This window comes from Nuphar pumila, chromosome 6 (assembly GCF_984573655.1).
Source record: "Nuphar pumila chromosome 6, dmNupPumi1.hap1.1, whole genome shotgun sequence".
Taxonomy (NCBI): domain Eukaryota; kingdom Viridiplantae; phylum Streptophyta; class Magnoliopsida; order Nymphaeales; family Nymphaeaceae; genus Nuphar; species Nuphar pumila.
In genome coordinates, this window is record NC_143254.1 from 23,738,349 (window position 1) to 23,862,340 (window position 123,992).

General features: G+C 37.3%; 4 protein-coding genes, 3 non-coding genes and 1 pseudogene across 10 annotated transcripts; 6 read left to right on the forward strand and 2 right to left on the reverse strand.

The window, feature by feature from the left end:
• The first annotated feature begins 7,731 nt into the window (after positions 1 to 7,731).
• Positions 7,732 to 9,394, forward strand: LOC149834353 (uncharacterized). Its single transcript, XM_090010078.1, has 2 exons — positions 7,732 to 8,106; positions 9,185 to 9,394. The coding sequence occupies exons 1-2, from the start codon at positions 7,771 to 7,773 to the stop codon at positions 9,269 to 9,271; spliced, it is 423 nt and encodes a 140-aa protein (XP_089866204.1). The 5' UTR covers positions 7,732 to 7,770; the 3' UTR covers positions 9,272 to 9,394.
• Positions 9,395 to 17,920: 8,526 nt separating this feature from the next.
• On the reverse strand, positions 17,921 to 23,120 carry LOC149834354 (uncharacterized). Of its 2 annotated transcripts, XM_090010079.1 has the most exons (7): positions 22,867 to 23,120; positions 21,790 to 21,857; positions 21,020 to 21,063; positions 19,584 to 20,608; positions 18,920 to 19,009; positions 18,777 to 18,838; positions 17,921 to 18,273 (listed from the first exon to the last, which is right to left on the reverse strand). In XM_090010079.1, exons 1-7 carry the CDS (start codon positions 23,098 to 23,100, stop codon positions 18,165 to 18,167), a joined length of 1,632 nt encoding a protein of 543 aa, XP_089866205.1. In that variant the 5' UTR covers positions 23,101 to 23,120; the 3' UTR covers positions 17,921 to 18,164. The 2 variants fall into 2 exon arrangements, 1 of the variants encoding a protein (XP_089866205.1); XR_016432527.1 differs by lacking the exons at positions 17,921 to 18,273; positions 18,777 to 18,838 and adding an exon at positions 19,292 to 19,435 and having other exon boundaries at positions 18,922 to 19,009.
• A 17,532-nt stretch (positions 23,121 to 40,652) lies between these two features.
• On the forward strand, positions 40,653 to 41,186 carry LOC149834355 (major pollen allergen Ole e 10 pseudogene; annotated as a pseudogene).
• Positions 41,187 to 51,146: 9,960 nt separating this feature from the next.
• Positions 51,147 to 51,227, forward strand: LOC149834356 (small nucleolar RNA U31b). The gene has a single exon (XR_016432916.1). It is a non-coding gene; the product is annotated as a small nucleolar RNA U31b (small nucleolar RNA).
• A 238-nt stretch (positions 51,228 to 51,465) lies between these two features.
• On the forward strand, positions 51,466 to 51,546 carry LOC149834357 (small nucleolar RNA Z195/SNORD33/SNORD32 family). The gene has a single exon (XR_016432910.1). It is a non-coding gene; the product is annotated as a small nucleolar RNA Z195/SNORD33/SNORD32 family (small nucleolar RNA).
• Positions 51,547 to 51,715: 169 nt separating this feature from the next.
• Positions 51,716 to 51,801, forward strand: LOC149834358 (small nucleolar RNA Z196/R39/R59 family). Its single transcript, XR_016432912.1, has one exon. It is a non-coding gene; the product is annotated as a small nucleolar RNA Z196/R39/R59 family (small nucleolar RNA).
• A 4,222-nt stretch (positions 51,802 to 56,023) lies between these two features.
• Positions 56,024 to 57,723, reverse strand: LOC149834359 (photosystem I reaction center subunit psaK, chloroplastic-like). The gene is made up of 3 exons (XM_090011354.1): positions 57,550 to 57,723; positions 56,658 to 56,741; positions 56,024 to 56,311 (listed from the first exon to the last, which is right to left on the reverse strand). The coding sequence occupies exons 1-3, from the start codon at positions 57,637 to 57,639 to the stop codon at positions 56,084 to 56,086; spliced, it is 402 nt and encodes a 133-aa protein (XP_089867480.1). The 5' UTR covers positions 57,640 to 57,723; the 3' UTR covers positions 56,024 to 56,083.
• Positions 57,724 to 80,817: 23,094 nt separating this feature from the next.
• Positions 80,818 to 96,082, forward strand: LOC149834360 (single myb histone 5-like). 3 transcript variants are annotated; one of them, XM_090011356.1, is made up of 7 exons: positions 80,818 to 80,976; positions 82,535 to 82,768; positions 84,400 to 84,617; positions 85,084 to 85,168; positions 93,359 to 93,442; positions 94,201 to 94,533; positions 95,665 to 96,082. In XM_090011356.1, exons 2-7 carry the CDS (start codon positions 82,619 to 82,621, stop codon positions 95,677 to 95,679), a joined length of 885 nt encoding a protein of 294 aa, XP_089867482.1. In that variant the 5' UTR covers positions 80,818 to 80,976; positions 82,535 to 82,618; the 3' UTR covers positions 95,680 to 96,082. The 3 variants fall into 3 exon arrangements, with proteins under 3 accessions (XP_089867482.1, XP_089867481.1, XP_089867483.1); XM_090011355.1 differs by lacking the exon at positions 80,818 to 80,976 and adding an exon at positions 81,074 to 82,357; XM_090011357.1 differs by lacking the exon at positions 80,818 to 80,976 and adding an exon at positions 81,086 to 82,039.
• The last annotated feature ends 27,910 nt before the right edge of the window (positions 96,083 to 123,992 follow it).

Sequence of the window (123,992 nt, forward strand, 5' to 3'; positions counted from 1 at the left end):
GAAAAGTAGGAGTAAGTTTATTGTGTTATTCCTCTATGTTGATGATATATTAATTACAGAAAATTATATAAACATGATAAATATAACTAAATCATGGTTAAGTTCTCGATTTGAAATGAAGGATATGGGTGAGACTTTATATATCCTTGGAATTAAAATCCATAGAGATAGAACATCAAGATTGCTATGTCTGAGTCAAGAAAAATATTTTGACCACATTCTAAAAAAATTTAGAATGGAAAGTACCAAGGCAAAAGGTACCCCTATCACTACAAGAAAATTGTTAATTAGCGACGGAAATTAGCGACGGATTTTTTCCGTCGCTAATTAGCGACAGATTAGCTAGAGATAGAATCTGTCGCTAATTCACGACGGATTAGCGACGAAACAAATTTTATCGCTAATCTGTCGCTACTTAGCGACAGATTAGCGACTAAATTTTTTGTCGCTACTTTTTATTACAAGAACACCATTTTAGCGATGGATTTAGAGAGGGAACTCTGTCGTCGCTAATTAGCGATGGAGTAGCGACAGAATATATTCCGTCGCGGTTTTTGTATTTTGATTTAGCGACGGCTTAGCGACGGAATGTTTCCGTCGCTAAGCCGTCGCTAAATATCGCGTAAATCCCTAATCCCATCCCTCTTTCTCTTTTTCCTGTTTCGCTGTATTGCTCCCGCCCGCCGCCCTCTCCCTCCCGCCGCCCGTCGGCTCTCGCCACCGTCCGGCCGCCGCCGCCTCGCCGACGATCCTCGCTGCCGACCTCCCTGCTTGGCTAGCGGCTGCGCCAGGGACCCCGAGCACCGGCGACCCGCCGCCGACCTCTTCCTCCTCCCTGTTGTTCCTCCCTGTGGCTGCTGCCGGGAGGTGTTGTCTCCCCTTCGCCGGCGACTCGCAACCGGCGTCCTCAGCCGCCGACGACTCGCAACTGGCGTCCTCAGCCGCCAACGACCGACGATCCTCCCTGCAGCCACCTCTTCGCCTCCGCTCTGAGTTCCGGCGACCCAGTGGCCCCCGAGCTTCGCTGCAGGTCTCCCCCTCTCTGCTGTCGACTGCGCCGGCCACCGGCGACCTCGCCAGCCGCCGCTCCCCGTGCTTTCCGGCAGGGGGGGTCGACCCCCTGCCGAAAACGCAGGGGGTCGACCCCCCTGCCGTAAAGGCACGGCAGGGGGTCAACCCCCCATGCCGGAACTGCCTTTCCGGCAGGGGGTTTAACCCCCTTCCCTGCCGGAAAGGCAGGTGGTTTAACTGGCTAGGTTGAGATTTAAAATTCAAAAAAAAATTTAATTATAAAAAAAAAATTCAAATCGAAATCAACTGGCTAGGTTGAGATTTAATCAACTGTGGTTAGTTAGAGTATTTCATAAATTTTTATCAATTTGTTAGTTTGTTCTAGTTAGAGTAGTTCATAAATTTTTATCAATTTGTTAGTTTGTTAATGTCTACTGGTAGTTAGTTTTACTTCAATTTGTTTTCTTGAAATCTGGTTAGTTAGAGTATTTCAATCTATTAGTCTTTTATAATTATATTTTTCTTAGATAGATTGGTATTTAATGTTCTCACAATCAGTTAGTTAGATTAGGGCTATTTGAAATCTTTATGATAGTGGTGGTTAAACGGAGTTCACATCTTTTCTAGTAAACTAATTGATTGATTTACTATTCCTTTGCTAAGTAGTTCATATTAGAAATTGTCTATGACTTTATGTTAGTCGACTGGTTCAACATGTTATAGCTGGTTTGTTAAATTAGCATCTTCTAGTTAGATTTGGCTTAACATATATACTATTTTTCTTTTCTCTTCTTTCAATTAGTTAGAGTTGTTTTAATTTGTTTTAATTTTTTTAGTTAGTGTTTCATCTTGTTTCATGATTAGTTAGTTTGTTACTTAATTTGTTTTGTTTTTGTGCAGATTTTTCAACGGAACCAACTCGTGCTCGACCACCTGTGGTAAGTAAATGACAAAAACAATGCAAATCGGGTAAATACCCGTGGTGAGTAAGTGATGCAAACGTATCACATGTTATTTAATTTATTGAATGCAACACTTTATTGCTCACACACTCACTTAGTTGTTGATATCTAGGACTGCTTTGTTGGAGTTCGGAGATCATGCTGAGCATGATTTTAATGTAGAAATATGGAAGTGTTCTTATTTTTGGAGTACGGAGTTCATGCTAAGCATGGTAGTAGTTAGTGAGATATTGAAGTGTGTTTGCTGCAGGTACATGTTTGTCATTTATTTGATATGAATGATTATGATGTATTGCAATGTTTGATGTAATTGTATCCATGCTTGCATGTAGTTACTTTCAATTTGATTTTGACTTCCATGTGAAATTTTATAATAAAAGCATGCTTCAAATGATTGTATCATGTCATTAATAGTTTGCACATGAAAATATTAAGTTATCAATGCATGCATCAAAATTCTTGTTATTGTTTGACATAGTATATTGCATGATAAATTTGATATTTTCTTCATCGTAGCATTCTGATTGTTTTTTTCTTAATTCGTTAGGATACTATTCGTAACATCATACGACAAAATGACTGCAAACCGTGAATGGATGTACCGTAGGATAGTGGACAATGAGTTATCGCATGAATATATGGATGGTGTCGATAGTTTTATTGAATTTGCAACGGCGAGTGTCAGTACGGTAGATCTCACAGGTCGGATTAGGTGTCCCTGCAAGATTTGTAAGAATAATCGATTTGTAGAACCTCATGGCGTTAGACATCACCTATACAGGAAGGGTTTTGTGAGTGATTATCAGAACTAGACGTTTCATGGAGAAGAATTTAGAAACGATTTTGATGCACGGGTGAATGTGGTGCACGATAATCCATATACGAATTTGATATTTGATGCTGCAGGAACAGAACTGGGTTCTGCTATGAGTTCTAGTGATGTAAGAACTGCCGTAGATGAAGAATCACCAAACGATGCAGCTAGTAGATTTTATGATTTACTTAAAGATGCTGATGAGCCACTTTGGAACGGTTGTGAGAGTCACACTATCTTGTCTGCAGTTCTTCAACTAATGAATTTGAAGTCCGAGTATAATTTGAGTCAATCATGTTTTGACCGTTTGTGCATGATTGTGAAGAGTATGTTGCCTAAAGATGAGAAATTGCCACAAAATTTCTATCGTGCGAAAGTTATGGTCAACGCTCTAGGTATGGGTTACAAAAAGATTGATGCTTGTCCAAATCACTGCATGTTGTATTTCAAGGAGCAGGAAAACGACATATCATGCCCGTCATGTGGGCATCCTCGGTTCAAGCCAAAGACAAGAGACAATGGTAGCACGAGATCAAAGGAAGTTTCATACAAGTCGCTCTGCTACTTTCCTATCACTCCTAGATTGCAGCGATTGTATATGTCTTCAAAGACAGCTAAACACATGAGATGGCATGCAAATAAAGTTCGACACGATGAAAACAAGATCACGCATCCTGTTGACGCTGAAGCTTGGAAGCACTTTGATCGTACTCATCAGAACTTCGCAATGGAAGTGCGAAATGTTAGACTCGGTCTATGTACAGATGGATTTAATCCATTTGGGGGTAGATCAACTCCATACTCATGCTGGCCAGTATTTGTAACTCCATACAACCTTCCACCAAGCTTGTGTATGAAACGTCCACATCTTTTCTTGTCTCTGTTGATCCCTGGTCCGACCTCACCTGGCCAAAATCTTGATGTATATCTAAGGCCATTGATTGATGAATTAAAAGTACTGTGGGATGACGGTGTTACCACGTATGATGCCCACAAAAAACAAAATTTCAACATGAAGGCCGATGTTCTATGGACAATCAGTGACTTCCCTGCATATGGTATGTTATCTGGTTGGAGCACACATGGGAGGTTGGCTTGTCCGTACTGCATGGAGGATTCCAAAGCTTTTAGATTGAGGCATGGAAGGAAGCCTTGCTGGTTTGATTGCCATCGTCGATTTCTACCCAGCGATCATCCGTTCCGACGTCAAAAGAATGCATTTACAGCAGGCACAACTGAAATGGAAGGTCCATCCTCAAGATTGTCTGGCATAGAGATTTTAAGAAGATTGCGATACTTTACAGATGTATTAACAGATGCCCGCAGTCCTACACCCTTCCGTGGATTTGGGAAGGAACACAATTGGACGAAAAAATCTATTTTTTGGGAACTACCATATTGGCCGACCCTATTGATACGACATAATTTGGATGTGATGCATGTAGAGAAAAATGTGTTTGATAATGTGTTCAATACAGTAATGAATATTAAAGGAAAAACGAAGGATAATTCGAAGGCCCGTATGGATTTAAAATTAATATGTAAAAGACCAGAATTGGAACTCAAAGAGTATAATGGCAAAGTACTGAAACCAAAGGCGAAGTACGTGCTCGGACCTGATCAAATAAAACATGTATGTCAATGGTTGAGACAACTGAGATTTCCAGATGGATATGTCTCTAACATTGCTCGGGCTGTGAAGATTGACGATGGACAGTTATATGGGTTGAAGAGCCATGATTGTCATATCTTTATGCAACGATTGATACCCCTAGCATTCCATGATATGTTAGACAAACCTATATGGGGGGTATTGTCTAAGTTGAGCGGATTTTTCAGAACATTGTGCGCATCGGAGGTCATTGTATCAGATGTAAAGAATCTCGAGGACTCTGTCATCGTCACTGTTTGTCTGTTAGAAAAGATATTTACGCCAGCATTTTTCGATGTTATGGAACATTTGATCATACATTTGCCATATGAACTAAGGGTTGGTGGCTCTGTGCAATATCGATGGATGTACCCATTTGAAAGGTATATGTTTTTTTATATTTGTCTCTTTAATGACAGATATTTAAAATTTGAAATGTATATTCTTGTCAGATGCATGTTCGACCTAAAAAAAAAGGTTCGTAATAAAGCAAGAGTAGAAGGCTCTATTTGTGAGGCGTACACTTTAGAAGAGATTTCAAATTTCTCATCTATGTACTTCGAACCTCATATTTCAACACGTTACACATGCCCGCCCCGTAACGATGATGGAGAACAAGTAACTGTAGCTGACAAGCTGTCGATATTTCAACGACTTGGGCATGCATTTGGTAGTTGTCGATTAAGGCTATTGACAGATCGAGAGCAAGATGCAGCACACATCTATATTCTTTTTAATTGTTCAGCGATCGACCCATACATCGAGTAAGTATATGTATATGCAACTCAATTATAAATCCTTTTATGTTCTATATGTGGATACATGGCTCGGTAATATAAGTATTTGTGGTTTGCAGACGATTTGATCTGGAGTTGCAAAGCAAAGTTTCACATCTCACTAATGCAGAAGTACAAAAAGAACGTGAAACTAAGTTTGTGGAGTGGTTGAAACAGTTGGTAAAGAAGCTAACATAAATTTTGTACTTATAAACAACACTAAGTTACTTAATTGATCGTGATCACAATAATTGTTTATGTCTGTGCGTAGGTTCGCCATGGTGATGTTAAAGATCAAGGAATATGTGATTTAGAAAATGGTCCGACCAAAGTTGTGCAATGCTACAACGGGTATATCGTAAATGGTTATCGATTCCATACAAAAGACTACGGTATAAACAAATCAACGATAAATAGTGGCGTGTGTGTCAAGGGTAGCAGCTACGGTGAAAATGAACATGATTACTACGGTGTTATAGAGGAAATAATGGAGTTGACTTACTTAGGCATGAATAACAGGGTTACGGTATTCAAGTGTCATTGGTTTGATCCAACTGCAACAAGACTCGACAAAGCTTCAGGCATTGTGGAGGTGAATCATAAATCCAGGTTTGGAACATATGAACCATTCATATTAGCCTCGCAAGCTCAACAAGTTTATTATACTTCATATCCGAGTATAAAAAAGTCAGATAGAAATGAATGGTGGGCAGTTTGCAAGGTGAAATCCAAACTATACCCCGAGTATGATCAGTTACAGGAAGATGAGTTAGCTGAAGACAGTGATTACTATCAATCAGATGATGTCTGTGACTTCGCTTATGGTCACGATGTTGCGCATGATATGCATGTCATATCTCCATTGGCTGATGAAACATTCATAGAGGAATGTGATCCAAATGATGTACCAAGTGGATGGGCAAACAATGAAGAAGAAGAAGAAGAAGAAGAAGAAGAAGAAGAAAGTCAAACTAGTGACGAGGAAGAATTCTCAAGCTAGTGAGCAAAATCTTATACTACAAACCTCTATTTAAATGCATTGTAATACTTGATGTGAGTTGTATTGCAATACTTGGTGTGAATGATTAAAAATTTTATTTCAATGTATTGTAATACTTGATACGAATGATTCGAATGCATTGTAATACTTGATGTGAATGATTTCAATTATCTGAATGTATTATAATTTATGCAATTAACGAATGATTTGAATTAATGCAATACTTGATGTCAATGATTTGAATTATTTGAATGCATTGCAATGCTTGATGTGAATGACTTGAATGCATTGTAATACTTGATGTGAATTATTTGAATGTATTGTATGACATATGTTATTTGTTAGAATATGGTTCGTGGAGGTTATAGTGGTCGCTCATTCAGTAGTAGCCAGGCTCAACCTTCATCTTCACGGGCTCCTGTGATAGGTATATCATATAACTAATTAGATGCTTGATTAGTTCAAATGCACATTCTGAGAATTTCTAATGTATTTTTTTACAGATGATGTTGCGCCTGTACACGACCCACCTACACCAGTTGATCGCACAAGTCAACAACCAACACAGGAAACAAGGTCTTCTCAGGCTGACACAAGAAGACTCATTCGAATAGTGTATATCGATAATCGACCGTAAGTATTTTGTTTTCAATTATTGCATATCTTTTAAATATTTTATATTGATATTTACTGTGTAACAATTCATGTGCAGCACGAGGTTTGAGCCACAAGAAGTAGTACGGGAGATTAGGAATTCACTTCTTCAACATCTACCAGGACCAGTTGCTCAATGGAAAGAGTACCCAAAGGAGGTGTTAGACAGATTGTGGTCCTCATTCATGGTATACAGTTGTTCCTCATAGTTAATGTGTTTCATATTTAATTTATTTAAGCAATGTCTACTAATTTTCTGAAAATATTTGTAGGCTTCGAATCGCTTTGCAACTACGGTGGAAGAAAATGATGCAAGGAAGGTGTGGCAGAAGGTGGCTGCCAATCGATTTGCAGACATGTTGCACACTATGAAGACTGCAGCAAAAAAAGCATCTGGCGTAGTAGATGATCCATTACTGTGGAAGGGCCATGGTCCTATTACTATCAGGAGAGATTACTGGGATGAAATGTGCGATATGTGGGCGGGAGATGCATTTAAAAATCGCTCTGCGAAGGCTTCACAAAATCGATCGAAGATGCCCAAAGCCCATCTACACACAGGTGGATCTAAGACATTTGGGAGCCACCTAAAGAAAATGGTAACTCATCAATATATAATATTAATTTTATAAGTATTGTTGCAAATTTGTGTACTAAATCTTTTGTCATTTAACTTCGCAGGAAGCAGAAAAAGGAGGCAGTGTACCATATAAGGATGTGTTTGTAGAAACACATAAACGGAAGACCACGGGAGTCTTCGTATCAGAGAAGGCGAGAACGACAACGGTATGTATTAATTCTATTAATAATCATTGCAATATATATGCAAGTCATCATAATGTTATCATTAATTATTAATGAATACTTTAAACATTATTTTGTAGGAGGCATATGAGCAACAGATGGTAGAGCGATATGGCGAAGACGCTACTCAGCATCCATCATTTGATCCTACAGCATGGGTGACTGCAGCAGGTGAACCCAAAAAAGGTCGCGTGTTCGGGTTTGGGAGTAATATGAACACTTCACCAGTTATTGGTTCTTCCAGTTACGGCTCACCGACTTCTTGCGCCGACATAAGCTCCAAGCAGCCGACTATTCTTTCCGGTGATGATGTACGCGAGATCATTAATGAATCACTGAATAACTACTTCCAATACACCGTCGCCCCCTTTCTCCGAAATGAGATCAAGGCCGCTGTTCAGGATAGGGGATCTTCGATTCCAGGTCCCTCTCAGGTATAATCACATATATAGTTTTTTTGACTGTCTTAAAGCACATCTGAGCATGGTAGAATCACATATAGAGTTTTCTAGATGCCTTAGAACACATATGAACATGCTATAATCACATATTCAATTTTTTTACTGCCTTAGCACACATATGAGCATGATAGAATCACATATAAAGTTGCTTTGCCTGCCTTAGAGCACATATGAGCATGCTATATTCACATATTCAATTTTTTTACTGCCTTAGCACACATACGAGCATGATCGAATCACATATATAGTTTTTTGCCTGCCTTAAAGCACATCTGAGCATGGTAGAATCACATATAGAGTTTTTTTATATGCCTTAGAACACATATGAACATGCTATAATCACATATTCAATTTTTTGACTGCCTTAGCACACATATGAGCATGATAGAATCACATATATATATATTTAACTTTTTGTTTGTCTTAGAGTACATATGAGCATGATAGAATCACATATAAAGTTTTTTTTATTGCATTAGAACACATAAGCATGCTATAATCACATATTCAGTTTTTTTACTGCCTAAGAACACATATGAGCATATTATAATCACATATTCTGTTTTTTGACTGCCTTAGCACACATATGAGCATGCTATAATAACATATAGAGTTTTTTAACTGCCTTAGAACACATATGAACATGTTATATATCATTTATGATAGAATCACATATAAAATTTTTGGCTTTGCCTGCCTTAGAGCACATATGAGCATGCTATATTCACATATTCAATTTTTTTACTGCCTTAGCACACATACGAGCATGATCGAATCACATATATAGTTTTTTGCCTGCCTTAAAGCACATCTGAGCATGGTAGAATCACATATAGAGTTTTTTTATATGCCTTAGAACACATATGAACATGCTATAATCACATATTCAATTTTTTGACTGCCTTAGCACACATATGAGCATGATAGAATCACATATAGAGTTTTTTTATTGCCTTAGATCACACATGAGCACATGATAGAATCACATATAGTGTGTAATTTATTTCATTATATTTTGTTTATCAATACTGATTGTTCTTTTCTTGTGTAGGCTGCTAGCGATAATCAGGGTAGTGGAGCTGAAGGGACAGATAAAGACAATGAACAAGAAAACGCACAAAATCTTGGCGATGATTAGAGGACTGTGTTGAAGAAGTTCTATTTTTTTATTTTTCCTAATTGTAATTGTTGAATTGTAAATAATTAAACTTCTTAGTTTTAAGGTGGAACGATTAATTATTATAGATACTTGTTATATGAATTTTTTTGTGTGGTTTGTTTTTTATTTACAAGAAATATAAATTGTACAGGAAATATAAATTGTACAGTTCTCGGTAATTAATTTTTAAATAAATTTTTTTTGATTTTTTTTCGTTTTTGCGACGGATTAGCGACGGATGATTTCGTCGCTATTCATATTAATCTAGCGACGGCTTAGCGACGGAATTAAATCCGTCGCCACGCCTGGTCGCCATTTAGTACCGGCGGATTGGCGACGGAATATAGCGCTCGTTATTCCGTCGCAATTAGCGACGGACTTGGCGACGGAATTATTCTGTCGCCAGTTAGCGTCGAAATATTCGCGACGTAAGCATACTGTCGCCGCGTTGTCGCTAATCCGTCGCTAACATGGTTAGCGACGGATTAGCGACGGATTAGCGACGGAATGTGGTCGTCGCTAATCTACTGCTTTGTTGTAGTGTATAGTAAAAAGCCAAAAGCTAAGTAAGAATGATTGTCCAAAAGATGGATAAGAAAGGTTGAATGTTTCCTATGCTTAGGCAATTAAAAATATGATGTATGCAATGCTTTGTACTAGACCTGATTTAAGCTTTGTTGTAAGTCTAGTAAGTAAATATCAAAGTAACCCTAGGCTCTCTCACTGGGAAGCAGTGAAGGGAATTTTTCGATATCTAAAAAGAACCAAGGAACTTAAGCTATACTACCAGTAAGATAAATTAAAGCTTGTAGGATACTCAAATGTTGACTTTGTTGGTGATAGGGATGAAGCAAAGTCCAGCTCTGATTATGTATTTATGTTAGGAGGTGGGGCAATTGCATGGTCTTGCAAAAAACAAGGGTGTGTGGCACAGCATACCCAGAAAGCTGAGTATATAGCATGTAACATGGTGGCCACATTTGGTGTGTGGATAAATTGTTTCTTAAATGAGTTAAAATTGGACATTCCAAAAGATCCAGTTCAACTATATTGTGACAATAGAGCTGCTATAAGACTAATACAAACAGAAGCAAATAGCTCTAAAAGTAAGCATATTGAAGTTGAGTATCAATATATTCGTGATATGCTTATGAAAAATGGAATAGCAGTAAACTATGTTCCTTCAAGTGACATGATAGCAGACCCGCTAACCAAGGCAGTAACTGAGAATGTTTTCACTAGACATGTAAGTCAGATGGGACTCAGATATGTCTAAGTAGTAAATGAGTAAATATTACTCAGAAAGTGTGTATGTAAGGTTTCGGTTGAGAACAAGCATATAAACACAGAGGTGAGTAAAAATTACTCAGAAAATGTGTATGCAAGGTTCTGGTTGAGAACAAGCATATAAACACAAGAAGTCTCTTATGGCCAAGTAGGAGATGTAAGATCATATGGCAAAAAGTGATTGTTGGAGTGGTTATTCCAACAGTCACATTCCAAGCGAAGTATTGTTTGAGGTTGAAAGTCATTTCAACAGACACATTTCAAGAGAAGAGTCTCTTGAGGGATGAAGGAATTTCTCTCAGAGGTTGTGTCTCAAAACTTGAACCCTCTTTGTAGTCTATAAAATGTGTGTATGGGATATACAATATCAGATACACAAGAATTTATAGCATTAAGAGTAGGGATGACAGTGGACCGGGGCGGGGGACAAGGTCTCCACCCCCGCCCTGTTTCAAAATCTGAACCTTCATCCCCGCCTCCATCCCCGCACTGGGATGGATTTCAACCTCCACCCCCGCCTCCATCCATGTTTCATGTCCTTCATCCCCGGTCCAAACGGGGGCGAGGCAGGGTAGGGCCCCATTTTCCCTTAGTCTATAGTCATCCCTTAAAGGATTGGGGACGAGGCAGGGCTAGGCGGGGATTGGGATGAGGATGGGGACGGGGCGGGGAAAAGCTTAAGTCCATCCCCGCCTTCATCCCCGCACGGGGATAGATTTTAACCTTCATCCCCGCCCCCATCCTCGTTTCATGGCCTTCATCCCCGGTCCAAATGGGGCGAGGCGGGGCGGAACCCCGTTGTCCCCCGGTCCACTGCCATCCCTAATTAAGAGAATAAGAGAGTTGAAAGTTCGGACTCCTTAGCGATTTCGAGCGAAACTGCGAGGCCTTTGTCTCACTACAAATTCGGATCCGTGCAAAGTCGTCGCTTCCCAACACCATATATATATATATATATATATATATATATATATATATATATATATATATATATATATATATATATATATATATATATATATATATATATATATATTCAGCTTGTCAAGTGAATACTTCATTGCACTGAAGGACTCATGAAATTTGACTAATAGCTTGAGCATCCTCTTGTTCCTTATGAACTTTTCAATGCTAACTGGGTGGGTTGTCCCATTACCCATCGCTCCAACTGCATTTAGTGGAGTGCTAAAAAGCAGCCCACTGTTGCTGGATCTATTTCAGAAGCACTGCCTCTAAAAAGCAGCCCACGGGATTAATGTAGATTTCTGTTATTCTCTGTGATATTGATATCTTTCAACCTCAACTACCTATCTATTTTTTTTTGTGACAAATCTCTCTTCCCTTCAAGCGATGATAACCTTATTTTTCATAATCGGTCTAGCACATTGAGCTTGGCTATCATTTTGTTTGGAAGTCAGCTTCTCATTACCTGGTTTATTCTCTCTGATCTTCAGGTCACTGGTGTCTTTTACAAAGCCACTAAGTCATTTAGCGTTCGATCATCTCAGGTGCAAACTTGGTCCTTTGCCCTAACACGGACCAGGACCAAGACCTAGATCCCAACTCACTAATTGTGAAAATAAGACAAAATGGTGACGAGGCAAATGAAGATACAAATGTGAAGCTGTGAACGATGAGGATGAGGATAATAGTCAATAGTTGAGTGGTTTTCCTTCCGAAAAGGTGGCAACTCTTTGGGCTCATGGGCCTAAAGTTGGGCTACGCAGGTTCGATCCCAATCCATCAACTTCGTTTTTGTCCTCAAAATCGCAATGAAATGTCATGTATTATAGCTCATATAGCTTCTGCTGATTCTGATAGTATCCGCTTGTCTGGTATGAGCAACTAGTCCACGTCACCTTGTGTTGTGACTTTGTAGGTTCAAAACCCAATGGAATAATTGTATAACTGTATGACTGGTAGGAGTCTGCCTAACACCAGACTGCCTTTAAAAAAATGAAAAAGTCCCCATCCAACCTTGATGAATTTTTATTATCGCACAAAAAAGAAAAAAAATTCAGGACGGACTATTTTTCTCACAGAAAATAAACCAAACATTCAGGGCACGTTTGGAAGCGAGGAAAAAAGGTAAGAAAAAAAGTACCAAACTTTTTATCGTTCCAAATGAGACAAAATTGTTATATGAGAGTTTTTCTAAAAAGTACAATTTTTAATAGAAAATACTCCTCCACTTGAAAAGGGTAAAGGAATGTTTTCTACCAATAGAAATTGTTGATTCAACACACATATACAAACTCTCCTCCGAGAGTCTCGTCGCCAGTGGGGCAGAAGAGCCACCAGCGATGAGGCTCTCGATGATCTAGCTACCCAATTTCAACCCACCAGCGATGAGTCTCTCTCTCTCTCTCTCTCTCTCTCTCTCTGCAAAGAAGACTTGTAGTCAAATCCCCAAAGGGCAACTAACGAAAAAAAAAAGAATAGAATGAAGAGAAGGAATTAAAAGATGGATAACACGGTTTCCGACCACTGACAAAAATAGAGAAAACTAGCTGGAAAACATGGCACGACCAAGGAGGAGATTTTGAGGAAATCTGAACAGGGAAGGGAGACTACGTCAGTAGAGAAGGATGGAAAGACGCCGGTCACCATGCTTCACAATGTCATCGACAACATATGACAGCCGAATAAAAGAATTAGAGATGCTGCAGATGCTAGTGCTCCCGGGGGATAGTCGGTGGGCAGCAGACATGGTGGAGAAACTGCTCCACCACCACCACCCATCTTCCTCCTCTCTTATTTTTCTAACATTTTTCATTTTATTTTTCTCATGTTACACAAACAAGTAAAAATTTATCATTAAAAAAACATATCATATCAAAACTTCTCGTAGGCAAAACTTTTTTTTCCTGTGAGAATTTTTCTTGCTTCCAAATGTGCATACAAGAGCTTGGCAGAAAAGAGAGAAAGTTAAGAATAGCTATCTAAAAGTCATGAATGACAACAAATTTAATGAGAATTGGAGTTGTATGGCCCCCCTTAATTTGGCTTTGACTGGGATCTCCTTTCCCCTTGGCTTGGAAAAGCAGTTTCCATGTTTGGAAGCAGATTCCATGTGAAGTGGGAAAGTAGACAATTTCATATGAAAGTGAATCACTTTCACACTTAAAAAACGTGCACTAATCAAAATATCCAGCATCCTAATGTCAAATAAAACATACAACTAAGTGGATGATTTTTGCAAAATATAATAAGAAAAGGAGAGTATCAGCTAAACTAAAACTACAAACGACCATAATGGCTTGACAACTCCCACGCTATCAACTACAAGAGATCCTCACCCAATCGAAACTAATGCATCAGTTAAGACTAGACCAAGATACACACACTAAAGAAAACTCGACCATGACCATATGTTGGATCTTGGTATGGATTCAGTGTGACCATTGGGTCTCACACATGAAACTCATAAGTCAAATATACATCTAGGTATTAGATCCAATTTAGTGGGTCACGAATCCTATGGCCCACTTACGTAGTGGGTCATTGTATTATAAACCACTAAGATAGTGGTAGGCCTTACATCACATTGAATTTTCAGCATGTTTGAAAATCCAATAAGATGATTATGTTTAAGTAACGACTACCCAATGAAGGATAAGTATCCCAACCCCTGCATGAATAGACAGAGAACTCAATAATTACATTGAAGAATCCCCCTTGAAACATACCATTAATCTTAACCTCATTCTCTTTTCTTCTATCACGTTGAGCTCATTTTCACTGTGCACACCATGATCCTAAATCCAACAGTGGTATCAAAACTCGGTTTACGGTGTAAACGGTGGTGTTCGACGTTTATAGGTTTCTCTAACCAAACAACTGTATCTAACGGATCATGTTGCCGGCATGAGAAGAAAGAAAAAAAGGGAAGCGAGAAGAGGACGAGGCTATCTTCTATGTCAAAAAATCACAGTTGTGATGGTCACCAGAAACCACCCATGATGGTTTCTCCCACCTCTTTCTTAGATATTGTACCCAGCAGACCGGCCTGCGCATCTCATCGGCGCCGACCACCCTGCCCCCCCTATGTTCTTTTGTTTCTCTCTGTCAAATGGCTATGATCCACCACGGTGGGCCTCCCTTCCAGTCGGTCGGCCGGACAGGGTTGCACCCTGCCACACGACCTGGTGCCTCCTGCACCCCCACGACCAGCAGCATCCCCCTCCCCGCCCTTAAACCAAATCACCATCAATGACCGAAGAACACGCTGCTCACTCGTGCATCCAAGTTACGGGTATGCGACACAAACTCGACACTTATTGCCACTCGAGGACGCCGATTGCACGGAGGAGGTTGCAGGAGAATCCCAGTATTGCCCCTGTTGTCGAAAAAAGCAACTATAAAAAAAAATGTTTGTGCAAGGAGTTGCGAGAGCACCGGCGAGCAACAGAAGAAACAGTGGTCGCAAGGAGCGAAGGAAAACTCCCACCGACGGTATCCTGAGGATGCCCTTCTGGTCATAGCCATACTCCTGGGTGGTTGAGGGACTCCATGCTCGCCACGAATCTCTTCATCTCCTCCCTTATGCACTTCAGCAAGTGGCCTTTCAGCACGCTTCTAGCAGCCATAAGGAGCCATGGCCGCTGAGGAGGAGTTGATTAGTAGCACTACTCATCAACGATCTGCAGTGACTCTTTTAGTCTTTTTTGTGACTTTAAATATGTGTGGGTAATATTTCTCTGGCAGAGAAATGACCGGAAAAAGGAAGACTCCGACGAACGTCTCATTGGCGATGGGGCGAAGAACCAAGCCGCCATGAACCCCACCAACTCAATCTTCGATGCCAAGCATCTAACTGGAAGGCACTTCAGCAATGACTCTGTGCAGAGCGACATTAAGCTCTGGCCGTTTAGGGTGATGGGCGACTCAGGTGACAGGCCTATGATCGTCGATAAGCAATTAGCCATTGAGGAGATCTCTGCGATGGTTCTCAGGAAGATGCACAAAATTGTTGAGGACTACTTGGGTTGCACCATCAAGAACACCGTAATGTCGTGCACTCAACCATCTTATTCATTATCGACAAGATCAAGGCATCGGTCCTGATCGAAAAGAGTTGGTGGTGTCGCTCAGGTGAAGGGATGCAGAGTTGCTGTCGTTTGAGAGAAACAAAAGCACCAAAAATGGAGGAGCAGCAGAGGGAATCCCCCTGCAGTAGAGTCAGATGGGTGTTGCCACCGTCGGATGGTGGTGGTGGTGCCCCGTGCCATGGGAGATGGTGGAGATTCTCCATCGATTGACTATTGTCGGAGGGCGGTAATGTTGTCGGAGGGTGGAGAAAATCCCCGGTGACAAAGTCAAAGATTTGACGAAGGTGAAGAGAGTTGAGGCTCATTTTTTAGAACAGCCACATATTTTTGTAAAAATACAAAAAACCACCTAGATTTTTTTGTTTAACTCAAACATTTATGAATATTATGTTCTGGATTGTTGATTTTGCCCAGAATTGTTTCTAACTTTTTTGATCTTGCAAAAAAGTGCTTCTAGTTAGCTGAATACCTCTTAGAGTTTTATCCAGACAGGTTTGGATCTAAAGTGGATCAACTTGATATAAGTAATTTCTTATAAACCTAGTTTGATTCGGTAATTTTTTTTTTAGATTCAGTCACAATCTGTTTTGAATCTCTACCCTGATATTTTTACATGCATCTCTCTACCCTGATATTTTTACATGCATCTGACTTGAATCTTAAAATATTGTGATTACATATTTTTTGATATGCTTTAATATTATGTTCATGTTTTGGATCATTTTATATTTTGATCCAGTGTGTCTTATTTTATTCAGTTTTACATGGATCAAGTGTAATTGAACTAGAATCCATTAGATCTAATGTATTATATCATATGTTTGGATCTAATAAGGTGACATAGACCTTGGTTTGATCCTGTAAAATATTTTGAATTCGATTGAACCTATATGGATTTTGATAGATTACATTGATTGAGTATAGATCCAGTTGAATTAATTTTTTATCCAAACAATGTTATTGGATCTTGTTAAACTTGAATGAATATAAATATATCCTGTAATAACTTTTGGATCTAGAAAATATAATTGAACATATGTGAACTAATATTATATTTGAATATGACATTTTATGAGTGTTTTGAGGTTATTTAAATGTTGAGCAAATAACTCAACTTGGATAAGTATTAAAATCCCGTCTGAAATTGTTTTGTGCTCAAAGCTAATAATATGATATCTACCCAATTATGGCTTGATGCATGGATAGTCTCTTATTGAACGGTTATTATGTTGGATCCAGATAGTATAATTCTCGAATATGGGATATCCAATTGTGATGAATTCAGATAATTATAATTATCGTATATGAGATATGAATCTATATTTAATCTAATTTTTTTATGTTAGATCTCGATAGTATCAGGTTGGATATTTAAACCTAATAATGATACGTATTTTGGTATCGGTCCTGGTTTGACACAATTAGATCCGAATAAGTATAATGTTAGATATATGGTCTGTATCAATTTGAATTTAAAACATAAATATATGGATTTGAATTCTGGTAAAAATTCTTTATGATCCATGGTTTTATTTTTGCATGAGATTCATTTGAATTCTAATATGGATCGTGTGTGGATTCGATAATGGATCACAAGTTTGTGATTTGATTAAAGCCTTTGAATTATCTCATCATTTTTAACATATCCAAATGATAATGGGATAACTCTCATTGGATATGAATCATAGGGATTTTTAACATATCCAATGTGTGGTTATGGCTAGGTAACGGCTACCTAAGAAAAGACAACAAAGAACTCGATAATTGCATCAAAGAATTCTCCCTGAAGCAGGCCCTTAATCTCGACCCCATTCCCTTCTCCTCTACCACTTTGAGCTCATTTTCACTGACCACACCATGGTCATAAATTTAAGACCAAAATCTAATTTATGGCTCTAGCAATTTTCACATGCCCATGGTCAGGTGTCCCAAGAAAAGATTAAAGAATCACAGGTCTTTTCAGTTAAGGCTCTGTTTGGGAGCCGTTGTTGAGAGCAGTGATGACAGCGGTTATGAAATAGGCACATTTGGCAACATGAAGTCCGTCACCCTTGTCAACACTGCCGCCGTCTCCGTCTCCCCACCCAATGCGGTGGCTCCAATTGACGGAGATGCTTGGGATAATACGGTGAATCCCCAAGCCACTACATCCAACTCCAGCGGCCAAACAAAGCCTAGAACAAAAAACACAGATACCTCCCTTCCCATGTCCCCATGGTGAAGGACCTGCATTTTGTTCTGAAATAACATGAACTGCGACATAAAAAATATATTGTGGGGGCAATATAGATGCTTCTTAAATGGAACTGAAACCATCTTTCATGTGCAACATTTTGTAGTCCTTTCAGCCAGACAAGTAATTAGTTTTTATAAGTCAATTTTGTAGAACCACAGTATCAAAATTATACAAAAAAATGACCAGAAAGCAGACAGCATGATCCACAAGCGGTGCTTCTGGTAAATAACAAGAAATCAGTGGTTCCGCGAAATAACAAGAAACCAGAAGACTCAAACAAGCTCACCATTCCAACAGTTCACGGGTCATCGTCCGAATAATTGAATTTTATGGAATGTGACTGAAGATCGATCAATCCTCCTCTGTAACTCCCACGCTTCTTCTTGGTCTTCTCATGCCGGAAGTCCCTAGAATTTCCAGAGTGAGAAGAAAATCAGCAAAAACAATAGTGTTCTGAATCAACTATGCTTTGCTGAATGATCGCAATTTTATTTCACCGATTTTACACAAAACACGCCCTACCATAGAACTTTGAGAAACTAAAACACTTGTAAGGATCAAAAAACCAACTTGCAGCAAAAGCATATTCCAATCTCAGTCAGATGAATAATAAAACATATTTCAATTTGCTGGCATGATGTTTTCAACTAAAAGCAGTGGAATTATATCATCTCGTGTCATTTACTGAAGTGCACAAGAGCACACAGACAATCGGTCAGGCAAATGGTAAAACAAATTTTGATTTGCTAACTTGATGTTTTCAAATAAAAGCAATGGAATTACATCACCTCGTGACATTTTACTTGAGTGCACAAGAACATACAATCACATGAAAAAGGGAGTTCAATTTGCCTATAAAAATTGGAAACGATACTAGATATAATAACAATAAGGCAAGAAAAGTACTTACTTTCCTCTAACTTGCCCAAGAACTTCTTGGGCCTTTGCCCCATAACCAGATTCTGCACCGCCCTGCAATTCAAAGAAACAAATCACCAATTAGTTAAGAATCAATAAGATCCCATGCTAAATCTAAGGGGCAAATGCAAATACCTTTGCCCAATAGGAGTTATCCTGGAGCCTTTCATCTACAAAGGTTACTTCATCAGGATTAACCCTCCGAAATGCATTAACAGTCTTAGGCTGCGACAGGAACAATGGTAGGATCAGAAACACATAACTGGATTTCAAGGTATCTAAGTCCAAGCTAACTGGAGAAGTTCCTTAACCATGTTGAAAGCTGATTCACTGATTTATGTGAGACAGTATAAAGAGGCAAAAAGGAAGAGAGAACAAATGTGAAGGTGTGATTCCATGACAAAAAGGAACGCATGAAGACAAAGTAGATGAATTTTCGGATGCGATTTTCAAAAACTAAATAAATAAAAAAACATAACAGAAAATTGTGGGTCTGACAACTCTTACCATCTTAAAGAATTCAGTGTTTTTTTCTTTTGAGGGAACACAATTTTCTCAAAAGGCTTATATATCTAATTAGGTACGTTACAGCCTGCAAAGCGCTTTCTCTTTCACTTGAACAATCCCATTAAGCATGCCAGAGGATCCCATCTATTATAGGCAACAAGCTTTGACATTTTAGAAAATTCCATGGAGAAGCAATGATGAGAGAGAGGAGAGTAACAATTCATTACAGGTTCACCCACATCATCCACTGACATCAGTTTCCAGATGTTAGGAATATATAAAACATACGTACCACTGCTGAACCTTTAGAATCTTCCTTCTGTGTTTTAGTTGTGGAGCTCCCAAGTTGTTCTTTATCCTCAAGGTTGCCATTAGCATGACCTTTATCCTCAAGGTTGCCTTTAGCATGACCGTTGATGATTTTTGGGCTATCAGCTGCTTTATTTCTGCCTTCCATGTTGTCTGATCCTACAGTCTGTTTCACCATGGGCATTTTAGTAGACTCATCTAACTGTCCATTACTCTGTGAAGCCTCAACAGATGACTGTATAGGTTCATTCACTGATTTTTTGATCTTTTCTTTCTTTTTCTTTGTTTTCTTAAGTTCTGCATCTTCACTTTTGAATGAGTTATGCTTTTCCTGCTTCACCATGTCTCCACTACCATCCTCTCCAATTGTTTTACCTGAAACAGCCTCATGAGAAGTCAAGCAACATTGATCTTCTGATTCAACACCCTGCAATTCTTCAGGAGATGATTTCTTCTTCTTCTTCTTCTTCTTCTTCTTCTTCTTATCTTTGGAATTTACAAGTGAACCATTGGGCAACATCTCACTGCCACCAGTTGCAGCTTCATCGCATACCATCTCAGTTTCACCCATATTAGCGCCCAGTGTACTCTCCAAGTGCACAAGAACTTCTTCAGAAGACACTTTGTTTTTCTTCTTCTTCTTAAGTTTAGGTTCTTCAAGGGATTCCTCCAATGGAGTCATGTCAACATATTTTCCACCCAAACCAGTACTGATAGACTCAACTTTGTTCACAACTTCTGAATTATCCAACTCTCCAGTCTTCACATTTTCCCCCTTCTGTTTGGTGTCCTCAGCCTTAGAACCATCAGAGGTCGATTTGTTTTTCTTTTTCTTCTTCTCTTTAGGTTCTGGATGCATCTCATTTGAATCAGCAATTGGTAGAGCCTTACCACTATCAGTTTCAGGGTTGTAAGTATCCAAGAACATGTTTCTCTCACTTTCATTGCCTCTCTTCCTTTTTTTATTATGCATTTCTTCAGATGTAACAACTTGACCACCCTGCGTATCTGCATGTTTGTTTTGCCTCAAGTAAGATATCTTCTTAAAAACTTAATAAAGCATAGAGAGCATGTATATCTACCCTAAAATTGGGCAACTAGGTGTGTCGTGTGGCTGCATTTGTGCACATGTGCATGTGTAATACCATCCTTCTCACAATATAAAATAAGGCACAGAGATGGTCAAGTCCATGTTCCTCAAGTTCAGTTTGTTTGTGAAACAAAGCTCGTAATTTAAGCTCAAGTTCACATGCTATTTCCTAAGCTCAAGGGATCCTATAAACAAACAGAAAAGAAGCTTCTCACAAGCCCCATTGCACCTATAGGATGAAATCACTACCCGCGAAACATACATTTAAGTAACAAGTTCACTTTCTAGATTTATAATATGAAAACTACAAGAAGTGGTGAGAAAATAACCTTTCTCTTTTAAGCCATTGGGTCTTCCATCATAAGAATTATCACTGCAAAATGATTCAGAAAGTATTAGAATATTCACAAAAAAGGATCTTAACTGAACAATATGAAAATAAAATGTGTCTAAAGCCATGAATAAGAGGGCCACTGAAAAGAAAGATCAAATATTCTTTCCCTGAAATCAATCACAGACAGTGCAAGAAAGGGAAGATCAAATATTCTTTCTTCTGAAATCATACACAGATAGTACAAGAGGGGAGAAAAGGGTGAGGAGTGAGGACATTATATACTTCACAGGAGTAGAGAAATAGCAAGTTGTCTTTGCAGCTAGTTCATGTGCATGCAAAGACACAAATGCATGTGGGCACACACGACACATGTAAGCCAGAGTTTTTACAGCCAATTACTTAGACAAACGGTTCAATATTGAAACTAAGAGGGGCCCTCCCTCTCCGATAGCATGTGCACACATCATGCACATGCACGTGAGCAACATTCAAGCATGCACCCAACACACTCATAGCACACACACACACATGTATTTTACAAATACACAAGTGAAAGTCTTAGTGCCTTGACATATGCCTCCCAATATAAGCATACTCGTATACACTTTGACCTACACCCAGCTTTTTCAGCTTGTTCTATTGAAGATAATGACTCGAGGATGAGTTGATTCTTAAAGCTAATTCTTCATGCATAATCAAACAACAATGCTGCTCAGAAGAGGAGAAAACGTCACAAAAGGAAAAGTAGAATATAACCATCCATACCATCTATCCTTCAGATACTTCTGGTACACATCTTCCAGACTTATAGGATCTGCCATTGAACAGTCAACCTGCATAAAGTGCATACAAATAAATAAAGATTCACACAAAAGATAAAAGCAAGGTCAATGTGCTATCATAAACATTTAAAGTAACTTAGGTCATATACTTAATACAGTTGGTTGTACCTACAATCTCGTTGGAGTCTCGTAATAGTAATACATGTTTTGACTCAATCTATCCTCGTATATGTGTTCAGCACGGCCGATTTAGTGGAAATAGACCGTTTGATCATGTTTTTAAATGATCAAGCATATTTTCTTTTTGTGAGTCAGTAAAAAATTAGTGCATTTATAACCGTCAATCTTTGTATCGCCAGTAAAAACCTGTACGCATGTAGGATTCCGGCGATCCAAAAGCTGGTTTCCATTAAAAACATGTAGATCACGTCCATGAGGTCATCATTTTGACCAAAAAACACACAAAAAATGGAGTTTGCTAAGCCGTTTATACATACAACCGATTGTACATAAAAACCCGTCACGATACTTGTCATGTTTTAATCACATTTCTCTCACAATGACACTGCTTAGACCCCCATGGAGCAAGAGATGCGCAGCTCACTCACTCTTTTTTTTTTATCAACGATTCATTCATCTTCAACTGTCGAAAACTCATACAGATACGATCAAGCTCATCTTATAAACTCATACAGATACGATCGATATGTACGGACCAATTCGTCAACAGTTTTCAGGTTTACAACAGAAAAATTACACGAAAATATGAGATAAATCACTAACAAACTTATCTTATCCATACTATGAGTGAAGAACCTGCATCTGACACACATCAAATTCGAACCAGAACAGAAGAAAGATCAAAACAGAACCTGAGCGGAAAATCATGCATTCAACATAAGCTACCATGAATCATTCTATAACGACCAAAATTCTACAAGATTAAAGGGGGAAAATCAATTAACCTCGTCAATCGCACAGAACGCCACAAAAAATCCAGAGAAGAAGGAAAAAAAAACAGAAAGAAAGAAAGAAAGAAAATCATGATACGGTGAATCACCTCAATCTGAGATTCCGTTCGGAGCGCCGAGAGCGTCTTTGAGAGATCGTGCCGGTCGAGAAAGGAAGCTACGGCAAGAAGGAGGCCTACATGGGAGGGTTCAGTTACAGTCTTCTCCGTCACCTCTTCCCTCTCCTTCTTCTTCTTCTTCTTCTCCTTCTCCTTCTTTTTCTTGAGCATGACGTTGCGAGGCTCCATGGAAACTAGGGCGCACGGGAAGGCCCCCTCTTCCATCGGAAGAACCAAAGCGAGGGAGTGATTAATTCTTGAAGCTTCCTCTCCTTTTGTAGTGTGACCGTGACGGACGGCTGTATATCGGGTCGGGTAACCGAACCGAGATGGGCCGGGTTTGGGCCAGCCTTCTTTATCTCGAAGTCGGGTAGGTCTCAGACCTAGCTAGGTGTCAACGGGTCGGGTTTACCCTGATTCGACCCCAACCAAACCCCCAAGATCCGGGTATGTTGATAAATAAGAAGATCCGATTAAGACTCGTGTCCGGACCCAGTTCGATTAATACATGGACCCGGGTATAATTTGTAAAATTTTATACCAGACTTGTGCCCGACCGAGGTCCGATTAAGACATGCAATTTTACAATGTAAAAATGATAAAAAAAATATGGTTCTACCGGTTATGGCAGGGCTTAGTTCATGTAGTTCTTATTGGGTTCCTGTATGATTTCTCTTATGATAGGTCCGATTAGACCTGAGTTTCAACCCAATACCATATCCAAAAATCGGGGTTATGTCTGATTCCACTTGGATCTGAATCAAACCCGACCCATTGACACCCTAGACCTAACCCAACCAGACTGGGTACGACTAAAACAATGTTTCAATGGAGCCCAATACAACACTCCTCATTTACTAATCAACCTTTTGAATAACAGCAGCGGAGAACAGAAGAACGCTTCCTCTCCTGTCACGTCCATAAGATCAGGATGCATTATTGCATTGCCCTGCCCTGCCCTGCCCTGTCCTGTCCAAGCACCATTAAAAAAATGTTTTATCTTGTGTCTTGTCTTATCAGTCCGCCACAGTTTTGTAAGGGGGGCACAAAGCAGAAGCGGATGCAAAATAAGTATTCACGGGATGCGTCAATATTAAGTTTTCAAGTCCCGCATTTGCATGGGCACTTTGAGGTGCGTGGGACTCATGCTCGGTGCAACCTAGTTTGATGCCTTGTCCAAGATTAGACAAAACAAGCCATTATAACAGACAGTCGAAACAAACGTTGGTCCTAATACAGTTGTTACAGAACATGAGCATGAACAACATGAACACAAATATATAATGGGCTGTATAACTTCATTACAACTCAATCTTTTTAACCATACTAGTGTTTTAACATGTTGATTATGAATTTTAGCCTTGAATATGGATCTTGAATTGGATTTAAAAACTAAAAATTATTTAAAATTTGAATGATTTGAGAAAATATAAAAATTTATATTTTTTGATATATATATTATTTAATCAATGACATATTACACCTAATTATGAAAGTTTATTATAAAAATATCAAACCCAAAAATCAAATTATCAAACCTTGTTAAATCATAAAACCTTAAAATGCAAGAAAATAAATCATAAATAAACCAAAAAACCCTAAATTATAAGAAAAATAAACCATAAAATTATATTTAAAAAGCCCTAATTCAACTCTAATAAAAAAATAAAAATTAATCATAATCAAATGCAAGAAAAGCCCTAATTTAACTCTAAAAAAATAAATAAAAAATAAGCATAATCAAATATAAGAAAAGCCTTAATCAAACACTACAATAAAAACTTTAATTAGCGACAAAAATTTGTGACAAATTTTTTTCATCACAAATTTACGATGAATTAGCTAGAGAAAAATATATGTCGCTAACATTCGAATTATTTACGAAATTAGCGATGGAAAAAAATCTGTCAGGAATCCATAGCGAATTAGCGATGAATTCGTGACGGAATAATGTCGTCGCAACTTAAAGACGGCTCGATAGCAGAAATTTTTTGTCGCTACTCCGTCGTACATTTGCGATGGCGTTTGTGACGGAATTTTGCCGTCGTGAATCCATCGCTAAATTTTTCATAAATTCTTAATGCGAGCCCCTTTTCTCTTTCTATTTTATCAGTCACTCGCTCGCCTCCCGTCGTCTGCCCGTCGCCAGGCGGCCTCCCGACTGGCGCCCGTCAACCTCCCGATGCCCGTCGACCTCCTCTCTCTTTCCCCTCCTTTTCTCTCTCTCGTTGCTTCCCTCTGGGTTTTTTGTAACGAGGATGAGTCTATTTGATTTCTTTTGATATATGACAATACATTATAGTTACATGTGATCACATTTATGAAACTAAATTGATTTTCTATGATTTTTATGCATTAAGGATTCTGTATAAAATGTCTCTCACTTGTAAAGAGAGAATAACATAATAACAATATTTAAAAAATCAATAGAATAGGTTAGAAATCAACATATTCATAAAGGTGTTTTTAACATGTTAAATACTTAAAATGAATAATATTGTAGTGCATGAGAGATGTTCACATTTGTGACTCGTATGATTCATTCTTATGATATTGGATAACATGTATCGAGATAACAATAAAAAACATCGATAATTTATTTTTCATGTCAATGAGTCAAGTGGGAGAATATTAGATTTTGGTTCAAATCAGATTCAATCTGGATGTGACACATACATATCCACACTAAGTGATCTCTTTTTCTTTGGGTTAAGGGTTTTGTTTACCTTTTAACTTGATGGCTTGACCTCACAGCATCAACCACCCACCTCTATCGAAGGTTCGATCAAATCGATCACAGTGGTGTACGATAAGTAGTGTTCTCCTATAATTTATGCCAACAATAGCATGTTTATAGAAAAAACTCATTTGTTTAGAGCTTGAAGAAATAAGATTACAAATATATACATATATAATATATTTTTTAATACCTAATAAGAGTTGAGCCTATTATTCAGATTCAGCTTGTCAAGCTTATTTTACAAGTTTGACAGAGCTGTTCACAAGCCAAACATGAGCTGTAAAGTGAGCCCCTTTTTACCATCAGATAACACGTAATTAAAAATAAATAAAAAATGCTAATAAGATGGTGGTTTTTGAGTGAACGAAGATGCTAGTTTGATACGGTTTTTTGAGAAATCAGTACTTGGAGACTATGGAGGGTAACTCATTGTAGAGGGGTAACCATTTTGTACAGCCCAGGCGTGCATGCATACAGACACATTACCATTAAGGGCAGATAAGTAATTTTATAAGGTAAAAGTAATTACCGCTATCAACCCAGTTTCTTAAAAAATAATGCATTTCTTTTTTATAACACGAAAACCTTGCTGAGAACCAGGTCACTTAATGGGGCCCTCCCTGCAAGGTTAACCCTTGATAGGGTCACCCACATCTAAGCCCTTATGCACACACCCGGTGAGAGTCGAACCTGGGATAAAGGGGTCAGCACCTTCTCTCCAGAATGGCTGCCACCAAGAGACAAATTAAGCATTGATATTAATTATTTAAAACTTGAGATGTCCAAAGACTAAACATGAACCTTTTTTTGTTTAAGTCTAGCTGGGGTTAGGCAGACCCCTACCAGTTATACAACTATGCCATTGGGTTTTGAACCTGCAACCTCCCAACACAAGGTGACGTGTACTAGCTGCTCCTAGCGGACAAGGGGAGCTAGCCCCTCATTGGTATAGTTGTGTAACTGCCATAATTTCCCCCTTTTACTTATAAATTTCTCATATGTTAGAGCATTTTAAATCCAAAGAGAGCCAAAACTGAAAAGGGATGAGAATCATCCAAACGTTGGCTTTCCATGGAAAGCAAGTACAGCCACACCCTTTTAGCTTTCCTTTATTCTTTACTTTTGCCAAAAACAAAGCCGTCCCTGCTTTTAAGTTTTTACACAATAAAAAGCAACGATGGTTGATTGTTCCGAGGGTTATATGGCGTGTTTGGAGGCATAGCATTCTGGGAATTGGATTTTCATTCTGTTCAATGTAGTAAAAAATTTCAATTATTTAGGGGTTGTTGTACCCAGTAAAGTAGCTTGAGTTGGCATGTCCCATTGTGCCCCAGTCCCTATAATTCAATATCTCAAAATATCCCACAAATTTTAGGCAAGTGGTGAGTGGCTAGGAAATAAAAAAAGATATTTTCCTATAAATATTTACTTATTGGGTGTATCCCTATATGAATGGGTACCTTGAATAAAAATTCCCAGAAATAGGGTTTCAAGGGCATAACCAATGTAGTCAAATTTGTATAGAACATGGAATAGGTGGGCTAACGATTGAGGTGAATCAGGCGATTCTTAACTTTTAACGAGCAGTCGACACATGTTACAATAATATTAAAATAATATTTAAAAAAATATTAGAAACTATTTTATAGCATTTTTATAGTTTATTTTAAAAAAATATTTTGTATCAATTTTCTAACGATACCATAGGAATCAGTGGATTCCCAACAAGACTCACTAGAAGGTATTTTTTGGGCATAACAGCTATGTAAGTAAGTGATGGAGAAAATATGATCAATGAAAGGAGAAAGAACAGGTTAAACCTTAATTAACTTATCACTAGAAGGTATTGGTGTTCTCTGGAATGAAACAGTGAAACCATAATTAACTTATCCCCTCTCAAGAAAAACATAATCAACTATCTTTAAAAGGTATTGGTGCTCTCTCTCTCTCTCTAGTTCCTTAGAAAATTGTACACAAATGTCCTTTTTGTCGACCAATGGGGCTCCGCGTGGTTGGTAGGAGCGGTCAGTGCACGTCTCTTTGTGGTGGGACGTTGAAGGTTCAAAACCCAGTGGGAAGTTACCTGCCTTTCAAAAAGAATCCATTTTGCCTATGAGTTTTTTTTATAAATGGGAAAAACCATCTCACACTCATTAGTTTATTGATATAAAGAACCCAGTTTTAGAGGACAAGCCAAAAACCCAAATTAGGGTGAGCACAAATGGGTGTATCTTGTATGCATGGGTGCATGTGTACCTCTCTCTCTCTCTCTCTCTCTCTCTCTCTCTATATATATATATATATATATATAGAGAGAGAGAGAGAGAGAGAGAGAGAGGAAGTAATGCTATGGTGCTCCAAGAGCACCTATTCTCATCTACTAGAAATCATAGTTAGAGGTTACATCTTCTCAATCAGACTTTATAAATGTACTCAACATAGTTTATTTTATATGAATCATGTTTTTCGGACATAAAATTAGGTTTTTATAAGTCATAAAATGTTGGTACATCATGAGCCATTGATTTTTGAAGATCTTAAAAAAACGACATGTATGCTTTCATCACATTATTCGAATCTTGTTTTCCACTAAACAGTGATTGCAGATCATATCTGTAGGGTTTGATCAACGAAAAAAACTAAAAAAAAAATTGAAAATATGAAACTTCTATTAGGTGAGAGTATGTGCTTCAGGAGAACCTTTATATATATATATATATATATATATATATATATATATATATATATATATATATATATATATATATATATATATATATATAGAGAGAGAGAGAGAGAGAGAGAGAGAGAGAGAGAGAGAGAGAGAGTTTGGGCGGGTGGGGGAGAGGCACAATATTCAGGCTAGGGTGGGCTCTGACTACCCCAAAAAACATAGCTCACACTGAATGCATTCTGCTTGAGTATTTGATGTAACCCCAAATTCCAGATTACAAGAAAATATGCCCTCAATCAACTAGTCCTACACAACTAAACTATGAAAACTCAAATTCAGTGAAAAACACGCAATTAAATTAAAGAAAATACTTGAAATTCACTTATTAGCTAACCTTCTACAAATCCAAGCAGCAAATATTTATAAGCAACTAATGAAAACCCTAATCCTATGTGGATCTCCCATAGATCCAATAACTAAATTGAACCAATACAAAGTAAAAAAGAAATTGGATCCACAAGTGAATCATGGACCCCGATTGCTTCACTCCTGCTCTTGGATCACTCGACCAGTTGTGTTCTTGTGCTTCACCAAGTGGAAAACCAGAAGAGCCCCCTAAGAAAGCACTATTGCTTTAAAAACTCAAATAATGTGTCCGGCGGCTAGAATTGAGATTCAAATCATGGTCGTGAGAATTTTGTTATCAAATCCGAACATGAATAAAACTCATGGGTGGTGTCCCTTGCCCCAAGGTACCACAAGGGTTTTACCAACTGAAGGTCAACCAATGTGCGGTCAGGGTTTTTCATCGAATTATTGAAAAAAAAATAATGACCTAGAGAATTGTTGAAATATGAATTAGATCCAACCTAAGGGTAACCACTTATAGTGGTAACTCTCTAAAAGGGGTCTGGTTGCTTGATGAGAACAACTAAAGGGTGTGTTCCCTTTCTCTCATCCCGGTTCAGTATCCTGCTCACCATTGACACGAAGGCCTGAGCTCATTGCGAGTGTCAACAGAGCTGTACATGTAAAGAGTCCAATGAGGCTTGTGCCTCAGGGCCCCTTGTTATTTTGATTCTTTTAAAAAAAATCGGAGGCGCTGCCCCTGAACTCCTACTATTAATAGGGGGGCCATTTTTTCCCGCTGCCTCAGGCCCCATAAAATACAGGCACGGCTCTGGGTGTCAATAGGTTGAAGAGAACGCTAAGCACCTGCGTACACTCATTTCATCCATGGCATCTACCAATATGTATTATTGCTTTCACATTCCGATCCTATTTTGAAAAACACAAACATTACTAACCATTGATATAGTAGAATAATAAAGTTGTTTTTAATTTATGAATCAAGATTAAAATTTAGTAAACCACCATTAGTTTGTGGTATCAAATCACGATAATCTACGGTGGCACACACTTGATTCATACACATGTAAGCTTTAAAATAAAAATTAATTATTTTTCATATATTAACATTGACTCCAAGATGATCTTTTGGACCAATTTTAAATCATCCACATCTTCAGGATTTAGAAGCTGCCAATTTTTCAAAACCTTAAAAAATTAAATATCATGATATATGAAAGGTGATTAAACCTACTAACATGGTAAACAAATCATGTTATAAACATCTATATCGTTAGATCCCACATTTGGTAAATAGGGTTGTGTTGTGGCAATTGTAGGTACAATTGAACCAGTCTTGCATATTTGTTATATTTTTATTTTTTTATGGGCCTATGGATGTGATGTAGATGGTATATTTTCTGCCGATTGGCATTTTGATGTAGAATGTGCTTATCTATCCAACTACGAAAATCTCTAAGAAAACAAGAAATTAAAGAAAATATAAAATATTAAAAATAAAATAAAAAACAAAATAATTTATTCATCACATTCCACTGTTCATCTGTAGAGATCCCCTTATCTAATAAATATATGAGATTTTACCTAATTTTAAATAAAATAAATTACATAACCTTCTAAAGAGATAACACTTATCTTAAACATATGGATCAAGCATAAAGATTCAATATCAAAACATAAAAATATCCAAAAGAATTAAAATATAAAATAGATTCAAATAGATCCTTATGAACCTAAGTCTTCTACTCCCCTCTTACATCACATTTATACTGCAAGATATTTGAGGAAGTTTTTTGCCTGATTGGAAGATCGATGGTTGTTCAAAATTATTCAATTGAAAAAGAAAAAAAAAACATTCTCCCAGAAAAAACAAGAATCCAAGAGGCAACTCACAATTGATGACCATAGTTCGAATTCCATGAGCATTACTCCTTGCGCAAGCCGAAGCGTGGGGACTCCCTGATGGCAAGGGGTAAGCCCATAGGATTTTAAGTTGTCACAATAGTGATCATAAGTATGGCAAGCATAGCCAATGCGGCTAGGTCTCTAATCTTGGGGGTGATTTCTTCGTGTAAATATATATATGAAAAAAAGAAGCAACTCACAACAAAAATTGTCTATGTTGAACACATCTACGATGTTTGTTCAAGTCAAAATAACTTGCATCATCATGATTAACTCATCCTCATGAATTATGAGCCCTGGGTTTTTCACTGCCTTGAAATTGAATCTCATGTTGTATTATACATTATTAAGCCTACTAACATGATAAATAAATAATGCATGATAACACATCTATATGGTTCCATCCAAATTTTTGTAACCATATCCATGTAAGCCAAGGTGGCAGGGTGCTACCACCATATGGTATGCTGGTTGAGATATACATATATTCTACCAATTGATGGTAATGAAAATCAAGCTTCAAACTTTCACACATGTTTGATTACTTTTCATGAGATTCTGAGGCTTATAAAGAAGAGAGGATGAACCTCATTTGCACAAGTAACGAAATTTCATTAAATAAAAATGAGAAACCGGGTATGTTTGGTTGCATTTAAAATGTAATACAAATGATAAAACCAATCTCATTTGCACAACTAACAAAACATGTGATTTGGAATCTCAAGCAAACTAGAGAATGAATATTATTTTCTAAGATAACCAGACATGTGATTTCAAATTTCATGCAAATAAGAAAAAAAATGCGATTTGAAATCTCCATGTTATTTGAAATCACATGGATTAATGTGATTTGAAATCACAGGCCTTCAAATCACATGAGATGCAACCAAATATATCGATGTATATATTTTCAAATCACAAACTAACCAAACGTGATTTGAAATTTCATGCAAATAAGAAAAAGGATGCGATTTGAAATCGCATGTGAAGCTGACTCTCGTGATTTAAAATCATATGAAACAATGTGATTTGAAATCACCAGACTTCAAATCACATTTGATTCCAATTCACATGAGATGAGATGCAACCAAACATGTTCATGTATTTTCAAATCACAAGGTGAAATATGTGACCTGACTAGAAATCACAAGTGAACACTGTCATGGGTTAAATTTGATGCAAAACTGCACAAAAAGTTTGGGCCTAACGCCAAGACTCCAACACGTAGGAGCTGAGCCGGGCAACCGTTGTTTTAGCCCAGCGGTTCGTTTCCCAATCATAAAATATGAGAAAGCCGTGAAAATTTTCCTACGAAATTTCTGTTCATCTTTCGTCCTTGACGCCAATAAGAATGCCCTTAAAAGTGTATGACACCCACCGTGGGAAAGCAATATCCTCATCATGATTTATTAGGATTCCGTGGCCTTGCAGAGGTGAGAGGCGTTCAGAACTGCGAGTCAGATGAGAAAATCTAGCTCAAATCTATTAGTCAGACTGCACGAAATGGCGAAAATAACCTTTCATCCGAACTTGCATGATTCCGTCGCTAAAGAAGGGAAGACAATACCGTCATTGTTGAAATGTCAAGGCCTTGTCATGTCCACATGAAATTGTGCACGTAATGTGCGGGCTGTCAATTCCGCCGCACATTGTATTGAATGACTAAAATGCCACTCGTTGAACAGAGTGCCTCTCAAGAACGGCGGTGTCATTGAGAATAATGAGCAAGGAGCATTTCGTCCTTGAGTTGGAATGCTTGGCCCCCTTGGGAATGGTCACCCAGCAGATTTTGAGGGGTAAGCGTCAGGAAATGACGAGAGTACTCAAAGAAAACCCCTTTTTTCTCTTTTGTGAAAATGCCGCGGTCAATCATGCCGGTAAGAAATATCAGAATCGGTATCGGGCTTGAATCGATTTCCAACAGAATCGGTGAAACGAGCTGAATTGGACAATTGCTAACCACCAGATGACAGGTGTTAATAAAATATCAAAATTATTAAAAATGTTTTAAACCATTTTTTAAACATAAAAAAAAACCCCAAATCAATCGGCTTATTTTGAGCTGATATGACATGAATCGGCCGATTTGCAACAATACTAAGAACAATAGTTTGAAAGATTTTTTTTGTACGTGCTTAATAAAAAATACCATATTTTAAGGGTGTTTTAATCATTTAATATGGTTGGATTAATTTAATGTTAAACATAACTAGTTTAAATGTTAAATTATATGGGTAATGTTTGTTATTCTAGTGGGTAAGGATCTTTCTAGTAAAAAACATTCATTATTTATATTCTTCTTTTTAGTATTTTTGCACATATGGCCCTCCATATGCAATCTACATATTAAGTTTAGTAGAAACTAACCTTAACATATATGTCAGATTTTACTGGAGCCTACAATATACCAAAATTCCAAACCACAAAAAAACAGTTTTTATGTCAAAAAAAATTATGATCCAATGGATGATTCTTACTATTAGTTTGACAATGCTGAACATATCAATGAGGTTAGATTTGGTTGAAACAACTATGCCAATGAGTTAGACTATAGGGTTCCTTCCTTATGAGAGTAGCAAATGCTAAGCCATATATATATATATATATATATATATATAGAGAGAGAGAGAGAGAGAGAGAGAGAGAGATTGATCTATCCTACCAATTTGATTATGGATCATGGAGACTGATTTAATATTTTTATGTTTTTATCTAGTACCGTAAACCAAGTCTTCCACATGCTATTTTCAATGTTTTTTTATTGGAAAAAGTCTAATAGATGAGAGATTTTTTTACATATTCACAGTTTTTCATAAGAATATGAAAATGAGGAGCTTGCATTCAAAATTGTGTAGTTGGAAAAAATACAGTTTGATTTTTGTGGTAAACAACCCATTAACAAACGGGTCCGGAACGGGGTGAAGAAACCTGTATCAGCAGCATCACCTGCAGAGCGGATATGGTGGATCCGGATAAAACCCGGAACAACTATCAATAGCAGAGTGAGCCCCATGGGAGCAGCAGTAGATTCGGTGGATCCATAGTTAGATCCAATCGTTGATGGAGCAACTAAAAAGGTTATACTTACCCGCTTAAAGAGCTCATCTGATGATTCGGAAACAGTTGCTTCCGCAGTAGTGGATCCAAATCGAGACCTAGCCCTTTCTGTTGATCCACCACCTCACCTAGTAGCATCTGAGCAACCGGAGAGAGGGACAGAGACATTTCGTGATCGAAACCTACTTGATCCTTTCGATGAAACAAAAGCGAGGGGCATAGATCGAGACCCAATAGCCCTGTAGGTTCCAGCTTCACCTGGCATTGATTACCGATCTTCGGCTTTCCTATTGAATCTATCCCAAAAGGAGTCAAAACCTATGAATGGCTGGCAACGATGTACAAATTCTTTGCTCGAAAATCTCCAACAAGAGTGAGCAGGGAAGAGCTTTGATTGCTAATCCACTCTGCGCAAGGAAAGGCTGGAATGCTGCTATTACTCTTCCATCCCTCCCCCTCTTACTTAGTTTTGAGTAGGCGTTTGGTAGGTGCTAGGCATTGAAAAATCGATGGAAGGGACAAATTACCATGGTCGGCTTAAAGGTTTCTACACGGATGAAGCGGTTTCCAAAGAAAAATGTGTGACAATTCTCTCTCTCTATTACATCGATGAGTGAGCAGAAAGAAAAAGTGAATAGACCATTCTCTCTATCATAGAACTTTTTCATGGAATGTAACCCCCGGTTGGTTGAGAAAGAAAGTAAGCGTTCGATTTGGCTCCCAATCAATGAATTTCTGATTTGGGAATCCACTCGTACATTATAGTTATCACGGCATTAAGATAGTACTATCTAGATCTTTTGGATGGTTCATTGTGATCGTTACAAACCAAAGAACTTATGATTCGTGCGTAGAAACTCCAAACATGGCATGAACGGGTAGTTCAGGCTATTGATACCTGTGCTAGCGAAGGTAGCAATGTTGAACAAGATTTTTCAAAGAGCATATAGTATCGCGGAGTCACCATTTGATTATCAGATAATGGTAATAGCTCACAAATTTGAATTCAACGTTCCTTCTGCTCGGCGTCTGGTAAGGAAGAATTCGTCACATGTGTAAACTAATTCCGTTTGATATCCCTTAGACATGACTATTTAGGACCTCGTTACTGGCGCGAATGGGTTAATGGGCGAGTGGCCGAACTATCGGCCACTCGACGATTGGATGATCCAGACAATTTGGTGTTGCTGGGTTAGGAACGAAGGGCGACTGGGAACGCGAAGCGACATCTCAAGTTACATGAAACTCGACGCCTAGCAGTTTTTTTTGAAGTTAGGGGCGAGGGTAAGGGTGAGGGATAAGAGGCAATGGGTTTTGAGAAAGAAATGTTGGGGAAGTCGTTCGAATCCAAATCCATAGCCCGTTGGATATCTGTCCCAGTAAAATCGAGTGGACCCGGAAGTACTCTTTTTAAAGGAAAGGGGGTTGATCGAAGCATCAGATGCGAAGACATAGGTAACGAAATAGGTAAAGGTGGAGCCCTATCAGGTCAGGCTCAGTTCCGGTTGAAGCATCACAAAAAATGGTATTTGATTGAGTTTAGGTAGCGGAGGTAGAGACAGTTGAACCAAAGCCTGTTGATTTATATCTTTATTCCGCGAGGACAGAAGCAGGGATAGCAAGAGCGGGACCGGCTTAAGTTGACCCACCACCATGACCAAAGGCCGAGACAAGTGCTTTGGTGGTTGTTTCCGTTCAAGACAAAAGATCTAAGCCTCCTCCTATCGGCAGAGCGATTCCATACCTCTTCCAATAGTGTAAGTTGAGCACTTAACCATACTCTTGTTTTGTTCTCGCTCAAACATCTGCCCGTTCCAGTAGCCCACTAGTTGTATAGAAAAGGGCAGATCAACATAGTATTTACCCCTGAGTCTGAAAGTATTTCTATTCCTATGAAGCCAGCCACTTGCTTGCAAGTTCGATAGCCTGCTTTGGTATCTAAGCGTCAGTTTCACGCCAGCATGTACGGGCAGGTTAGTGTGAGAAGGAAGTACGCCATAGAGTAGAGCGGCTTTTTCAATAAGGGTCATAGGGAGGGTTTGTTCTTTACAGGCCTGTGAGATGCCCCTTCAGAGGATGAGACCAACCTTGGGGATAGAGAATTCATTATACGTAAAGCCCATAAGCGGATAGCCCTTTGTCAAATAGGGTGAACAAAGCATGGGGATAGGTTAAAGTGACAGTGGGAAAGGAAACCTGAAGGAAGCCTTTTTCCAACTATTAAGTACGCCAGCCAGCTAAAGTGTGATATTCCCGAAAGTGAGTCCAAAAAGCAAGCCAGATGCGCGTTCCTTTAAGACAATCCTAACGCGGTAGCTATTATTTAGTTTGTCAGTCAGTATACGTGTACGGGAATGTGCCAATGGGAAACTATACCTGAAGCCTAAGATTCTAATCAAGAAAGGACGTTGTCAGGAAAGTAATAGGGGCAGATGAAATTATCTTTTCCAAAGCCCGAAAAAGTGAGAGTTTCCAGGTTTGATGCTAATTCAAATTGAAAGCGTTGAAAATGGAATCCATTTCTTCTGTAGTAAGGCCAGCCAGTGAGGTTTGAAGATGCTCTCCCGATCCCTTTTTCACCCTCGGCGAGGAGATGCTCAATGGATAGATAGAGGTATGGGAGTAACTAGAGCAAAGAGGAAGGAAAAGCCTGTGATCAAGTAAGATAGCCTATCTCTCTGATGATAGAGTAGCAAGGTTTGGTCTTTAATGAAAGAGTTGTTGGGCAGAGAATCCTTCTCGCTTCTTGACTAAGGCCCGCTCTCAATCCTATTTGCAAGTGCAGATCTTGCCTATCGCTAGTTCTCAAGCGCCTGTTCCCATCGAAAGTTTCCTGCAGGCAGCAGCGGTAGGGAAAGAAGGAGTATCCGTGGTAGGTCTTGTGGAAGTTTTACTCTTCAAGCCCTTTAGTATCCATGCACACTTTATTATCTCTTGGGAAAGAAAACAGCTAAACTACTGCCATACCTTCCTTTTGAAGACCATATCTCCCCTCAATCAACTCACGGATCTAAAGAGCGTTTCCAAACCGAGGGTTAGGTCCTATGGGATGGTGACTCGCTACTACTTTCTCGCTTTTTTCAATTACATCCAAACTCCACTCGCTTCCTTTCGGATATGTTCTGACTTATGGAGGCTGGGTGCTTTAACTTGAACAGGGGCGGAGGTCGCTCTACCAATGGGTTTCGGGGATGGAATATGCTCGTAAGATACCTTGATCCTAACTAGCCCTCGGGGGGAAGTGTCTATATTGAATAAGTAGAGGTGGGAATTGGTATTGATCCTTGAGCGAACAACTCTAATGTTACGGGGCTACGTAGCTCTTTACTCTTTAGATAGAGAAAGGTAGAAAGGTAGAAGACAAGACCAACGGGAGCGGGTGGAGGCGCAAGAGCAAACACGAACCCGACCCATTTATTAAATGGTTAACCCGTTTAATAAACGGGTTGGGTCGGGTAAACGGGTTGACGGGTTAGCGAGCAGGTTGACGGGTTAGGTTCGGGTAAACGGGTTGACCCACCTGCCTAACCCATTTATTAAACGGGTCAGCCGGGTTGGCGGGTTGACATGCCCCTAACACGAACCTGACCCATTAATAAATGGGTTAGGTGGGTCGACCCGTTTATGACAAACCCGAAGCCTAAGAGAGGGGTTGGCCGGTAGTATCAGGTTTTGCCACCCCTATTCCTATGAGTGTCAACCCCTTTGCATTAATGAGAACAAGGGATAAGTCGTTGCTTAGACAAAGTTTGGAGACTCCAAGGGATCCAGAAGTGCACCACAGGTTCACGTCACAAAAGTTAAAAACGGCAAAATCTAGGGAGTAAAAAAAGTCGGGAGATTTTGAAAATTTTCATAAATCTTGCATCTTTTTTGGCAAAATCTTGGCAATAAAAAATAATTTTAAAATAAAATTTTGATTTTTATAAGAAAATATAAATAAAACACATTTAAAAATAAAAAATAAAAATCTCGCAATAAATATCTTTTAAAACCATAAATATCACAATATTTGTCACGGTTTGAAAATCTTGCGAGAAATTGCCGTTTTAAACTTTCAGGCAATTTCTCAAATCTCGCGATATTTGTGAACTAAGAAGAAAACACCTGCATATATGACTTTTTGAAGTGGTCCTTACGGGTCCATTGCAAGACCAATTACTGTATATATGGTCAACGAAATAGCAATACATGTTTAAGTACAGATTCTTGAACAACAATTAAAGGCCCGATCTGGACCTAATTATATATAGTAAATACGATGAAAACTTGCATTGCTTGGTTGGGTCTAGGACAGCTAAGCTCCATTACTCAACCTAGACCCCACTTGAACAAGCGATCCGTTTGAGCATGCAGAGCTGGTTTCTTCTGTATGAATTTGATCTACAGAAACCCTGAGTCCCAGACCTAGCTACAAGGATCCACGTCCGGATCCTGAATGTCTGGTCCATAAAATAGAGACATAAGATCCAGATCCACCTGGATCCGTGTACTTCACCATACAACCAAGGGTATTTTAGGGGAAAAAATGTCGTCACAATGGATTCCTACCGCTCCCTTAACTACAGATTAATTCCACAACATAGATCCGCTGCCATAACACCCTTTGATGTTGTAGAGAAACGGCTGTGGAGTAATATAAAAAAGAATAAACAATCCTTTCAATATCCCCATTATTCCCTCCTTGTGAAACTATATAAAACGAAAAAAAAAAGAAGTGAGAAAAAGAAAAAGAGAAGGAAAAAAAGTAGGAGAAGAGTTGCAGAGTCAAAAGAGGAAGACACCCAATATGCCAATTAGTATTCTTTTATAAACCTCAGTGTTCAAGGTGTCACAAGGGTTTCTCTTCTCTTCATTCCTCTCATAGACATGGAGGGCTCAAAGCTACAACAAAGGTTGGGCTTTGGTGGAATAGTGAAGAGAATATTGGTATTTCATTGCTTCTTGTTCATGGGTATGCTCTTATTCACCTTATATGTCTTTATTTAAAAAAAAAATGTATCTTAAATGAAGGTGTCCTTTCTTTGGTTTATAGTGAAAAATGATTTCTTCTTCTGCTTTCTTAAAAATGTGTTCTTGTTCATATTTTTAGCTCATTCTTTAGTTATGTTTGTTGGTTGTTATGGTTTTTAATATGTTTGCTGTGTTTGTATAGGTTTCCATGTTTTTGTGGATTCTCAAACATGTTTTTTTTTCATCTTTCAGTAGGTTTAAGTCTACATTCATCTGCTAGCCATGTTTTTTTTCTCAATATGTGATATGTTTTTCCTTCATTGTGTTTTGTGCCGTTAACAACTCTTTCGTTCCTCACCCCAGCTTATATCATCCAAAGGAAAGCATTTTCTTATGAAAATGTTTTTTTTTATTTGTTTACCATCATCGTTTATGTTTTCACTTCACATACCCTTATTTCTTGTTCCAGCTATTCTTCTTCTTACATTCACTATTGTGAACAATCTTTCCTGATGAAAAAAGTCTTTTTTTTATTCTATTTATTTGTAGTAATACATATGGATGTTATTACTATCATATGCCCTCTTTTTAACATCAATATTCCATTTTCTACCATTTTACCGTTCTTTTTTTTCATGTTTTACTGCCGGTTCTGTAAATGAAGAGACTTTTCTTCTTACTCAAGGATGGGCTTTTGATATGTTCACTTTATTCTCTGCAAATTCCATGATCGAACTATTATTTTTTGACAGTCATCATCTTTTCACTTTGGTTCCTTTTTTTCTATTTTTAGTTCTTTATCATGTGGTGCTTGATGTGTATGCTCGGGCTTTCTGTAACTTTCTAGACTGTGGGTTCTTCATTTTTTATGTATTTTTTATTTCTAGAGTTGGGTTCTTCATTTTTTATGTATTTTTAGAAGCCTAGCTACGTAGTCCCAAACAATCCTACATTTTAAACTTTTTCTTTCTTTGTTTTTTTTACTGTATAAATTTACTTGAGGTGACCACAATGGTCATTCATTTTCTGATGTAACTTCTTTAAACAGGAATAAAGAATAGGGTTGCTTTCTCTGATCTATAATCGGAAAACTCTCTATTGTCTTTTCTCCCCTGACTTTTAATTCTTTAGTGCTGTTCCTTTTATCACCCTGTTAGCCTCTCTCTCTCTCTCTCCAACTCCCTTCACTTTTATTTTTAATTTATTGTAACCGGAATTTGAATTATTTTCTCCATTTTCTCTTGACGTTATGGCTTTTCTTTTAACGTTTTGGGAATTTATTCGGGGAAATAAATATTGTTTTCCTTAAGGAAATAGCCGTTTTGTTTTTTGCCGTTTCGGTGGGCCCTTCCGAGTCACAAGGCCTTTCCATATTGATTATACTGTTTTTTGAGGACAAAATTGGATTCAAACGGCTTTGGATTGAATAGAACAACCTCAGGTTGGATGTTACTTTTCTACAAATATTGTTAGAGGTTATTTTCTTAAATTTCATAAAGGAAATTTCTTCTTTTCCATGAAGCCTCTTGTGAAATTTTTGGAGGAAACGGTTCCTGACTGTTGAAATACCAAATCTCCAACTCTGAAAAAAATTCACCAAGTTCTGTTTCAATTAGTCCCTCCCTGATTGCCCTACTTATCCAGAAAAAATGGGATAAGTTGGGATATTTCGCTATGGAGCAGAATCCATCACCACAATTTATCCCAGAGATGTAGGTGCATACATCCAAACACCCACTATGAGGATTTTCAGGTTTCCTGCAACCATTTGAAAGTCTGATAACTGGAAAATCTAGGCAGAGTTTTTTTTTTTTTTACTAGGAGAAACCGCCCCAGGTGCAGAGACCTAGCCGCTACGCTCTGGCTCAGCCTGCTGTATTAACCGACTCTGTCCATGTCGGCATAAAACTCCGAGGGCTTACACCTCGACCCCAGGGAGCCTCCAAACTTACACAGGAGGGTGACGCCAAGACATAGGAATTCATGAACTTCATTGGGTTTTTGACCCTTTGATGCAAAAGTAGTCTATGTACACCTAAACTTGGGCAAGTTCCATATAATGTAAAGACTTTTAACTTCATGAACTTGGTTACACTTCATATTGCACCCAAACATGCTCTGAACATGCTTGGTGCTTCTGCAGTAGTTAATGGGAGGCCTGAGATGAAAGCGGAGTCCGTGAATCCAATTCCGATGTTGTCGCCACCTGAAGGAAACAACACGTTCCTCCAAGGGACGTCCTGGTGTGTGGCTCTGACCGGAGCTTCATCAGTTGATCTGCAAAATGCACTTGATTGGGCCTGTGGGATGGGAATGGCAGATTGTTCTCCTGTCCAGCCCGGGCAGTCCTGCTACCAGCCAGACACGCTCGTGTCACATGCCTCTTATGCATTCAACAGTTACTACCAGCAGAACGGGAACTCGCCAATCTCCTGTAATTTTGGTGGGACTGCAACCATCACTACCAAAGACCCAAGTATGCAATTCTTTTGTTATGTGAAGGGCATTTTTGTCATTTTGCGCGGTGCAAAATGTGTTGGTTCAGGGCTGGTCCAGGGTATGAAAGGATTTCCACTTGTGAGAGCATGGCAGTTTCCTACCATGATAATTTGATGTTTGTTGCACTCATAATGAGAAAGAAAGTGAAAGGGAATCCAGCTCAGCAATTTCCCATGAAAACTACATGAAACAAACATGCGGTCGAACAAGTTTTCACAAGCAGTGTCCTGCTGAAATGGTGGGGGTGGACCAGGTGGGTGTTTGTTTCCAACCTTGTGGGGAAAATGCTCATTTTCATATGAAATGAAAATGAGCTTTGTTCTCTCTCCAGATTTGGGTGAAACAAACAATCCCCCATAGGTTGAGAGTTGATTGGCTTGAAGAGTGTTTTTAATCTTCTTTGAGTCTTAATCAAAACTGAGGCAGCTTGAGAGCGTTTACAGTCATATTGTATATAACTGATCATTGGCTATACTCAATCAACGCAGAACATCTCACCTGGGATATGTGAGGTCCGGGTCATGCATACCTCCATCAAGTGAGATGTGTGGTGGTGATGGAACATAACCAGTAATTTGGCTATGTACAATTTGACTGTATCTGTTCCATGCATTGGCTTATATAGATTTTGTGTATTATTATTCCATGAACTTAACGTTTAACTTGATAATGGCAGGTTATGGATCGTGTATTTTTCCCACGGCAGGGTGCGTTCAGATCTTCTCTCTTCTCTTTATCTATGTTGCTTCCATGTTTTGTGTTGACTCTGCTCGAACCAATCGATCTAGGCTTGGCGTGAGCCAGGTCAACACATTGGAAGATCTTTCTTGTCAAGCCTAAATTGGAATTCATAAACTGGGTTTGGCTAGGTAAAAATAACACAAGCCAACAGACTCATGCTACCCAAGTGGGTGTAGGCAAGGAACCCCCTAGTTAGAACTTATAATGGGATGTTGTTTTGATCAAATTTGACCTCATGAATGTGTTCAACATGGTCACAATAGAAGGAATCGGAACTTGGCTACATGGTAGGCTGTTGATTTTTCAACCCATGTAACATAATCCAAAGGTCAGTTTCTACTAAACTCAATATGTGTGGAGGGTCATAAGTGTAAAAAAGCTGAAAATTTTAAAAATATTATATCCCTACCTATGAGGGTGGATAGCAAATATTACCCTTTATTTTCTAATATGTTTGGTATTTTTTTTGACATTTGTACATATACCGGTACCGTTATTCCGATATTTTTTGAGAAAAAAAAAGATTTCAATTTATGACTATTTTTTCATGCCGAGAAAATCCCAAGAACAAGATTTGTGACTATGGTTTGCATTCCCATCAAGACTTGGGTTGAATTGGACAAGACCTAGTAAAGGTTATGATTAGCCAAAGTAGGACCAACCATAGGGCATTCTTTACCTTTGGACAGACTCGTGCAATTTCTGTCATCTGCTGACAATTTTATGCTTCCCCTTCCCTTGTCCATGCAGGACTGTGGCTTCTACTACCACACAGTTAAGTGTGAGCCCTAATTTGCTCTTGATGCAGCTTGTTGGGTTCATCCTCCTCTTCTGTATGAAATGATGATGATGATGATGGTCTACACATTGTAACACGAGCGTCAGAGACAAAAAAAAGTGTCCATACTGTTGGGAATTTTTTGGTCGCTATTTTCTCTCTTCCCTGCATGGACTTAGTGTATGTAATTAATATGTTGTCATTGATTGAGAAGGTTAGTGATAATTTTAGTGTTAATTTTTTTTTTTTGAGAATTTTAGTGTTAATTTTGCTTCCCATTCTACACTCTAAAGCATTGGATTTGTACATGCACTCTGGTTGAAATAAGGGGTGTCAATTGACCCCACCAAGTTAAGTCTATTCCAGTTAGTTGCATTTGGGAATTCAAAACCTCATCTGATTATGATTATATTGGGATGTAGATATGGTTTTGATTTTTTGCCACTGAATCTGACAAATATCCAAATTTGATGATATTCAAATCCATTTACTTTAAAAAATCAGATCTGGTAAGAGCTTTTCACCATCCAAATTCGAATTTGAATCAGCTGGACTAGCCTAATATGGTACTGGCCACATCCTATCCGAATTTTAACTGTGTAAATCTCTACAACTGCACGAGACACCCATGGAATTGGATGAACAACATTGTGTGTGAATGTCCATAACTTAAGGTAAGACGTGGGTAACTGCCAAGACATCAACTGCAAGAACCACAACGAAAGTTTTTTATAACTAGGTCAAGGCAAGCTGGGGTTAAACATACCATTGGGTTTTGAACTTGTAACATCCAAACACATGGTGACATCCACTAACAGCTCCTACCAAACAAGCTGAGAGCCCCCATTAGTAGGATTAGTCATGCCTTAATTGTATACAGGAGAGCTGTCCAACTATCAAATTGCTGGAATCTCAGAACAAGATTTGGAAAAGTGGGTCTGGTAGGTTTGAACCCACGGGTGGCGTCCCTTGCTGCAAGGTTGAAGCTGGGTGTACTCTCAAGTGGGCAGGGGGGACTGGTGGTGTTGGATAACCAACAAAAAAAGGATACTCGACACACCGGCTACACGCACCTTAAACCGAAGGTGGGTTGGTTTAAGGCCTTCAAGCCGAAGAAATTTGCAAGTTCGTTACTTGAAGTGCACGTCTTTTGCAGCTTGGCTTAGACTGAATATTATTCAAGGCCTTGTGTTTATGCTTGCATCAAGATATCAAGATTCAGCTTTGGTACGATATCGATTCAGATCTAATCAATAAATATGACTAAATTCTTGGTTCAAATCAAGCTTAACATATCCAATTTATCCATTTCACTTTTTTGTTAAGGAAGAAACTTAGTTTTATTAAAAGATAAGTTCAGAAAAAACTACCAACAGGAGCTCTCTGGCAGGAGTAGGTAGTGCACATCACCTTCTATTGGGACGTTGCAAGTTCGAACCCCAAATGATATGGTTGTATAACTGGTAGGGGTCTACTTTTTGACAACCCTCTTACTTAGTGTAAACCCCAGAAAGCTGTATTCATGTGCACTGACTTCCTTAGCTTGCATGTCTCTTGCTACCTTGGTTTTATAGAGCCTTTCCTGTAAACCTGTAAGGGGTTGGAATGAGGACACGTTCTTAGAGAAATCCCTTCAGCCCAAAAGACACGATTATTGGAAGAGAGTGAGTGACCATTGGGGTGGCCTCCCAACGGGTCCTCTTATGGCCACTACCTTATATCTCTCACTTGGCCACATGGGATATCGTGTGTTTTCATGCTTGTTCTCAACAGGAACTTTGCATACACACCTTGTATTTCTGTACTTTTTGCATACATATTTTTGAGTGATATTTTATTCACACTGAACTTATTCACTCTTTACTTTGACATACATAAGTGTCATCTGACTCACATGTCTAGTAAAAACATCCCCAGTGACAGACTTGTCACATGAAGGAACATAATCAACCGTTATTTCATTCTTTATAAGGCTTTTATAAATATTTGAGTCTTCTCACTCTCATGCCTTAAAGGCCATTTGTTTTCAAACAACTTTCATATCTCATGGAAGTAATTAATCCGTTGCTATCATTTTCATCATGTACTAAACAAAGGGTTAAATGTGAGACATAATTTACATGCCATGAAATTATCTATGATATTAGTTGTTACACTAATTATCATCAATGTAGCTCTCATGAACATATAAAAATTTATACTCATCTGAGACTTGTCATACTATGCATAAAACAGAATTTTTATAATATATTGAGAATAACTATCTTTAAGATATATGAGTTTTTATGTTAACATGCATATTAAGGATTGAAACTTATTCACATATACTATAGATTTTTTATGACATCATGCGATCTTTTTGCTAGTATTTTGCTATGAATAAAATTTTAATGTTAGAAAGATGGGACTTACCTGGATTCATTGAAATCGTAGGGGATGTTGTTACAAACTCCGATCGTCCTCCGCCTGATGGGAAGGTAAAGACAAGGCATATTTTCTCAATCTTTGTAGCTCTAATAGCAACACCGTGAATTCCAATATGCAAATCAAAATATATAAGTGTAGATAAATACCTAATTCAAAGATTAGATAAAACTGAAATAAATAAATTAACGGTCTAGGAAAAATACCTTTTTTGAACTCAAGAGGTCTATTCAATCGTTCAAGCTCGTTCTTCTGTTTGTTAGCACCTTCGAGTAGGTATGTATGTTCTTCAATAACTTATAGACATCACATCGGCAAGGTTGAAGTAGACATGTTATCGTAGGGCAAGCACGTAGGTATGATTTCTAGATATGAGATTTCCAGATGCTCTAGGATATAGGGGTGATAACCTATTTATAGAGTTCAACACACTCGTCTGGAAGAATTTTTCTCATACGAAAACTCATCCAAAGAAGAGTTCTTCTGTCTTGGGAGACGTACTAGGCTGTTGAAATCACATAGGGATAAGTTTAGGCATATCCACACATGTTTGGTACAAGAAATCAGATAGGGATAAGTTCAGGCATATCCACACATGTTTGGTATAACGGATGACAGACTGACTGTGTCATCTCCTAGCATATAACACTCATTGTTCTGCCATCCAACAATGGACAACGTTCCTAGTTTTGTCGCCCAGTAATATACATCGATGCTTGTTCTGCCATCTAGTGGGAGGGGGCCCGATTCTTCAACCTGCACACTTATCTTGAAAAGCATTAGCGTTTGGGCATCATAAAATTTTTGGTGTCTACACATTTCACCGTCATGATCTGAGTCATGTCTATTTCACATAAATATATGAAATTTTCAATCATCCTTTTATTACAACCCTTAGAGCAAATAATGTATCAAACTTATGCATTTTAGTAGAGCAAACAAGCATAAACTCTTTTCTAGAGTACCACCATGATAATTTTTCGGCATTCTTTTGCTCTTACATCACATATTATTGTCTTATCTCATACAAGCTTATATGTGCAAATTTCGTCAACTGGGGTCTCTTATGACTCTTCCATGACCTTTCGACATCTTGTGCCAACATTGCACATAATCTATACTAAGTCATATCCAAACTTACAGATAGTGGTTACATGCACATTAGTGAAAAATATTTATGACTTGCATGGATCCATAACAAATATATACCACTCCAACTATCCACGTGCATGATTTAAAAACAATGAAAAATCATTATTGTGCGCATTCACCACATACATACAAAATATGTTTTTATCACGCTTTATCACCTCCTTATCATTTTGGATTGATATATATATATATATATATATATATATATATATATATATATATATCCATATCCAAATCATCATGAATTGGTCTATCCAATTCATATTATACACAATGCATTAGCCTTATGATATTCAAATAACTTTTCACAAACCATTTAAGGAGTTTTATCCATGATGATTATTTATCATTATTATTCACATAAAAACAAAACTTAATTGTGCTTTCACTTTTCTCATGCATATAACTTTATCAATGTAAAACATCACATGCCAAATACATTTATTATTTCTTAGGATAAAGAACAAGTTCTTTAATCAGTTTGATATGAATTGTATCCAAACTTGACAGGAGATTCATTTTCATCTCAACACAATGATTATATCAAAAAAGTTACAAACTCATTTTTGACATATCAAATAAACACATGAACCTTTAGATCCATATATTGATCTAAGAACAAGTTCTTTTGATTCAATTCATATCCAAATCTGTCTTGAGACATTCTCATCAACCTAAATATCCATATATCATTCAGAACTTAAATATTGACTAAATTCATATGAATACCATCTAAGTCGTATAGATATAATACCATATCCAGACATAAAACATATCTACTTGGTTATGCATTCGATTATGAGTCATGCAGGATTTGACTATAGTCCAAACCCATGTTATTAGCATACTCATTCTAATAAATTTACATGAGTCATTAAATTCACTTGAGATGTTATCATTAAGTTAAAATTTGAATTTTATGCAAGGCTAAAAAGCTTAAGCAAAACCATGGGTTATATATTTGATTTCACTATAGTGTAAATTCATTATTTATATAGATAAAAAAATATCCAACACCCAACTATTCATATGCATGATATAATTCTTTAACAAATTATGAACTATTCATAACACATAACCCTCAAGATATTTTTGAATCTCATTAAGATATTATAAATTTTTCATATCTACATCAACTTAAGATATTATCAAAATATTCAAAATCGGCTTGATACAAGTATATAATTGTGCAATTATATGAATTCAAATTGATTATATATCGAGTTCATTCATATACTTAATTATGGGTCAATATGACTTGACTGTGGTCTAAATTATAATTCAGACATACTTAGACTCAAAACTTATCAAGTTTTACGTTATTCAAATCCACCATAAAATCTTGATTAAACTGAATTCATGTATCAATAAGATCTAAACATGGATTACCAATAAAGCATATTCAACAAAACATGTAAAACATGTTTAATTAAAACATGCAATGACATAAAGCAATCCTGAATATCATATTGTGAACATGGGTTCATATCCAACTGGATAGTCTTTTTATCTAATATAAAAATTAACCAAGGCAATCTATAGCACATAGGAAAGTGAAACATTCCATAATTCTATTATGCTTATCTGGATCCATCTTTAACATGGATCTTAAATATATTGCATGGGTTTAAGCCAAAATTTCAGTTTTTAATTCTCATTAATAAACACATGAGATTTAACTCATTCAGTCAAGCTTAATTATTATTGACTTAAACCAACCAATATGTATGGTTTATGAGGATTGATCTGAACTTTGGTCCATTTAGTTTAAGCCAAGAAGATCTAATCTTTAAACAATTGATTATATTTGGTCTAATTCGACCGAAAACTGGTTTAACTGGATCAAATTGTCCCAATTGAATTTTTTCAAATCCAATCCAATTTGATTGAATTTGATCGAGTTCATACAACGTTGAGTAATTCATTAAGAGTCTATCCCGATTGAATAATAAGAATAGGTCTAAGTAAACTTGACATGATTCTGATCCAATTACAACAAGTTGGGCTGTATTCAAACTGATTTAGTCATACAATCCATCAGGTTTAAACCAATATACTGAATCTAAATCGATTCTATATGAGATGCATGATTCAAACAAGTCTGATCAGATCTTCTAACTCCAACCACTTCCCAAATAAATCTAATTTGGTGTAAATAGATCCATACAATATTCACTAGATCTATTATGATCTATCATTGGATTAATTTTACAAAAAATGGATTCATCATTTTCAAAACTGAGTCATCAATCCTCCCAATTTCACGAGACCTGATCTAAATGAATCTTTATTAAATTCATCATATCTTATTAAGCCAGATCATCATGATATAATATAAAATAGTTTTTCGTGATGAATTGAATTTGGTTACTAATACAATTTAATTTGGATTTGATTATATCCAATTAGGTGTGGAAGTGCATATTTGGTGAGCTAAAGCGTACACTGTTACGCTCGAAATCGCCAAGGATAATCTGAACTTTTTCACAACCCTCTTACTTGCAGTAGTTCTCTGTAAACCCCAAAAAGCTATATGCATGTGCACTGATTTCCTCAACATGCATGTATCTTGCTATCCTAGTTCTATAGAGCCTTTCTTGTAAACTGTAAGGGGTTGGAACGAGACACATTCCTGGAAGAAATTCCTTTTGCCCAAAAGATACGCCTATTGGGAGAGAGTAAGTGATTGTTGGGGTGGCCTCCCAACGATTCTCTTATGGCTACCACCTTACAACCCCAACTTTCTTTCATCGAAAAAAAAATTAGAAAATGCCTAGGGTGATGAGGTATTGACCCCCAACTTTCTCAAAGGACCTAGTGTATCAGGAGGACTGTCTTTTTTAACCCACATGGATACTTTATGTGAGATCCAGATCAAATTTAAAATTTTTAAACTGAAACTAAACTTAACCTAACTTGTTTGTCTCACTTAAACAATAAGAGGTTCATCAGTTTTCATACCATCTAGTACAGTGAGACCGCATGTCTGAACAAAATCTCAATCTTTTTTTTAATATCCAAATCAAATCAAGATTTGGAGCCAAGCAGACCCAAGGGGTTTGGCAATGTTGGGCAGGGCCTAGGCCGCTTGACGTGCAGTCTAGGCTCAAATCTCATGGGTGTCACCCCCTGCGTAAGCCGAAGCTTGGCGACTCCTTGGGTCGAGGGATAAGCCCAAAAAAAGGATTTGGAGCTAAGCCTAACATGGCCTGTTTGTCCTTTTCACTTGAAAAATAATAGATTTTACCTATATTCAACATGTCTACCATAGTAGGGTTTTATTTCTTATTTGGATATAGACCTTTTTGTGAGATCCAAGTCAAAGCTGGATCATAAACAAACCTAACCTGACATTTTTACTCCTTTCATCTAAAAACTAATAGATTTTGGCTAATTTTGGCAAATCCAATACAACATGGCCCTACTTCACAACCAGGTAAAGATCTTTTTATAAAGTCTAAATTAGATTTTGACTTGAAACTAGGCCTGAGGTGAGCCGTTTATCTTTTACACTTAAACAACACTAGAACAGCGGCCCGTCCTCACAGACGGGTCAATAAAAAGACATCCTTCAATTCAAATCAACAGGGTGGTCATAGAATTCAAAGTTAATTAGTTTGATATGTATATATATATATAAGAAAAAAAAGAAATAATACCTGATACACGCTCCATTTACGGGAGAGGTAACTTTGAATATGCACAATTTAACTTTAAGTAACTTTTGATATAGGCTATATTTTTTACTTTGATAATTTTCAATAAAATTTTTTAATCTCTCTTTGTTTAAAGCAAGAAAATGGTAGGAAAAAATGCAAGTAGGAAAGAAAAAATGATAACTTTCCTAACGTTTGATTGAGTTTTTGAAAAGTAAAAATATTGTTCAATAGAGATCCACTTTCAAAATTGTATGAGAGACTTTTAAGTCTCAATTTTGAGTTCTTTTTTAATTCACTTTTATGAGGCTTGCTTTTGAGGTTCTCTGTCAAAAAAGTTTTATTTTTATATTTGATTGTTTTTTTTTGTTTTTGTTTTTAGGTGTGATTCTAAGTAACATAAGATGCAAAAAAATACCTTAAGGTGGGTATTTAAGCATTTGAAGGTGAAGCGAGGCCCTCTCTCCTTCCAATTTACTATAAAGAATGTAATTGATATCTGACACTTTCTAGATGCAAGGATGTCAATGGGCCGGGTTTGAACCTAACTCGACCCATACCAAACCCTTTAGGGTTAGGGTTTGGTGATAAATAAGAAGGTTCAAATAAAATTCAGGGTTGGACATGTATGGAGTAGAGTATGGCTTGTGAACTTTCATACCAGACTCGAATTCGACTTGGGTTTCGACTAAGATCGGTAATTTTTCAACCTAAACAGGGTAAAAAATATAAATTTGTCGGGTATGATTTGGGTTTGGTTCATGCAATCTTTATAGGATCCGAGTATGATTTTTCTTATAGTGGATCTGATTGAACCTAGATTCAAACACGATATCGATATCTTAAATCAGTTCTGGTTCTACTTAAGTCCAAACCAAGTTGATACCTAGCTGCCACTTTTTCAATTGGTAAACTCCATGTGATGACCAGTTTCCAAACTGAGCCATATATTTCAATGTAAATTAACCCAATTTATTTTGTAAAAACCTTTTTCTTCTCCTCTCTCTTTAATTTAGCACATCCCATAAAAGTTTGGATTCAGAATTTAATTTGGAAATAGATGCAGAATCTAACATGCTTTTCAAATCCGGATATGTTACAATCCGAACCGATCCGTTTACGTACCCCAACCAACCCTAAACCCTAAATCCCCACAACCCCTATTTATTGATCGCTTTGCTCACACATTGCTCTCATCCCCTCTTTCTCCTTTCTCCCTTCTCTCCGTAGTCTGCCCTATCCCTGATCCTAACCCTAGACGGGTTTTGCATCCTATTTTTCATTTCCTTTCATTCTCATCCTTCTCTATCTGATGTGGGTGTTGAAGATGATGATATTTGATGTCGCCCCAGACTTACTTGCATCCTCGATGCGATAATGGTGATCGACACTGTATCTGATCTCTCTCCCTCTCTCTCAATAAGTACGGTTTTCATAAAAAAATTTGGTTTTTGGTTGGAAAAGATTATGCTTCTGCTAGTTTTCTTCTGTAAAATTTGAAAATCTTACCCTATGTTCTGTACATTTGAAAGTGTTACCCTGTTTCCTTCTTTTACTTCGATTCGCCCTTCTGTTCTGTTTCTTTGTGCGAGTCACATCATTTCCTATGATAAATCTTTTTTCAAATTGGGGTACTGAATTGGGGAGATGTGATGATGGATAAACCCAATCAAATCTGTAACAGAGTGATGAATCTATAACATGCACTACCATCTGATCTCTCTCTGTTTGTTAATTTCTTTATCTTGCTTCCGTTGGATTACGAAGGGTCTCTCTGGGTGCGCGCATTTTATTTAAAATTTGCGTTGGATCGAAAGTTTTATTTGTTGGGGCGATAAATGGTTTCAGCCAACTACTTCTAAATGTTTCTTCTGTCTGATATTTGTTGTTGGTGCAATCAATGATGATATCGAAGTTTGTTACTGAGCGTGACAATGATTATTCATTAACCTTTCACCATCTTTCGGCTGAGGTTGCACAGAAAATCTTTTCTCTTTGCTTACTTTTATCTGTTATAGTTTTCAGATTATGGCTACTACTGTTTTGATTTTCCTGTTAACTGCTTCAACCTAGTCTAACATATTTTGTTCTAGTTCTCAGATAATGTTTTTCTTGTCATAAAGATACAAACTTTCATGTAATGAAAATTTGTTATTTTGTGGTCCCTTTTTACTTAGTATCTTAAAAAACCTACATGCAGTCATGAGAACATGTTTTAAAATTTGTTTATTACCAGCAATTAGAAAATGTAACGTTTGATTAAAAGTAAACTCATTTTTATTTAAATATGGTTGGTGTAACTGCACCTTGCTATGTTTTTTCTCAAGTTTGTTAAATTATTGGGTTTATTTGCCACATTCCCATATGGTGCGTAATTATGGGTTTTCTTCACTTAATAAATTGTTTTTCTTCATTATCACCTATATTTTGATTTTTTTAATCCTATTTTGTGCCTGCGGTATCTGATGCCTTGATTCTTAAATGGTAGCTTGGCATCTCGTAAAACAGGCAGAGATTGATAGACAGTTTTGCGACACAGATTACTTGCTATGACGAGTTTTTTGTTACTTTTTCCCTGTCTACATTTCTTTTGTCAGAATCTATTTTGCTCATTCTGCATACGTCCTTTGCACTGGAACTTTTGATATTTTGTTTATAAACGCCACTCTCTAGCTTTGTTATCTACTATTCGTCTCTTGTATTGCTTCTGTTTAGCTGTACAGGTCATCTTGGTCATTTCATTTGTGATTGGTGGTGCTCAATTTCTCTGACCTTTTGGAAGAGAAAGATATATTAAATGTATGCAAAATGGAAAATTCTTACTCCGGTCCTTTCAATTGACAGACTTTTTAGCTGAGAGTTTTTAAAAACTACATTTTTTTATAGGAAACATTCCTTCATTGGAGCCGAGGAGAAATCTTTCCTATCAAAAAAATTTATTTTTACACTTCCCACTACCCATCTCACCACCACCATCACCACCACCCTCTTTCCCCTTGTCAAATAACAGCGAAATGCCCTGTTCCAAGTTTTGATTTGTGGGCTTCTTATTTCACTGAATACTAATCTTGAATCCATGCATTGGTCTTGCAATTGCATTAACCGATGGTTAATTGCATCTACCTTTAGACATTGGAGTTCCATTTTTTTGTCACGTCTTATTGTAATGGTTCATCATTTCATTGATGCAAATCATTTAGTTGCTGGTGACAAGAGTGATTTTTCAGTTATCACATCTGTCAATCGAGGCACAGGTTAAGATTGTAGTTCGAAAGTGTATGACATGGCAAGCCTTAGACGAGGATCTTTTTGCCTTCTCAGATTTGTCCACACAGGGAATTGTTAATTGGTTTTTCTGTCTGATTGACTCAATTTGTTTTTCAAGAGAAGCGACTTCAAGTCTTCCATTTTAAAATTTGATTTTATTTTTAAACAGAATTTTTTTCTGCAGTTGAGTTGTCTCTCATTTTAAAAGTTCTCTTTTTTTTTACCAACCGACGTCGGAGCTAACGTTTCTTATCTTATCTTATCATTTTCTTGGCAGCTCAGCTCTCTCTCGATTATGAGATTAAAGTGATTGTTTTTTTTTTTTTTGAGGGGTTAGAGAATTGATAGTTGTATTTATGGATTTAAGTTCTTTGCACATTTCGAATTTTTAGTTTTTTTGATGGTTTGCCATTTGTATTTGGATATTGATTTATCCATGCTCTCTCTCTGTCTCCTGGTAGCGAACTGCGAGTCTCCGATGATACCGTTTTCTGCAGCTATTGAGCGACAAGAAGATTCCCGATCTTGCTTCTTGTATTGCCTATTGTTGCATGCCATTTTTTTTATTTGTGACATATTGTATCATCCATCTTACCTTAATTTATTTTAATCCTTTTTTTCTATCAAGTTCTACGGTTCCTTTTATGTATATTTCTCAATTATTTGGGTTGTTATCCTAAATCATAAACAAGCTTGAATCGATTCTAACCAAATGGTTTAGAATGGTCAGTTTAAATCCTCAGTTTTTAAAAATGCCAAATTTCCAAATTTGTAAACAAATTAGAATTATCCAAGCTTCCATGTTTAGGCTGTATTTTAACAAAGTCTTTGTATTTCGGGTCGTTCTAGTTCTCATCTGCGTTATGGATGTTAAACAAGCAGGGTCGTTTGTGTCTTCGTTGACGTCCGCCTCATAAAATGCTTTGTCGAACTTGTAAAATAACCTTGCCTTCAGAATTAGAATTGGCAATGATTTGAGTCGATCTTTGTTCAGAATATCTGTGCCTCTCTGATTGGAACATTTAGTGCATTTCACCATGTGTTGGGACGTTGCAAGCTCAAATTCTAATGGAACAGTTGTGGGGTTTTATTTTAACCTCAAATTGCCTTTCAATTTTAGTTTTCTTGAAAGCCCATTTATATGTGCTGTTGAAGGTAGCAAGCCGTGGGGTAGAAAGGTCGGTGAGTCTTTCTTGGGTTTGATGCGTGTTATCAGCGAGATACTGCCACCTCTTCTCTCTTTGGTGACCCAAAAAAAATACTAAGTGGATGATACACCACTTACCCCAAAGTGAGTAGGGATGGCAGTGGACTGGGCTGGGGCTGGAGGACAAGGTCTCCACCAGGGCCTATCTCAAAATTTTGCTTTCGTTCACGCTTCTATTTGTGCATGGGTTTTTATTTTAACTTTCATTTTTCGTTCATTCTCCGTGTGGCTATTTTTTGTCCTTCTGCCGTTGCTACTTTCACCGTTGGAACAAAAAGAGAAATGAAATGAGAGAACCCGACTCCTTAGGAGGAATGGAAGAAGAGATGAGAGATTGGATTAAAGAATTTTATGTTAGTGTTAAGAATATATATATATATATATATATAAGTATAATAGTAATTTTCTCAAAAGAGACTGATGCAATATTGCACGGGTTTAAGAGTAAGTTGATTCCTGCCTCCATCCCCCACACTACTTTGGATTTTAACGTTCATCCCTGGTGTATTCTTTGTTTTATGTCCTCTATCTGCTGTCCAAACTGGGCTAGTCATAGTTTGCTGTTGGATAAAGTGCCATTCAGACAGATCAGTGTTCTGTCTTTTGAATGGTTGCAATACACAATTTGGGCGAAGATGTTCTGGTATCTCCATAGCATTGGTTTCCTTTTTGGGGGTACATGCTTGGCAGAGCGTGGGTCCTAATAGTGGTGACTCACTTGTTGGGGGTGAACTCCATGCCTTGATGTGATTCATGGGATACCATGGTAAGAAACAACTTGTAATGATGCTTGTTAGGTGCCAAAATGTAAGAATTAAAACGATTCTGGTATGTATTTCTTAAGAAATTGAAAATGCTAAAAATGTCAAGTTAGACCTCTCTCATATATCTCTATTGTATATAGAATTTATGGTTTCTCTTGATGCAAATCCAATTAGAGCCCTATTGCGAGTTTAAGAGAGAGCATCTCTGGTCTGACTTTATGGCAATTGTTGATATTATATAGTGGCTCATTGTTGTAGAATATGCTTATGAGAGACATTTGGAGCATGTAGCTATGTTTTGACTTTGCATATAGCAAAGATGTATCGTCCACTTTCACGGTCATCAATAAAAAAGAAGACCTCTTAGGGACTTTTGGTGGGTGATTCCTACTCGTCTACCACCATGACTTTTTTCCCTATCCATCGATCTATCCAAAGTCTAATTGTTTTGTTCTGAAGCAAAGATATCAATGGAGGACTGTTCATCCTATTTAGTGCAACCAAGAGGCACTGGATTCTCTTTCGAATAGGCCATCTCAGAAGAAAGCCTGCCCCTTGGAACTTGCTTGCCATGTTTAGCTGATGATCAACGTTGCTTGATTAGAAAGGGGGAACTTGGTTTCCAATAGGCCATCTCTAAAATGTATTTTTTTGTAATTCTGTTTCTTCTGGCTCCAAAACCAATGCATTTTTTTTTATAAACAAGTCAGCTCGAACTCGACTTGTTTAACTCAGGCTCTTTGTGAGCTTGAATTGGGCTTGGCTCACCACAAGAATGATCCATTCATTCGTCTCGTTTACCAGCCCTAATCCACATACTCCAGAAAAGCTTGTCCAGTTGCAAATTCCATCACTCACACTTTTTCATTTATGAACATCATGAGCTCTGATTATATATGCGGTGCAAACACAGTCCCTGTTTGGGTTGAACATCATGAACTTGGGTTCCATCAGCAAACAGATTTGATATTTCAACAGGATGATAGAAGAAGATAAGTAGGTGAAAATACACTTCATGGTTGTTAGATTACACCCAAGTTCTTGAGACCAAGGACGACTCCAACCCCAATTATGTGGCCAACAACCCCACATGCAAGGGTGTCGGTCCCAGTGAACCCTGCAGGGTCCCCAGTTTGAAGACCAGAGTCCCTGGCAACAAGCTTCAATCCGGCTGTGGCCTTCCTGTTTGCTGATGGGGCCAACCCAAACCGTCCGGCAAAGAGCATCAAGGTTGTTGATGTTACCATGATCTGTTTGACATGAAGCGAGAAAAAAACAAATTAGCCTCCAGTAGACCCAAGGGGTTTGTTGTAGTGGGATTAGGCCTAGACCATTTGATGGGCAGTCTAAGTTCAAACCCCATGGGAGTCACTCCCGTGTAAGCCGAAGCTTGGCAACTCCCTGTGGTCGAGGGGTAACCCGAGTTTTATGCCGACATGGATAGAGACTGTAAGTATGGCAGACTGAGCCAGTGCAGCTAGGTATCTGCGCCTGGGGTGGCTTCTCGGAGTAAAAAAAAAAAGATTCAGATGCCAGTGGACTCATTCTTGGAACACAGATGAAAGCAACTGTTTGGGGTAATGCCTGGATTCTTACCAAGTTTGTAGGTGAGCCAATGAAGTCGCCACACCTGGCTCCGAGTGCACCTTTTCCCTTGTAAGCAACTGTTTGGGGCAATGCCTGGATTTTTGCAAGAAGAAAAGTTAGTTTGAACGGTTATTACCCTGGCTGCAACTATGGATGGTGATGCTGGTTGGGCTTTCAGCTGGCCAAATGCTTGATGTGTTGTGCTGAAACATGTGTTCTCACAAAGGCCTGAAAGGCTTGGTCTCACTGCGATCCTGCCGAGGAGTTGCCGGTGGTCTCGGCGAGTTTGATGCAAATAGCTGCTATACTAGAGTAAAACTGAGTTGAGATTCCAACTTGGTTTCAAACATAAAGATTTAGAAAATTCTAAGTGTGCATCAAGGATGAATTGAGAAGCATAAAAGTCTAGCTCTACCAATTTAATAGGCGAATCTAGGTGAAGTTTAGTAGCAGTTGCTGGGAATTGGATTAAGGGTGCTTTGTACAATTGTTGTGCATCATGATTTAGCTACCGTGGTGTTTGTTGAGCCAGGCCAAGGCCCAGCTGGATGACTGGATACTAACTGAGCCTCAAAAGAAACTTCAAGCTCAAACATGCTAAGCTTGTCTAATGGGGGCAGTCTATGGTTAAATGTAAAAAAGTTATCATAAGAGATTCCCTACTCTAGAGATGGAATTATCCACATTAATAGACGGATGGATTCCAGCATTGAATAAATCTACGGACAAGAAGATTTGCCCATCTCTAATGGAAATTATACTAGTGAAAATATAAGCCGAACCATCCCTCGATTGAGTCTGAACTATTGGTAAAACAGTCATACTTCCTTCGCCTAAACAAGAACTTGGCAGCTCTTTCCAAAAGGCAAGAATGCAAATAAGCAGACAAGGAAGCACTTACCAGGGTCTCGGCACTGCACCTGGCTCTAAGTCCATGGAATTGGGGGATGGATGCCATGACAGCATTGGGGGTGGTTAGCTTGGCTGCCATGGCGATCTCTGCTTCCCTTCTGGTCACTCTCTGCCTATGTGATCTTCCTTGTTTTTGCGTTTGGGGGTGTCTATTAACAATATGACGAATAAAAATGGAAATGAAGCTGATGCCGCAACCACAAGCAGGGTTGTGGCTTGAAATGAAACCCAGGATGCCTGCAGATACCGTCTGATGACATGGTTGTGTTTGATTGGAACTTTTGCAGATAAGGGTTCAAGGGTTGTGAGTTGTGTGGTACCCACAACCATAGTGACAAAAAAAAACCGGCAAAAATCTAGGCAAGAAAAAAACTGCGGAGATATTGAATTTTTTTCATAAATCTTGAATTTTTTCGACAAAATCTTGGGAATAAAAATAAATTAAAAATTAAAAATTTATTTTTATATAAGAAAATATAAATAAAACAATTTAAAAATAAAAATCTTGGGGGTTTTCATGATGAATATCTTTTAAAAATATAAATATTGTGATATTTGTCACGGTTTGAAAATCTCGTAAGAAATTGCCGTTTTATATTGCCGAGATTTTTATAAATCTCATGATATTTGTCACAGAGCCCACAACCAATGTTGTCAATATTATCACCCTCTTCCTCTCTCTTATTTTTTCACATTTTTTCCACTTTGTTTTTCTAATGCCACATAAACAAGCGAACTTTTTTTTTTTAAAACCTTCTCATATAAAAAACTCTCATAGGCAAAACTTTATTTTCTTATGAGAGATTTTGTCTCTTCCAAACGTGCCCTTAGGATCACTGGAATTAAAAAAAAGTATGTTATTTAAGATAGTGTGGACAATGTTGTGGTAGACTTATCAGAATATTGATATGACTTTTTTCTTAATAATGAAGAAAAATAATTCACTTGCTCCCGAGCTCATTAGTGTAAAATCGGTTAGATTTCGGGGATTGAGATGTAGTTGGAAGCATCTTTAAGGGTTCCAATTCGGGTTAAGATTCATTGGCTCTCCGTAGAGCTTTGGAATCTATTGTTCTTTTCACGGGTTGGAGATTGTTTTTGAATTTATAACATGAAGAAACCACACTCTTGTGAGAGGCTCGACGAATGCATGTTGAGCAGCGACGATTCTTCTTAGCTAGAGAGCTTCACTACGTCAAACTAGCAACTGACTTAGGTTAGTGGCCAAAAGGTCTTCTCCATCACGGGGGTTCCTTGCGAGGCACGCGTTGCGCTCCGCGAAGCCCGCAAGTGTTGAAATGCAATATACCCTTCGTTCGGTGTCTCTTTAGAACTCGATGCTCACTCTAATGTCCGTGATGCTTATTTGGATGCATAGATAGCTATATTGATCATTGATTGTTCATGCGCTTGTCATAGGAAGACGACATGCTAGTCTCTCGTCGACTAGAACTCGCTCTGCATTGACAACTGGCATTGTCCTACTCTATCGACCCGTTCAACTGTCACTTTCGATATTTCGTTGTTCTAAGCGTTTATGGGATATGCACAACTCTAAACTCACTTCCACTAGGCTTATATAACTGCTAGCCTAAGGCAAGCTGTGTGACACACATTCCAAACAACTCGTCAATCTCTCTCTTTGCGCGAATCAAGAAGACGCGAAGAAAAAGACCGTGACAACTGGTATCACCTGACACCAAGACCTGGTCATGCTGACTGCCATACCAATGGTCATCGTATCGAGAGCCTAAAACTCTAAGGCTAGGACCCTTACTCGTCGGGCTTGTGCTAAGCATTTGAGTTGAGAATGCTTTGGGATTCTTGGGTTGGGGTGGACTGCTATCCTATCTTTAGATCATTTGGCTTTTGCACGGATTTGTGTGAAAATTCTCTTAGATTTTAAGCCTATTGCTCAACTAGAGGTGGAGATTGAGAATGGAAGGTCTTTATTCGTGGAATTAATCTAATAAGGGCATATTCACTATTGTGTGATGTGTGGTTCTACTTTGCACTCAGGGTTGACTTGTCTGAAAGCTTCTGTGAATCAAGAGGAAAGAACAATTCCTAAGGATGATTGGACACAAGTTAGGGTTCATTGAAGGCCATGACCTCATAAACAGGGCCATCATGCTCCTGTGGATCCCAATCCTTTTCAGATTCTTGAGGAGATGGGCGATGATAGTGAGATTCATTGGAAGAGGTTGTTATGGAGGCCAAGACCTCAAAGTGTTTGATAGAAAGGCTGTTACGAAGAAGAGTGACTCCAATTCTTCTGATAGTGGGGGTGGTAAAGTGAATGAGAAGGTTTGGTCAAGTGATGCAAATTCTTCAAAGGCATCAATTGAGAATCTAAATAAAGGGTAAATGGTTGGTTCGAAAGGGGGTGATGTCTTCTTTTAAATCGTTGTAATTTTGAAAAGATTTTTATATGTAAAACATGTGAAAACCAGACATCAAATAATAAAAACCGGTTCTCATTAGTGGATGAGACCGAGTCGAACTCAGGGAACGGGAATATTTCGTATTCAAACACACAATTCTAAACTATCCTTTATTGCCGAATTATTAAAATGTAAATTGTTCAAAAAGGTAAAAAACAACTAACTATTACAACAAATGAATACCCTTCGCAGAGGGCGTAAAGAACGATATTTACAAACCCAATTAAATTCCTAATTCTAAACTGAAAAGTAAAAATCTTTTATTCTTGTGCTTCCCGTGTCGTGCAATCGTTTCTGCTCCACAACTGTGCTATCCGTGAAACTGAAGTGTTAGGAGAGAAGTGATCCCCTCCCGTACACCATTGTCGGACTGAAGAAGCCTCCACCGGAGAAGAGAAGAGAAAAATAGGGAGAAGGGGAAGAAGAAGGGAAGAATAAGGTGGAGGAGAAGGATTAGGAGAGAAGGCTCTGGCGCACAAGGGGGAGACGATTTTCATTTTCCCCCATTTTCGATTTTTAAAGATGTGCAAACCGGTTTGAACCGGTTTGTTTTATTTTTTCAAAAATTAAAAAAAACTGTTTAAAGAAATTTCTTATTTGCTAAAAAACTCAGCTACACTAAACTACTCTATTCTAATTTTATTTAAAAACTAACCTACTACATTTAAGCCAAAAACTAAAATATGCCTAAAAATATAAAAATAAAGCTATTTTTCATACATTTTCTATTTTGAAATTATTTTAACTTATTTAATGAAAACTAGCATAAACTTGGGTTTTAAAAACATTTTTCCATAAAATCATGCATATTTTAATGTTAATTCACCTTGAAATATATGCATGATCAAATACCCCCATGCTTATGTTTTGCTAGTCCTCGAGCAAACTAGACAAATGCATGAAATGAAAATTATCACCTAACTCACTTTCGTAGGAATCACGGTTGCATTTAGCTCATGCAACAAGCCCTTTCAACCCCTGGGTTACCCCAGTGGACGAGTAAGGTCTCGTGAGGGTTTGCAGTGATGCTACCCACAAACATCTCTGTCATGTATGCATAATATTACACATCCTCATAAGTAGTAGGTAATTAAAGACTTTGTTTTCACAAATATTTCATGTTACAAAAAAAATCAAAACATAATTAGAGTTTTTTATATACCACCACAGAAAAAGAATTTCTTTCACTTTTCTAAATATCACAATTATTTATGTTTTATTCTTAGAAAATCTAATAAAAACAAGTTTTTTTTTTTACTTATCCTCACTCATGTGTTTTCTGCACAGGTTTTCTCAATCACACTTCTAAGAACTGAACTTTTCTTTCTTTTTAAGCTCTTTTCTTGATTTTTCATTTTTCACGCTTTTTCTTTTTGCGTATTCATTCTTCTCTTATAGCTTGCATGTGGTCTGCTTTTATGCCTTGTGCAATGTCAACATCTTCTATACTTTTTCAATGTATACCAAAAGATATCAACTAAGACATAAAAGTGACTTCCTTCATTTACCTTTGCAACGTGAGAGTCAAATATTTCAACTTGTATCTGTTCTCAGCTACTTAGGATCACAAAGTTTTTCACTCTCCTTTTCGAAATGAAATTAAAAGTTTCAACTTACATCTAAGTTCCATCTACTAAGGATTGTGAAATTATCCAAACAACCTAACACATGCTCTTTTTTTTTTCTCTTTTGAGCTCTCTTTTTTTTACGCTTTTGTTCATTTGCTTAGTTTTTAAAAAACAGAACTGTGCATATTCATATTTGTGATTCAAAATAAACTCTAACATGTATTTATCATCATTTCTTCGAAATCCACATAAACAACCATAATTTTTAGATCTATGTCAGAAAAAAATTTCGTGGGGCTTAAAAATCCTCTAAAAACATCAGATTTAAAATAACATTCATATAAGTTCAAACTCTTTCTTTAAAAATCTACTTTTCATGAGAGATGTGTAAACATGTGTAAGAACGTAAACAGAAATATCAAGGTGTGCAAACTACACCTTCCCCCATACTTGAATGACACTGTCTCAGTGGCACTCCCCCATGCTTATATGAAATTAAGTGAATGCACATGAGACAAAATAAATGAGGGAAAAGAGTAGAATGACCTAAGCTGAATTAAAAATGCATGTTCTATGACTGTAATGAATGCAATGTATATATGTCAAAACATGAAACTCATAAAAAAAAACAAAAAACAAAAAATAAAACCAGAGAAAATCTACAAATCCTAAAAGTGAATATAATATTGTACAGAATATGGGTTGCCTCCCATAAAGCGCTAAGTTTGACGTCCCCAGCCAGACGGATCCCTGGAAAAACCTTCATCGTCCATGAGATCAATGGACATGAAGTCAGACTCAATCGGGCTCTCTATGAAAAATAGTGTCATCTGTGACACTGCGCACTGTGTTCCCATCCTGTCTACCTCTAAATGGCTCGAAGTGCCCGATCCAACTCAAATCACCTATCTGATTTTCAAGTAATCTTCGGTGATCCTCTTCGAGTGATTCCTTATCCTTCTTCTGAGGTAGATCACTCAATAACCAAGCATATTCTGCTTCTACAAGGTCTTGAATGACATCAACCTCAAAAGAAGCCTCCTCAACAGCAGACCCCAAAGCAGCACGAAAAATGTTCAGCCTCATCTTCGTATTTCCGAATGATACATCCATCGCACCAGTGCGGCAATTAATGCACGCATTGGCGGTAGCTAGAAAGGGGCGACCAAGAATAATAGGGGTCTGTCGTAGACTATCAGCTCCCTCCATATCTAATATCACGAAGTCGACAGGGAAATAACAATCCTCCACCTTGACTAAAACATCTTCAAGTATCCCTCTCGGGATCTTGATCGATCTATCTGCAAGATGAATAGTCATAGGTGTAGGTTTCATCTCTTTCAATCCAAATTGGTCATAGAAGAAACCCGGCAAGATGTTAACACTTGCCCTAAGGTCGAGCAATGCACGTCCAAAAGTGATGTTTCCTATAACACATGAGATGATAGGAATCCTTGGGTCCTTGAGCTTAGGTGGAGTTTGGTGTTGCAATACTGCGCTCACCTGCCCATTCAAATAAATCTTTTTCTGCACATGGGACCTCGACTTCCTTTTCTGCGTACAAAGCTCTTTGAGGAACTTTGCATATGCAGGGACTTGCTGGATAGCATCTAGTAAAAGAATGTTTATCTGGACGTGCTTGAATATCTCAAGCATCTCTTGCATGTTCATTCCGGACTTACCTAGTGCTCTCAGTCTCTCTAACGCCTCAGGAAAGGGGGCTTTGGGAATGTAGGATGGTGAAGGCTCAGATGGAAGAACCTTCTCGCTTTCCTGAGGTAAAACACTAGAGACAGACTGCTTCTCACATATCTTCTCTCTTTCTTCTGCAGCCTCCCTCGCTTGGTACTGCTTCCCACTCTTAAGGGTTACTACTTGAGCTTGCTCTTGATGTGTATATGTCAGATGCAAGCTACGTATGAGTTCCTTTCCCCTAGGGTTGACAATAGGCTGACTATGCAGTGTCCCCTCACTTCGCCTGCTAAGTGCCTCGGCGAGCTGCCCCATTTGAGTCTCTAATTTTGTAATAGACTGATTATGCGAGCTCAAATTCACTTTAATATCAGAAAATGCTTGTAGCATCTTGTCCTCGAAGGACTGACTATGCGAAGGCTCATGAGACTGGGGATGAGTATAAACAGGTTGGGCTGGGGGATAACTGGATCTCTGAAATCCAGGCGCATAACCGCCTTGACAGGGTTGACTCTGAGAAGAGTTAGGGGGTTGGATCTGTGAGTTGTGCCATGAAAAATTGGGATGGTTTCGCCAGCCCGGGTTATAAGTGTTGGCAAATGGATTGGGTATGGGTACAAAAGGCAAGAATGCAAATAAGCAGACAAGGAAGCACTTACCAGGGTCTCGGCACTGCACCTGGCTCTAAGTCCATGGAATTGGGGGATGGATGCCATGACAGCATTGGGGGTGGTTAGCTTGGCTGCCATGGCGATCTCTGCTTCCCTTCTGGTCACTCTCTGCCTATGTGATCTTCCTTGTTTTTGCGTTAGGGGGTGTCTATTATCAATATGACGAATAAAAATGGAAATGAAGCTGATGCCGCAACCACAAGCAGGGTTGTGGCTTGAAATGAAACCCAGGATGCCTGCAGATACTGTCTGATGACATGGTTGTGTTTGATTGGAACTTTTGCAGATAAGGGTTCAACGGTTGTGCGTTGTGTGGTACCCACAACCATAGTGACAAAAAAAAAATGGCAAAAATCTAGGCAAGAAAAAAACTGCGGAGATTTTGAATTTTTTTCATAAATCTTGCATTTTTTCGACAAAATCTTGGGAATGAAAATAAATTAAAAATTAAAAATTTATTTTTATATAAGAAAATATAAATAAAACAATTTAAAAATAAAAATCTTGGGGGTTTCATGATGAATATCTTTTAAAAATATAAATATTGTGATATTTGTCACGGTTTGAAAATCTCGTAAGAAATTGCCGTTTTAAACTTTCAGGCAATTTCTCGTGATATATTGCCGAGATTTTTATAAATCTCATGATATTTGTCACAGAGCCCACAACCAATGTTGTCAATATTATCACCCTCGTCCTCTCTCTTATTTTTTCACATTTTTCCCACTCTGTTTTTCTAATGCTACATAAACAAGCGAACTTTTTTTTTTAAACCTTCTCATATAAAAAACTCTCATAGGCAAAACTTTATTTTCTTATGAGAGATTTTGTCTCTTCCAAACGTGCCCTTAGGATCACTGGAATTAAAAAAAAGTATGTTATTTAAGATAGTGTGGACAATGTTGTGGTAGACTTATCAGAATATTGATATGACTTTTTTCTTAATAATGAAGAAAAATAATTCACTTGCTCCCGAGCTCATTAGTGTAAAATCGGTTAGATTTCGGGGATTGAGATGTAGTTGGAAGCATCTTTAAGGGTTCCAATTCGGGTTAAGATTCATGGGCTCTCCGTAGAGCTTTGGAATCTATTGTTCTTTTCACGGGTTGGAGATTGTTTTTGAATTTATAACATGAAGAAACCACACTCTTGTGAGAGGCTCGACGAATGCATGTTGAGCAGCGACGATTCCTCTTAGCTAGAGAGCTTCACTACGTCAAACTAGCAACTGACTTAGGTTAGTGGCCAAAAGGTCTTCTCCATCACGGGGGTTCCTTGCGAGGCACGCGTTGCGCTCCGCGAAGCCCGCAAGTGTTGAAATGCAATATACCCTTCGTTCGGTGTCTCTTTAGAACTCGATGCTCACTCTAATGTCCGTGATGCTTATTTGGATGCATAGCTAGCTATATTGATCATTGATTGTTCGTGCGCTTGTCATAGGAAGACGACATGCTAGTCTCTCGTCGACTAGAACTCGCTCTGCATTGACAACTGGCATTGTCCTACTCTATCGACCCGTTCAACTGTCACTTTCGATATTTCGTTGTTCTAAGCGTTTATGGGATATGCACAACTCTAAACTCACTTCCACTAGGCTTATATAACTGCTAGCCTAAGGCAAGCTGTGTGACACACGGTCCAAACAACTCGTCAATCTCTCTCTTTGCGCGAATCAAGAAGACGCGAAGAAAAAGACCGTGACAACTGGTATCACCTGACACCAAGACCTGGTCATGCTGACTGCCATACCAATGGTCATCGTATCGAGAGCCTAAAACTCTAAGGCTAGGACCCTTACTCGTCGGGCTTGTGCTAAGCATTTGAGTTGAGAATGCTTTGGGATTCTTGGGTTGGGGTGGACTGCTATCCCATCTTTAGATCATTTGGCTTTTGCACGGATTTGTGTGAAAATTCTCTTAGATTTTAAGCCTATTGCTCAACTAGAGGTGGAGATTGAGAATGGAAGGTCTTTATTCGTGGAATTAATCTAATAAGGGCATATTCACTATTGTGTGATGTGTGGTTCTACTTTGCACTCAGGGTTGACTTGTCTGAAAGCTTCTGTGAATCAAGAGGAAAGAACAATTCCTAAGGATGATTGGACACAAGTTAGGGTTCATTGAAGGCCATGACCTCATAAACAGGGCCATCATGCTCCTGTGGATCCCAATCCTTTTCAGATTCTTGAGGAGATGGGCGATGATAGTGAGATTCATTGGAAGAGGTTGTTATGGAGGCCAAGACCTCAAAGTGTTTGATAGAAAGGCTGTTATGAAGAAGAGTGACTCCAATTCTTCTGATAGTGGGGGTGGTAAAGTGAATGAGAAGGTTTGGTCAAGTGATGCAAATTCTTCAAAGGCATCAATTGAGAATCTAAATAAAGGGTAAATGGTTGGTTCGAAAGGGGGATCAGTTAAAATCTTAGAACCTGGAGAATCCGTTTATTTAGACATCTTTGTCTTGGCAATTTCGGCCAAAGAATGAATTAGTGGATGAACTGGAGGCTTAGTTTGGTTTTGAATTCTCAACTAAACCATTATTGTTGGAGTACTATAAGGGTCAAGTGTTAGGGGCTGGTAATGAGATGGATTGTGTGGTGCTTGAGAAGGAAAAAAATCAGCCTTGGAAGGAAAAACATTAGTAGGGTAGACACATAACTGCTTCTTCGAGTGAGGAAGGTCATACTATGTCTATGATGGTAATGAGAGGGGTTGAGCTTAACCCAGTGCCACAGAACAAGGAACTCTATCGTGTTAGAAAGTTGTGAATCCCCAAGTCACAGAGGGGGACGAGTGTAGACACCCCAATTTTGACGTAGTTGTCTTGTGTCAATGATCACATCTCGAAAAGCCAATTGCCTCAAGTTTTTTTTAGTATACTTCTGAATTTCACTATATTTTTGTCCTACAAAACATACTCAAAGTTGTTGTCTAAAAGAAACTTGAAACTAAAGAGCCTTATCTTTCAAACATGAAAAAAGTAAAGTCATTTTGATATTGGAGCACAAAGTTATAACTAAAACAAGTTGGTTTGTTTACTCGAAAAACTTGTTTTTAGGTAGAATCAATGTGAATTTGATTTTCATGATCAAATTGATTGAATTTGGTTTTTTACTTAATAGTTGATTTAAAGTATAGCTTTCCAATGCCTTAAACTGCACCTCAAAAGAATGCACGGTTAAAGAGATATGACCAAAACAATTCAACCTATTGAAGTACATCTAGCTTGTTTATCTGACAACAAGTCACTTGTTAGACCCTTCATATTTTTGTCTAACGACAAGTCAATTGTTGTTAGAGGTCTTTTAATTGTTGTTAGATAGGGTCGAAAATCTCAACTTGTTGTCAGACAAATTCACTTATTGTTAGACCAATTGTCGTTAAACAGAAGTTGCCTTTTTAGCCTAAAAATGAGTGGGAATGAAGATAAGCTCGATCTTACCTTTCAAAACCCAAGATTTCGTGGTTAAACCTTTCCTAAGCCAAAACTTATACTCTCAGCCCACCAAAAAGCTTATTTATTATGCTGTAAGAAATTCAATAGACAATCAAAGCATGCCATCTCAAAATTTCAATCAATCAGAATGCGACTATTGCACAACAAGCAGATCGGGATATCCAAGTCTAGAATCCCACTATTTAGGGTCTGAAACCAGTAGAAAACCTATAAATAGTGGTCTTCCTCACCCTTCTCAACATCTAGAGTCTAGAAACTAGCACCTACAATCTAGCATATGGAGCTCAACCCCTTTGAGAGTGAGAGTATTGAGAGTATCGCCTCCTTAGCTTGGACACCCTCGCCCTATTGAGCCCACCAACTGCCTCCTTAGCCTAGGCACCTTATTTTTATTTATTTTATTTATTAAAGCATGTTTATTTTAAATTTTTATATTTTTTGTTGGCTTTACCGCATTTTTGAGTGTTGGTAGTTCCCATAGTGACAAAAGTTAAAAATGGCAAATATCGACAGTAAAAAAATTACGAGAATTTGATTTTTAATTTTTGAAAATCTCGCATTTTTGGCAAAATCTTGGCATTAAAAAACAAAATTAAAAATATAAAAATATTTTTTATAATTTCTTATAAAATCATTTTTATTAGAAAATATAAATAAAAAATATTTAAAAATAAAACCACATGACTTTTTTATGATAAATAGTCATTAAAAATGTAAATATCATGTTTAAATTGTGATATTTATGTTTTGACGAAAAAATCATGATATTTTGAATATATCACAAGAAATTACCATTTAAAACATTCGAGTAATTTCTCGTGATATGATCGCAAGATTTGTCACTATGGTGGTGCCCACACCATCAACCTCACTTTTTTTTTTAGGAGATCTGATCAAGGTACATCATATCGCACGCGAGAAACCATAAGACTAAAAGTTGCACCCCTGAATTGGTTGATCCTTGCTTGGCAGAGGAGGAAAGGCTCATATTCTTTAAGAATGAAAACCTTGTCTCTCAGAGTCTAAAATCTGGATCCATTTTCAAAATATACATTTTAAATCCATTTCAAAATCTTTTCAAAAATAGGGATCCACAACGGGTTGGATTGGGTGCAGATCTAGCTGAGGGGAGGGTCCTGTTGTGTATTTTTTTATTGTAGTTGGGTGTAGTTAGTTCACTAATGGTAGCATAGATGTTGGATCTTATGCCTGTTTATTGAGGCGATCATTGGTAGGATTTTTGTTACTATTGAGGGTATATTTACCACCTCAGTTTTGTTGGGACCTATATGCTGGAATGCAGAATTGCAGCGGGGTGAAGATATCATTGTTATGCTCGAAATCGTTAGGGAGTCTACACTCTCAACCCTTTCACACTGTTGAATGCTTTTAGTAATTACAATTGTTACTTTCTGTGAATTTCTTGTATGATTCCTTGTATGTTCATCATACCTTTTTCACTGCATTTATAGTTGTGAAGAGTTCTAGTTTTGTGACACACCCCTGAGAGAAATCCCCTCTTCCCCACAAGAGACACATCTCTCGAATTTGAACATTGTGACTGTTAGAATGACCCTCAAAGAGTCACCTTATGGCCACATAGCCTTACATCTCCCACTTGGCCATAAGAGATTTACTGTATTTATATGTTTGTTCTCAACTAGAACCTTGCATACACATTTTTTGAGTAATCTTTACTCACCTTGTGTTTATATGTTTATTCTCAACTAGAACCTTGCATACACACATTTTGAGTAATCTTTACTCACTCACCACTTAGACGTATCTGAGTCCCATTTGACTCACATGTCTAGTGAAAACATCATTAGTGATTGCCTTGGTTAGTGGATCTGCTACCATGTCACTTGAAGGAATATAGTCCACTGTTATTTTATTTTTCATAAGCATATCGTTAATATATTGATATTTATCTTCAATGTGCTTACTTTTAGAGCTATCAACTCCTATTTGCATTAGTCTTATAGTAGCTTTATTGTCACAATAAAGTTGAATTGGATCTTTTGGAATATCTAATTTCAACTCATTTAGAAAATAATTTATCCACACACCAAATGTGGCTGCCATGTTACAGGCAATATACTCAACTTCTTGAGTATGTTGTACCACATACTCTTGTTTCTTGCATGACCATGCAATTGCCCCACCTCCTAACATAAATAATAACCGGAGGTGGACTTTGCTTCATCTCTATCACCAATAAAGTCAGCATCTAAGTAGCCTACAAACTTTAAATTATCTGACTGGTAGCATAGCTTGAGTTTCTTAGTTCCCTTAAATATCAAAAAATTTTCTTCACTGCTTCTCAGTGAGAGAGCCAAATATTACTTTGATATCTAGTCACTAGACTTACAATAAAACTCAAATCAGATCTAGTGCAAAGTATTGCATACATCGAGCTTCTAATTGATTGAGCATAGGAAACATTTAACTTTTCTTGTACATCTTTTGGACAATCATTCTTACTTAACTTTTCGCCTTTTAATATAGGAGTATCATTTGCCTTGGTACTTTTCATTCTAAATTTATTTAGAATATGGTTAAGATATTTTTCTTAACTTAGATATAGCAATCTCGATTTTTTATCTCTTTGAATCTTAATTCCAAGAATATATGAAGTTTCACCCATATCCTTTATTTTAAATCTAGAACTTAATCATGATTTAGTGATATTTATCATGCGTATGTCATTACTTTATATCATCAACATAGAGGGATAATATAATAAACTTATTCTCACTATTCTTGGCATATATGCAATAGTCCAGACTATTTGCCTCATAACTCAATTTGGTTATAGCATTATGAAAAGTCAAATATCATTGTCTTGGTGACTCCTTAAGTCTATATAAGGATTTATTTAACTTATATACTTTATCCTCTTGACCTTCAATTTCAAAACATTTTGGTTGCTATATAAAAATTATTTCATTTAGTTCACCATTTAAGAAGGTCATTTTTATATCTATTTGATATAGGTCAATATCAAAATAAGCTACCAATACCAAAATGATACGAATAGATGCCAATTTAGTTACAGGAGAGTAAGTTTCTTCATAATCAATTCCTTTTCATTGAGAATAGCCTTTTGCTACTAATCTTGCCTTGAATCTATCAATAGATCCATCTTCCTTGAGTTTTTTCTTGAGAACCCATTTACTACCAATTGTCTTATATCCACTACACAAAGTGATTAGTTTCCAAACTCCATTTTTTTCTATAGAGTCCAACTCATCTTTTATTACTTTCTTCTATAGTTCAGACTCATTAAAAGCAATTGCATCTTCGAAACTCAAGTTGTCAAGAGTTTTATCCAAATTCATGAAATAACATAATTCCTCACTCAAGAATTATAACAAGCATTCAAATAGGATGAAGGAGTTCTTGTTCCTTTCTGTTTAATTGTCGGTTATGAATTTTGCTCAGTATTCATAACTGGATCGTTATGCTTTAACTCTTGACTTGGTACCCTAGGATTATTTATGATATCAAGAAAGACGCCATTATCTTCACGATCAAAATTATTTTCTTGAGTTTTCAAGAATTCTATACTCTCTATAAATTCCTTTTCAGGATTGCATAGATGATATCCCTTTGATTCCTTTGGGTATCCCATAAAGATATATTTGATAGTTTTGTTATCTAACTTATCTCTCATTTGACTAGGAATCAACACATGAGCAGGTGACCCTCACTTTCGTAAATGACTCAAGTTTGTCTTTCTACCAGTCTATAATTCATGGGGTATAAGCTATACAAGTTTACAAGAAACCTTATTTAAGATATACATGGCAATGCAAATTGCTTCTCTCCAAAATTTCTTAAGAAGATTTGCATCTGTCAACATAGACCTTGTCATATCCATTAAGGTTTTATTCCTTCATTCTGCTACACCATTATGTTGTGGTGTATAAGGCATGGTTTTATGAGGAGTTATATTATTATCTATGCAGAAGGTCTTAAACTCATTAAAGTTATATTCACCTCCTCTATCAAATCTAATAATTTAGAATTTTCTTCCTAGTAATCCTTCAACTTCATGTGCCTTAAACTTTTCTAAAGCTTCAGATTTCTTAGAGATTAGGTATATGTAGCAATACCTTGAGTGGTCATCTATAAATGTGATAAAATATAATTTTTTTTTCATGTGTTTCTACTGTTAAATGTCTACAAATATATGTGTATACCAAAACTAGCAAGTTACATGACCTACTTCCCTTAGAAAAGGGTTTTCTAGTCATTTTACCTGATATACATCATTCACTTTTTTCAAATTTTATATTTTAAAAAGAAGGTAGCAATCTCATGCGAATTATTCTTTTCATTTTATTGGCATTTACATGCCCTAACCTTAAATGTCATAAATATGCATCGACATTAAATGCACAATCAATATAACAAAAAATATTCATTGTATTATTTATAGAATGAGTTACATTAAGACGAAAGAGACCATGGTCAACATCATAGCGACCCCTGAGCTTCACTTTTCCATCTTTTCCAAAGTAACCTTGTCACCCTAAAACGGATTTTGAAGATCTTTTTAGCAAAATCTTCCACTGTTAAAAGATTCTTTCTCATGGAAGGTACATAAAGTCCATTTGTTAGTAGGAGACTGGTCTCTTCTACCTGAAATATGTAGGTCCCTACCCCGACCATATCACTATAGGTGTTATTTCTCATATACACCTTATGATTTTCAGGCTTCAATTCTTTCATCTTCACAAGTCCTTCTTTTGTCTTAGACACATATCGCGTCACTCTTGAATCAATCCACCACTCTGAAAGATCACTGTCTGCAATTAATGATTCAGACACTGCATATTAATTCTCGTTCTCTATTTACTTGTTTCATGGATTCTCTTTCTTGGTTCTATTTGAGCAATTATTCTTAAAATGTTTAATTTTTTCACAAGAGAAACATGCTCCCCTTGTTGCAGTCTTGGAGTTTTTGGTCTGCACTGGACGCTTCTTATTGAATATGCCTTTAGGCTTGAACTTATGAGAGGTTACCGGGAAGGATGCTTGGGTATTTATAATTTCTCTCTTCCTATCTTTTGACATGTGCTCTTGCTCACGAGCTAATTGAAGGAGCTCAGTTAGAGTAAGACTTTTTTTTTATTTAATCTCATGGCAATCGACACCATTTTTCATATTGGAGGAAGGCTGTTTAATATGGTGAAGATTTGCATGCACTCAAAAATGTCATTTTCTGTTATGACTAAGTCCTTAGCCATTACTAGCATTCGATTCACATGATCGACCACGTTGCCTGACTCTTTCATCTTGCAGGAGTTGTATTGCTTCATAAGAAGTTGAATGTGGGTTTTTGAAGTCATATCATATTTCTTTGTGACTTTTTTCATCATTCTCTTTGCAGTGTCAAAATCTTTAAATACTTGGATGAAGTCATCTTGCATAAATGTTAAAAGAGTTGCTCAAGCAAGTTGATCATTTTCAATAAATTTATTATGAGCTTTATTCTCTTCTTCACTCAATTTATCAATTAGTGAAGATTTTACATTATTCAATACGTATAGGATCTTGTCATGTGTTAATAGATATTTCATCTTCCTTCTCCACATTCTAAAGTTCATCCCATTAAGTTTTTTTATTTTGGATAACTCAACCATGACTATTTGGTTTGTCATATTCCTAATTATAAACAAATATTAGAATTAATAAAGTTTATTCCAACTAATATTTATAAATGTAACTAATTTTGATCCTTCTAAACTAGTTTAGCATGCAATATGATCTTTAAGTAAGCAAGAAATTCATAAAAAATGCTAAATTTAAGCACTATTTGATAAAATTAAGTAGCAGGTGGTTTTTTGAAACTCAAAGCCACTTTTTTGTAATTTTAGAAAGTAACATGAGAGGTTCTATATAAACAAAAATCACAGAAACCTGTTTCTGCAACTTTCTAAGTTTATCGGAAAAGATAAACCTCTTTTCTGTAATTTTCAAAAAGGCAGAAGCCTTTTTAAACCAAAACGGAAACCAAAACCTCAAAAAGAATTTTTTTGAGTTAAACAGAAAGATTCAACCCTTTTCTGTAATTTCAGAAAAGATTAATGCCTTTCAGTAATTATAAAATTTCCTAAGTTTAACAAAAAAGAAAAGAACTGCTTTTCTGTAATTTCAGAAAAGTCGAATACTATTTTCTGTTTTTCAATAAAAATTAACCCCTTTTCGAATTTGTAAGAAATTTTAGGTTTAATCTGATTTTTTTTTTAAGATTTATATATTAAAACGGAGGGGAACCCGATTAGGGTTCCTTTTTTGTTTTTTTTTCTTTTGTTCTAAGAAAAGAGGGGAGCTCGCCGCAGCCCGCCGGAGCGGCACTAGTTTTTTGGCAAGGATTCTTTCGGCGACTTCCTTCGCTCTGTCTGACGACGCCTAGGTAAGCAAAACCCTTTTCCCCTTCTTTTTTCCATTTTTTTTTCTAAGAAAAGTGGGGAAATGACAACTGAAGCGATGCTGGAGTGGCATTGGTTTTTTCGGCGATCGATATTTCGGCAAGCTCCTCTGGCTTGTCCGATGACGTCTAGGCAAGGTACCCTTTCCTTCCCCCCTCTTTTTTTTTGCTTTTGTTTGCCGTTGTAGACGGAACATGGCGGCCGGTGTGGTGACAACATGTCGTACTCTACAACACTCGATGACAACACATCACACTAGACAGAGTGGTCGACAGTAACCGCACATTCTCAAAGAGTGAGGCCTTTGCCTGCGAGGGGTTTTTGAGGGCTTGGAGAAAATTCGGCCTCTGTTTGTCGCTGCAGGTGGCTTGTTCGGTGGTACCTCTTTTCAACAACTACAGATTCAACTCTATTTTGTGCCTTTGTTTTCATTTTTTTAATGGGTTCAACTGACACCCCTTTAGGTGTTTCCCTTTCGGTTCGAGCCCCTCAAAAAAGAGAGAGAGGAAAGAGGGATTTGAACCCTCTTTCTCTCACAAAATTTTTTCTTTTCTAGCACTTTGACCACCAAAAATTGGATGGTCTAATGCACATAGAGAGATGATTAGTATGACTGGTCCACCACCTGTGTTTGATCACCAGCGGTGGTGGGTTTCCTCTCTCTATCTGAAAAAATAAAAAAATGAAAAGGGTTGAACCCTCTTCCTATTTTTTTTATTTTTTTTTATGCAAATCGGGAATGCTTGGTTCGTCGATTTGTCTAAATCAAAAAAATAAAAACTAACCTCTTGTTTTGATTTTTATTTATGCACTTTTTCTGACGATGAGTCCCTGCCATCATCAGCATTCAATTTATATGTCAACATGCCCGCACACAGACTGATTCTGACATCGTCAGGGATCTGTCAAAGCCACTCTGATACCAATGTTGAGACTTATATGCTAGAATGCAGAATTGCAGTGGGGGTGAAGATATCATTATTACGCTCAAAATCGCCAGGGAGGCCACACTCTCAACCCTTTCACATTGTTAAATGCTTTTAGTCACTGCGAGTGTTACTTTATGTGAATTTCTTATATGATTCTTTGTATGTTCATCATAACCTTTTCACTGCATTTATAGTTGTGAAGAAGAGAAATCTCTTCATCCCTTCAATAGACGCATCTCGTTGGAATGACCCTCCAAGAGTCACCTTATAGCCACACAGCCCTACAATTTTGTCCCTAGAAGATTGGCCTTGAAGGAGCTTCAGGTTCATATTTTGGCTTTGGAGTATCCTTTCTTTTTAGGTGGAGACTTTAATGTTATTTGTTACTCCTATAACAAGACTGGAGAGCTGATTCTATTCCAATAATGCAAAGACTTTTATAACTTTATCAATCAGTGCAATTTAATGGAAGTGGTTGATCCAAATAGTAGTTTTACTTTGAATAACTTTAGAGTGGGTATGGTTAATCTGGATTGGGTTTTCTTGAGCAAGGATTGGATGGTTGTCATAAATGCTTATTGTATGTTACGTGTTCTCCCTCTTCTGATCATAACAATCTTTTTGTTTTCAGCATGCTTAACCAGAGATCTCCAATCTGGTAAAAAGCCTTTTAAATTCTATTAGATGTGGGCCAACCACCCGCAATGCAGAAATTTAATTGCTTCTAGTTAGAGGGTGAATGTTAAAAGGTTGCCCCATGCTTAGGGACCTCAAGAAGTTGGCTGGGGTTCAATACAGCCTTGGTAGGTGGAACAAACTTGTATTCGGGTCGTCACAAGTTAGAAACCCACGGGTGGCATCCCTTGCTGCAAGGTCGAAGCTGGGTGTACTCCCTAGTGGGCAGGGGGGACCTTAAGGGTTTTACCAACCGGAGGCCAGCCAAGGTGTGGTCGGTGATGAGGGGTTTTTCTCTTAAAACAAATTTGTTTACGAGAGAATGTCTTCTATTCAATATCAACTTGAATGTGCGCAAGAAGATCGAGATAATGGTATGATAGATTCTTTTGAGTTGGGAGTTTTGAGAAGCCAACTAATTCAAGCATTGGAAGATGAGGAGTCTTATTGGAAACAAAAAGTGAGATCCTTCTAGCTTAAAACTGGTGATGCCATACATCTTTTTTTTTCACTCTATGGTTAAAGAGCGTGGTAGCAGGAACACTATTAAGGTTATATCTTATGATGGATTGATTGTGGCATATTATAATGATATTCAAGAATCATATTTTCAGTTCTTCTCTCAACTTATGTCTAGTGAGAGAGCCGATAGAAAGATGTTCTAGGATCTTGTGATGGTCCTTTGGTTTCTGATGTGGAAAATGAGGGGTTGCTTAAGGAAGTGACTGATGAGGAAGTTAAGAATAGACATTTTTCAATGCAATGGTGATAAGGCTCTTGGACCGGATGGATTTCCAAGATTCTTCTACCAATGGTTTTGGGATATTGTCAGTGGTGAGGTAACTTGAGCCATTAAAGATTTCTTTTTGAAAGGCAAAATTGTGCAAAGTCTTAATAAGAATCATTTAGTTCTCATTTCTAGCATTGTTGATTCTTATAATTTGAAGGATTTTAGGCCTATCTCACTTTGCAATTTTTTATATAAGATTATCACTCAGGTGATGATGAATATAATGAGACCGATCTTCAGTCGGATTATTTCTCATAATTGAGGTGTGTTCTTGCAAGGGAGGACTATTTAAGATAATACTATCCTCGCCCATGAAGTGCTTGATTCTATCATTAGGTATTAAAAGCCATTGGTTGGCCTAATTAATCTTTTCAAAGCTTATGATAGGGTAGAGTAGGGTTTTTTGGAGAAGGCCCTTTTTAGATTTGGGTTCACCAGTTATGAGTTTAAAAAATCATGCTTTGCATTTCAACGACTTCTTTTTCTATGGTAGTTAATAGATCTCTCAGAAAATTTTTTGCTAGTTTGAAAGGTTTCAACAAAGAGATTCATACCTCTTCCTAGTGGTGATGGAGTGCTTAACTAGAAGGATTCAGGTTGAGGTAGATAGGGGCCGGTGCTATTGGGCTACCCAAATTTCCCCATCATCATTGTCCGAGTACTTCTTATTTGCTAATGAGGCTTTCTTCAAGTCAGTAGGCGTTCCATTGGTTCCGTCAAGAGAATACCTTTAGAGTTTGAAAAACATGATGAAATGCATATTAATGCGGAGAAATCTCTTTTTATACCGCTTTGTATTGATGATAGTCGAAGTGGGGAATATGTTTTATTCTTTGTTTGCAAAGAGGGAACTTACCTTTCAAATCCTTGGCCTTCTGTTATTTCAGGGCAAGCTAATAGTTCAGCACTATATATCAAGATTTCATTTTGCGTATTTTAAATAAGTTGGTAGGGTGGAAAGCTCAATGTATCATGCACTATCTAGTATGCTAAACTATTGGTTTTTCTTATTTCATATTCGTCGACAGGTTCTAGTTAAGATTGAAAAGTGTTTTGCAAATTTTCTTTGGAATAGCTCTTTTAAAGAGTTTCATCATCATCTTGTTAAGTGGAGGACCATTTGTCAGTCTCAAGAGGGTGGTGGTGTTGGTATCCCCTCTTTGAAGGGGGTAAATCGCTCCAACCTTGCTTACCTAGCTTGTTATGTCCTCTGCCAACACTATGTGGAGATCAGTTAAGGATAAATATCTTGGTAAGACTAGCATGTGGATAATTTGTAATAGTTTGAAATACTCATGGCTGTGGAAAGGCCTGCGGTGGGATTGAGTTTCTATTCAACAGAATATTGCTTGAAAGGTTGAAGATGGTAAGAGTATTAAATTTTGAATTGACAGATGGAATTAGTCTATCTTATTGCATTCAGTGGAGGGGAGGTATTATGGGAAAATAGAATATATGATCAACTATTCAAGGTCTACTCTATGGGGGAAGTATTCAGGCTACCTTAAACTCATTAGAGTCTGTTAATTTAATGCAATTGAGATTCTCTCAACACAGTGATGTTATGTAGCAGGATTGCAGGGCTCTGTCGCTGCTTAGAAAGTTTTATTGGAATAATATCAAGAGTAGTGATCATTCCCAACCTTGGAGAAAATTCATTTGGCATGGTCGTTGCTTGCCTAGAGACACTTGGGTTTTTTATCAAGCTTGTGAGGAGAGGCTGACTTCAGCGTCTTGGTGTTGCTCTACCCAGTAGGTGTTTACTTTGCTACAGGGTGGACGGAAATTGACAGCATTTGTTTATCTCCTGCTCTGTTTCTGCCTCTATTTGGGAGTTTGTCACGAAGAAGTTCCTCCAGCAACCGGGCCCATGCACCTCTGTAATTCAAGAGCTCAAATGGTGGTTTTCTAAATCTTTTGAGGGGAGCTGGATGTGTAATTGTTGGCAGCAAATCATCCACATTGTAATTTGAAAGATCTGATGCTTTAGGAATAGTGTTCATAGATCTTGTCATATGTCGATTCAAAAGTTTAAACAGGAAGTGTGGAGTGCATGTCTGAACATTTTTATGGAACACGATTGGACAAGAGAGTAGACGAGATGGATTTGTTTATGGGCTCAAACTAGTATGGTTTGCCACAGTGGATCCTCTAATACATAACTGCATTCTGATTCAAAAAGTTACTTGGACTCAAGGTGCTTGGACTGAGGTTGTTTTGGAGTGCAACAAGAGAATGGGAATTTTATTCAGGTGGGTGAGAGAGCTGTTGATGGTTTTTTTTTATTTATAACCTGAAGAAATTGCACCCGGCACTAAGAGCTGGTCGCGCTGGCTCAGCCTGCCATATCTACGGTCGTTGTGCCAACAGCGTAAAACTCTGAGGCTAGCACCCCTGCCCGCGAGGCCTATGCTATGCATTGGCTTGCGCAGAGAGGTGATGCCCATGAAAATTGAACCTTGATTGTTCTTCTAGCAATCAAGGCCCCACCCCACTATGCCAACTCCCTTGGGGCGAGAGCTGCTGATGGTTGAAACTTAGTTTTTGGAAAAACTTTTGACGGATGTCATTTTTCCTTCCTTCAGATTTGTGTGTTTTCCAATAATCATGGATGGTTAAGCTAGATGAAGAAGTTGAAAATGGGGCATAGGATTATGATTAAGCAATTTCCTGCAGTTGCTTCTCATCTAGTGAAATTGTGCCTTGGTGATAAAGGGGTCCCCATGAGGATAGCTTATCTTCTTCTGATTCCCTTGAAAGGTTGCAGCAGTTTTTCTAGAAAGACAAGCCTCTCGATTGGAATGGTTTTACTGAATTTTTTGGTGTTGCTGAACTGGGTTTCTATTGATTATTTATTTTTTCCTGTTTTCTATTTTCTTGGTCCTATATAGTGTATGTATATGTAGCTTGTATATTGTTGTTCAGTTCTTTTAATAAAGAGATTGGGGCCTCTCCCTTTGGAGGTCTGTCAGGTGTAAAGGCACACTGAAAGTGTGCCATGATGGCACCTGATCCTGGCTCCTCCCTACTAGGGATGGCAGTGGACCGGGGCGGGGGACAAGGTCTCCACCCCCGCCCCGTTTCAAAATCCGAACCTCCATCCCTGCACCGGGATGGATTTTAACCTCCATCCCCCGCCTCTATCCCCGTTTCATGTACTCCATCCTTGGTCCAAACGGGGGTGAGGCGAGGCAGGGCCCCGTTTCCCCTTAGTCTATAGTCATCCCTTAAAGGATTGGGGATGGGACGGGGCGGGGCGGGAAAAAGCGTAAGTCCATCCCTACCTCCATTCCTGCACGGGGATAGATTTTAACCTTCATCTCTGCCTCCATCCCCGTTTCATGCCCTTCATCCCCAGTCCAAACAGGGCGAGGCGGGGCGGAGCCCCGTTGTCCCCCGGTCCACTGCCATCTCTACTCCCTACGTAGTTCTCTGCAAAAAAAAATCTCTCAAAAAAATATTAAAAATTCTCTAAGGAAAACTTAAAGTTAAAATCATGTTGCTTCCAACTTTGAAATAATGTTGTTATTTTGTAAACGAGCAATTTGAACTTTAATTAATAGATTTGGAGTCTAAATTTATTATTTTTAGTTTAAAAAAATGCTTTATTCGTAAATGAGCCAACTTGAGCTCGACTCATTTGATTCGAGCTTGTTTGGCTCGTTACATAAAACAAGTAGGGGTGTCAATGGGTCGGCGACCCAGACCAAACCCTATAGGGTCCGGGTATGGTGACAAATAAGAATACTCGATCAAGACTTAGGTCCGAAGATCCAATTAATACATGGATCCAGGTATAGTTTGTGAAATTTTATACCAAACCCGGACCCGACCCGAGTTTCGATTAAGACCTGTAATTTTTCAATGTAAAAATAATAAAAAAATATTATTTTAGCGGGTATAGTCCAGGTCTGGTTCATGTAGTTCTTATCAAGTCCGGGTATTTTTTTTCTTACAGTAGACCCGAGACCGGGCCACCCAATACCATACCCAAAAATCTGGTTTAAGTCTGGTTCTACCTGGGTCCTAACCAAACCCGACCCTTTGACACCCTAAAACAAAGCCAAGCTTGAACACCATCTGTTCCATTTGTTTGGCTCGTTTACCATTACAATAGACCCATATTGTCAAGTATTGGCATTGTCCCTGAATCGATTTTCAAAACGATTCAGAGAATCAGCCGCTTCTGACCCTGATCTGAATCATCAAATTTTCAATCAGGGGATGACACGTCTCAATAAAATATCAAAATCATATTAAAATTAAATAAATAAACTGAATCAGCCTTTGTCTCGTATCGATTTCGGGCTGATACGATACAAATGGGCTGATTCAGGCCGATTCCCAACGATACTAACAGCATTTGCTTCGGACCTAAAATTATCCGCATCACAGTATTAAGTATTTCCACGTGAAGCCCCGTGTTTTAAGCAGCCACGCCACCAACGGAGAAAAGAAGAAAAAAACAAAAAATCATGATTATTAACAATAACGTAAAACAGATTAACAGTGAAATTAGCGAGATTAAAAAAATAAAATGAGATTAAGGGGAGGCGCCGGTGTAAAAGGGAATGCAAGAGAGAGAGAGAGAGAGGGAAGCCAAAATGGTGAACCCTTCACTACCGCCCGCGACGATAGACCCAAAAAAGATTTGAAACAAAACAAAAAAAGGTAAAAAAAAAAAAAAAATCGCAAAAGCCACGAGTTGGGAACAAATCGTCAACCGATCATGTTCATGGCCACAATTAAAGGTGTTATTATTAATTCCTCCCTCCCCTAATTATTTTATTTTTTTATTTCATCTTCTGATCCTTCTTCTTCCTTCTTTCTTAGCTTTCGTTGATTTTTTTTTTAATTCAGTATTTATTAAGCACGCAATCGTGTCTTTCTTCTCCCTTTTTCCTTCTTCAACCTCTCTCTCTCTCGCGCCCGACGCAACACCGTCCGTCCGACGGCGTCCCACCCTCCCGATTCGCCTGCATCTGGGCAATCTCTCCGCCTTGTGCCTTTTCTCGCGTTCGTTGTTGGGTTTTTTTAATGAGGGAGTGATGTGGACGCTTTCGTCGGATCTTGAGTTATCTTGAATTTTAGGGTTTCTTGGAGGAATTGGAGTTTCGTTTCGGAATTCTAATTCTGTCGTGTTTTGGTTGCGTGATTTTTGGTTTTTCTTATTTTCTCTCTTCTTTTTTTGCTATCTCTGTGATTGAAATCGGTAGTTTCATTGATTTTATCTTGTGTCTTGTATCGGAGAGACTGTAATTTTTCGGTTTGGGACGGTTTCTGGCTTTTAAATTTGATAATTTGGTTATAATTAAGGGTTTTGGGACGATTTTTTGAGTTTTAGCTTTGATAATTTTGGAGCCAATTAAGGATTTTAGACTGTTTTTCGCTTTGGATTTATTTGTTCTGGAGCTAATATAAGGTTTTTTTTTTTCAAGATCTAGTAATTTTCTTTCGAGATATTTAAATAATAAAAAGAGGAAGGAATCTTTCCTTTGCAATAATTTGGAATTTTGTTCTTTCTGTAATTTCCTGTTCAGATGTTATCGAATGTAAGAATTTGAACTTTAATTTCAATTCTTGTTAGGGATATTCTTATTTTCAATTAATCTTATTTCGGGTAGAATTCGAGATTCTATTGAGAATTATGCTGGTTTTATAGTACGGAATATGTATTATGCTCTTTGAAATTGATAATTCATTGATACCAATCTCTTTTTTAATAGGTATTATACTTGTATTTAGAAATTTCGCACGGAATGCTTCAGTGATTCCGGAAGGGATGGAAAATTGTAGTTTGGCAGCTAATTTCAGGTGGATTTAGTTTTTTTTTCTTTTAGAATTGAGCGAGTATTTGTCAAATATTTTCTTCTTCTAAGACCATCATCATTTTGTTAAAATATCATTTTTTATGTTTTTAGACGATCTTCCATTCTTTTACTTGATTTAGGTCAAGGTAACTTTTTCTCTTTAATATTTGTCATATTTTAGCCATTTCATGTAGGTGAATTTGTCTTTTTGGCATTCACCTTTGTGGGTAGAGATGGCCTTTTAGGTTGGGTTGTAGTAGAAAATAATTTCTCCTCCTATTGATTTCAACAAGTCACCACGAATTAGTGGATGAAGATGGAGGTGACTTAAGATTTCTGATGCTTTGTTTCATCTGTTTGTTTTCGAATTGTCTTGTAGGTCCTTAACTGAAAAAAATTCTGCCTTTCTGATTACTTGTTTTGTATCTATGATTTCTATTTGTTTGGTTTGAAACTTCTTGTATGTTTGTTTATTTGGGCATCTTCTGGAATCATACAGGAGACGATTGAGACCACTGGGTTGCATGCGGATATCAGTGTTACTTCCTCCGGCTTGTCTGGAAAAGTTCCGAGCTTTTTGTCTATGGGCGCTCCTAAGCAGAAATGGACATCAGAAGAGGAATCAGCTTTAAGGGCTGGTGTGGTTAAGCATGGTGCAGGAAAGTGGCGTACCATATTAAAGGATCCAGAGTTTAATGTGATTTTGGCCTTACGTTCCAACGTTGATCTGAAGGTCAGTTATCTAATGCAGGCGATTTCTTCGTTAAAGTGTTCCCCATCAGAAATTTGTTTTGATCTGTATGAGCGATAATTTTGAGAATTTTTTTCTGCAAAAATCCAAGATATAGGGGAATTGTTGTTTGAGGTGGTGGTACTGTAAGTGGTCCAGCATCCCTATCACGCAGAACAATTTAGAAGAACTCCATTTGACTAATGCAAGATATGATTTGTCATCCAATATGGGAAGGGATGGCCTATGTGCCTTTGGATTTGGTTGGCTTCATCATATTGTATGAAGGCCTATCATAACACTAATAAAGAAGGTTGATACAACACAGGTGGAAGGAATTAGGAAAGGAAGAAGATTGTTGAAGACTTGCAGAGATCGTCCAGAGATGATTTGAAGGATTGTAAAGTGACAGAAGGTGTAGCTCTAGATAGGAAGGAATGGAGAAACAATACTAATAAAGCCAACCCCATGTAATTGCAATAAGACTTGATGATGATGGTTTCAGCGTTTTGTTGTTTGACCATGCATTAACTTGATTCCTATTCTTTTCAATTAGGAGCATTTCAAGTGCACTAAATATTTTTAGATTGAATTCCACTCTATCCATACCTGACTGGAGCTATCTCGCTTCCATGTGTACATTCTAGTGATTAGCATATTCATACTTGTGATTCTTTGCTTACTGGGTTTTGCTTCAAACTCTTGATTGGAATGTGAGATGGTAGGGCTATTTGTTTGTATCATGTGACTTGTGGTGATGACCATATTGACTAAAGTCATATGTTCTCCTTGTACTCCTTTTTGAGGATTCATTGAAATGAAGTGTAATCTCTTCAGGTTCTCTTGCTGTGCCATTCACAAGGACGACAATTTTTTTCCATCTGTCTTCTGTCTTAGTCATTTAGATGCGCTATTGCATATCCCAGCTCTGCTGAGGTGCTCTTGCCTTTTACCCAAGTAAATGATCGCATGAAGCTGTCAGAGAAGCAATAGATCTATGCAGACCACTCGCAAAAAAAAAAATCTGAGGAGCCTTTCTTTCAGGGAAAGACCATGTGAAAGAGCTGATTTCTTGATTGAACAGCTAATTTACCAGTTTCTGCATAGTCCTCTACAAATTACGAGTGTACCTCTTGCGTCGGCTATGTGCGTGCCTGTGTATCATCTGAAGAACTCAAGACATTTTTTTTCCTTAGATGTAATGATTTTGTCTAGATCCAGGGAACCGTCGCTGTATGCACATAATTCTCCTTTTCGTTTTTAAGCTATCAAGTACATTTGCTTTTTCTTTGTTATCTCCAATGGATTGATCCAACATGCTGACTGGTAGACATTACGTTCTGTCATTTCCAGGGGACAGAGTGATTCTCTTTTTTTAACATGGAATGTGTTATGCATGATAATTTGCCTCTATTTTGATGTTATGTTTTTAGAAGTCCATAAACATTAGTTATTAGACATAGTTGATATGGATCTTTTAGGAACTTATGATAATAAATTATTGTTATCTGTTTCAAAAACGTTAAGGTTTTGAACACATCGGCTTGTGTGAGTTGGTTGCAAATGAGTTGTTCTTGCTGTGTCTTCTTACACCATCCATGTTATATGTTAATTTAGATATTTATCTTTTGCAGGATAAGTGGAGAAACATGAGTGTTACAGCAAATGGGTGGGGTTCTCGAGAAAAAGCTAGGCTAGCACTGAAAAGAAGTCTGCAGCTTACAAAGGATGATGACAACCCTCTGGCTCTTAGTACAGTGGTCAATAATCTTGATGAAATAATTGATGCAAAGCCTCTAGCTGTATCCAGTAGTGTGTTGCAAATAACAGGTCCAGAAAGGCCTCTATCAAGGTTAGGTGGTATGCTTAAATTATATATTTTTTTCACTAATTTAGTGCCTTCCATTAGTTTGAAAAAGAAAAGTTGTTTCGGCAAGAGAAAACTGAGGGATGTGCCTCAGCAATCCATCTGGGTTTAGATTATTGGTTGTCATTAGGTGGTCATTGTCTGAAAAAGTGCTTGATTTGTGTTAAATAACTCTTTTATTGAACCATTTTGTAATTGTATTGCTTGTTTCTACCTGATAAACTTTGTTTAGTGAGTCGTGTTTGGAATTTGATTAAAAACTGTATTTGAATGTTCAAAGTGCTACTTGTTTTGGTCACTCAAATTAAGATAATCAACGTCATATGTCTTGATAAATTTTCTTTCATATTTTTCCCTAATGTTCTGCTATTAAATAATGCATCCTATATTTGGTTTTTTGTCTTTTTTATATGAATCTGCATGTTTGTATTTTGCTTCTTCTTGTCTACAGGCTAGATAATCTTATAATGGAGGCCATAACGAATTTGAAGGAGCGTGGTGGATCTAACAGGTCAGCTATTGCTCTTTACATTGAGGTAATCTCAGAGGTCTCTGAAGTGTTCATGATCTTTAAATGAACAAAGGCGAAGTAAAAAAATTCAGTGGCAGCAATTAGTTTATTTTTAATGGTATCACATGTGGTTATTTCTTTTGCACCAAATCTCTCTTAGCTGGTGTTCTTCTGATAACTAGAAACTGTATAGGTGCATCTCATTTACTGGTTTAGTGAACTGGCATTGGTAAATTCCTTTCCTATAATTGTGAAGATCATGACCAGAACTAGTATAAACAGATTTCCTACGACACAGAACCATACATTTTCTTCTATGTTGTTTTTAATACTATTAATTTTTTGCACTAAGCTCTTTAGATGTTTTGAATCAAGGATGAAAGTGCCATGGAAACACCCCCTGCACACCAACCTGCCCCTGCTATTGCTGTGAAAAATCCATGTGAGCACCACAATCAGCACACAAAAAGTGGCTTTTTCCATGAGGGAAGCTACTTTGTAACTTCACCATGAAATATTTTCTGAATTAAAACATGGAAATGAGGTGCTCTAACTTACCAAAACTTGTCTTTTTGCTCCTTTTAGTTTCATAAATATCACATTTTTTCTTGTCCAGAAAAAACCTGACAATGAAATATGTCCACCCACCCACTGTGCTTTAAGCAGCTATAACTACATCCTATGACGTTGCTTCCTTAGGCACCAAGATGCTTGTTGGAAATTAGTTTCTGGGCAACAGTCGTCATATCAGGCCTGAGTGGTGCTGGGTCGTGGTGCATCTCAGATGAGTTACTTACATGCATGAAGTTTCTCAAATATATTTTTTAATGAGAAGCATGGGATTATATAGTTTTCCAAAAGTGTATGACTATTATTTCTTTGCATTTGTTGAGTATGCTTTACTCATTCATTGTTTCAGACTTCTATTCTTATAGTCTGGATTATATTTTTAGGCTTGGGGTAAAAACTTTATACAATGTCTTGAAATTTATGTTCTAATGCTTTCCAATTTGCCAAGGCTGATTTAGTCTGTATGAAAACCTGTTGCTTTGCATGCAGCAGTCTTATATTGATACTATAGCAACAAATATCTATTTATGTGAATAATTTACCATTTATTATATCCACTTTTTCCCCCTTTCACTTGCCTGCATACTTTCTTGTGCTGCACAGTTTGCATTGCTTTGAGAATGTAGTTTGGTCAGTTTTATGCATAGTCACCGGTATTGCCGATATTTTGAAAATATTGTGATGTTATCCTTTGTTGGCAACAGCCAGGAAAACATGAAAATATCACATTGTTTCAAATTATCTCCAGGACAATTAACATGACGATATTTTTATGACACTTTTGAAAAAGAATTCTTATTTTTTATATATTATAAGAAATATTTTCTTTTTCTTTTTGTTTATTTTGTAGTTTAAAACTTTTTCTACTTGTTTCTTTATATTTTGGCAAGAAAAAAATGCAAAACCTATTATCTGTTACCTTTGTATTGTTAAAATATGTAATCTCATAGACAGCTCATATCTCATATGTAATCTCATAGACAGCTCATGTAATCCCTTGTAATGTTTTTCTTTCTTTTAGTTAGTTTAGTTCTAGTTTAAACCCAACTAGAACTCACTTAAAACCCAATTTTAGGACACCTTTAGGCTTCACCTTTTTTACTTAGTCAAAAAGGCCTTTTTGACCAAGTCAAAAAGGTGCAGCTCAAGGGAGCCATTGGGCTCCCAACAGCTCTAATAGAGCCGTTGGGAGTCCAATGACTCCCTTGAGGCTCCTCTCCCCTTCTTCTATAAATATGGGGTTGTTTCCCCTTGTAAAGTAATTCTTTGTTTTTTGTTCTTGTGGGAGTTCTCTCCCAAGTTTATGAAATCTTGTTCTTCATTTTATGTATACGCTTTTTTTTGGGTATTGTGTATGAGTGTGAGCTCTTTTATGTGAATGCCTTTGTTTCATAAATCCTCTTTGTGAGTGTTGAAGAAACAATCCTTGTTAGGGATTGCTACATTCTTTCATGGTATCAAAGCAAGGTTGATAGAAGCAATCAGTCCAGAGTTCTTCTTGTGCATTGGGAAGCATGCCGTTCGTGTTTTTCTCAAAGGAAAGAAGCATCTTTGAAAGGCTAGTTGTGTGGAGCCTTGGAAGCTTGGAAGACTAGATATTTTTGCTTCTTGTAGTGGTGTATTTCTCTTTTTTTCTTTCCTTCTCCTCTTCCTTTCCTAAGCTTGTAAAATGGATGACAATGATAATGTCACCATTAAGTCCATAAAACTCAATGATTCTAACTATGTAACATGGGCTTCTATCATGAAGCACCTCATTTGGGGAAAGGGGCTATGGGGATTAGTAGATGCAACCGATGAGGAACCTAAACTAATGCTCACTAAAGAAGAAGGAAAAGAAATACCTCTTTCGGAGGTAGAAAAAGTTAAAGCCGTTTCCACTTATGAGAAAAAGTAGAAAGAATGGAGAATGGGTCACACCAAAATTATGTCTTGGCTAATTTCTAGTGTGGATAGAAAGAAGTGTTCAAGCCTTGCGAAGTTAAACACGCTAATGATACTTGGGACTATCTCAAGAGAATGTATTCTCTTAAAGATGTTGCCCATATATGTAATCTTCAAGAAAAGGTTCGCAATATGGTTCAAGGAGATAAAAGTATTAGAGAATACTATAATAGTTTGTCCGGGTTATGGGAAGAATTGGCTCTCCTTGAACCAAAGTGGCATTGTCCACAAGATATAGAGCTTTACCAAAATCAAATAAATGCGAAGCATTTTTTTAATTTATTAATGGTTTAAGACCGGAATTTGAGACAACCAAGTCCGATATTCTTCATCGAGGGAAGGTTCCTCTATTGAGGACACAATTGAAGAATTGAGTATGGAAGAAAATCGACTAAAGAAAAGAATCTCAAAAAATGATGATGACTCAGTTTTAGTTGTTTCAAGACCAGGAAATCATGTTCGTCCATATAAACCTCCACATTTTGGAAGAACATATGATGAGAAATACGGAAGTAAGGTGGAAAGAAAAGAAGTAATTTGTTATTATTGTCGTGAACCTGGGCACATCAAGACGTACTGCCCAAAGTTAAAGAAGCCTTATGAAAAGAAGGTTGCTACTGTTGAAGCCCAGCAAGAGACAAAAGAAACATCTATTGGAAGCATGTCATTATCTCAGCTAGTGGAGGCACTTCAACCACTTCTTAAAGGAGCTTCCCCATCTGCTGGAGCTGCGGTCTCTTCAGTAAGCATCTCCGATCCAGGTAAACCTCTTTAGCTTCTTGATTCTGGTGCATCTTTTCATATGACCCCTAACATAAAATTATTGCCTCAATATCATAACTCAAGTGGTTCAAACGTTTTGACTGCCGACGACACTTCTCTTGAGATTAAGGGAATAGGATGTTTTGAAAATTCTTCTCAAAACTCAAACAAATTCCGTGTTCCAAAAATTAGATATATACCCAAACTTAATTTAAACCTTTTATCCGTATCTCAATTAACTGATCATGGGTGTAATGTTTCCTTCTCCTCTCGTGATTGTCGAGTACAGGATCACCAGTCAGGGAAGCTGATTGGGGAAGGCCATAGAGAAGGAGGCTTGTACTACATGGATTTTTTGGATTTTCTCAATAACACACTGTGTTGCAATGTTCAAAAGTTGGATTTGGATCTTTTGCACAAAAGATTTGGACATCCTTGTATATCCAAGATTCAACACTTTCCGAACATGAAAAAATTTTGTAATTTTGAAACTTTTACATGTGAAAATTGTATTCTTGGAAAAATGAAAAGATTACCTTTTTCGAAAAGAACTTTTGTTTCTACACGACCACTTGAGTTGATTCATTCTGATGTCTAGGGTCCTGCACCAATTATATCAAAAGGTGGGTTTGTTTATTATGTTATCTTTGTAGATGACTTTACACGACACACTTGGATTTATTTTCTTAAACATAAATCTGAAGTCTTCTCGCATTTTAAATTTTTTCATAATATGGTCAAAAATCAGTTTAAAGAGGACATTTCAATATTTCGTACCGATTCAGGAGGAGAATTCCTATCAAAGGAATTCAAAGATTATTTAAATCAATATAAAGTTATACATCAAAAGTCATGTCCCTACACTCCTCAACAAAATGGCCTAGCTGAAAGAAAGCATAGGCACATTATTGAGACAACAAGAACCCTCCTCATATCACATCAAGTACCAAAAAATTTTTGGGCTGAAACAACCTTAACTGTTGTTTATCTCATCAATAGGATGCCCTCTTCGTCGTTAAACAATATTTCTCCAATCGAAAAGCTTCTTAAACAAATTCCTGATTACTCCAAGTTAAGGGTATTTGGGTGCAAATGTTTTTTATTCTCAGATAAAAATGATAAGCTTTCCTCTCCAGCTATTTCTTGTGTCTTCTTAGGATATGCAAGTCATCAAAAGGGTTATAGATGTTTTGACTTTAGAGATAACAGATTATATGTCTCAAGAAACGTATCCTTCTTAGAAAATGAAAGTCCATTTGAAACCAAAGCATCTGCAGAAACAGATGAGTATTCCTTTCTATTTGATTTAGCTCAAAGAATGAAGAATGTAACGTTGAGCAAGATGATCAAAGTGATATTTCTCCTATTGAACCAATTAGTGATAACCAAGAGTTCATTCAATATTCTAGACGAGGAAACTCAGAAAGATCATGTGCCCTTGAAAGATACTCTATAGAATCAGAACCCAAGATGTCAACAAGAAAATCTACTAGGATCTCAAAAAATCCTAAGAAATTTGTGTCATATAAATCTTTTTCGCCAAAATTTCAAGCCTTTATAGCCTTAATTCACTCCTACGAAGAACCTCCCAGTTATGCTATAGCCAAAACTCAACCGGAATGGGTAAAAGCCATGCAAGTGGAATTAGAAGCCTTAGAAAAGGCAAACACTTGGACTATACAAGAACTTTCGCCTAACAAGAAACCTATTGGTTGTCGATGGATTTACAAAGTAAAGACTAAAAGCGATGGCAGTCTTGAGCGGTTTAAGGCTAGATTAGTTGCCAAAGGCTACGCTCAAGAATATGGAATAGATTATGAGGAAACCTTTGCTCCAGTAGCCAGAATGACCACAGTTAGAATCCTAATTGTCCTTGCCTCTATAAAGCAAAGATTCATATATCAAATGGATGTTAAGAATGCGTTCCTAAATAGTAGTTTAACTGAAGAAGTATATATGGATCCACCACCAGGAATTGATATTCCTAAAGGAAAAACTCTTCATCTAAATAAGTCTTTATATGGACTTAAACAAGCTCTGAAGGCTTGATATGATAAATTTAACAAGGTGATGCTTGATTTTGGTTTTCAATCTTGTCTTACTGACACTGCTTTATTTGTTAAGAATTCTAATGCAGGTATCATTATCCTCCTTCTCTACGTCGACGACATGATCATCACTGGCAATGACAAATATGGAGTGTGCAATATTAAAAAAATTCTCAAAACTCACTTTGAAATGAGTGATTTGGGTTTCTTAAAGTACTTTCTTGGTATAGAAGTTGCTTATTCTTCTAGAGGATATTTGCTAACACAATCTAAATTTGCTTGGGATATTGTTGTCAGGTCAGGCATTTCAGATGAAAGACATGTGGACATTCAAGAAGTTGTAAATGTCGAGATGAAGAGTGATGATGGAGCACCTCTTGAAAACCCAACTCCGTATAGACAACTCGTTGGGACTTTGTCATACCTTTTCATTACAAGACCTGACATTGCACATGCTGTCCATACAGCCAGTCAATTTCAACATGCTCCAACATCTGGTCATATGGGAGCAGTTTTGCGAATTATCAGATACATTAAAAATTCTATATCTCGAGGTCTATTTTTGTCTGCTTCTTCTAATCTCGAGCTTCTTGCTTATACTGATGCAGATTGGGGAGGTGATCCGAATGATCGTTATTCAACGACAGGTTTTTGTGTCTTCTTAGGGGAATCGTTGATCTCATGGAGATGCAAGAAGCAACAGAAAGTATCCCTTTCATCAACAGAGGCTTAATACAGAGCAATGACTACTAGAACTATGGAAGTAGTCTAGCTTCGACGACTGCTTTCCGACATGGGAGTTGAAAGTTCAGAAGCATCCGACATGTGTTGTGACAACAAGAGCTCTATCTACATTGCAAGCAATCGGACATTCCACGAACGTACCAAGCATATAGAAGTGGATTGTCATTATGTTCGGGAAGAATTCTTGCGTGGCACCATTAATCTTCCCTATGTTGCTTCAGAATACCAGCTGGCTGATTTCTTCACCAAGCCTCTTGCTGCTCCTAGATTTCACTTTCTCTTAGGCAAACTTTCGGTTATCCAACCGTAAGTTTGAGGGGGGGTGTTAAAATATGTAATCTCATAGACAACTCATATTCTCATGTGTAATCTCATAGACAACTCATGTAATCCCTTGTAATGTTTTTCTTTCTTTTAGTTAGTTTAGTTTTAGTTTAAACCCAACTAGAGCTCACTTAAAACCCAATTTTAGGACACCTTTAGGCTTCACCTTTTTGACTAGTCAAAAATGCCTTTTTGACCAAGTCAAAAAGGTGCAGCTCCAAGGGAGCCGTTGGGAGTCCAATGACTCCCTTGAGGCTCCTCTCCCCTTCTATAAATATGGGGCTGTTTTCCCTTGTAAAGTAATTCTTTGTTTTTTATTCTTTGTTCTTTGTTCTTTGTTCTTTGTTCTTTGTTCTTTATTCTTTGTTCTTTGTTCTTGTGGGAGTTCTCTCCCAAGTTTATGAAATCTTGTTCTTCATTTTATGTATACCCTTTTTTTGGGTATTGTGTATGAGTGTGAGCTCTTTTGTGTGAATGCCTTTGTTTCGTAAATCCTCTTTGTGAGTGTTGAAGAAACAATCCTTGTTAGGGATTGCTACATTCTTTCATGTATTATTCTATTTTTTCCAATTTTTAAAACTTAAGAGTTTTTCTGAGTTTTTCTGAAGAAAAACCACTTTAAAAATTCCCTAGAAAAACCTTTCAAAGATATTGTCAAGAATGATACTGGTGACTGTGGTTTTATACTAACAATTTTGTTATTTTCTTTTTCTGAAGTATCTGAAAGTGCAAAGTGTGTTCTCTGACAAACACATGTATCTTGGACAAATCACCCAACTCCTTTGATAATAGGGAGGCTGATACTGATACCTCCTTGGGGGTTTCTGATGTATAATTTTGTTTCCAATTCACATGCAATAAGAATATCGATAGAGGTCATGAAGGTTCCTATGCCAAAAAACATTTTTAGTTCCTTGTATCATGTTTAAAAATTGTAACTGATTATCATTAATGTGTTGCCTTCTTATTGTATGCCTAACGGTATTGTCTTGATTTAAGGAACAAAGTTTACTTCTGTTCAGATTTAAGAGTATAATAGTGACTGTTTTGGTGGTATACAATCCACAATCTATATGCATTGTCTCAGATGTCATGAGGTGTCACATCTACCATGCTGCAAGCACTTGAATCTCTTAGTTGATGGCCTTGTGACTTTCTCACATCTTTGCTTAAGGTGGTTCGAAACTTCTGAGTTTTTCCTTTTCACATGTCTTTTCTAACAAACTTCCTTTTTAAAGAAACGTATCCAACAGAAATTTAAGGTAATGATCTGGTGACTGGTCATGTCCTTTATTCTTATGTTGTACACTGTATATTCTGCACAAGTGCCGGACAAGTCATTTTCATGTGGATTTCCAAGAGGCGTTTTTTTATTGTTTGCATATCATGCTGATCGAGCTGTTCATCTTATTATGTGGGAGTAGTGTCTAGATCTAGCAATGAATTTGAGGATGGGGAGACAGTTGATAATCCGTCTAACCTCCTTCGATAGAGCATAGGACAAACATTTTAAATAATGAGAATGCTATGCCCATCCATGAAGATATCTGCTTATATCACACTATGTGCTCAGTGACGTGATTACAAACGCAAGTGGATGCGTGTGCTTGCACACATTCACATGCAAGTATTACTATCAGCACGTGTGCATATATAGTCATGATTGCATACATTTAATTACAACTCTCTTATGATCCTTGTTTTTTAACTCTGTGCGAGAGCAGACGTTATTTCCAAGTATGTATTTTCTCTTGCGATGGTTGGAAGTGTTCTTACAATCCATCTTTGAAATTATTTGTCTTGTTATGTTCTGGATTTTGTAGGATCAGTACTGGTCACCACCAAACTTCAAGAGGCTCTTGTCAGCAAAACTTAAGACTCTAACGGCAAGTGGGAAGCTAATCAAGGTAAGAAGGCACAAAATCCACTTTTGGATCTAGAGAGACGAGGTTGTTTTAAGAAATGAGACCCTTGACCTCAGGTCGATTTTAACCCTTAAGTTCACCACTAGGCACTAGCCAAGTAAACAAATCTATTTAGAGGCACATTATTTCCTTGATTGGAGATTTCAGTAGATGTTCTAAAAGACGTTAATTGCTTTAGTAGTTTGATTAATGATAGCAAAGATTAGCATCCTGATTTTTTGAAATTCGTAGTTTGTATATATGGGAAGATCCCTCTTTTTTATTTTGAAAATAATGACAAAATCTAGCATTTTTTCATCAGGGAGTTAGTGTTTAAGACCGCTATAAATTAATCCTGGACTTGGTAGGCTTGGCATGACTTGAATTTTCTGGGGATTCAAGCCAAGAGCCAGCCTGAAGAGAGCCAGACCAGTCTAGACCCAATTTAAAACTCGTTTGGCACTTCCCCTGATGTGGATGGCTCTGAGGGAGCTATCCTGTTTGATTGGAGATATCTGTTTATTTGTTTTTGCAATTCTTCTGATGTGGATGGCTCTGAGGGAGCTATCCTGTTTGATTGGAGATATCTGTTTATTTGTTTGTGCAATCATTTTCTTACTGACTTGCATTTGTTGTAGATGTCTTCAATTCTCGAGTTTGTTTTCTGAAATTTTCCTTGACTTATGCATAAGAGAACTGCATAAATTTTAGTTTTCACACCATCTTTCTGTTCTTGTTCATTCAAAAATAATCATTTGCAGATAAAGCGTAGATACAGGATTGCACCTAGTATGTCTATTCCAGAAGAACTTCTGCAAGGTCCACGGCAGCAGGACTCTTCTAGATCAAAGAGAGAAGACCCAAGATTTTTTACTAAGTCTCACATAGACGCTGAACTAGCAAAGATGAGAAACATGAATGCACAGGAGGCTGCTAGGGCTGCTGCTCAAGCAGTTGCTGAGGCGGAAGCTGCCATGGCTGAAGCAGAAGAAGCTGCGAGGGAGGCAGAAGCAGCGGAAGCTGATGCTGAAGCTGCACAAGCATTTGCCGAGGCAGCAATGATGACTTTGAAAAGCAGGAATGCATCAAAACTGGTAACTGTTTTTGGAAATATGTCAGCTTTTTCCTCTTCTTTCTTTTTCCCTTTTCTGAATCGTGGGCAGTTTGCATGATGGAAGATTGCTCATTTTTTAAGATGTAATTATTTCAAGTTGATTAAAAGTCAAATAATACTTTTTTATTTCCATTTCTTGAAGAACAAGCATAAGCATAGCTCAGAAGTGGCATTTCATTCTCGAAAAAGTGGTGTTCCAATGTGGAATGGGTGCTTTATGGGTCCATGAATTCTGAAATGAGCTATTCTTATGAAACTGCAGTGGCGTGTTTAGCAGGCACACTTAGAATAGTAATGCATTTTCTCTGGGTTACAGGGAATTGATGCATGTAGATGGTATGTGGTTTACTTGGTAAACCAACTCATGAATTAGATTCTCCCTGGTTCTGCCTGAAAATTTAGGGTGCATTCGAATGCTGTGGATCTCTGAGGAGATCCACAAACACACAGATCAAGGTGTGGGGCCTGACTCCCCCTCAAACAAGTGATCCCTGCAGTAGGCAACCCGCCTCAAATCCTCAGAACTCTACAGTCTACTCTGATTGGGGGGTAGGGGTGGTGGTCTTGACTCTTGGACTAGAGATCCGAGGATCTATGGTCAAGATGCCTCAGATCTCATATTTGAGGGATTCAAACACACCCTCATTGACTAGAACATTTGGAGTGACCTGAGCCTTTATTTCCCTCGACCTAGCTATGGAATTGGCCAGCACAGTCTCTGATCACTATTCCACGACACTCTAGTGTCCGAAGACTTGAGTTTGTATATTACTTGTTCCAGTTTAAGACTACTCAAAGAAGTGTGAAACCTCACGGAATTGACTGCCTTATTAGTCTGGAACTGGAAGAATGACAAACTAAGTGAATGTCTGGAAGAACGTGGGTTTGCCTGAGTTTCTTAGGGTGCCTAGCATGAGTTGGTCGATTCAGTGATTGATGTACTGGATTCTATAAAGAAACCAAATTTCTGAGTCCATTAGTGCTAATACTCAAAGAAATAAATATGCTTTTATATGCTATCAATAAAAATTTTCTCCCGATTATCCAACAGAGAAGGGGAAAATGTTCTCCTCCCATCTCATGTATTTTTTTCTTGGTTTTTCTTGTGCAGCTTGTTCATGGTTGAATCAGGGCATTCACATCGATGGTTCTATTGGCTAGGTTGACATATCATTTTCCATGCCTTGGTGAGGAAATCGGTTTGAGGATGCTGGAGAACATTTCACAAACTGTTTGTAAATATGGTAGGATCTGTATGTTGTTAAACAGCTGCTGGCAAAGAAAACTTGCATGCAATTTTGCGTCTGTTGATAGGAGTTTGAAATCTGATAATGGGAAACTTTGGACCCAGAATTTTTTTTCTCTTATGAGTTGTGTACACTTTCTTGCATAGGCTTATGATGAAGTTGATGATGATAATGGTGATAACTGGCTAGTGGATTTGTAAGCATCATCATGGCTTTCTGGTGTAAGAATCTGATCAGTGAATTGCTGAAATCCAATGAAAACATGAAATTGGAAGTTTGTCATTTTCTGAGTTTTCCTGATAGAATTCAATAAAAGGTCTTTTTTTTCTTTTATTTTCTGTTCTAAATTTATTTATTCTTTCTGGGAAAATCTTGGTCTTGAATGGTCTCCTTTAATTGAAGAGCTGATAGTTCTTTGCCAGAATGCAGTTGCTGTGTGTGTGTGTGTGTGTGTGTGTGTTTCTCAATGTTCAGGAGACCCTTGCATTGGCTGGTTCATTCCACCATAGCTTATATTTTCAAAGTTTTTTTTCTAATCATGGTAACAAACTTAGAAATTTGGAATATGTGATAGATCAAATTTAATGCTTGTTCTTAATAAGTTATGATTTTATTGAGGCTTTTAGTGTTTTCTTTCTTTTCTAGTTTCTTGTTAATTTAGAAAAAACGATTTTTTTTCTGATACTTCTGAAAAATAGCTTTTTAGTATCTCGAGACTTTCTTTTTGAGAAATTCTCAAGGCCCAAATTTGACACGATCTATTTCTAGGCCGATATGACTGTCATAAGATTGTTTGGGGGGCTAGCCTTTGCAAGTTGCCTTTCGTTTCAAATACAACATTTGGTCTTTGTTTAACCAGTTACCTGCAAAAATGTAGACATGGCAACTGATATCCGCATGAAAGACACAATATTTGGTGCATATTACCTACACAAGAAAGGGCAAGCGTTTATCTCCACCGAGAATATCCGTAGATAAATTGTGCAAACTGTTTAACAAAGTTCCATCTCTGCTAAGCCACTGCTGGCTGCTATAAGATTGTTTGTGAACTAGGCATTGAAAGGAGATGTGGGTTTGGAACTCTCTTTTTGTGTGCTTTTTCACAAGAGCAAAAGTTTCAACTATTTCTCCAACCCCTCGAATGCCTTTTCAGGCATCTTTTTCATAAGGGGATGTGTGATTGCCCACGACTTTTTGTCTATAGGGAAACCTTTTTTATATTTACATCGAGAAACCCCCTATAGGATTAGAGACCTAACTGCGCTGGCTCTGCCTACCATACTTATGGTCGTTGTTTTGTTAGCGTAAAACTTTGTGGGCTTCCCCCCTGCTCCCAGGGAGTCGCCATGCTTCGGCTTGCACAAGGAGTGACGCCCATCCCACTACGCCAAACCCCTTTGGGGTGTCTATGCAGAAACTTATCTTCAAGACAAATTTTCCCAGTAGTAGGGTTTTATCCCAAAAAGATTGAAAACCAGATTGATTTGAAAGAGGATGAGTGTTTAAATTTGTGCACGTGATTTGCTTGAGAAAAAAGTTGGAGCTTTTAAATGCATGTTTGCTTGGCCCCAAATTCTTTCACAACAGTGAGATGAAGCAGGTTATATGTTCCCCCTCAGAACACGCAGGTGCGTGTTCTCGGGTCTCAATGAGCGCCATATATGTAAGCACGTGGGGCTCATTTTCCCGTATGTGTCAGCATCACTTAGCATCAGAGTCTGGTGCGTTTGCAAAGACTTAAGTACCCTTTCCCGCCATTAGCGCCATAAAACGATGTTTTGAGTAAAGGACAAAAATGTCCTCCTACCAGAAAGAGTTAAAATCATCATCATTTTTGCCTTAAGGAGTAAACTCCTCTGCATTAACAGGAGCTCCTCGCAATGTATCACCCTAAACGTTCTAGATCACCCTTTGGCGATGCACCATCTGCTGTAACAGGAGCTTCGATTGACGACGCACCCTTTGCCATCATCTGCTACCACTGGAGCACCCTTTCTTGTCATCTGCTGTCGTTGAAGCACCCTTTGTCATCGTTTGCTGTCGCCAGAGCACCCTTTGTCATCGTCGTCATCTATTATCGACGGAACACCTTTTGTCGTCGTCTGTTCGTGAGAAATAGTTGAACTACCAAAAAAATCAACATTCTGTCTATTGTTCATTATGATACGATGGTGCAAACGTCGAACTGAGTAGACAGAGAATAGCGATTTAAATAAAGATAATGATGGCAACGTCAAACTGAGTAGAGTAGCGATTTATAATAGAAATCAGATAAGAGAGTAACGATTTATAGTAAAAATCAAATCAGAGAGTAGCGATTTACAGTAAAAATCAGATAAGAGAGTATCGATTTAAAGTAGAAATCAAATCAGAGAGTAGCGATTTATAATAAAAATCAGATAAGAGAGTAGCGATTTACAGTAGAAATCAGATAAGAGAGTAGTGATTTACAATAGAAATCAAATCAGATAATAGCGATTTACAGTAAAAATCAGATCAAAGAATAACGATTTATAGTAGAAATCAAATCAGAGAGTAGCGATTTACAGTAGAAATCAAATCAGAGAGTAGCGATTTACAGTAGAAATCAAATCAGAGAGTAGCGATTTACAATAAAAATCAGATAAGAGAGTAGTGATTTACAGTAGAAATCAGATCAGAGAGTAGCGATTTACAGTAGAAATCAAATCAGAGAGTAGTGATTTACAATAGAAATTAGATCAAAGAGTAGCGATTTACAATATAAATCAAATCAGAGAATAGCGATTTACAGTACAAATCAGATTTTTATTGTAAATTGTTATTCTCTAATTTGATTTTTATTGTAAATAGCTAGTCTCTGATTTGATTTCTATTGTAAATCGCTACTCTCTAATTTTATTTCTATTATAAATCGCTATTCTTTGATCTGATTTTTACTGTAAATCACTACTATCTAATTTGATTTCTATTGTAAATCGTTATTCTTTTATCTGATTTCTACTGTAAATCGCTACTCTCTTATCTGATTTCTATTATAAATCTCTACTCTTTGATTTGATTTCTACTGTAAATCGCTTTTTTCAACAAAGAGTGAATAAAAAAAATCATGGCCGCTCAAAGAGAAATCGTATTGCTCTTTTCAACAGTTACAAGAGAGAAAGAAACTTAGTCTCAAACATAAGCCCAAAAAAATTTTCTTTCGAGGGTCGCCCCCGGACCCCTCTTCCTGAAGGGAAAAAACTTTGAATCAGACTCCACAACTCATCAAGCAAGAACGAGAAGGCGGTCATGTGTTGTAACACAAGCTAAAAACAAAGGCAAAACGTGCAAATCTATTTACGGGGAGCGGGAGGACATTTTCATCCAACGCATATCTATTTTATCGGAGAACATTTCTGTTAAAAGCATATCTACCTTTTTATATGTTATTTTATTAGAAAGTCATCGTGGACAACATTGGCATATTAATTATGGCGGGTCCCAAGATATTCCTCTGTATACACAGGAACACACAAATTTGTGTTTCGGAGAGAACACACACCACCCTCCCATGGTGAGAGCACCATTCCCATTTGCCCCATTTCTCACATGCAAGCAACTGTGAGAAAATGGGTTGGTGAGATTTGACATCACATTTTAAACCATTTTATTCTCTTCTCGTGTGATTCTAAATCCACATTGTCTACCTTGTGATTTGGAATTATATGATTTTGAATCTCAAATATGCCATAGATGACTGATAGTTTCTTTAGAAGAAAACTGTAAAAAAATCTCAACTCTTTCTAGTGACGACATTCCCTAAGTTTGTTGGGTTAAAGAGAAAATGCAGCCCCATCTTTTTGGATAAATTTGTAGACAATCAAACAGCCCCTAAAGAGACAATGCTTTTGGAGAATTTGATCTTACTACCCTTCAAATGCATTATCTTATTCTAACTGTGTTTCTAACAGAATGACTGAATAATAAAAAGAAAAAAAATAAAAGTATATGTTTACACTTATGAGTAGGGTTGGTAAACTAACCGAGCAGTCCTATGACTCGGATCGGTTCATCTTCGTTCATATAGCTGGCAAGCCGAGCCACGATCTGCTCGTTTAGCTTAAACGAGTCAAGCCCGAACACAGGGTGTTTGGTGGGAGAGCTCGTATTGATCATTTATTTATTTATTTATATTTATATAATATATATTTTAAGTATATTGTATAATATATATAGAGAGAGAGAGAAAGATGAATGAAAAAATATATAAAAATATATGAAATATTAAGTGTAATATATATATATATATATGTGTGTGTGTGTGTGTGTGTGTGTGTGTGTGTGTGTGTGTGTGTGTGTGTGTGTGTGATGTATAAATAACTTGGAATCAGGGATGAGTTGAGCCCAAGCTCAGTTCAGCTAAAAACAAACATGAGCCTAGCCACAAGCTCAATCCATTGTTAAATGAGTCAAGCCCGAACATGCCCTGTTCCATTTTGTACGGCTCATTTACCATCTCTACTTATGAGAGAGAGTGTATATATCATTCCTCCATAGTTCATTTTCCAAGGGTTGATTATATAGTATCAAAATTGGCTTTAAAAAACAACTTGAAACAAGAATTTTATATTAAAAATAGGAATGAATTGAACTTGTTAGCTTTGTATTCCTTGACTTATGCATCTTCATGATGTAAACAAAGCTTTGTTTAATTCAAATTTTCATGAAATGTGTATCTATACAACTAAATTGAATATGTAGATGAAATTGTATGATATTGTTGATCAATTTATATTGAATGTTGGGAAAGATGGGATTTACCCAGATTCGTGAAATCCATATTAAAATTATGGGGATGTCCTTTGAAAGCTTCAACCGTCCTTCGCATTAAAGGAAGGTAAAGACTGAGCGAGTTTCTCAATTTTCGTAGCTTGAATTGTTGCATTGTGAATTCCAATATGCAATCAAAGATAAAAACATGTATAAGCACTGAATCAAAAGATTATAAGAAATTAAAATAAGTAGATTAGGGATATGAGAAAATACCTTTTTCAGACTTCAAATTATGTTTTATCGTTTAAGTTCTTTTTTTTTATTAGTGCTTCACATATATATGAGTGTTCTCTAATGGCATCGGGATAGTGTACCAGCAAGGCTTGGGTAGATGTAGTCATGCAGGGTCAACACTTAGTTATGAGATTTTCATATTTTTTTGATAATTTTTTAGATGATCAAGGTAGAAAGGTAAGCCCTTATTTATAGAGTTTAGAACATGACAAGGATCACCAAATTTTCTGGGTCCAGATCCAACCCAAATGGATCTGAGTTTATCCTTAATGAGAATAAGACTTATCTCGAACGAGTTCTCTTGAAAAGAAAACTTGTCTAGAAAGAGTCTTCTCACCTTGGAAGACATGCAGGACATTAGGATAAGATAAGGATAAGTCATGGTTTATTCACATATTCGGTACAAAAGACAGTGTTTTGCTCTATTGTCTCGTATCGGACGGCGGTTCATTTTGTCGTCCAATAACGAATGTTCGTTCAGAGAGTCATCATCTAGATAGAGGGGTGTCCAATTCTTGTTGGGTGCCTGTAAACACTTGTCTTCAAAAGATATTAGCAATTGGGCATCAAAAAGTTTTAGTGTCTACAGATGCCTCTCTTTGTCATTAATTGATGTGATTCGATTTATGACAAAAAAATAGACACGCCAAAATTTTAAAACTCAACTTGGTTGACGAGACCATGATTAGTCTCGCTGAATGAGATTGATACTTGTTCTTCAAAACCATTAGGTTTTGGGGACTGTTTGAGTCTCACCAAACAAGGTCGGGCCAATATTTTTATGAGAAAAACTGAGTTATTGAGATCGTGATTAGTTTCGCCAAACGAGATTGGTGCCAGCATCCAATGGGAGGAGTTGGATTATTGAGATCGTTATGGGTCTCACTGAGCAAGGTCAGATTCATTCAAGGACAACTGGATTGCCAAGACCATTTTGTGATCTTGTCGAGCGAGGTCGGTGCCAATGCAAGGATAACTGGGTTGTCGAGACCATTTGGTGGTCTCACCGAAGGAGGTATGTGCTAGTTTTTAAAAGTCATTGGATTTAAGGGATCGTTTAAGTCCCATCGAACGAGGTCAAGCCATTGTTTTTTAGAGAAAAACTAGGTTGACGAGATCATAATTGGTCTCACTGAATGAGGTCGATACTAGCATCCAAAGGGAAGAGTTGGACTGTCGAGACCGTTGTGGGTCTCACCGAGCGAGATCGGATTAGTCCAAGGACAACTGGATTGCCAAGACCATTTGGTACTCTTATCGAGCAAGGTCGGTGCCAGTATAAGGATAGCTGGATTGTCGAGACCATTTGGTGGTCAAGCCGAACAAGGTCGGTGTCACTGTCAAAAGGGTAAGGAACTAGGATGTGGAGACCGTTATGGGTCTTCCGAACGAGGTCGAATCAGTTTAGAAAATACTTTATTTGAAGTAGAAAGAGAAATGTTGGCCTTCAGGCAGGGGTAGCACAAGAGAAACATGGCTTCTTTTCATGCCTTTAAGGCTCGTTTTGATTTTTGATATTTTTTTAGGATTTTCTTTTTGAGAATTTGTCAGGGCAAGCGTCAAAAGTCATACACTTCTTATGGGTTCATAAATAGGGTAGAGTTGCATCACTAAGGCCTTAGGGTGGTGATACCCTTCCTAAGATGATTAATTTAAACTTAAGACTTCATGACACAGTGAGGAAAGTCAGACATATTTTGATCAGGTATCACCGAATAAATAGAAGATCTTTCTATGTACTCCTCAGACTCATGATCCCTCTTGCTAGACCCTTTGATGCATGCAATAAACTTTTATGATATGTAGTGTGGTTCATGAATTTATAACAGAGTTGGTAGCCTATAACAACTATGAATGAATGATTGATCATATAAGGTCAAGGATTTTTATTCTTTCTCTTTTTCTCAAATATTAGAACCTTCCTGACAAGTTGATTCCTGCACTTGAGATTCCTACGCTTTAGATTTTTATTTTCTCAGGTTGGTCTAAGATAGCGACACTCGGCTTCACTGATATTTTTCTCTTGTAATTCTGTCTTGATTTTTTAAGTGACTAGTTATAGAGATATGAGATTAAGTCTCAGGGCATTCATGTTAGGTCTGATGGTACCCACTAAGGCTTAAACTCTAAAGGACTAGGGTTAATGAGAATGCATTCAAGTACACCTTTTATCCCTAGGTAAGTTTTTTAAAGTCTTTATTGTTAGCTCGAGAGGGGGTTACTCCTCAATTTTTCCATCCTTTGACCTAATGTCTGACAACTATGGGCCTCATGGCTTCTCGATCCAAGAAGGATAACCCTAGTATCCAACAATTGCCTCTAAAGGTAGTATGACTCAAGCCTGTCACCTTGCCATAGGTCTAGAGGTTAGTATCGGCTTTCTCCTAGCAAACACTTTTATATTCTAACATCAACCCCTAAAGCAGTCTCATGATCGGAGCCTGCCACCTTGCCATGGACTCGGAGTAAGTGTTAGCTTAAATGCACTGCCCTTTTTTATTTTTTACTTCTTTTTTTAACATTTTTTTTATATTTTTCAATGTTTTACCCTATTGAGATAAAGAAAAAAACTCGCTAGAGAGGCTAACCTATGAAACAGATTAGCATAAAAGGTATTCAACATCCAACCATTTTCCTGAAGAGTTGGTTACCTAGATGGGTTTCACATACTTGATACTCATCCATTGATAATGATCTCATGCTCCTATAATTCATCTTTATATGTTCATGGGCAAGAATTATTGGATTAAAATACTTTAGCCACACTGTAATGCTACTTTATCTTTCCTTAAGAATTGGATGTCTTATTTAGTAGACTCTCGTGTGCAGGGATACACTTGAGAGAATGATTGTTTTGATGAGAGTTGAATTTGTCTTGAGAGAAGATCCCAAACTTTTAATGATCTTTTAATGTTATGTCTCACATCATGATGAAGTTTTATCCTCTTCCAATAATTGTTAGAGTCAAGGTGAATTGTATTGTTAAGACCATTCTGGGTCCTGCCAAACTAGGTTGGACCAGTTCAAGGATAACTGGGATGCAAGTATTGTTTTATGGTCTCACCAAACGAGGTCAGGCCGGTGTCGGGGATAACTAGGATGTGGAGACCGTTGTGGGTCCCACTAAACAAGGTCGACTAATGTCTAGAGGTAAACCAGACTTTCAAGACCACTTAGGTCTCGTTGAACAAGGTCGAGCTAGTTTGAGATTTGTATGCTTGGTTGCTAGAGGTTCTTTCTTACCTAAGTGATTTGGACTTTGGATAACTTTGCAATGCCCTATCCTTGGGTTTTGCATAGGTTCATACTCCTTTAACATGCCCTTACATGATTTGGATTGAAAAGCATCATTAAGAATGATCAAAGAAAACAAAGAAAAAGGATTTTACCAAAAGCTTTCTTAGTCTCATTAACAAAAATAGTACGCTCCTGCAACATAGAGGATAGCTTAGACCCTATAAAAAATTGAATTTTCTTGGATTTTCTCATTTTTTGGATTTTTGGAAATTTTTTTTTTTGGATTTTTAAAACATTTTTTTTTTGTTTTCCAAAAAACTATATACAAAGCCCATGTTTTGAAGGCTTACCTGGAGTTGTGGAATGGTGACTCATGCAAAAATATTCTTTTTCCTCTATACCATTATTGTTCTACTCTGACCTTTTGTTGTCATGTTCTGAGCATGATGTTTTTCTTTTATTGAAGGGGAGATGAAGGAGTTCAGGCTACTTTTTAGCTTTTTTTATCCTAGGTTGAATCCTTTTAGGGGTAGAGTCAGTCTCGTGCTATATGTCGTGTCTGGTCTATGATGGTGGCCCTTATAGTGAAAAGATCCTTCAAGACCCACATGAGCTATTTTGGTCACTTTATCGTTAGAGACCTTTTATAGCTGAGACCTTGGGTTCTCATTCTAGGTGCAGCTGGAAGAGGGTTTTCGATGACCTTGAGCCTTTTTAAGAGGTTTCTGACTAACATTGGGGTTCGAACTAGATTATGCCTAATCATTTCTTTCTTTTGACCAAATTGTTGGCATGTCTGTGTGCCCTCAGGTTTGGATAATATGGGTTGTACAGGGAGGCCATCCTTTTTTATAATGGACTTTCGATGCTAGGACACTTGGGGAGGAACCTTGGTATGATTATTGTCTGGTGGGCCCCAATTAATCGTGTTTATTTGACTGACTTCCTAATTTTCTCATGAAATTTCTTTTTCTTGTACTCTCATCCCTCCTTGATAGTAGATTTGAGATACTAAAGGCATTGAGCAGGAACAATTACTACATATGAGGGCTCATGGAGCACCAATCATTGTGTTGTCAGATAGTCTTTATTTTATTACATTTTTCCTAGAACTAGTTCTCTCTTGCTTTACAATCCCAAACCACTTTTTTTATGATGCGGTCATTGTTGCTTGGCTCTGAATGTTCTTCATTCACTAACAACTCTCCATTGTCTATATGATCTTGGATGATATGCTTCAGGATGAAGCAGTTCTTGGTGTCATGGCCCACAACTCTATGGTATTTGCAGTATTTGGCTAGGTAATTTTTTTTCATTTGTGATGGGTTAGACACCTCAGACAACTTGACTAGTCTGTCCTATAACAGTAGATCCAAGATCTGTGACTGAGGTTGCTCGAACTTGGTGAATGTTTGATCTCTGATCCACTTGAAATTGCCCCCCATATCTATTCTCGTTCAGCTTTTTTGGGGTGACCTTCTGATTACCTACCTTTTGACCCTTATTGCCCTGCTTCTGGTGGCCTTAAATAGTGTTGGTATGACATTTTGATGGGTCTGACTTTCTGTATATGTTGTTGTCTCTGTTTTGCTTCAAGAACCTATCATATACTCCTCTTTGGATGCTTATCTTGAAGGCGGTGGCTTTTTTGATAAGTTCAACATATGTTTCAACCTGAGCCATGTAGATGAGACTCTATAGAGAAGTTGTCTATTAGGATGACCAATGTGTGTGTGTCTAAGATTGGCTTCTTCATCCTGTTGGCCATGTACTACAATCGGTTTATGAACTCATGAGCACCTTCCTCTTTCTTCTGCTTCAGGTGGTAAAGTTGACTTATTGTAGGAAGAGCCTCAATATTAAATCTAAACATCTCCATGAACATGTTGATGATCTGCTTAAATTCTTTAATATTTTGGAGGTTTATGGTGGCAAACCATTCCAATGTCTTTCCCTTGAGGCTTCTAAGAAACCAATTAATTAGCCTCATATCATTGTTTTTATATTTAGCTATACTTCCCATAAATATGATAAATGGGTCTTTGGATCCCCCTTTCTATCGAACTTTAAGAATTTTGAAGGGGTTTCATCATCCTCATCATCGTATCTCTCTGATAGAAAGTCGTCCATAGAGTATTCTCTTTGTTTCATGTTCATATATCTCATTTTCAAGATTAGGCTCTTGACCATTATCTTACAGTGATTTAATCTTTCTGTCTGACTCGAACAACATGGTTTGGACTGGATGGATTGGCTTGGATCTGTGAACTCTTCTCTCCATATCAGACACTTGAGACTCTCTCCACTAACTGTACTCTATCCTCTTGAGGCTCCAGTGTCTATCTGGTCCTTCTTTTGGTGTCTCTATCGGCCCATGCCTTTTTATATTATGATTTGTGGGCTCTTCTGGCTCTTCTTTCAACTCATGCTTGTTCTTGCCCCAATCATTCTTGTATATCTTTTATTTTTTTCTCCATCATTTCTATGTTCTATCTAGCTTGTGCTAGTATATTCTTTTTTTTGGACTAAGCATTAAAATGCAAGATCTTGGTGGTTTGTCTCCTGGTGGACTCACTTGTGCTAAAGTTGCATGTCTCATAACCCATATGAGGCACTTTACAAGACTGGTGAGGGTGTCATTCTTCAGAGCAAAATTTAAAATGTAAGGTCTTAGGGATTCATCTTTTGATAGACTTATTTGTGCTAGAATTACCTGTCTCGTAACCTATTTGAGAAACTTTACAAAATCGATGAGGGTACCGATGTGAGCTAAACTTGGGAAACATTGGGGTTTTTCCTCTTTTTCAATCGTCCATAGATTCATCAAAAATGTTCGTGTGAGTCATTTCTTCATAATCAACATTGAATATAATATTTTGCATCATATGGGGTGACATCTTGTACGTGTGATTCTTCAGAGGTGGTTCCATATGGAGTGGCATTCTGCACGTCATCTTGGCAGTCACTCTAGGGCTCCCATTTAGAAATCCTGGTAAAGGAGAGTCGGATCCCTTCATATCAGTGCCTTGAACACCAAGGTTGCTCTTCCCACAAATATCTTCCTGACCTACTTTCTCCTTTTCATATTTTGCAAGACCATGTTTCTTCCTAGGGTGTGAACTATCATCAGAGGCTACTGATGCAACACCAGTAATAGCATCCCCTAAATGATGGAGTTGTCTTTCTCGCCATCTCAGGTCCATCCCCAACCTTTACCATACCAGATTTTGATCCAGCAGACTCAGAAATTATAGAAAATAATGCATTGTTGGGCCTTGCCCATTTTAGTGATTTCCACTTAATAGAACCAAGTGAACTGTCATGTGAGTAAACACCTTGGCTCCTTGTGAGCCGATCAATTCAAACATCCATGCTCCTCTCCCAGTATCTCCCATGGAACCCATCGATACCCATCTTTTTGCTTTGTTTCTCGAAATAGTGGTAATGATGCATGAAATATACATCATATTAATATAATATTCATGCATTTTTATGTATTTTTAAGGTTTACACTCATGTATTAATGTATTTAGATACAAAGAGGTCTTGGTTCGAATTTCACTCGAATCAAAGTTAAAATAAGAAAAATGTTGCAGTTTTAGGGTTTTAGACCAATTTTTGAAGCAGAACGGATCCAAATTCGACCCAAGAGCTCAAGTTTGGATCTTGGACTAGATCCAAACCTTAAATATCCCAAACCCACATGATTTAAAGAGTTTTTCAATAGTATTTTCCAAAAAAACCCTCTTTCTTATTCAATTAGGTAGTTAGTTGCAAATAATAATTAGTTGTGCATTTTAGTTAGAACTAATTTTAGAATTAGGTGGTTTTTAGAATTAAGTTTAACTTAGGGAGTATAAATAGTGTAAAAAAATCTAGGGTCAACATTTTTTGGAGTTTGGAAAACTCGCCTCTCTCTCTCTCTCTCTCTCTCTCTCTCTCTCTCTCTCTTTCTCTTTCTCTCCCTCTCTTACACGCCCCTCTCTACGAGTGTGTGTCTTCCCTTCTCTTTCTTTCTTTCATCCATTGTTTTTGTATTCTTCTCTATGTTGTTTTCTTTCTCTTTTGTAGGTGCTACAAACCATGTGGAGCGTTTCCTCGGTGGTCTGTCGTCTACACCAACGTGGTCGGCCATCTCTATCTCCATACGGCTCTCCTCCTCTTCTTCAAACCCTCTTCAAATCAGCTTCCAAGTGGGTGTAGCAATGCAAGGAGAAGGTGCAGCATATCAAAGGATGTGCTGGGCATGTGGACCATCTCCAATCAACTGCTCTTTCTCCCCCTCCACTCGTCGAACAACCATCTGAGGTGAGTCTTCTTCTTCCCCATTCTTTTAGCGTAGATCGAGTCACCTTTGTTGTGTCGAGTCATAGCCGATTTTTATTTTGAGTTTCTATTTTTTTTTTAGTAAATGCATGTCTACAAATTACATTTATCTCAGTGTTAAGATTGAGTTTAGGTGTTAGTCTAGGTGTCAATTCATTCCAATGATTGTTTGTTAAGCCAAATCTCAATATCGACTAGATCTAGTCTAGTCGATTTTGACGTTTTGCACATTTCAGTGTTCTAATTTTGTTTTGCAGAAACAATAGGTTAGAAAATGTTGTTTCATGCATTCTAAGATGGAGTCTAGCGTGGTGTCATGTTCGGTTTAGGTCTGAGTCATTGGTTGTGTCAACTTACAAAAAACGGCTAGATTTTGTCTACTCGATTTTTGCTATTTTAGTATAATGAAAATTTTGATTTTTTTTACTTTGAGTCCAGCCATTTTGCAGTGTGTATGTCAGTCTTAGTGTCTGTTTTAATTCATAATTAGCATGGATTAAACTGTGGTTTTAGTGTTTCAAACATTCTTTTTAGTAAAAATTAATTTTTTATGTCTTAGGTAAAATCGTTGTTTGTAAGTTAGTGTGTTTTATGTTTGCCATCTTCTACATGGGGGACGGCAGCCATGGCTGGTCTAGTGAAGTCTTAGGTGGTGTAGAAAGTAATTAGGGTTATGAAGGTTTATTTCATGTAGTCTAGGTTCATTGCATTTAGAGTGTTAGGATGTTTAGTCAATAGATAACTAATTTGGAATTGACATTTTTAGTTGGTAGCTATTTATAATTTAATTTGCATTCTAAGTTTAACCTTGCATTTAGTTTGAATATTATGTAGAATAATATATAGATAGCTAGTTTAGTTAATATAAGTGCATGGATTTGAATTTTAAATAGAGGGCATTGTGGTAATTGCATAGCAAGAGGCGAGTTTGGAAATGTGTGAATGTTTCTAAAATTTGTGGGCTCCTATTTTGGAAAGCATTGGGTCCTCTTTGAGGATACCAATCTAGGAGGATTCTCTACATTTCTAACTAAGTAAGGTGATTCAATTTTTGAATCACCTTCTTAATCTTTGAGCACTTGCCTTGAGAATGAAGATCAATTTTTTTAGGCAAGTCAAAAACCGTGTGGACCCCTAGGGGCTGACGAGTTTGACTTTAAAACTTTCCATTTGCTCCCCAATATGAGAATGTATGGGTCCCATGTGAAAGTCAAATTAGTCGATTCATCCATTTATTCCTGATGTCTTCTTTTAAATCGTTGTAATTTTGAAAAGATTTTTAAATGTAAAACATGTGAAAACCAGACATCAAATAATAAAAACCGGTTCTCACTAGTGGATGAGACCGGGTCGAACTCAGGGAACGGGAATATTTTGTATTCAAACACACAAATCTGAACTATTCTTTATTGCCAAATATTTGAAATGTAAAATGTTCAGAAAAGGTAAAAACAACTAACTATTACAACAAATGAATACCCTTCGCAGATGGCGTAAAGTGCAATATTTACAAACCCAATTAAAATTCTAAGTCTAAACTGAAAAGTAAAAATCTTCTTTCTTCGTACTTCGTGTCACGTGGTCTCTTCTGCTCCAATCTTGTGCAATCCTGCACAATTCCAACGAAACACGAGCAGTACACGAAAGAAAAACAAAAACTAAGTAACTAAATGTTAATACTGAAATGACAATTCATTAAGGGATTCTTAACTAAGTAATACTAACTGCTAATTAACTAAGGAATCTAATTACACTACAGCTAACTTAACCACTATTATCAAAACACTTCATAAGAATCAGTGAGACACTTAGAAAAATACATGTAAAATTCAGTGAAATTCAGTAATTCAATCAATGAAATTCAATCAATGAACTTTAACATTCCATAGATGATACTAGTATCAAACTGTAATAAACTTCAGATTTTCAACTTTAATCAAAATCCACTTAATAATCAACAAAACTCAAATCTGATATAGTGAATATCAGTAAGAAAAAATTTTGGTAATCAGATTTGAATTTTACTGATAGCAGTAAAAATTCACTTGTTCACATGCCGATATACTCATGATTAGCCTAAATGAATCTCGATTCCTCTTTACAGCATGATTAAATTCCTTTTTACATCAGGACTAAAATTCTAATCCGACATTTTCAATTACTGGTTCACAAACAGAAAAACAATGTAAATCAGAAAAAATAATGTACAAACAACAAAGCAATGTAAATCAGAAACAATGTAAAACAGAAAAAAAACTGATTCAAAAATTAGAAGATTTCAGCTGATCATTCATCCGATATTTTCAATTTGGAGATCAAACAAAGTACATCAAGAATCACTTGGATCTATTTGATCTAAACATCTAATCATTCACACTCAAATGATCCATCGCCGGAAAACTCATTCAGCTGGACTTCATCTGCCGGAAAACTCATGCAGCTGGACTTCATCTGTCGGAACTCAACTTTTAATTCATATGATGGACAAAATTTTAGTCACAAGTCATCTGCTCTTAATATTGATTAGATTCACTATACAGAAGCTCCTTCAGCATATTTTGATCAAGAAATTTTTTATCAAAGATTAATGCAATAAGTGATCGAAATCCTTCATCAAAACAGTATTCTGGTAGATCCTTGTCCATCGCCAGAATTTCTCTTCAGACATTTTTTCTTTTTTATGTTTTCCACATTAATATTCAAACCTTAGATTGAAATTCATGAAGAAGAAGAAGAAGAAGAAGTAGGAGAAGAAGGAGAAGATGCAGAGCACTCAGCACTCACCATGAACCTGAGGGGTTAGAGAAGTTGGCGGCGACCTCCACCGTGCGCCATTCACCGGACTGAAGAGTCCTCCATTGCTACCGGCTGGAGTGTAGACAGAGAAAGAGGGAGAAGGGGAAGGTAGGGAAGAAGAAATGCCGGTATTAATGGAGGATGGTGAGAAAAGAGGGAAAGATGGGAAAAGGGGCTTCAGGCGTATGGAAGAGGCGCCCTGATTTTTGTGATTTTGGGGGTTTTTAAAAGCTTTCAAACCCGCTGGAACCGATTCAAACAGAATTTTTTTTTCAGTTCAAAAACAATGCAAACCGGTTCCAGCCGGTTTGCTTATTCATTTTTTTTTAGTTTTTTAAAATTCAACAACCTTGTAAACCGGTTTATTAAAAAAAAATTACAAACAAAACTTTATTTCATTTATAAAGAAAATAAAAACTATCCTACTAATTTTTTTCTTTTCTAAAAAAAAACAAGCATTTAAAATGATTTTAAAAACTATTTTCTCTATTTTTTTTATTTTTAATTTTTAATTAAAAACTAACACTAGACTACTATGAATATAACAAAAACTAAAATATGTATAAAAATGTAAAATAAAACTATTTTTTCATGCATTTTCTATTTTTAAATCATTTTAGCACATTTTCTCGAAAACTAACATAAAATTGGGTTTTTGAAACATTATTTTATAAAATCATGCATATTTAAATGTTAATAAACCCTGAATTATATGCATGATCAAATACCCCCATGCTTATGTTTTGCTAGTCCTCGAGCAAACTTAGGAAAATGCAAGAAATCAAACTATCACCTAACTCACTTTCGTAGGAATCACGGTTGCATTTAGCTCATGCAACAAGCCCTTTCAACCCCTGGGTTACCCCAGTGGACGAGTAAGGTCTCGTGAGGGTTTGCAGTGATGCTACCCACAAACATCTCTGTCATGTATGCATAATATTACTCATCCTCACAATCAGTAGGTAATCAAAGACTTTGTTTTCACAAATATTTCCTATTATTTCAAAATCACAATATAATTAGAGTCTTTTATATACCACCACAGAAAAAGAATTTCTTTCACTTTTCTAAATATCATAATTATTTATGTTTAATTCTTAGAAAATCCAATAAAAACATATTATTATTTACTTATCCACAGGTTTTCTCAATCACACTTCTAAGCACTGAACTTTTCTTTCTTTTTAAGCTCTTTTCTCTCTCTTTTTTCTCTTTTCACGCTTTTTCTTTTTGCGCACTTATTTTTCTCATATAGCTTGCGTGTGGTCTGCTTTTATGCCTTGTGCAATGTCAATATCTTCTATACTTTTTCAATACATCCCAAAAGATATCAACTAAGACATAAAAGTGACTTCCTTCATTCACCTTTATAACATGAGAGTCAAATATTTCAACTTGTATCTGTTCTCAGTTACTTAGGATCACAAAGTTTTCCACTCTCCTTTTCGAAAATGGAATTAAAAGTTTCAACTTACATCTAAGTTCCATCTACTAAGGATTGTGGAATTATCCAAACAACCTAACACATGCTATATTTTTTTCTTTTGAGCTCATTTTTATGCTTTTTGTTCATTTGCTTAGTTTTTCAAAAATAGAACTGTGCATATTCATATTTATGATTCAAAATAAATTCTAACATGTATTTATCATCATTTCTTCGAAATCCGCATAAACAACCATAATTTTTAGATATATGTCAGAAAAATTTTCGTGGGGCTTAAAAATCCTCTAAAAACATTAGATTTGAAATAACATTCATATAAGTTCAAACTCTTTCTTTAAAAATCTACTTTTCATGAGAGATGTGTAAACATGTGCAAGAACGTAAACAGAAATATCAAGGTTTGCACTCTACACCCTCCCCCATGCTTGAATGACACTGTCCCAGTGGCACTCCCCCATGCTTGAATGAAACTAAGTGAATGCCCATGAGAGAAAATAAATAAGGGAAAAGAGTAGAATAACCTGACATGAATTAAAAATACACGTTCTATGAATGTAATGAATGCAATGTATACATGACAAAACATAAAATTCATGAATGAAACAAAAACAACATGAAAAACTCATGAAAAAGTAAAAATAAAATCTATAAATTCTAAGCAATTCTAATAATATACAAGATATGGGTTGCCTCCCATAAAGCGCTAAGTTTCACGTCCCCAGCCAGACGGATCCCTGGAAAAATTCTTCATTGTCCATGAGATCAATGGACATGAAGTCAGGCTCAACCGAGCTCTATGTAGAAAATAGTGTCATCTGTGACACTACGCACTGTGTTTCCATCCCGTCTACCTCTAACTGTAGGATCATAACTCTCTCGACGTGAAGAACAGAGATTAGTCTCATCTGAGAGACTGGTCAAGAATCGAGAGTCTAGGACCGACCGAGTATCAATGAATGCTACTTCAGACAAGTGGTGAATATGATCAGGCTTGACTTGGTCAAGCACCTTCTGCATCTGCACCTCTAGCTTACTCAAAACGATTGGTGATCCTAAAGGCTGAGAAAATGGGGCTTTATATGATGAAAATGTATGTTGTGAGTAAAGCCCCTTCTGTTGAGGTATCATAGAGATCGACTCGTCAGTAGAAATGATATGAGGTTCATGAGTCGATTCCTGAGTGGAGTGACACGCCTTCCCATACTGAAGGGATGTAACATATTTGACTAGCTCATGATGTGAATCGGTGGGTTGCAAATCAAATGACATGGAATCCTCTCCCTTAAAGACAACAGACTGACTATGAAGGTTCCCCTGGCTTTGCCTACTGAAAGTCTCAACCAACTGTCCCATTTGAATCTCTAGCTTGGCTATTGACTGCGTATGGGAACTCAAAACTTGTAATATCCTATCTTGGAAGGATTGACTAAATGAAGGCTCATGAGGATGGGGTTGAGTATAAGCATGTTGGGCTGAGGGATGAACCTGTTGAAAAATGGGGTGCGAGTAACCTTGTGAAGGGTTACTGGGTCTATACTGTGTCTGGGAGGGCTGATGGGATGAGGAAATAAACTGGTTTCGCCAACCTGGGTTATATGAGGATATAAATGAATCGAGCATGGGTTTAGCGAAACCTTGGGCAGCATTCACCTGCTCCTGAACGAATTCAGGATATAATGACGCTGCCGGACAATCTGCAACACAGTGTGCAGGGCTAGCACATAGCTCGCACACTCTTTCTACTTGATTTCTCGAAGAATTGGCTAGGAATTGATCTAACTTCCTAGTCAACTGGTCAACCCTGGTACGCAATTCTAACTCAGACCTAACTTCGGAAATCCCAACTTTCCTAGGACCACTAGACACAGGTGTAGTCCTATCGATCCGTGAAGACAAATTATGATGCATCGTGTTTTTACTCAAGGTCTCGAATAGAGACCACGCCTCGTCCTCACTCTTGAGCATAAAAGTGCCCCCACAAGACGAATCAACCATTTGACGATGCTTTTCAGTAAGCCCGTCATAAAAATACTGCACCAACTGCCAACGAGGCACACGGTGATGGGGACACTTGCGGAGAAGATCTTTCAATCTCTCCCAAGACTCGTGAAATTGTTCTCTCTCAATTTGAGAAAAACTGGTTATAGCTTTACGAAACTGATTCGTTTTACCAATTGGGAAGTATTTTTTTTAAAATTCTCTTTGCATTCCTTCCCAAGTAGTAATACGAACCGTCTCAAGAGATTTTAACCAATGCTTGGCTTTATCTTTGAGAGAGAACGGAAACAAAGTTAACCGCATAGCATCTTCTCCAAAATTATTGATTCGCACAGTCGAGCGAATCTCAAGGAATTCGTCGAGATGACGATATGGGTCCTCATTGCTAAGGCCATAAAACAAAGGTAACATTTGAATCACACTGACCTTAATCTCAAAATGGCTCGCTCCTACATCAGGTCTCGTGATGCAGGAGGCAGGAGTATACGTATTTGGCATGAAGTACTCCCTCAAAGGACGGATCAATTGATGATCGTCAACCATTGCGTACACCTTAGAGTAGACCGGTGTAGCACATGTCCTAACTCTGGGTTTTCTACCTAACTAACGCACTAAGCGGCCAAACCACGCAAACCACAAAGCGAGTAGACTAAAAACAACAAAAACTAAACAAACACCACGCAGTTACACATAATAGAGATTATGCATACGAAATATGAAATCTATGTGTACGGTACCAATCGTACACAGTCACCTCTAAGGGGGTCCTAGTAGGTGGGCTGTGCAGAAAAGTAAGCTCTTCTCTAAGATATGCACATACGTGGTTCTAAACCTAAATGCACACACAAACACTAGGCAATAAAGTGAATACTAATATTACGCCGTTCCCCGGCAACGGCGCCAAAAATTTGATGTCTTCTTTTAAATCGTTGTAATTTTGAAAATATTTTTAAATGTAAAACATGTGAAAACCAGACATCAAATAATAAAAACCGGTTCTCACTAGTGGATGTTTAGAGTTTACTAGGTTCTCAATGGATGGGTTCACTTTCGCGAAAGAGTAATTGGCAATCTTTGATACGGATACATCTCAGTTGTATGAACAACTGCTTAAGAAAAGACTTAACGATTGCAAACAATTTATGTGGCTATCAAGAGAGTCCAACAATCAAGAGGTTGCTATCGGCAAAATATTTAATGATGTCGAGCATTGTCATAAATTTTTGAAAGATCATGTGATCAGGAACAACTATAAAACAAAATTCAAGAAGAGCTGCAACAATAGAGTAATTGTTGTATGCATGCAACAGAACCTGCAAACTAAGATTGATTGCACCTAGCGAATTCATTGCACAAAGGTGCAGGGAGTAACATTCTTTCAAGTGAAGAAATATCAAAGCAAGCATACATGTAGTAGATCATTGGGCAACCTAATAGCAAAAAATACGCCTTCCAAGTAGGTTTCATGTGTTATTCATGGACAGTTGCACGGAAACCTGAAGATAATTCCAAAAGAAATCATGAATGGTATAAGTCGCGAGTAAGGTGTGAAACTTAGTTACAAATAAGCATGGCGTGGATGAGAAGTAGATAGGGTAGTGATATATGGTTCATTCGAAGACTCCTTTAGGTTGCTTCATGCCTATTACCATCATTTAAAGTTGATTAACCAATGATCGAGGGCGGTCATTGAGACAGATATGTAAAATCGATTTATATATTTGTTTCTATCTTTTCGTCCATGCATCAATGAGTTTATTAAAGGATGTCCTTTAGTTATTCTATTAGATGGCACTTTCCTAAAAGAAAAATACATGGGTATATTGTTGTCAACCCATAGTTATTCTGTCTGATGTTTTTGGTTGCCTTTGCAATTGTGGATAGGGAGTCGAAGGATTCATGGGCATGGTTTTTGTCACATGTAAAATGATAATTGGATTGCTACGATGTTGAGAACTCCAGAGCTAAACAACGGTTCACAATCTTCTCGTATATGCACCTAGGGCTATAGTATGTTGTCCCCTTCGTATGGCCTAATTGCCATATTGGATGTTGCATGAATCACTTGACATACAACTTTAAAACTGCTTTTGGTCCATCACTTATACCACTTTGGTGGAGCGCAGCTATGACAGTATAATGCACATACTTTTTTGACAAGATCAACAAGCAATGTGGAGACACGTACATATATCTCACAGAAGATGTTGCGAAGAAACATTGGGCTAACATTGAGTTTTCAGCTAAGAGGTATGGATGCTTACCCTTTAATGTAGTGGAGAGCTTCAATGCGTGGATTCTCACTATATGTGACAAGCTCTTGATTCTTCTTATTGAAAAGTTCTATCTCATGTTGATGAAACTTTATGAGCAAAGAAGAAATGATGGGCAGAACGTGTCAGGAATTGTTGTGGTGCCCAACGTAAAAGAAAAGCTCAAAAAAGGTAAGAAAGATGCACAATGGGTACATCTGCAAGTAGTGCATTGCCTCGAGCATTGATATGAAGCCCAAGATCGATATTTCAGTTATGTTGTTAATCTCGCGAGTCAAGAGTGCAGTTATAGAGAGTGGCAAGTTAGCATAATTTCGTGCAAACATATGATCACATACATTTTGTACGAAGTCAACCAATCAGATGGATATTGCATCAAGTGGTTCATTGTTAATTTGTATCACACTGCTTATAATAGCTATACATTCATGTCTATGGTGGATAATATGTCACACATCACTCCTCCAAACCTTTTTTTTTTACCACCAAACGTGGGTCCTAAACCAGAGCATCCTAAGAAGAAAAGACAGATAACAAAAAAGGATATTGTGCCATACAAGTGTAATATCTGTGGTGAGCTTGGCCACAACAAGTGAAATCCCATTAAATTATGTGTTTATTCTTTAGTTTATTGTACCATCTATATTCGTTAGTTTTTCCTTTAATGAATTTTGTTTCTTTATATTTATGTACTCTTTGTTAATGAACAACTCTAATGTCTTATGTGTTGTATGTATATCTTAGGTAGTTCGCCATGAGTACAAGAGGAGCAAAAGGGAAAGGGAGATGTGGCAGACGTCAATCCTACAAAGCCTCATCCCCAGCGCCAGCTGTTGTGCCCGATGTACAAGATGTGTAGGATGTGCATGAGACTTGCAAGGATCCAAAAGAATTGGATTTTGATGAAGAAACTTAGATAAGAAGTGATGTAAGTGTAAAGTTTGCATGTTCGTTTGTTTGTTCTTTTGTATATGTACTCATTCGAATATAACATGCATATACCATATATGTAGCATTTAGCAAGATTCATAAAGAGACTTCAAGTAAAACATAATTGCCTTATAAAAATGGGAGAAAATCTGCCAAAGACGATTTACCTTACTCTTTATTTCTCTATGAGTAAATGCAACATTTTGCTTCTATTGTATTACTACTGAAAAACAAAAAACTAACTTGTATATGTTGACTGATCACAACAATTGCTCACAACTCTTGGGCATAAAGAGGGGGTAGTTACATGCTTGGACGATGAATCATTGCCTTACATTTGGTTTGAAGTTGACAAGGTATTTGTTTGTAACATTGTTGTGTAAGTACCAAACTTAAATTTTGGGTGCCCAAGTTGTTTTTTAATCTTGATTTATTTTGCAGCTCTTATTTCCTGTCGACTATAACAACAATCATTAGATTATTTTGCAAATGAACCTGAAGTCGAAGGACTTTATGTTGTACAATTCACTTCGTACCACAACATGCGTAGACGATAACATCATCAACATATTAAGTTATTGTTACCTAGTTAACAATAATAAGATTACTTTCTCACACTCAATAGGTTTAACAAGTTTAATGTTTTATTGCATGGTTATTTTTTTACATGATATATGAGGTACGACTGTTTCATCGATTAGACAATCACACTTGCAGATAATATCCCTCAGCAAGATGAGTAAGTACTTTGCTTATATGTTTTTTAATTCAATTAATTATTTTTACATGTTGTTGACTTAGATTATGATTGTTATAGGAAAGATTGTGGTCTTTTTGTGATCGCCTACATGCCACTCTTGGTGCAGGGAGCGTGGAAGAATTTCACCCAAGTATGTGTTTAAATGTTCTTGTTTGTGATGAACATTGCAAGGCTAGTAGTTTTTTTATAACAAACATAGACCCTTTTGTCAGGTTGATATCACATATGACAGAAAATAAATGATACTACAAGCAAGTTAGGGAATTTAAGTTGAAAAATGTAGTTGAAGCAGGAAAGGCAGCGAAAACTATAATAGTGTAGCCAGCGAGATCGAACACTACAAAGCTACAGAAAAACACAATAGCACAACCAACATGAAAGGTAGGGCTATTGACATTGCTAAAAGAATACACTCGGTTGGTGGCAAAAGCAATGCAAATGAAAGCTCTGCGATTAGCAAAGGCAAAGAAAGTGCAAATCGAAACTCCAGGTTTAAAGTTAAAAAAAAGGCTAACGACTAAAGAGCAGGACAATGACGAACTATGGGGCGAAATTGATAATATTTTCAGATGAAGATATTGAGATTAAGTAAACAGTGAATGTATGGATGTTATTTAAATTTTGGATGATGTTTTAAATGTAAATTTGATAGATTTTATGATGTTTTTGAAACTCTAGATGTTCTTAGGTTTGTATGTTTAACTTCATTCCAGGTTTAATGTTTTGTAACAAGAATGTGCGCAAAATATAAAAAATTAACATGTTAAGGAGAAAAATCATAAATATTGGTCATTGATCACATTTTTTTTAGATTTCCTCATCATTATTTGCAAATGTTTTTTGCGGACTTACTTATCATCACAAATAATGGTTATTGTTCGCAGCTTGGAGGTTCGAGTTTAAAAAAAAGATGCAGTTTTTTTATTCAATATTATTACATTTTTATATGAAGTAATTTAGGTATTTGTGCAGTTTGGAGGTTCGAGTTTAATACAAATTTCATAATTTCTTTATGCGATATTATTACATTTTTTTATGCAAATTAACTTAGGTATTTGCGATGTTTGGAGGTTCAAGTTTAAAAAAAAGTTTGCTCGCACTTATTTTATGCAAATTTAATAAATTTTTTATGTGAGGTAACTCAAGTATTTGCGAGGTTTGTCAGCTTGAGTTTAAAAAAAAATATAGATTTTCTATGTAAAGTTATTATATTTTTTATGTGAAATAACTTAGGTATTTACGTAGTTTGAAAGTTTAAGTTTAAAAGTTTGCTCACACTTATTTTATGTGAATTTCATAAATTTTTTATGCGAGGTAACTCAAGTATTTGTGAGGTTTATCGATTCGAGTTTAAAAATAAAATCATAGATTTTTTATGTGAAGTTATTACAATTTTTATACAAAATAACTCAAATATTTACGTAGTTTGAAAAAAAAATCATAGATTTTTTTATGCTGTGTTATTATATTTTTTATGCAAAGTAACTCAGGTATTTAAGATGTTTTGAGGTTCGAGTTTAAAAGAAAGTTCACTCACACTTATTTTATGCGAATTTCATAATTTTTTTATGCAAGGTAACTCAAGTATTTACAAGGTTTGTCAGTTCGAGCTTAAAAAATATTTTGCAAATTTTTTATGCAAAGTTATTATATTTTTTATATAAAGTAACTTAGGTATTTGCACAGTTTTAAGGTTCAAGATTGAAAAAAAAAATCATAGATTTTTTATAAGTGTTATTATATTTCTTATGTGAAATAACTCAGGTATTTGTGTAGTTTACTGGTTCGAGTTGAAAAGAAATTTCAAAATTTTTTTTTATGACAATTTAACATTTTTTTATGCAAAGTAACTCAGGTATTTGCAATGTTTGGAGGTTCAAGAGTTTAAAAAAAAGTTCTTGCACTTATTTTATGTGAATTTTATAAATTGTTCATGCGAGGTAACACAAGTATTTGCAAGGTTTGTCAGTGTAGGTTAAAAAAAAAGCACATATTTTTTATACAAAGTTATTATATTTTTTATGTGAGGTAACTCAAGTAATTAGAACTTCATTTCAATGATTTACAAAACAATAAAAAATAGAAATCACTGCCCTAGATCCCTTAGTCGTGCTTATAGTTGCTCGTTCACCACAACATAGTTTTCTATGATTGCAACTTGATGTTGTATAATGGTGAAAGACATTGCAGTGAGTGTTTTCTTCAGCACAGTAATTTCAGCCTCCTTTGTAGCAAGCATATCATCAAACAAATTCTCCTTCGTTGAGTCCTCATCGACCTCCCCCTCCTTAGATGCTTTGAGAATATGAGACATCATTGTGGAATCAACCCTTTCATCAATTTTTTTGGTTGGTATTTGTGTCTGCTTCTTATGTAGTGATAGAAATTTCAACTTGCATTTTCTATGGTAAATGTCTAAAAACCTCTGTTTCGGTCACTGTTGAGGCAAAGACGGTGAGGGTCTGCCACCAACCCTGGCTGAGAAGCATCCGGCCATTGTGCAACTCGATCTTTTCCTCGAAAAAAGGTCATCAAAACACTGAAAATAATTGCCAGATTATTTTGAAGAAAACCCTAGATTATGCAAGAATAGTGTTGGAATTCAAGCCTTAGAATATGTGAGGTCTTGGCTGCTACTATTTATATAACACAGAGGAGTCTAAGAGTCAATTTGAGTTTAAAAGACAACTTACGTACTTTTTATGCAATTGCCTATATTTTTTTATGCGAAGTAAGTCAGGTATTTGCGATGTTTGGAGGTTCAAGTTTAAAAGAAAGTTCGCTTGCACATATTTTATGCATGGTAACTCAACTATTTGCGAGGTTTGGAAGTTCGAGTTTACAAAATTTTTTATAACTTTTGTATGCATATTTTTGAATTTTTTATGTAAAGTAACTCAGGTATTTGCGCAGTTTGGAGGTTTAAGTTTGAAAGAAATTTCACAGATTTTTTATGTGATGTTATTACATTTTTAATGCAAAGTAACTCAGGTGTTTGCACAGTTTGTCAATTCGAGTTTAAAAAAAATTTGCAAATTTATGATTTTTTTATACAAAGTAACTCGCATATTTATGATGTTTGGAGGTTTGAAAGTTTAAAAGAAAGTTTCATCGCACTTAAGTAACTCAAGTATTTACAAGGTTTATCGATTCGAGTTAAAAATAAATTTCATAAATTTTTATGTTATGTTATTACATTTTTTATACGAGATAACTCAAGTGTTTGCAATGTTTGTCTATGCGACGTAACTTATTTTATGCGAATTTAGTACATTTTTAATGTGCGGTAACTCAAGTATATGCAAGGTTTCGAGATTCGAGTTTTCATCAAAAAAATCAGGTCATTCTTTGCCACCAAGTGATACCTTCTCTAGTCGCGACAAAATCCAACATACCTGCACCACTAGGGGATCCACCAGAGATTGTGTTTGATACCCGAGGTGGTCCGTTGAGAAGAGCAACGACCATGAGCAGACGTGACCCAAGCAATGTAGCGACATGACCCACTGGTGACAAATAAAGTTCATCGCGCTCTCCCCCACTAGAATGAACTCAATGTCCTCATCAATACTTCTCTATTTGGGAGGTGACTGAAGCTGCCATAAATTTCATGATAACAGCCAAGGCAAGGCCACTATAGAGTGTGAGAATCGTCACCCACTAGAGGTGCAATGTGGTCAAGACGCAATGAAGTTAAGAGGCGTCTAAGGCAAGCCCGTTGATGTTGGAGGTGGTTCGGTCCTCTGAGAAAAGTGGACATCTTTCAACCTATAGTGGCCCATTGAGTAGAGCAACATAACCACGAGCAACACATGGTCGAAAGATCGTAACAAGGTGGGCCAAGAAAGCAATGCTATTTTTTATTAGATAAACTGGACCTTCGGCAACTAGATGGTCCTTCGAAGAGCATCACCTTCTCCCAGCAACACACAACTAAAAGGTTAGGCATTGAGTGTCTTCACAGTTCGCTTATATGTGCCAATGAGCGAATCTTTGGCCTCTGAAGGGTGTAGCACAAAGTGTCTAGAATATTTGCTCTGTGAATACAAGAGGAGTGATTAAGCGTAAGAATACTCGCATCATTCGAGTGAAGGTTTGACTTGAACAAAGTGGTGAATATCGCCAAGATGGTCATCGAGGTGTGACACAAAGTCATGTTGCAAGGACAAAATGCCAAGAGCTAGCAATCTTGATGATGTCATTTGTGACCCGATACAAGGTAGATGAAGAAACCAGTCAAGTGAAGAATCAAGCAGATGACGTTGATGATAAAAATACTGCATAACCTAATAGTTAATGAGTGCATGATACCAAGGCAAGGTGCCGAATAGGTAAACCAAGTAGAGTAGAGGAAGGCATTCTGACGATACTCTTCTACCAAGGTGTATAAAATCAGCCAATTGCGCTACGCGGTTCATATACCACATCGTCACGCGAGCAAGCTCCACTTGTAAGACTTGCTCAAGAAACATCAGATTGAAGAAGAACACATTCCCCTTAATGCGACTGAAGAGAGAAGGATCACTACACCAAGGTACCCAATCGATAGTGAATATTTTGTGCAAAAGTAAACAACTTTATAAACAAACATCACCACGAAGCCTTACGAAACATCCTATAATCGCCTTGCTAAACTAGGTAGCAGCATCTGTCGATAGAAAAATGAGCATGTAACAAGCATGTGCTACTCTCATGCGACTTGAGTCAATAGAGAGTGAAATGTAAGAGTCACTTTTAGGTCTTGAAACTCGATCACGTAACAATCTGCCTCAAACAGTGTTGCAAGTATCTTCGACGTAGAAGATAGACTTTCAAGTATAAAATTCACCACAACTCAGTGTGTTGTGTCCCAATCAATCTGCCATAAATTAACTAATGAGAAACGATGCAGAGAACTTGAAGCACTCACACAAATGATACTAACAGAGACCAAAAAAAAAAAACGTGAACCAATACGTTTGGTGTTTTAATAACAGCTTGAGCGACTTTGACGATGACCAAAACTGACTAACAAACACTGACAACAGTTTTAGATAGCTTCGATAATAGTTTGATACACTTTTATACCAGTTGTCGTATGCTCTACTACCGATCATAGACAATGATTTTAAGTATAACAGGTTGAACCATTGTGGCCAGATCTTTAATAGGAATGTGGTTTCCGTGTGTAATAAATATTAAATAAAGTTCTCAAAGGTGCACAACATGTTTTTGAGTTACATTTGACTAGAAAGGCAAGAAAAGGACTTTTCACCTTAAGCCCGTCAATAGGTCTGGTTCTGACCGGATTTTTAACCCAAATAGGATTTATCAGAACACAACTCGAGCTATCAGGTTAAAAAAAATAGGTCCAAATCCAATTAGATATTTGGATCAGACCTAGAGGGTCCGAACCATATA

Bases quoted from the DNA above. Each gene is read 5' to 3' on its own strand.
- LOC149834360 (XM_090011355.1), top strand. The intron at 85,169-93,358 runs GTAATCTCAGAG...TGGATTTTGTAG, and splicing joins CTATTGCTCTTTACATTGAG to GATCAGTACTGGTCACCACC. The intron at 93,443-94,200 runs GTAAGAAGGCAC...AATCATTTGCAG, and splicing joins CAAGTGGGAAGCTAATCAAG to ATAAAGCGTAGATACAGGAT.
- LOC149834354 (XM_090010079.1), bottom strand. From the start codon at position 23,100: ATGGAAGAGGGGGCCTTCCCGTGCGCCCTAGTTTCCATGGAGCCTCGC. The intron at 21,064-21,789 runs GTATGGATGGTT...ATCATTTTGCAG, and splicing joins AAGTATCTGAAGGATAGATG to TGATAATTCTTATGATGGAA. The intron at 18,274-18,776 runs GTAAGTACTTTT...TGGAAATTCTAG, and splicing joins CTTGGGCAAGTTAGAGGAAA to GGACTTCCGGCATGAGAAGA.
- LOC149834359 (XM_090011354.1), bottom strand. From the start codon at position 57,639: ATGGCAGCCAAGCTAACCACCCCCAATGCTGTCATGGCATCCATCCCC. The intron at 56,742-57,549 runs GTAAGTGCTTCC...GCAAAAATCCAG, and splicing joins GGTGCAGTGCCGAGACCCTG to GCATTGCCCCAAACAGTTGC. The intron at 56,312-56,657 runs GTAAGAATCCAG...CATGTCAAACAG, and splicing joins TTGGCTCACCTACAAACTTG to ATCATGGTAACATCAACAAC.
- LOC149834353 (XM_090010078.1), top strand. From the start codon at position 7,771: ATGGTAGAGCGATATGGCGAAGACGCTACTCAGCATCCATCATTTGAT. The intron at 8,107-9,184 runs GTATAATCACAT...TTTCTTGTGTAG, and splicing joins CGATTCCAGGTCCCTCTCAG to GCTGCTAGCGATAATCAGGG.